This window comes from Macaca fascicularis, chromosome 7, assembly GCF_037993035.2.
Source record: "Macaca fascicularis isolate 582-1 chromosome 7, T2T-MFA8v1.1".
Lineage (NCBI taxonomy): Eukaryota > Metazoa > Chordata > Mammalia > Primates > Cercopithecidae > Macaca > Macaca fascicularis.
Window position 1 is genome coordinate 50,986,684 of NC_088381.1, and position 113,740 is coordinate 51,100,423.

A 113,740-nucleotide genomic window follows, 5' to 3' on the forward strand; every position below is an offset into this window, starting at 1 on the left:
TTAAAGAAATAGAAAAGCAAGAGCAAACCACTCAAATTTAGTAGAAGAAAAGAAATAATAAAGATCAGAGCAAAAATAAATGAAATTGAAATGAAGAAAACAAAGCATCAACGAAAAGAAAAGTTGGTTTTTGGAAAAGATAAACAACATTGACAAACTTTTAGCCTAAGAAAAAAAGAGAGAAGACCCAAGTGAATAAAATCAAAGATGAAAAAGGAAACATTACAACTGATATCACAAAAATTCACAGGATCACTAGTGGTTATTATAAGCAACTATATGCAAAGAAATAGGAAAACCTACTAAAAATGGATACATTTCTAGACACATCCAGCCTACCAAGATTGAACCATGATGAAATCCAAAACCTGAACAGACTGATAAGAAATAATGAGATCGAAGTGGTAAGAAAAAGTCTCCCAGCAAAGAAAAGTCTGGGACCTGGTGCTTCACTGCTGAATTCTACCAAACATTTAAAGAAAAACTCATACCAACCTTACCCAAACTATTCCAAAACTAGAGAACTTACCCAAACTATTCCAAACTCATTCCACAAAGCTAGTATTACTCTGATACCAAAACCAAAGATACATCCAAAACAGGGAACTACAGGCCAATATCACTGATGAATATTGATGCAAAAATCTTCCACAAAATATTAGCAAATTGAATTCATCAACACATTAAAGTTGGGGTGCAGTGTCCCAGGTTCATTCAACCCTTCCCCTTTTCCTGTAAGTGTCTACTTTGGCTGTGCTCCCAGGTGGCAGCCGTGGTGGCAATGTTGGTGCATGGGCCTCCCAGGACAAGGGGAAAGCGAGTGTGCCCTTCTCTTGCCTCCTGCCAGGTGTCTGTAGCCTGGCACCAGCTCTGGCCAGGTCTTCAAGCAAGGGACCTGGAGATGTTCTTTTCCAATTTCTGGATTGGGAAATGGAGGCAAATTCTGGGTACTCGAGTCAGAACAAAGATGAGGCTGAATCAGGGGAGTCTGGGGTCCTGAGAGGCAGAGACCTGAAACCCTCTAGAGCATGTGGGGAGCTGGGTGTGTGTTCTGGCCGGTTGCTTCTCCCTGTGCCTCAATGTTCCAGGTACCCTTCGAGGGGCTGAGATCCTGGGGGTGCCTGGAGCCTGACTGCATGGCCTGGCCACCCTGATGACCTTGTGTTTTCCATGACAGGCCAGCAAGGCCAAGGAGAATGGCTCTGACAGTTTCATGCACTCCATGGAGCCACAGCTGGAGCAGCAAATGGAGACCACTCAGAGCCTGGTGGACTCCTATGTGGCCATTGTCAACAAGACCGTGTGGGACCTCATGGTTGGTCTCATGCCCAAAACCACCATGCGCCTCATGATCAACGATGTGCATGCACTGCCTCATGGGGTCAGAGGCTCCTGTGGCACTGGGAACGCAGGTGGCCATGTTGGCCTGGGGGAGATGCCAACCAGCCCTATGAGACCAGGTCTAGAGAGAGGGGCATGGTCCAGACCAGAGCTGTCCCATAGAACTATAACGGGACTGGGCATGGTGGCCCATGCCTGTAATCCCAACACTTTGGGAGGCCAAGGCAGAAGGATTGCTTGAGCCCAGGAGTTTGAGAACAGCCTTGGGCAACATAGTGAGACCTGGTGTCTACAAAAAAATTCAAAAAATAGCTGGGCCTGGTGGTGGCATGTGCTTGTAGTGCTAGCTACTCAACAGGCTAACCTTGGAGGATCACTTTGAGCCCAGGAGGTTGAGGCTTCAGTGAGCATTGATCTCACCCACTGTACTCCAGCCTGGCAACAGAGTGAGATCCTGTCTCCAAAAATTAAAAACTGAGTAGATAGGTGTCCTGGTGGCATGATGGGTCCTGGGTCCCCTCCCAGATCTGTGACCTAGTACAGGTGACTTTTCCTCTGGACCTCTTTCCCTATCTGAGTGAGAAAAGGGCGGTGGGGAGGCAGGTCTTTGAGTCTAAGTGGTGTAGAAGCCGTGTCTGAAAAGCCATACTCAGGGCTCCAAGTCCAGCACACAGCCCCAGTAGGGCCTGGTGGGGTGGCCAGTGGGGCACAAGCATGAGGTCCCAACCTCCTTCCCTCTTTGCCCACTCTCAGACCAAGGAGTTCATCTTCTCGGAGTTGCTGGCCAACCTGTCCTCATGTGGGGACCAGAGCACGCTGATGGAGGAGTTGGCACAGTAGGCACAGCGGTGCAATGAGATGCTGTGCACACACCATGTGCTGAAGGAGGCACCTGGCATCATCGGAGACATCAACACGACCATCAGCATGACCACCATCAGCACACCCATGGGGGCCTGTGGACAACTCGTGGCTGCAGGTGCAGAGCGTCCCAGCCGGATGCAGGTACCAGGGCTGGCCCCCACAGCCCCAAAGCCTCCCAGCCTGCATGACTGAAGCTGTGGGCTCTTGGAACAGGCTCCATGCCCAAGCTGGCAGACGTGGGTGCTCTCTGGAGCTGTCAGAGAGGGCAGAGAGCTCGTGGTTTACGGTGTAGGTGCTGGGAACTTGGAGGGGGTTGTATATGGGGCTGAACTCTGAGGCTGCCAGAAGCCTAGGAACGTCATCCTGGGCACGCTGTATCTGTCGTGCAGTCTGAGCCATGCTGCCAGGGCAGGGCATCCAGCTCCCAGCCTGGGAGTGCCGAGAGCCGAATCCACTGCAGAGCAGGGGTGATAGTCAGGGTCCCACCTCCTCTGTCTGTCAGCAATCCAGTGGCGATCTAGGATAAAATCTTGAGAGTCCCATACACATGGTCATCCCACAACACACTTCACAGGCCAGGAAGGGACACACAGCCCCCTTCCCATCCTCCCAGGTACCATCATAGCTGCTAGTGTGTGACTGAAGGCAGGGTCTCTGGCCCCCACTGAGGCACTACCACAGGCCAGTGGGCTCATGCACCTTGGCCTGTTGCTCCTAGGGGTTGCCTGTGCTATTCAGCCAAGAGGACCACAGTGCCTGCTGGCCCAGCTGAGCTCTGCCTAGTGAGCCCACCCACCTCCCCTCCCACGGACAATCCCTCTTACGTTTTTCCCAGCAGGAAAGGCCCAGCCTCACCTATGTGACCTGTGGACCCCACAACCAGCTGAGGCTCCCCTCTTAGACTTATAAGTCTATGGCCAGTGGCATCTGGCTGCCAACACTCCCTTCCTCCCCCAGGGTCCCTTCAGAGGGTCCTGGGCTTTCTGACCACCCAGAGGGGGCTCTGGCGCTCACTCCAGTCATCCATCCCTTTTAGCTTCACCAACCTGGGTCAAGCAGTGTTCCTTCTCTATCAGGCCTGGTGGCTGTTGGGTGAGGCACCCCAAGGTAAGAGGTGGCCCTGGGCCAGTGGTTTGGAAGGCAGGGTGACCAGAGAAGAGGGAAACCCAAGGGGGCTGAGTATTGGTCTGAACTGTGGGTGCAGTGCCTGGGTGCTGTGGGAGAGGCCAGTGTGTGTGGGCTGGGGAGGGCCGCCGCAGTCCCCATGTACTACCTGTGAAGCTCCAGTTCCTCCCTTCTTCTTCCTCCCCTTTCCCTTCCACTCCCTCTTTCCAGGAACCTTGCCACACCTGCACGCTCCCCTCCGCGGCCCTCCCACAGCTGCCGCAGCACGCCCCGTGCTCTGTGCTTGCCTCACCAGCTCTCTGCTCACTTTTCTCTCTCCTGTTTTCTCTCTGCTTCTCTCCAACTGCCAGCTGATCGGGTCAGGAAGTTCATCCGGACCAGAGAGCCCCAGCCCCACTTCGACCTTTAAACAGATCCTCCTCTTCTCAGAGGCCTCCCTTTCCAAGCCTGCCTGGGTGAGTGTCCTGCGACTTGACAGTGGCTCCCCAGCCCAAAGCCAGCCCCCTTCATCTGTGACTTAGTCTGTTGTAGTGCTGAGCTGACACATCCAGGTGTGACGTTGCTGAAACGTTGTGCCCCTTCTGTGGCACGCCCTGCCCTGTTCTATAAATATCTATAAATACTCATATATATATATGCGCACGCACACACACACACACACACACACACACACACCCCTACACATGGCCGACTGCCTCACCTCTAGCGCTGGGAATCAGTCACCGTGCTGTCCTTGTGGAGTCTTGTGGCCCAACAAGAGGAAGCTGTCCCCTGACATTGCCTCTCAAAAGTGCGCCACCTCCAGTGAGCCTCCCTGTCATGCCCGGCCTGTGGACAACCAGCCCCCACCATCCCTCCCACCCCCCAACAGGCATGGGGGCGCTGTGCAGGCAGCTGTGTGGACTGACAGTCTCTACCAGTCCTGCTGTCCCTCGGCTGAGAATCAAACCCATTTCTGGATGACGGGGAATGTGTCCTCTGCTGGCTGTGTTCTCTGTGGAGCTCAGTGGAGGGAAAAGGCCAAGCCATTTCTAGGGTGCTGTTGGGAGCAGTGAAAAGGCCACACCCTTTCCAAGGGACACTTTTCCTAGAAAGCCCCTGGAGCTTAGGTGAAGCCAGCTCTGGCCACTAGAGAGCAGAGCCATGAACTCAGCCTGGAGGAGTCTGCGGGGCAGCAGGCACTCTGGAGGGACAGATGGAACAGGTCACCAGGTGCACTGGAGGGACAGACAGAACAGGCCACCAGGTGCAGACAGGCAAGGGAGGCAGCAGGGGCACGGAACGGAAGAAGCCTGGGGTGGATGGAAGTCGGTGCCCTTGGGTGCTGGTGTCTGTCTTCCCGGCCACCGCTAGATGAGGCTTCTGAGCCTGTTGGCTGTCAGGGCTGGACTGTGCCCCATAGGCACCATGGCAGTCCCCGTGAAATCCACCAGGGTCACCAGGCAGCATACAGGTAACAGGCCTGGAATGTCCCCAACAGCCCAGCAGGACATGCTCAGATACTCGGGGGCTCCTCGTTCAGTGGTACAAACTCCAGGACCCAGTGAGGGAAACAGGAACACACCAGGCTGAGCAGTATGGATACATCTATTTATTCTAAACTGAAAAGCAAAATAAACAGTTGCATCAGCAGGGAGCCACAACCTCATCCCCATCTCCTTCCTCTGTCCTATGCTATCAATAAGTTTCCCAGCCGCAAATAATTATTAGAACCTCCTCCCCATATGCCAGCTCCAACCTCCATGAGGTACAATACAGGGGGTGGCCCTACCCCCCGGAATATACAAAATGTTACACAGATACTATATGTACACTGGGGAAGGGGGGCCACCCCAGCAGCCCGTGCCCTCGCCTGCTCTCCTGTTGGCCCCACTGTCCCACCTCAGCTGCCTCTCTGAATAAGAAGATGGGAACTCCCCTGAGGGAAAAGTTGCTTTGGTGAGAGTAGGGAGGCCATCAGGCCTCCTCCAAACAAACCAGCTCCACCAGCCTCTGGTTCTTCAATAACAATCGTCATCATCCAGAAATTTAAGGACTCAGCCGTGGTCAAGGTGGCAAAGGGTCTGTCTCCCCCCATTAGACAGAGGTCTTGTCTTGCTACCCTAATGGTAAAGGGGTGACTGGGAAGCGGTGGTAGGGACATGGTGGGGGCGGAGACTCCAGTCCCACTTCTCCAGGCTTATGCTGACAGGGGCCTGCTTTTGTTTATTTTTATTTTTATCCCATGACTTATTTTTTAATCCCATGACTTCTTTTTCATAATACTTCTTTTAACTTTTCACAAAACTTTATTCTACTTTTCTTCCACAACTTTTTTGCCACAATTTTTCCACAGCTGATCTACATATTCACATTTTCTAAATATCAGCTTTGGTTTTGGAACTGATTCTTTTTTTTCATTTCTGTAAAACCTATCACGTTTAATCAAATACTTTTAAAATGATTATATATTGCAATCTTTAAATAGGTATTTTCTTTACTTCCTACAGAAATTCAAATTTATTCAGTTGAACTCACACTTTAAAGTTCTATGTTTCTGATAAACTCTAACCTTCTAATGTTGTCTTCTCAGCCAATTGAAGGCTGCCTTATACTGAATGAGGAAGAGAACAAATACTTGGCTGAATGAGGTATTGCAAAAGACTGCATGAACTTTGAAGAAAAACTTAAGTTATTATAATACAATTTCTATTCTTTTTAGCTTTTTTTTTTTTTTTTTTTTTTGAGACGGAGTCTCGCTCTGCCACCCAGGCTGGGGTGCAGTGGCCAGATCTCAGCTCACTGCAAGCTCCGCCTCCCAGGTTCACGCCATTCTCCTGCCTCAGCCTCCCGAGTAGCTGGGACTACAGGCGCCCGCCACCTCACCTGGCTACTTTTTTGTATTTTTTAGTAGAGACGGGGTTTCACCGTGTTAGCCAGGATGGTCTCGATCTCCTGACCTCGTGATCTGCCCGTCTCGGCCTCCCAAAGTGCTGGGATTACAGGCTTGAGCCACCGCGCCCGGCCTTCTTTTTAGCTTTTTTTAAAAAAAATTACAAAATACCTACACAAAGAGTGGTATTTCAGTTAATACAGTACATTTCTTTTCCAGACTGACATTGAGCTTCAACATGCCAGTGTGTGATTTCATCCATAGGTACCTGATGAACACATTATTGTCAAATTGGTTACAGATGCTAAACACTATCTGAAGGTCATTCCTAGTCATTTATATTTATCAGGGTAAAAGTGAAGTGACTTGAACTATAAAAATACCTTTGAAATAATTTATCAATGTATTAGGTAAACCCAGTTTCAGAATTATAAAGAAAAACTGTGAGACCAAACAAGGGAGCTAATTAACAGTGGTATGATTTCTAGCCCAAGGCTCTAAAATAGACAATTTGGAAGAGTCAGTTGAAGTCACAAGGACTAAATATTTGCACCCTTTCAGTGAATACAGGCAAACCTATTATTCCATCTGTAAAATTGTATTATTGTTCTCCTACTAATGTCATATGTATAAAAGTACCATGAGGATGCCAAATGCTAAAAATGGAGATGGTCTAGTAACTAGAAATGCCCACCCCAGGGAGCGCACATACATCTCTCCCTACATCCTAATAAAGTGACGTATTTTGGAACACAGACATTAGAACTTCATGAAGTTGTAGCTGTTGATTCTTTCCCAAGCATCATAAAGTTATGATTTAGGCAATGTATGACTGAAAGAATTCATTCATCATGTACAGACACATTAACATAAATATGGCACAAAATATGCCTCTAACTGAAACCGAGAGGTATAAAAACGTAGTTCACTCTTTGTAAAGAACTTTGTGAGGAAACATAACTCTGTGATTGTATAGACACTTTTCCTCATAATACTTTGACCTTCACAAACAGTAGACTGCACTGCAGTTCGTAAACGTTTTAAATTGCATAAACTTCCCCTTGATTTTCAAATGTAGTATAATACTGTCCACTAAAACTGCTTTTTGTTTCAACTAATTACTCTCACATATATTGGTTTATAATAATGGTCATTATTAAAGTGTTTTTCATTCAAAGAAAAGAAGCAAATTCCTGTGTCAGATTAACCAATGTGGTTGAAGAATAGGTATTAGCCAGAGGACTAGATGGTAAAATCAATCTTCTAGCCTCAAAGAAGCTCCATGAACATAGAGGGATGCCAGGTGTCATGCAGCTTTCCTTCACTCGAATTCATTCTTGACTAGAGCCTGTATGCCTGTTCCAGGGACATTTAAACTCTGAAAGGATTTCTTATGATCTTCACTAAATACATTAAGAAGAATGCCACGCAGTGCCCTTTTGTGTACTGGGATATGTTGTCATGTGATTAAAACAGGTAACATGAACTCAGACTTTAAAATGTCTTGTGGATGTGAAGGCTCTAAGCTAGAAAAGATTTTCCACATCCATAGTCAATGATGGGAGCCTTTCATTCCTCAGAAATAATCCCTTTTAGGTCACTGAGAAAGAGTCCAACTGCTGCAGCTCATGCTGCGATATCTTCAGGAGCCCAGAGCACGTACAAATCCTAAGGGAACTACCATAGTACTGCGCTCATTCCTGGCACCAGAACAAATGAAACACACTCTATCCTGCACACACCTGCCAGAGCAGGCCACTTTCCTCTTCTGTGAGATTTAAAAAGCTCCCCAAAATATTATTACTCCCATCCCCAATACACAGAAAATAGGGGGAAAGCTGTTTCCAGTTCTCGGCCTATAAACAACTCTAAATGTCAGTGCTCACAGGGGCATATTACAAAGTAAGAAACAGTGCGCATTTGAGGGCAAACCACATATTGAGCTAATGAAGAGCTCACTGTGATTAGGATTCCATCAAACATAATAGCAGAACACAAGCGAATTTTATCTGAATTCTGTAAAGAAGATACATGCTGCAATAACATTAAAAAAAGCATGGCAGCCTATTCCAAACCAGCAAGAATAGTTTTGTGCAAATAGTGGGTCTTTGTGTGTTTGAACTCCCACCACCTGAGGGCAAACTCGATATGCACGCTCAAGATCTACAATTATCAAAGTAAAAACAAAAATGCTAAAGGATGCCACAGTGAACATTAGGGAAAGAGCCACTCTCCCTTAACTTTTTATAAATAAATTTAAACTGTAAATTAGAAACACAAATAAACATGAGGGGCTGTAACATTCAAATGAGGTAAATGAATTGTGCAGGGGATTAACCCCATAACTTTTCGTTGTTGTTGTTGTTTTCAATTTCTTGACCAGCTCTCAGATGATGACGATGTTGATCTCCCTGTTCTCCACTGCCCGGTAAAAGAAAGGGACGCAGGGTTTGCTGGCCAAGCCTGGGTGCTCCTGGGTGTCCTGCATTACAGGAAGCAGCTGCACGATCTTCTCTGCGGTGGGGTTGCCACGGGGAGAACCCTCCCTGGCCTCTCCCGCTGCAGGCTCCACGCTGTCGGCCAGGCTCACCTCACAAAGATCTTCGGAGAGAGGGAGGCGGGGGTCTGAGCACAGTGCGAGCCTCCCCTGCTCCTGCCTGCCCACCCCGCCTGAGGGCGCTACTCACCACCCTGCTCCTCCGCAGCCCCAAGCTCCTGGGGGGCTGGGGCCCCTGGAGCGGGCTCATCACCACGGTTCTGGGCAGCGGGGGGGAATTTGTCATGCCCCTCGTGGTTGCACACAAGCGGCAACACCAGCTTCTGCAGCTCCAGCAGCTTCACCTGCAAGGAGGGGTGCTCAGCTGCCACGCCTGAGCTGGCTTCACATCCCACGCCCACCCCCACCCCTGCAGAGACGTTGCACGCCCTCTACCTTCATCTCCTCGTTCTGAGCCAGACCCATGACGTCCTCCTTCTCCTGGTGCCGAGTGTTTGGCACTGCCCCCTGGCTCTCATATTCGGTGATGTAGTCTCCTGCGAGAGGACAGGGCTCAGACACTGGGGCCCCTCCGACGGCCCTGCAGCTCCCCCTGCCATGCCCTGGCCTCCTGCTCACTCATGCCCTCTGTCGCTCCAGAGAGCTGGATGAATCCAAGCTCTAGTCTTTCCACCTGCTCCTTCCTGTCCGCCTTCTCCTTCGGGAGGTCCATAAAGCTGCTCTGGAGCCAAAATAATGGGGTCACACCTCGGGAGTGACCTATCCTGCCCCGCCCCCACTTTTCTTGGCCCACGCCAGGAGGCACTCATCTTCAGCTTCTCCATGGCCCCCTGCAGGGCCCGGTAGCTCTCCCCACACACAGACTCATCCCCAGTCCCTGGGGCGGGGCCCATGCCTCTGGCTCCTTCCAGGGACCACAGAGGAAGGTGGCAAAGTGGAGCAGGGACAGTCAGACTCACCATGGCCTCCTGGCACTCCAGGTCCTCTGGGATGTGTGGCATGGGCCGAGGTGCCTCCTCCTCCTCGCTGTCTAGATGTCCTCCTTCATCTCCTGTGGGGAGGTGGCCAGAGGGGTGTTCAGACAACCCAACAAGGGAGGTACTGTGGGCCCACCTCTCCCCACCCTCACTGTGTAACCCTGAGACAGCCCCTCCCCAGAGGGGAAGGAGCTGCTGTTCTTTATTTTTCCTTTTAAGAACCAAGATCTTGCTATATTGCCCAGGCACAGTCCTGCTACCACTTGGTGCCGGAGTTCTGAACTGCTCCCTTTCTGATCTGGGCCAGTTCACTCATCCTTAGGCAACCTGGTGGCCCTCTGCTCCCAGGAGGTCACCATATTCATGCCGAGCTTAGTGCAGACACCCGGTCGGCATAATGACCAGCTGTTCTAAAGGTCTCTTCCAACCCCTCAATCCTGTGCTGCTGACAGTGCCCCCTTCCTCGTGGGGCTCTCTCCTCTTCCCCTGAGTGGTCTCCTGTACCTTCTCCAGGGAGAGCCATGAGGCTCAAGTGGGCCTCTAGCTGTTGGTTCCACTGGCTGGCAGCTTCTAGGTGCTCCTAAGGGGACGGGAAACAGAGTGAGAAGGCACAGAGGTTGCCAGGTTGTCCCCCTCGGGGCCCTGTCCTCAGCAACTCCCTCCCCTGGGTCTCCTGCAGGTTTGGCAGGCCATCTCAGCCACCGCTTTGCCCCGAGCTTCCTGCTGCCGCAGCTGGTCCATGAGCTGGGTCTGCAGCAGTAACTCCCTGTGCAGCGCCTCCTTCTCGGAGGTCAGCTGCTGATAGGTGGCCACGTACTGCTGCGGGTGACCCAGGTATTAGTCTCGCTGCTGCTGCAGACTCTGAGACTCTTGGCTCTTCAGCTCCAGCTGCAGGAAGACCCTGGGCATGAGGGCACGTGGTGGCTGGCTTCCAGATTCTGGGACCATTAATAGGGTAGTGAGAGCACTGTGGGGCTCTGTCACCTGCCTGGGCCCCTGGCCCCTGGCTCCAGGCCTAAGAAACTTCCTCCCTTGCCTAGAACCCCATGCCTCCTTCCCCGGTCTCAAATCACATGTCCTCCTTCCCACCATTTAAACTGCAGGCCACAGACTGGTGGAAAAGCAGAGGGAGCCAACCACCATCTGCTAAGTGTGCTACAAGCCTAATGCTTTCCATGTATTCTCTCATTTAATCCTCAGCACCTCTGCAAGCAAAATGCTAACTTCCTTTTCAAGTTAAACAAACAGAGACTCAGAGATGAAAAATAGCTGAACGGTGACCAGTGGAACTGAGGCCAGAATCCAGGTTGAATCTAAGGAGGCTTTTTTGTTTTGTTTTGGGACAGAGTGTCATTCTGTGGCCAAGGCTGGAGTGCAGTGGTGCAATTTCAGCTCACTGCAACCTTCACCTCCCGTGCTCAAGTGATTCTCATACCTCAGCCTCCTGAGTAGCTGGGATTACAAGCATGCGCCACCATGCGTAGCTAACTTTTTTTGTTGTAATTTTAGTAGAGATGAGGTTTCGCCATGTTGGCCAGGCTGGTCTCAAACTCCTGACCTCAAGCGTTTCTCCTGCCTCAGCCTCCCAAAGTGCTGGGATTACAGGCGTGAGCTACTGCCCCTGGCATAAGGAACCTCTTATACCAGTCTCTTCCCCTATGATTGGGGGACTCCATGCCTCTAGCTGGGATTATAATGTCCAGACCTGGGAGGAGCCCAGGGCTACCCACCTCTAAAAGTCAGAGGGCAGGAAGCAAGAAACAGTTATAGGGCTGCTCTGGAGGGGGCTGGGGTCACCTTCCCTCCAGCTAGAGCTGCCTTTGGCCTGGCACCTCCCCTCCCCAGAGGCTGGTGCCCGCCTCCCAGCCCTTCTTGGATGGGGCAGAGGTTACCATCTCCTTCACCTCACTCAGCTTCTCCTGCAGCTCCTTTACTCGCTGCTCCAACTGCAGAGTGCTCTTGTCCTCGTTGTTCTGGACAGAGAGAAGCAATCAGTGGCCATCCACTGCAGCTGGAGAACCCTGAACTTGGTGTCTGTCTCCCATGTCACGGGGAAGGGTGGAGGCAGGTTAGAAAAATCATCCCCTCCCCCACAGCCATCAGAGCAGGGCCTGATGAGCTCTGGCTCACAGGTGCCTTTAGAAGTACCATCTCATGTGAGGGCTACACTGCCCCATTTTACAGGTGGGGAAACAAAGGCCTGGAGGGCTAGGGATGAGGGCAGCCTCCCCAGGTGGGGCAACCCACCAGATCCTCGAAGCCGCACTGTGGCTCGGCCAGCTGCTTGTCGAGCTTGTGGTTCTGGGAAAGCGTGAGCCTCTCCTCCTGCTTTCGTAGCCTCTCCTCCTGCTTTCGCAGCCTCTCTTCCTGCTTTTGAAGCCTCTCCTCCTGCTTTTGTAGCCTCTCCTCCTGCTTTCGCAGTCTCTCTTCCTGCTTTCGCAGCCTCTCACCCTGATCCCTAAGCCTCTCCTTTTGCTCACGCAGACTCTCCTGCTCCCACAGCCTCCTCTCCTCCTGCTCCCGGAGCTTTTCCTCCTGCTCCTGAAGCCTCTCCTTTTGCTCCTTGCTCAGGAGACTCAAGGCCTGGTTGTTTTTCACCTGGAATTGCAGTTTTTCCACCAAACTCTCCACCTCCTTCCTCAGGTGTTTGGCCTCATCTTGTAGCTGCTCCACCTCAGAGGGCCCTGCTGGGGGCGCCGAGGATGAGGGCTCAGCTGAGAAAGGAAGCAGACAATAAGGGCCTCTGGATTCCTCTTCCCACCCCCTCCCCCCTGAAAAAAAAAAAAAGAAAAAAAAAAGAAACAACCCTCCTCTTGATTCACAGCTCCTCTCAGGCTTCCCAAGCTTGGCCTCACTGCTAATGATTCCTCGCACCCGATGGTGCCCATTTCCAAGCCACTTTCAGATAGAGAGCACTGTGGGTGGCTGACAATGGGCACTCCTCCCTCTTTGCTGATGGGGACCCTGAGCTCATGGAGATGACAAGACTTGCTGACTCCTGGCACAGACCACTTTCCCACTGCCTCAAAGCCTTTCCATTCACCCACCTCCCTGGGGCATCCTAAGCCACCCCACAGCCCTCTGATGCCAGTCCTGCTCCCAGGTCACACCAGCCCCACCTTACCTATCTGGTGTTTGAGTTCGGACAAGGTCCTCTCCAGCTCCTGTATCCGATATGTGTCACGCATCTTCTCCTCCTTCAATGTGCGAGCCTGCCCAAAGCACAGGGGGAAAGGGCCCTGGAGAGGGGGCTGGTGGCTGGACAGGCTACCATCTTCCTCTCTGCCCCCACCTCCACAAAGCCCAGACCCATGACCACCTCTGGCTGTACTAGTCCCATTTTACAGATGCCCAGAAAGACCCAGTGACCCATCTAAGGTGGGGGCTGAAGGGTCAGGTCTCACCTCCACCGACATTTTCCACATCCTCTCCTGCCACCGGGCCCTCTCTCCTTTTATATGTTGGGCATATTCGTCTCTCTGCAGCTGGACTTGTTTCAATGACTCTGTCACCTGCAAGAATGGGCACAGAAGTGAGGAAGGGCTGTCACTGGTCCTCACCTGCTCCTGGTCCCCTGGGGTCATCTTCCTTCCACATCCCTCCCTCTGCAAAGCCTCACCTGTGTCACGTGTGCGTTCAGCAGCGCCCGCTCCTTTAAGGTCTGCCGGAACTGCTGCTGGAGGACGGCTTCACTGCGGCTCGAGGACTGGATGGTGAACAGTGAGAAGTTTTGATGTGGGGAGCCCGGGCAGTGCCCCTCAAAAGGGTTATCGCTAGGCTCAATATACAACTCAGTCAGTAAAGATCAAGGCATTTCCAAGCCCGTGGTCTGGTTTTTAGAAGAACTCAGTAAAGTTGGAAGGGACAGGGAAAGAGATCGAATTTACTGCTGGCTAACGGAGGCCCAGAGAGATCAGATCATATTACAATTGTTATTACTGTTATTATTACCACTCTTTGAACCTTAATGGAGTGCTTCACCAGGTACCATGCTAACAATCCCATTTAATCCTCACAACCACCATATGAGACATTTACTAGGGTAACCTCTATTGCGTAGATGAAAAACATGGAGTATTCGAGGTTAAGTGCTTGCCTAAGATCACTTAGACAGAGCTGGGATTTGAACACCCAGGTCTATCCGATTCTCTAAGCCCATTTTTTCTTGCTAGGTGTGGTGCACAGATAGAGGGGGGAAAATTAATCTTTTGTTCACTTTTTGAAAGGATGATACATTCGCATCATCCAAAACTCAGAAGGTACAGAAGGGAAGTGTCTCCCAGCCGCCCTGTTACTCTCTCCTGAGTTTTTTATGAACACTTGCAGACATGTTTTATGTATAATAGTACGTACACACACACACACACACACACACACACACACATCTTTCCTCTCTCTACAGAAATGGTGACATACTAAAGGTACTCTTCTGTACCTTCACAGTACAAGTATCCGATACCCCACCTGGGACTTGGCCAAGGCCACAGCCAGGTAAGGGCAGGGCAGGCACTTGGCCTCTGAGCTCTGTGTCCAGTGTTTGCTCCCCACAGTGCCCCCAACTCACCCACAGCAGCTGACTCAGCCCCAGGCTGCCTCTAACAACCACACACAAAAGCAGCGAGAAATGAGCACGCTGCCTTCTGGGCAGGACACTGCATCCTGCAGAAGGGACCTTTAGGCTCACTCCTGCATCTGGGAAGCCAGGCTGCCAGGGGACGGGGCAGCTGGTTGGACTCACCCTGTCCTCTTCCCGCTGCTGTGTACACACAGCAGAGAGAGCCCGCTCCAATTCCTGAATACGCTGTAAGGAGGATTGCAGGCGGCCGGCCAGATCCTTGGACTCTTCTGTAATGACAGAGGTTGAGATGGGGCCCAAAGGACTCCCCCTAAAGACCTGTCAAAGTGCCAGGGTGAAGGATGATGGGGTGCCCAGATTCCCACCTTCGAAGTGTCTGGCGGCGCGTTTAGTATGGTAAAGGGTGGTCTTCAAGTCTGCCTTTTCCAATGTGAGGATGTTGATTGTCTGGAATTGAACGTTTGGGAGAAAAGCCAAGCAAGTGCTGAAGGAGACGGAAAGAAACATTCTCCGGAGGACAGGAGAAAACTCCCCACCCTCCACTCACCTCTAGCTGCTCCGTCTGTGCTTTGTGTATGTCATTGTTTGCTTTCTTTTCCTGTAGGAAGAGGAAGACAGAGCTCTTACCCGGGGGAGGCAGAGATGGCACAGCAAGAGACATGCCCCCAGCATGCCACCAATGCCCCAGCACAGGCTCACTCATGGAATCAGATTATCAGGGACCCTGTGGGTATGGGGTGGAATCTGAGGGGTGAGCCTTCTTCCCCAGGCTGGGAGTGGGTGAGACGAGACTGGCGCCTCTACATCTGAGTGCCCCTCAAACCCAGCAGTCATGTTGTGTGCAAACAAAGAAATCGCGTTACTTCTTCCAGCTGATGTTCCACTTGTTTCTTCTGTTGTTTCTGTGGGGAGAGTCAAATTCAGGTGACTGAGGGGGGGCCCCTCAACTCTATTCCCCAGACCAGGAAGCGGTAGGCAGGGACCAGGAATGGATTTTAAAGGCAAAGTTCTCAGACCCAGTGGCAACATGAACTGGTCAACTCTCCTCAAGTTCCCAAAGACAGAGGATTTGGGTCTTTGTTGGTTTTTGCCCACAGCCACAGAACTCAAAGTCTGAATCTGGATTCTTTAAAAAGGACAGTAACATAAACCTCTAGAGTCGGAGTCTGAGAAAGGCCCACCGTTCTGCCAGTTTGTGATTTAGAAAGATGTGTTCATTCAATGAACGTTTACTGAGCACATACGGACCAGGTACGGGTCTTCACAGCACAGATACAGGACAGAAAAGGACAGACGGGAGCCGTTGGCCCTGAGGTTTCCATTCTAGGGCCTTTTTTTTTTTTTCTTTTTGAGACGGAGTCTCGCTCTGTTGCCCAGGCTACAGTGCAGTGGCGCTATCTCTGCTCACTGCAAGGTCCGCCTCCTGGGTTTACGCCATTCTCCTGCCTCAGCCTCCCCAGTAGCTGGGACTACAGACGCCCGCCACCTCGCCCGGCTAGTTTTTTGTATTTTTTAGTAGAGACGGGGTTTCACCGTGTTAGCCAGGATGGTCTCGATCTCCTGACCTCGTGATCCACCCGTCTCGGCCTCCCAAAGTGCTGGGATTACAGGCTTGAGCCACCGCACCTGGCCCATTCTAGGGGCCTTTAACTCTCGGACTCTCAGAGCTAACAGAGACCTTTGATACTCTACCTCCTCTGGAAACACAAGCCCAAGGAGGAGAGCTGGCTAGTCCAGACTCAAAGAACAAATTAGGGACTGAGTCAGGGCAGAAATACGGAGCCCCTAACAACCCTCACTTCTCTGAGAGGCGAGAACTCCAGGGTGTGTGTGGCAAGGACTGGAGCAGAGGTGTCTGAAGACGAGAGTCAGCAAACAGGACAGCGACAGAAGAGCCATGCTGCATGCTCCTTGCTCTGGGGTCTCCCCAGGTGAAGCCCAGGCACTCCAGCTGCCCATTAACCCTTGGCACCAGGGGCCCTAGCCCCTTTCTTCAGGGCCCCAAGGGGAAACTGGAGTCCAGGATTGGCAGCATGGAATCAGGAGACCCCACTGGACTCTTACCAATGATTCTATGTTTTCATTGAGTTGATTGATTGTTGCGGAGCTTGAGTCCAGGGCTACTTCCAGTTCTTGGTACCGGCTCTGAGGCACACGCAGAGAGGAGGAGTTGGAGGAGGGTTGCGGGGAGAGGTAGAGAGAACAATCATTAGGGCTGGGGTGTGTGTGGGCTGTCTCAGCTGGTAGAGGGGCACCCAGCTCCCACTGTGAGAGGAGGTTGGAGGGCTGGCCTTCAGGGTCACTGCACCCTGGCCCAGGGCCTCTTACCTCCTGATCCTTCAGGGTAGCAGATGATGCAGGGGTAATAAAAATGAGAAATGAAAAAAAAAATGCTTTCATGGGAAACAGTTATGGATATAAAGTATAAAAACAGTAAGGGACTGGGCACAGTGGCTCACACATGTAATCCCAGAAATTTGGGAGGCTGAGGCCGGTGGATCACGTGAGGTCAGGAGTTTGAGACCAGCCTGGCCAACATGGTGAAACCCTGTCTCTACTAAAAATACAAAGATTAGCCGGGCACCCTGGCAGGTGCCTGTAATCCCAGTTACTCAGGAGGCTAAGGCAAGAGAATCGCTTGAACCCAGGAGGCAGAGGTTGTAGTGAGCCGAGATCGCACCACTACACTCCAGTCTGGGTGACAGAGACACTCTGTCTCAAAAAAAAAAAAAAAAAAAAAAAAAAAAAAAGCCCCAAATCCCACATGCCTGCTCTGTACATTATTCCCAAATTACTTTTAAACTTTAAGATATGTCTCACCATTTCCAAGATTATAAAAGATGTGGGGAAGGAAAAAACCCAATCAATCAAGCAGGTGAAGAAGCAGACATAAACAGGCTGAAGGTTAATGGCAGCAACATAAAAATAAGCCAGAGGCAAAGTATCCCCCAAACCAGAGAAGCCTCAGGGGCACGCACAGCTGCAGACAAAAAGCCAGAGAGGGGTCCTGGCACTGCCTCGCCTTCCACTTTTTCAATGGGGTAGCACTACCCCATTGGAGTGGTTAAGGTTGGACGTCAGCACCTTCAGAATGTCCTGAATCTACAGGAGGTGACAAGGGGAAAAACAAGGCAGGGGGAGAAAGACAGAAGTGGTTTAGAGAGAAGCAAGAAAGTCAGGGTAGGAGGAAGATGTGGGTTCAGGAAAACGAAATGCTGAGGAAGAGCAGAGGAGATTAAAACCATGGCCTATGCCATTCTTCCAAATGGCCACCTGCGGCCTTGCCGGGGCAGGAACAAATAGATGGAAATGTTCCCTGAGCGATGCAGTCACAGGGTAGAGTCACCTGACCAATGCAGCTCTTAATATGCTCACTGGACCCCTCTCCTCAGGCCCAGGATGTGGGCGATGAATCTGGTAATGCTCCAGACCTCCACCTCCATTAATAAAACCAGACTTCTGAGTAAGGGTTCACTTGAACTAAGGGGGCTCCAGCTAAAAAACAAGTTTCAAAGACACTGATCTTGTCCAGTATCATCTTACAGAGGAGGAAACTGAGGCCCAGGAGAAGAAGTGATTTTTCTGTGGTCACCCAGCAAGCTGGTGGCAAGTTAGATCTTCTCTTACTCCTAGTGCCTGGGGCTCTCCTCACCACACGCTGGAGCCCCCTTCGGTGACTCCTAAAGGGACAGCCTGATGGCAAGCGACTGTACTCATTGGCCCAGGTTCCCCTTGAGACTGGGGATGAGGAAAATCAAACAGCAATGACCATTTCCTGGGTGTCCTGGGTGTTTACAGCAGGCCATGTACTAGGGATTAACATAAAAACAACAACAATATGAAATCTCATTTAAACTTCACAAATGGAAGTCAAACCACACTACCCCTATTTTACAGATGTGAAAAGAGAGGCCCAAGGAGCTCAAGCAACTGACACAAATCAGATCCCTAGCAGATGGAGAGGCAGGATTCAAACCGAGAATTCTTAACAAGTACCCAGCAATCTCAACAATTACCCTCTACTGCCCCTTGGGCCCCCTGTCCCCAGGAGACTGGCCAGCCAAGACTCACATCCCCAGGTGAGTGGCAACCACCAGAAGTGGTTGTCTCAGGGCTACGGCCAGTAGTTTTCTTTTTCGTCTTCGCTCCTGCCGGAACACCAGGGCTGCTCCTCTGCTGATATTCTTTTAGCTGTGGGAAAGAAGAGCAGTAATACTCATGAGAACTACCAGCCCCTACAGCCACATCCTCCTTTACAGTTTTTGCAAAATACTCTTATACACCATCTGATTTAATGCCACCAAGAACTGTACATGGTGTTGCCACAATCACTTAGTGACCGAGAGGGATTGATATTATGGCTAAAAATGAAAGGCAGGGGGGGCAATAATGGAACTTAAACTCAGTCTTCTGACTCCAAGCTCTGGGGTTTTACCATGAATCAGCAGCTGCCAGGGACCAAAACCAGAGCCAGTGGTAGAAAAGTCAGCATTAAGTAGGCAGGAACTGTACGCTGTGTGGTTTAGAGTCATACATCCTCACACGTCTGGAAGTGTGAAGAAGTGCACCAGTACCTCTCAAACTTTTATATCAATGTGTCCTCATGGCAGAAGGCAGCTTTTTTGGTAAATCTGGGAATTTATCAGAAAGAGGACAACCAAGTCTCATTTCAGAGAGAAGTCTGGTATACTCTTAGAAACCTATGTGACTGTCATCCCTAAGTACATTAATGTTTTTCCTCTCTCAAGAGAATCAAGGGAAACTGATGCTTTAGAAAGATCTCCCACATTTATCCTGTGGCACTCAAAGTGCCCCAGGTTGAGATGATAGGAGGAAGATTCAAGGTGTCAAGTTCAGTTTCCGAAGATCTATTCCACAGAGGATGAGCAAATCTCACTTCAGAGACCAGTGATTGAAGCTCTGTCTGGTCCCAGAACCGTGGAGAATTAGAATGTGAGGTGGAGAACTCAGAAAAAAATGTTAAATTCTCTTTGGAGAGTAGAAGGCTGGGAGAAAACCAAACCAAACTCGTTCTCCCATTGCCACCCAGAGATACTGTCAACATTTTGAGCTCACGGGTGAAGTGTAGGCTTTTCACACTCCCAATGTCTATGTGAAGGGAGTGAGGCAGCCTGAAACCTCTTGCCCCTAGGTCCCATAGTCCCCATTCCCCTTCCAGCTGGAAATTTGTGCTGTGACCCAAGGAACCAGAAATGGGGTGAGAATGCTTAGGGGACTGGGTCATAAGATCAATGGCTGGTCTTGCAGCAGTAATGACAGTTCATAGGGGGACTGTGACATCACTACATTCCACTCCTGGGGGTGGGGGAAACCACATCAGTGCGATGGCTGAGTCACCGATCCACGATGGTGGAGGGGGACATAGAGCTGGGATTCAGGTCCTTGGAGACACCAGTCCAAAGAGCCCAGGGAGGTCGGGCTTGGGTCAGCAGGAGGGGAGAGTCGAATCTGCAGCAGGGAACCCCAGGAATCACCAGTTCAAAGTCACCCAGGGATGAATGGCAATGGGGGGGCCTGGGGCTGGGAGACTCAGGTCCTTGGAGAGGTGAGCCCAGAGAACCCAGGGAGGTTGGGCTTGGGGTGGCAGGATGTGAGGGCTGAGTATGGAGTGGGGAGCCCCAGGAGTCACCCACCCAAAGTCACCCTGGAGTGATTGGTGAGGGCAGGGGCTGGGTTTCTTGCTGAAGGAGTGGGACTGACTGCCAGGACTTTGGTGGGGGGAGCCCAGAGGTGCCAGGGTTGGGGGCCCCAGCCCGGTGTGCCTCAGGAGTGGTATAGACTCTGGCAGTGGTCTTGCCATTGGAGGGGATCTCTGGCTGGATTGGGGGGCCACGACCTGGTGCTTTTTACCTTTTTCTTGGCTGCTGCCAATTTGCGCTCTCGAGTTTCTTCTAACATCGCGGGGTGGGGAGGGAGGCAGGGTTGGGGCCACATCAGGGAACACCTCCAGTCACCTACCAGTCAGCTGTGTGACTGAGCCAGAGGAGGCGTAACCAGGGCGCCAATAGAACACAGAAAAGGGGTGTGGCCTTAATGCTCCAAGCCCATTGGTCAGTGAGAAAGATGAAAGGGAAAGGAGGCGTGGCCAGGCAGCAGTGTGTCCATAGCAACCTGTGGCATCACAAAGGAAGCTGCCCATGCAACTGCTGTCCCCGCCCACTTGGGGTGAGGGGTGGGGCCTGCTTACTCCGGGAGAGGGGAGGGGCCGGCTTTTGCTTTAAAACTTTAAAAATAAACTTTAAAATATATATGTGTTTATACTTTATATATATGTGTGTCAGTGTGTGTGTGTCTACATGTTCCTCCAGAGCTATCTTCATAATCCAGCTTCTATGTATGGTCTATGATTTTGGCCTACATTTTTCATCTTCAGATGGAGTACAAGAATTACCAGTATTACCTCAATTGAGACACAAATCCTATAAAAATGGAAAATCCATAGCATGTTTGATGATTAATGAAGCAGACTATATTATCCAACATTCCAATAAGGTAAAATAATCACAAGGATTTCTCTTGGAAAAACATTTCTCTTATTCTCCTACATTATTAAGACTTTTTAAAAACAAGAAACATGTCTAATATCTTTAAAATCACAAAGCTTTTGGGCCGGGTGCGGTGGCTCCCCTTAGGTCAGGAGTTCAAGACCAGCCTGGCCAACATGATGAAACCCCGTCTCTGCTAAAAATACAAAAATATCCAGGTGTGGTGGCGCGTACCTGTAATCCCAGCTACTCAGGAGGCTGAGGCAGGAGAATCACTTGAATCCAGGAGGCAGAAGTTGCAGTGAGCCAACATCGAGCAACTGCACTCCAGACTGGGCAACAGAGCAAGACTCCATCTCGGCCGGGTGCGGTGGCTCAAGCCTGTAATCCCAGCACTTTGGGAGGCCGAGACGGGTGGATCACAAGATCAGGAGATCGAGACCATCCTGGCTAACACGGTGAAACCCCGTCTCTACTAAAAAATACAAAAACTAGCCGGGCGAGGTGGCGGACACCTGTAGTCCCAGCTACTGGGGAGGCTGAGGCAGGAGAATGGCGTGAACCCGGGACGCGGAGCTTGCAGTGAGCTGAGATCCGGCCACTGCACTCCAGTCTGGGCGACAAAGCGAGACTCTGTCTCAACAACAACAACAACAACAACAACAACAAAAAAAAAAAGACTCCATCTCAAAATAAAATAAAATAAAATAATAAAAGAAAATAAAGAAAATAAAGAAAAACACAAAACTTTAGATTTAATAAGCACTCAAAGCTCTTTACCAGTTTAAAGCAAATACAAGGCCTCTTTCTTTAGAATCACCTGGCCTGTCTAAGCCTTGCAAATGAAACTGATTTTCTCACTTGATCCTTGGCTATGACTTGCAATCATGAAAATCAAGACTTGTGTTATGTCACTGTGTATTGCTACCTGAATTCCACACTATGCTGGGATCAGGGGTTGAATCTTTCATGATTCGCTCCATGATCTCTAAGCTTTTTCTCCCACACCAAACTAAGCTTTTTTCTAGAGTTCTACAATTGACAGTTAGTAGACAAGAGGGTTCTCAATAATGTAGTCTCTGGACTAGCAGCACCAGCAGAACCTGAGAACTTTTTATAAGTGCAAATTCTCAGGCCTCACCCTGGACCTGGTGAATCAGTAACTCTGGAGTAAGGCTCAGCCATCTGTGCTGCAGTAATCCCTCCAGGTGTTCAAGCACCTCTGGCATACAACAGGTAGAAAAATGTGTTTCCTTCTGTAGGTCCAAAGCCAGGGATACTATATGTTCTGTCTTGATATGAAAAAAAGACATGCAATTAAAAGACATAAATCTCCCTCCTGCTCCCACCCTCCACCCAATGTGTTCTATTTTTGAGTTAAATAAAAAAACAAGTGGCAATCAGAGATTCAGTCTAAAAAGTATATTTGCAATGTCAGTTCTCATCCAGCCTGATCTCATACAACACCATTTACACCCTCTTACCTCTCAAGTTTTAAAAACATATCTTCACAAGGTAAGTCACAGGCACACTAGCAGTTCTATAATAAAACACCAAGTAGATTGGAATGTCCAAACTTACTAGAGAAGAAAAGTGGAATCACTGGCTATATTTTCAAACTGTATTCAACAGGAAATACAAGTTTTGAATTTTTCTCACCTTCATACTTCCAAGTCAATAGAATTAAACCAGAATACTCCATTCTTTCAAGGCCTCTAGCCAGGCAAAATCTTCCTGTATTACTTCTCACTTTGAATGGATATAAAGCAGAGTCCTCCTAGGCACATTTTGTATACCTGCAAAGATGCAGAACTAAACACTTCCTTCCGTTCAATATTCAAACAAAAGACCTGTAACCCAGGATGGTGAGTGTAATACTTCAGCAGTAGCACCAAAGCCTCCAATATGAAAAGATACCAAGAACGCCACTAGCAAACCAAATGAGCTCATGGCTGGGAGCAGTTCATGCCTGTAATTCCAGCACTTTGACAAGCCAAGATGGGAGGATTACTTGAAGTCAGGTGTTCAAGATCAGCCTGGGCAGCATAGCAAATTCACATCTCCATAAAAATTTTTTTGAATTAGCTGGGCATGGTGGCACACACCTGTAGTCCTAGCTACTTGGGAGGCTGAGGTAGGAAAATTGCTTCAGTTCAGGGGTGCGAGGCTGCAGTAGCTATGATCATGCCACTGCACTCCAGCCTTGGTGACAGAGCAAGACCTAGATAATTACAGTCTGTCCTGCTCCTATTTACATTAAAATCACTAAGATAAATGCTTTCAATCAGCAGGATAAAAATTAAGTGAAATGTGACTTTGGAGGTTAGCCAGAAAATAGGAATGGAGAAATAGGCACTTCCCATAAGAATAAAAATGGCCAATAACCATATAGAAAAGATTAAAGGCAAGGCCTGGTGGCTCACACCTGTAATCCCAGCACTGTAGGAGGCCAAGTCAGGTGGATCATCTGAAGTCTGCAGTTTGAGACTGGCCTGACCAACATGGTGAAACTCCGTCTCTAGTAAAAAATAAAAAATTAGCCAGGCATGGAGGTGGGCACCTGTAATTTCATCTACTTGGGAGACTGAGACAGGAGAATCACTTGAACCCAAGAGGCAGAGGTTGCAGTGAACCGAGATCACACTGTTGCACTCCAGCCTGGGCGATAGAGCAAGATTCCATCTCAATAAAGAAAAAAAAAAAGAAAAAGAAAAGATTAAAAAGCACTAGATACCAAGGAAATGTAATGAAAACAATGAGATTTTCTGCTTAAATACCAGCAAAGAGAACAAATAGAAGGGGGAAACTGGAGCTCCACCCCTGTTGGTGGGAGTATAAACTGAACCACTTTTTCTGCAGGATAATTTGAAAATTTCTATTAAAAATCCTCAAACTGTTTTATGTTATTTTCCTCCAGAGATTCTCCTTCTATGAATTCAGTCCAAAAATGGTTGCTCGAGTCCATTAAAAAAAAAAATATATATATATATATATATATATAAAAAAGAAAATTTAGTTCAGGGGTGGAAATTGTTAGATTAACATACATCGAGCTTTTAAAAATGATGATGCCAAGGAAATATTTACTGCCATAGAGATATGCCCAAAACATAGTGACAAAAGACTATATGTTATGATTCTACTTTTAAAAATGTTTATATGCATAAAAAAGTATAAAAAGCAACAAACCAGAATGTTTGGATGGCAAAATTAAAGACTTTTCTTCATATTTTGTCTTCTGAAATATTATAAAAATAATGTGATTTTCTTCATAATCAGGGAGAAGTATTATTTTCATTTATTTATATTTAAGTTTCTTTTCTTTTCCTTATTTTTTCTCATAGATAGATTACCTGTAGTCTAGAGAGCTTGAGTCGCTGCCTCTTGACGTAAATCAACCCATTTCAGTCTCTATCAGTTTGCCTTTTTTGGACATTTCAAATCAATTGAGTTATGCAATATGTGGTCTCATGTCTGGCTTTTTTACTCAGCTAATGTTTTTGAGGTTGGTCCATGACATATAACTTTCTGGGCCCAGATTCTGCCTCCTCAGAAGTATGGGATCCAGGGCCCTGCCTGGCCATGGCTTTCTTGTTCTGCTCTAGGCACTCCTAGCCCCAAAGCCTCCAGCCCCCTGGACACCTCCATCCCCAGCTATGCCAAGGCTCTCTTCATTCTGGGCCTTCTGCTCATCACATTCACCCTTGTCCTGGTGAGTATCTGGCTGGGCTCGGGCTCCTTCTTAAGGGGCAGGCTGAGCCTTTGACGCCTTGAGTCTTTGAGCCAAGCTGAGGGGTGAGCAGGCCCCTTTACACCCCTGTTTCCCCCACCCAAGCACAGCATCTCCTCAGCCCCCAGCTGGGGTTGCAGGATTTGGGGGCCAGGGGGCTGGGCCTGATCCCGGTGTCCCTGCCCTTCTTGTCAAGGTGCTAAAGTGGAGGGCCTCCCTCAGGGTGTTCAGCCTGGGAGTGTAGACTCGCACAGTGCGGTACAGAGGACACTCCAGACAGGTAAATGGAGGGCGGTTCACCCTGACCCCATGCCAGGTGTTTGTTCTTGGTGGTGTCCACCACCCCCACTGCCAAGGCCTTCTGCAAACACTCCCTGGGGGCTGTCATTGGCAGCCCTGGGTGGTGCAGTCAGTGTGCCAGAAAAGCTCCCCACTACCATGGGCAGTGGCCCAAGCAGTCAAGCAGACTCCCCCAAGCAGGCTCCACCTACCCCTAGCCTGTTCCCAGCTGCCTCCCACCAACCCTAGAAGTGATGCTGGGGGCCGACAGAGACTGAACTTAGGTGCACAGGGGGCCAGGAGACCTGGGACAGAGAACACGAGGTATGGGGAGGGAATCTTCCTTCTCCCACTTCTCACTGCATAATGGCCAGACAGTGGCACCTCCAGGTCCTGGAAGGACATGTGTGAACCCAACTCAGTTTCCCGTTTGTCTTGTGGTCTTTCTTCTCCCCTGACCAGGGCCAGGTGGATGTGGGAGGAGACGCAGCACCATCCTGGGTGCACTCAGACTCATTCCTCACTCCTGGCCTTCACTCCCTTTCCTCTACACACAGGTGACCCCTCACGCTGCTGATCCCTCTGCTGAAACCCAAACTCCAAGCCTCTCCTCTCCCCACCTTCACCTTGTCCCACGGCTTCCACAGACAGTGCCTCAACGCTGAGGAATGAATCCGGAGTTCCAACACCACCGACTTTCCCAGGAACTCAGAGCCACAGAGGGCCAGGGTCCAGCCCGAGGCCTCACAGCCAGGGGCTTCTTCCCTCCTAGACCCCCAAGGATTGGACTTGCAGGTCTGGGACAGAGATGGGGTGGGGGAAAGCAATGCCTTGTCAACCCACGCAGGGAGCCCCACTCCCATCCCCAAGGTGCATAAAGTCTAGGAACACCCCTGCTCCCACGTCCATGCTCACTCAGGGCCCTGCTCCAAGCGCTTGGCACTGACACTGGCCTCCCGCCCTCCATGCCACAGGTATCCGTCTTGTTTACAGAGGGGGAAATGGTGGCCAGGAGCCTCCCCCAGCACACACAACTAGACCACACAGAGGACTTAGGCACAGCTCGGGGGTCCGCAGTCTCTGCTGCCCCTCCTGACACCAAAGTGTGGTCCTGCTGCCAGGTGGCAGGAAGGGGACAAAAGCTTGCCCCAAAGAGGGCTGGGGAAGGGATACCCTTATGCCTGCCTGGTCTGGTCCAGTAGGGCTGGAGAGACTGTCAATCCTAAGAGAAAGGCTGGTCCTTTGGGGGTATGAAAAAGTCAGGAAGCAATCCAAGGTCGGTGTTTAAAAAAACTGATTTCTAGATACTTAGACAGTCATCTGATATGAGGAGCTGGGAGGGCCCCAGGGTACAGCCCACAAGAGGAGGAAGACTGAAAACGAGCCAGAGTGGGAATGGGGGCTGCTGAGGGCAAGGCCCACGTCCTTCCCTGATGCCCCAAACCCAATCACAGAGCCAGTCATCCTCAGGCCAGAGGGTGTGAGCAACGGGGCCCCTGGCTGCTCTACAGTGAATCAGAGCCAGTGAGTGTGGGGGGTCTTCCAGGGCAGGTGTGGGGTTGTCAGGGCAAGGTAAGGCAGGCTCGCAGGGCAGAGACTGAGGCTGACTCCTGCAGCCCCACTGCAGGGGGGAACACAGGGATAGGCAAGGGTATTAGTCTAGAAAGCCCCAGCAGCTCCTGTGCCCATCAGGACACCATTGAGGCCTGGTGGTGGTGGAACCCAGGAATGGTCTTTGAACCTATGACCTGGAAGGGGGAGCCAAGGATAGTCCTGGCCCGAAGACTCCCCTACCTGCAAGGAGTGGGCAGGGCCAGTGAGGGGACCCCAGGAGCCCAGACCATAAGCTTACCTGGCCAAGGACATCAGCCAGAATCAAGACATCAAAGAGGATGGGTAGAAAAATCATCACATCGGGGTTGACTGAGGCTGGCACCAGGTTCCTCTGTACTTCTGGAACACACAGGCCTCTCCTTCCTATCCCTGAAGCACCCCTGCCCCCACCCCAGCACCCCGAAGACCAGCCTAATAGATGCACTTGTGCTGGGTCAGCCCCACTGTCCAAGCAACTGCAATTTCTCACTAGAGAGCCAGGGCGGGGCAGGGTGTAGGAGAGGTCCCTAGAAGATGCCCCCCGGGATGCCTTGAAGGAATGCCCTGAAGGCTAAAATGTTCCCCATCGGGCCTTCTCAGGGAGGGAGGGCTATGGCAGCCTGTTCTCTCCAGCCACCTCCATCACCACAGGAGCCCTTAAAGGCATCACGGGAGATAATTGGTTCACTGGAGCCAGGAACAGCATGGATGCAGCTCTGGGGCTGAGGCTAAGTGGACTCTGGGAGACCGTTACTCTCTCTTTGAGCTTTGGTCTCCTGGCCCTTTACAAGCCAGGCTGTTTCAGCCTTTGCATGAGGCCTTGCACAGAGACTGAGTTCAAACACAGCTGGTGAACACAGCAGGCTTTAGGGAGGTGGCACATACCTGGGGGTTGGGGCTGGGTAACAGGGAAAGGAGGCTCTGGGGGCTAGTATGGCCTGTCTGGAGGTGGTGCAATGGGACCTGCACCACGTGAGGAGAGAGGGTCCACCTGGAAGAGTGGATCAGTCAGATGGCCAGCAAGCTGGATGGCCACCGCCAGAGCTTGCAGGACAGCAGAGGGGGCTGGGAAGGGACAGAGGACAGCTGAGGGGCAGGGAACCTGTATTCCTCCATACACACATGTGAGTCTTCCTTAAGTGGGTCTTCCCCGTGGGTGCGAGGGGGCATTCAATACACACCTCCAGCTCACCTCAAGCCATCTCAGGAGGCCACCACCAACTCACAGAGGTCAGTTCAATTGTCACAGCAAACCCAGAACAGCACAGCCCTATCTTTTAGATGAATAAACAGAGGGAGAGGCGCATCTCACAGCCAGGAGCAGGGACTCAGACCCAGGTCCAGCTGCAGTGTTGCTTCAATGACTCCACCTGCACCTCCTCTGGGACTCAGTTCCTGTTAACAAGTGAGCACTTGATTATGGGTGAAATAGATGCTATTATCCCCATCTGGCTGCTGGGGAAAGGGAAGCAAGGCACAGGTGACTTGCCCGAGGCCAAAGTGACAGGGCTGTTTAGCCAGTGATGGAGACCCAGGCTGGGACTAGGAGAGATAGGGCTCCAACCTTCGGCCTAGTGGCCCTGCCCAACCCCTTGGGGCCAAGATGACTTCCTAGGAAGCCAGGCATGGAGGCCAGCATGCACCTGAACTGAGGACAGAAGACTCTGATGAGAGGGAGGGGGAGGCCTCTGACATAGTTTGGATACTTGTCCCATCCACATCTGGTGTTGAAATGTGATCCCCAATGCTGGAGGTGGGGCCTAGAGTGTGAGGTGCTTGGGTCATGGTGGGAGATCCCTCATGAATGGCTTAGTGGCCTCCCCACAGTAATGAGTGAGGTTTTTTTTTCTTTTTCTTTTTTCTTTTTGTTTTTGAGACAGAGTCTCCCTCACAGCTCAGGCTGGAGTGCAGTGGCACGATCTCGGTTCGCTGCATCCTCCACCTCCCTGGTTCGAGTGATTCAATGAGTGAGTTTTCTATGAGTTCGCCAGAGAGCTAGTTGTTTAAAAGAGCCTGATGCCTCCCGTCTCTTGCGTCCTCTCTCACCATGCAACACGCCTGCTCCCTCTTTGCCTCCCACCAGGAGTAAAAGCTTCCTGAGGCTTCACCAGAAGCCTAGCAGATGCTTGTACAGCCTGCAGAACTGTGAGGCAAAGAAACCTCTTTTATAAATTACCCTGTCTCAGGGCTGGGAGCAGTGGCTCGTGCCTGTAATCCCAGCGCTTTGGGAGGCCGAGGCGGGTGAATCATTTGAGGTCAAGGGTTCAAGACCAGCCTGGCCAACCTGGTGAAACCCTGTCTCTACTAAAAATACAAAATTAGCCGGGCATGGTGGTGCATGCCTGTAATCCCAGCTACTTGGGCGGCTGAGGCATGAAAATTGCTTGAACCTGGGAGGCAGATGTTGCAGTGAGCCAAGATAACGCCATTGCACTCTAGCCTGGCCCAGAGTGAAACTCCGTCTCAAAACCCTGTCTCTACTAAAGATACAAAAAATTAGCCAGACATGGTGGTGCATGGCTGTAATTCCAGCTACTCAGGAGGCTGAGGCAGGGGAATAGCCTGAACCCAGGGGGCGGAGGTTGCAATGACCTGAGATTGTGTCACTGTACTCCAGCCTGGGCGACAGAGCTAGACTTTGTCTCAAAAATAAATAATCCAGTCTCGGGTAATCCTCTAGAGCAATGCAAAATGGACTAATACAGCCTCTACGCTTGGTGTCCACTGGACCTGACACTCAGGGAAGGGCTGGTCTTGACTCTGCCATTAACAGGCAGACTATGACAGAGTTGTTCCCCTACTCTGCCTCAGTTTGTCCTCTCAGCTGAGCAGAGCAGGGATAATTGCCTCTCATGTGGGCCACAGGACAAAACAAAGCCCTGAGTCCCACAGGAAGGTAGGTGGGCTATGTCCAAGGAAAGACAGACCTGGGGCTGGGGCAGTATTTTATGTTCCTGGGGTGGCAGAGGGACATGAAGAAGATGCCTCCTTCGTGGGCAAGGGAGAAGGGAAGATAAGCAGAGAGGCGCCAGACACCTGCCTCACCCCCACCTCCCCCACCCCACACCAGGCCCATTCCCACTTAGCCCCCAACTCAGGCTGCACCATTCTTCTTACAGTCAGCGTGACTTCCCGGCAAACCTGACGGAAGCTGACAGCTTGGATTCATCAGGGACAGCATGTAGTGCAGGTAGTGTGCAGGATGGAAGTGGAGAGGGGACACGGGAGCAGAGGTGTCAGGTCTGGGGCTGCAACATGGTACCTGCCCTGGCTGTGGACAGACCATGCTGGTCCACCCTGCCAGATGTGGCCTCTAATTCTAAGGTCTCCAAGTTCCAAGCCAGGACTGGAGCCAGACTCCCCTTGGGGACAGGGGACACAATCCACGTAGACATCACTTGTGATTTGGGCAAAGCCAGCTGGACAAGTGAATGGGAGGGGCCCCGCTGGAGGGTAAAACTGAGCCTGGACTACTCAGACCTGCCTCTGTGACAGGACGGTCCCGTCCTTCCAGTCAGACTCCTGAGCTGGAAGCCCACCCAGCCAGGGAGTGGGGAAGGGGTGGCCTGCAGTCTCCCTTGAGTCTATAGCCCTTCCCACTGAAGGGAGCTCCATAAAAAAAGATGCAGAAACACCAAGTGCCCCTCCCAGCTGCTGGCTGCGACCTGGAGTGGCCTCCAGGACCCTGGATGAGTCAAGAAGGGGCTGCCAGCAGCTGGGGGCAGGGGGAAAGCTGGGTCCCCAGGGTGGATGCCTAGCAAGAACACACAGGGATGGCGAGTGATTGGCTGTCAGGGCTAAGCCCCTTCTGCCAAGGGGGCCTTGGTGACACGCCTGCTGCTGAGCTCAGCGCAAGGAGTCAGGGCCTGGTGCCAAGTACCCTCTCTGCCTGTGAAGACAGTCCTGGGATTATTACCCCTCTGCCCAGGGCTCAAGTATCCAGGCTGTGGAAGGGCCAGCAGTCAGAAAGAAGGAGGCCATGGGTGTGGGTCCCCTAGCAGTCAGGGGCCTTAGTGGACAAAGCCCCTATGAGGGGGATGAGAAGGAAAGGAGACTGAGCTGTACCCCCCACCGTGAGATCTGTGGTAACAGGTTCCAGAAGGGGCCCTGGGGGAGACCAGCATGACGGGAATGGCTACAGATGCCTTTGGGCACCTACTCTGCAGGGCTGGGCCAGCCGGAGGTTTAGGGCCCACATCAGAGGGGTGGGCCGGGCGCCACAAGGAATGAGGCTTCGTCTGGTAGAGCTGTGACCCTCTTCATCCTCTCCTGACCCCCAGCTGACCCTTGTCCTCAGATCTCTGCAGAACTTTGACCAAGTGGTGCTGGACGAATTCCAGTGGGTCCAGGGTGGTCCTGGGTGACCCAGGACTCAGACCAGGGTTCTGGGGTTGAGGGCACGAGGCTGGAAGAGATGACCTACCCTAGTCCTCTAAGGCTGCCCAGGCCCCTGAAGTCTGTCATGATCGTCCCACTAGGCCGGACCCACTGACCACCAGATTGGTTGCCACCTTCTTCAGGGCAGCGCCAGCCCAGGCCCTCGTGTGAGACTGTGTGTGACAGGGTCTGCACACCGTGGGGGAGGCAGAGGGCCTCTTGGTAGACACGGTCATCCTAGACCTCGGTCAGTACCTCTTCCCCTCTGCAGGCCCCCTCCCTCTGTCCATCTGCCTCCTCCTTTGGACTTGCTGCCTCCGCATGCCCTGATCTGAAGCCTGCCTTCCCTCCTCGTGGAGCCCTCCAAGGTGCTTCCAGCCCCAGCTCTCTGTTCCCGCAGCACCTTCTGGGTGCAGATTCTGCCTTCTGAGAAGTCTGAGGCAGCGCCTTGCCTGGTCATAGCCTTCTTGCTCTGCTCTAGGCTCTCCTAGCCCCAAAGCCTCCAGCCCGCTGGACACCTTCACCTCCAGCTATGCCGTGGCTCTCCTTATCCTGGGCCTCCTGCTCGTCACAGTTGCCCTTGTCCTGGTGAGTGTCTCGCTGGGCCCGGGCTGCTTCCTGAGGGGCAGGCTGAGCCTTTGATGCCTTGAGCCTTTGAGCCAAGCTGAGGGGTGAGCAGGCCCCTTTACACCCCTGATTCCCCCACCCAAGCCCAGCATCTCGTCATCCTCCAGCTGGGGCCAAGAGGTTTGGGACCAGAGGGGTGGACCTGATCCCAGTGTCCCCACCTTTCTTGTCAAGGTGCTAAACTGGAGGGCGTTCCTTGGGTGCTGACTTTCCCAGAAACTCAGAGCCAGAGAGGGCCAGGCACCAGCCTAAGGTCACACAGCCAGGGGCTTCTTCCCTCCTAGACCCCCAAGGATTGGACTTGCAGGGCTGGGACAGAGGTGGGGTGGGGAAAAGCAATGCCTTGTCAACCCATGCAGGGAGCCCCACTCCCACCCCCAAGGTGTATAAAGTCGAGGAACACCCCTGCTCCCACGTCCATGCTCACTCAGGGTCCTTCTCCTAGTGCTTGGCACTCACACCGGCCTTGGCACTCACACAGGTATCGGTCTCATTTACAGAGGGGGAAATGGTGGCCAAAAGCCTCCCCCAGCACACACAGCTAGACCACACAGAGGTCTTAGGTGCAGCTGAGGGGTCCACAGTCTCTGCTGCCCCTTCTCCCACTCATGCTGCCAGGGACCACCCTCTGCAGAGGGAAAAACGAGAGTGAGCTGGGTGCTCACACATGGGGCATGGGCGACTAGGAAAGGGTCAGCTAGGAGGAAAGGGCGAGGTCTGATCCTGTATGTACACATCGCACAGCCCGTGGAGTCAGGACACCCAGGGCCAGGTCCCAGCTCTGCAGCTGCTGGGCATGTGACCGTGGTTAAGTCGTCTCCCTGGACTCTCCATGCACTTTGCATGCTGCATGCACCTTCTAGAATGAGCGCGGACACTGGCTGGGCTCATACTTACTGCATAGGTTGAAGGCCCCAAGTGCTTCTGCAAGGGGCTTTGCTTCTCCTCATAAGAGTGGCACAGGCTGGCCACGTGCTCTGGGGGTAGAATGGAGTAGCTCTGGAGGTAACAGGTGGGAGCTGGGCTTGGGTTCCTGGCCCAGACAGGGCAGGGTACACCATAGGGTCACAGGGCCTGGCCCCTTCTCTAGCAGCCGTTGGCCCACAGGCTGCCCAGCTGCCCACCCACAACCCGTACCTTTGGGCAGCCCCAGCTGCTGCACTTCACTGGACAAGCATCCGCCATCGACACTGTGTTTGGCCACACTGGAGAGGACAAAACTCAGCACTGCCACTGTGGCCTTCACGTTGCCTGACTCTGAAGGACCCATGGGTGGGACAGGGGGTGTCACTATGGGCCCAGCCACCTCCCTGTTGCCCTATTAACTTCAGCTCAAAGCTCCCAGGCCCCCTGAAGCCACAGGCACTGCTACTGCTACACCAGGAGCTGGCAGAGAACAGGAAGGTGGGACTGTCAATGTCTTTCTTTCCCTCATGCTTCTCCACTAGGGAAGGCAGGTTAAGGATGCTGCTGGGAGGGGTGGTGGGGCCCCTCTGTACCAAGCACCAGGTCGAGGTCCCAAGGCTGCCTGGGGCCTGTGGACTCAGCGGGGTACTCACCAAACTTGGCATCAGCCTTGAGCTTCAGAATGTTTTCATACCATGGGGAAAGGTGACCTTAAGAGGGTGCCATGCCCCTGTTCACCAGCCCCTCATCCACAGCCTGTGTCCTGCGATAAGGAACAGAGAGGCTGGAAAGAAGTATGGGAGGTGCCCAGAGAGGCTGACAGACTGGGTTACCCATTTCCCTGGGCCTAGTGCAGAGTTTCAGGGCACTGGGGGTCATAAGGTCATGGGACAGTGGGGTGCTGGGTGTTGTAGTCACATCAATCCCCCGTCCCAGCAGCTCTTTAGTACCTGGCTGCAGAGCAGCCACAACTTCACAGAGGACTGCAAGAGAATTCCTTAAATCAGCCAGGCTGGTAAACCTCACGCCTCCTTCCTGGGGACTGGCTCAGAGCAGGCCAGCCACTGATCACGGTCACAAAGCATGGTAACACAGGCTTAGAGCACTGAGGCCCTAACCCCAGAGAAACCTCACCATCCTCCACACCCACAATCCCCAGCCCAGCGCCCCTCCTCCACCCAGAGTAGACCCTGTGCACTCAACCATCTTGGCCAGTGTGTTGACCTCAGCCAGGACCCAGTCGGGACGGTCCAGATCACCAGAGAACCGGAACCTCTGCAAGGGAGGGAGGGCTGAGGTGTGGCCAGGATCCGTGTGTCTCCCACACTGCTGCCCAGCGGGGACCCCTGGTCCCCATCATAGATGGATACCCTCTGGCCTCTTGTTCTCCCCTATCACCAGGCTGTTGAGTGAACTCTCTCCTGACCCACCCTGCCACCAAACCCTGCTCTGAGGTCTACTCCAGGCATTTGTCTTCTCAGCAAACATCAATTGAGTGCCTTCTCTGTGCCAGCTCCCACTCTAAGTGCTGGGGTACAGCAGGGGACAAAACAAAGTCCCGGGCCTCTCAGAGATGAGTGACCTCTCTCCCCTCTTCCCCATACCCACACAAGTCCAGCCACTCCAGCTTCCCTGCTGCTGCTCGGGGACACCGGTCTTGCTCCCTCCTCCATGCCTGCTGTACTCTGTACATGGCTTGCTATCCTTTATTTCATTCCACTCTCTGCTCAAGTGACACCTTATCAGACCAGCCCGCCCCCCCAACCCCGCCCCCAGATTTTTTGTTTTGTTTTAAGACAGAGTCTCGCTCTATTGCCCAGGCTGGAGTGCAATGGTGCAATCTTGACTCACTGCAACCTCCACCTCCCAGGTTCAAGCAATTCTCCTGCCTCAGCCTCCCAAGTAGCTGGGACTACAAGCATGTGCCATCACGCCTGGCTTTTTAAAATTTTGAATAGAGACATGATTTCACCACGTTGGCCATGCTGATCTCAAACTCCTGACCTCAGGTCACCTGCACACCTCAGCCTCCCAAAATGCTAGGATTATAGGCGTGAGTCATTGCACCCTGGCAGGCTGGCCCTTCATGGTCATACTTCCTAAAATAGCCCCTGACATAAGGGAATTTTGGGGGCCGGTGGATGTGTTCATTATCTTGACTGTGGTGATCCAAAAGCCAGGAAGATTTGGTCTTTACTTGTCCAGCCTCATCTTTCTCTAACCTCCAGATGATACTCTCCCAGCTATGGGAAATGCATTCATTCCTGGGGAGCCATGCTCTCTCTCACCTGAAGTCTCTGCACATGCTGTTTCCTGTCTGAAGACACACACCTCCCACCCTTGCCTCCCAACCCCCGGTACACAAACTGTACTTCAGCCACCAGCTCCTGCCACCCGCCTTTAAGGTTGATGGCATCCTCATGGAGCCGCCTTAGCACTACACACAAGGATCAGTTAGGTCTCTGCCCCTGGAACCTTAACTATGACTGCCAATTCAAGCCTCCGATTTCCCCTTCCCTGGAAGCTCGAGTCCTCCCAGTGCTTAGCACACTTCATAGTATAGACTAGGCGCTTAGAACGTGCAGATGGATGGATGCCTAAGTCTCAACCCCAAAACTACTACTTTCTGGGTCTGGAAAGAGACGAAGGGATTCCTAATAGTGTGCAAAAGTCAGCCTGATTCTAAGCACGTTCTTGTACAAGCCCCACAGCAGGGCTGGGGAAGGGGGTGTCCTTGGGAGGTCCTCTTGGGGCTGGGACCTGAAAGGACTCCCAGCTCCAGACAAGCCCCACTTCCTGCCCCGGGAGGCAGGGGCCCTTCCTTCCGCCACGCCAGGGAAGCACGGGGACTCTGAGCCGGCTGGCCTGCTCTGTCTTACCCGTCCCCTACCCATGCACCCCGTCTCAGGAGCGGGGTGGCGGTGGACTTTTCTCTACCAGACCCACAGCCCTCACGCCCGCACACACTATGTTTGCGGAGAGGAGAGGGCAGACAACCTCCACCCTTTTCCGGAGCCGCTGGCGCCCCCTCATTCCCGCTCCAGCATCCCATGCCTCGCTTCACCCCCGATGCCTCATCATCTCGCCAGGAAGCCAGGGCCCGGGAATTTCTTTTCCCGGTGGCGCCCCGGGTCAACTGAGTCGATTATCACGTGACTGGGACTAACGCCCTCTGGGAGAGAGGGGGCTGCTAGAATTGAGGTGGAGAGCGGACCGCAGCCCACCGGAAGTGTCAGGGAGGAAGTGCTAGCGTCCCCTCCTTCTCCCAGAATTCTTCCCTGGAAAAAAGCCAGCGCCAACCGCCCGTTTACCTGACAGTGGAAGTTATTTGTTTAACTTAAGGGGGTAGGATCCCGGGAGCCAGGGAGATTCAGGTCATTGTCATGTTTTACACTGTTAAGTGAATGGCATTATACACAGCTGCGGACTGTGGCAAAAGACATTTTAAAAACTATTGAACTACACTACACACACAACAAATTGTACCTATTATAAATATAAAGCTTAATAAGTTTTCATCAACTGTAGACCTCACATAACCAGCACCCAGATAAGGAAATAAACCAGATAACTTCTTTAAGTGTGTGGGTATTTTATTTCATTTTGATGAATCGTCTAGGTGCCTAGCAAAAAGGGCTGTCATAATTAACATGCTCAGGAAAACTCCCTACAGCTGTAACATCGATAGATGCTTATCTTAATTTTTGCCAATCAGATGGAGAAAAAAAATCGGTTGCTTAGATTGCAGTAGTAGTGTGCTTACTGGTAGCTTTGAGCTAATGTGTAGTCTAGAACAACTAAGTTTCTGACCTTGACTTGAAGAGGCAAAAACTGAAAAACAAAACAACAACAAAAATACATTCCAGAATAGACTAATCACCAAAGAAGAAATTGAACACAGTCGTCCTTTAGTAACCTCAGGATATTGGTTCCAGGACCCAAGAGATACCAAAATTCACAGATGCTCAAGTCCCTGATATAATGTGGCATAGTATTTGCATATAACTTATGCACATCCTTCCGTATACTTTAAATCATCTCTAGATTACTATATTATTTATTATATGATATAGTTATATATTATGATTTATTACTATAAATCATCTCTAGATTACTATAATATCTAATACAACATACTTTGTAAGTACCTGTGATAAAGTATTTATAAATTTTTGTTTTTGTTTTACTTTTTCCAAATATTTTTGATGCACAGTTGGTTAAATTCAAGGATCCAGAACCCGAGGATACAGAGGGCTGACCGTAGTTTGAACTCTCTCCTCAATTCCATGCCCATCCCATGCACCAGGTGCAGCTGGTTTGATTGTTGCAGGCTTTCAAGTTTTCAAGACAGAGCTCATGACAAGTTAACTGCTCTATAGAATAGAAAGAGATGGAAAGTGTCCCAATTCATGGTAAAATTGAGTTCATTTCTGAAGAGTTCTTTTACAAATCATAAGCGCTAGCCTGTTGAAAACAACAGTATGTTAAGTTACTAGGCTATTCTTCATCATGTCAAAGAAAAATTTTAAGAACGTAAGACCTGTAATCATAGCACTTTGGGAGGCCAAGGTCAGTGGCTCACTTGAGCCCAGCATTTCTGGACCAGCTTGGGCAACATAGGGAGACCCCAATCTCTACAAAAAATTAGCTGCTTGTGCTGGTACACACGTTTCATCCCAGCTACCTAAGAGGCTGAGGTCAGAGGATCTCTTGAGCCTGGGAGATGGAGGCTGCAGTGAGCCATGATGGCACCACTGTTCTCCATCCAGCCTGAGTAACAGAAGAGCATCTCAAAAAAAAAAAAAAGCTTGGCACAGTGGCTCACGCCAGTAATCCTAGCACTTTGGGAGGCCGAGGCAGGCAGATCACCTGAGGTCAGGAATTGGAGACCAGCCTGGCCAACATGGCAAGACCTGTCTCTACTAAAAAAATAAAAAGAAAAAGCAGGGCATGGTACCAGGTGCCTGTAATCTCAGCTACTGGGGAGGCTGAGGCACAAGAATTGCTTGAACCTGGGAGGTGGAGGTTGCAGTGAGCTGAGATCACACCGCTGCATTCCAGCCTGGGCAACAGAGTAGACTCCATCTCAAAAAAAAAAAAAAAGATGTAAGAATGGCTCAACTTTTGTTTCATCCTATCAATAGCTTAAAGAAAAGAAAAATGGATAGATTTGGAAAACCATTTTTTATTTAAAAAGAGCAAATCAGGAACAGATGAAAACTGTCTTAAGAGTATTTGAAAAACAAAACAGAAAATTTAACATCAGACACACAAAATATTTAAATTCAGAAATTAAGTTAAAATGTGGGTGGTGTGCCCTTTTAATGTCATACTGGAGCATTGTTTCATAGATACTTGTTTTACAAATAAAGATTATTTGACTATTTAGAGGAGTGACCCTCACACATTAGAGTACATCATAATCACCTACACGGCTTGTGAAACCAGCTGCTGGGCCCTCTACCAGAGTTTCTAACTCAATAGGACTGAGGTGGGGCCTGAGCATTGCATGTCTATGTTCCCAGGTGACGCTGATGCTTCCAACTTGAGACCATGCTTTGAAAACCACTAATGTAGGGAAATATGCCAGAGAATGTGTTATGAATATACTTGAGAATATGTATATATGTTAACTTACAGATTTCTGTCCAGTAGAAAATATAACTCCCAAAGAGGACAGTTTTATTCCCTATACACCTTTTTTTTTTTTTTTTTTTTGAGACAGAATCTTGCTCTGTTGCCCAGGCTGGAGTGCAGTGACATGATCTTGGCTCACTGAAGCCTCTGCCTCCCAGGTTCAAGCGATTCTACTGCCTCAGCCCCTTCAGTAGCTGGGACTACAGGTGCCCACCACCGCACCAAATGTTTGTGTTTTTAGTAGAGACAGAGTTTCACCATGTTGGTCAGGCTGATCTTGAACTCCTGACCTCTGGTGATCCGCCCGCCTCGGTCTCCCAAAGTGCTGGGATTACAGGCATGAGCCACTATGCCCGGCCTCCCTTTAGGATATTAACAAGTTTTGTCTCTATCTCAGAATGCATTTTGGAATGCCCTTCCTGGAGCACTGCAGACACTGTCTCTCAAAACACTCCTTGAACTAGCTTCACCGTGTTGCTGACTCCCTTGTAAATTAAAGAAAATATCTTATACATATTCCTTCATTATTTGTAACGAAGTCAAGCCTTTCACATTGTGAAAATTATACTTCAGGCTGGAGGCAGTTTCTCAAGCCTGTAATCCCAGCACTTCGGGAGGCCAAAGTGGCAGGATCACTTGAGGCCAGGAGTTTGACACCAGCCTGGCCAACATGTCGAACCCCATGTGTACTTAAAAAAAAACAAACTGAAATTAAAATTAGCTGGGCATAGTGGCACACACCTCTAGTTCCGGCTACCTGGGAGGCTGAGGCACAAGAATTGCTTGAACCTGGGAGGCAGAGGTTGCCATGAGCTGAGATCATGCCACTGCACTCCAGCCAGAGCCAGAGCAAGACTCTGTCTCAAGGGAAAAAAAAAAAAAAAAGAAAATTATACTTTGATACAGTATGCTAATATAAAGGATATGATATGGTTTGGCTGTATGTCCCCATCCAGATCTCACCTTGAATTGCAATAATCCCCACATGTCAAGGGTGGGACCAGGTGGAGGTAATTGAATCGTGGGGGCAGTTTCTCCCATCCTCTTCTCATAATAGTGAGTGCTCACGAGATCTCATGGTTTTATAACAGGCTTTCCCCTTTGCTCGGCTCTCCTTCTCTCTCCTGCTGCCCTGTGAAGAGGTGTCTTCTGCCATAAATGTAAGTTTCTCAGGCCTCCCCAACCATACAGATCTGTGAGTGAACTTAAACATCTTTTCTTTATAAATTGCCCAGTTTTGGGTATTTCTTCATAGCAGCATGAGAATGGACTAATACAGTGTGCTGATCACAGCCCAGACAGTAGTATACAGGGACTACTATACTTTGATGCTAGAGAGATTCCCATTAAGCTCAGGAGCAATATGTGCTATCATTACCATCATTTAACATTGTTCCAGAGGTTTTTTAGGTCAGCAGTTCTCAAGTGGAGGTGACTTTGCCTCCCTGGGGATATTTGACAATATCTGAAATCATTTTGGCTGTCACACTGAGGAGTGCTACTGGCATGTAGCAGGCGGAGGCTGGGGATGCTGCTAAACATCCTGCGAGGCACAAACAGCTCCATAACAAAGAATTATCCAGCCCAAAACACCAAGTAGTGCTGCTGTTGAGAAACGCTAGTCTAGACAAATAAAACATGGGAAATCCATTAACATAAATGTGGGAAAATAATAAACTAGCATTTGCCAATGGCAGTCAAACTAGAAGGTCCAAAAGAAGCACCTGAAGAACAGTTAGATTTTGCAGGGGCTGCATGGCGGTTCATGCCTGTAACCCCAGTGCATTGTGAGGTCGCATTGGGAAGATCTCTTGAGGCCAGGAGCTCAAGACCAACCTGGGCAACGTAGTGAGACAGCATCTCTACCAAAAATTTAAAAATTAGCCAGGTGTGGTAGTGCGCTCTGAGAGTCCCAGCTGCTGAGGTGGGAGTATCACTTGAGCCCAGGAGTTGTAGGCTACGGTGAGCTGTGATCATGCCACTATAGTCAAAAAAATTTTTTTGGGACAGGGCTTTTCTCTGTTGCATATGGGGTCTTGCTATGTTGCCCAGGCTGGTCTGGAACTCCTGGCCTCAAGCAGTCTTCCTGCCTCAGCCTCCGAAAGTGTTGAGATTACAGGTATGAGCCACTGCCCCTGGCCTTACAAAATAAAACTTAAAAAATAAATTACAAGGAGTTATGTGGCCAGTGGAAAGATGGTGGAAAACAGTTGTTCATGTGACCCAGTTGTAACCAGTTATAAAAGTATCAGGATTAAGAAATGTGCTGTGTCTGGCTTTCCCAAGTTTAGGTTCCTGCTGAAATAATGAGGTGGATCTTTTCTGCCTCTTCTCCTCACCTCCCTGCAAGAACTGTGCATTCTGACGGGCAGGCTCTTACCTCTGGCAGGCCACAGGGGGCATGCAGAGCCTTTCTGTGTGTGTTTTCTGGGTACTCGGATAAAGACCCCCTGTTCAGGCATTTGTTTAGGATATTTGGCCCACAGAGGAAGGAGGGTGGAATCACCTGGGAGGGGCAAAGGTTTTGACTGGAAGGAGGAGTGACCTGAACTGCAGGTTCTGGGTCTGCACTTTGTTCCCATGCAGCACCCGATTAGTGGTGATTGCGGCCTGGAAGTCAGGGGCCTTGGTGGCCAAGTGTTGGGTTGACAGGAGGAGCTAAAGAAGGTAAGGGGCATTTATCCAGCACTGCCCCCCGTCTCATCCCCAAATCAGTGTCCTCTGACGGCTCAGACACAGACCCGGCCAGCAGCAGTGCAGGTTAGGAAGGACGAATGCACTCAGCACAGATCTGCTCCACAGTCTCCGCCTCACTTCATCTCGGGTTGGAGGGAGTGAGTCTCCACAGCACTGATGATATGCTGTCAGCTGAGAACATTCAGCTTGATTAGAAAGATAAGGTGGGACATCTCTTGGGCATGGCATGTGGAGCAGTGCCATCCCTCTGTGGCAGCGAGCCTAGCAATAAACCAGAATGTGCAAAACCTGCGTCCCAGGATCACTATTCCTGGAGGGAAAGCCTATATTGTCAAGATGCCCACAACTAAATTAACCCAAACATTCCACCCAGCTTGGAAACACCAGTAGAACTTTGACATTAATACACTAACCCTCAGGTCTATACAGAAATGTGTAAGAATAGCCACATACTGTAACATGCGGTCATTGAGAGAGGAGCCCGTCAGAACAAATGGAACCAAGTTCAGAAATATGTGTCTAGGTGCAAGATGCCAGCATGTGTGTCAGCCAGGGAAGCAGACCAGGGGAAGATATTTATTAAGATTTAAAACCAGGCTCCATAGCTCAGGCCTGTAATTCCAGCTCTTTGGGAGGCTGAGGTGGGAGGATCACTTGAGCCCAGGAGTTTGAGGCAGCAGTAAGCTATGATCATGCCACTGCATTCCAGCCTGGATGACAGAGTGCGACCCTGTCTCTTAAAAAAAAAAAAAAGTGCTCAGATGCGCCCTTCCATGAAGCCACCTTTGACACAGCTTCCAAGACTGGCAAGGCCTCACTCAGGACCAGGGGGCCCAGCTGTACCTCAGTTTCCACCACCTGAGTGGCACAGTGTCCTCAGTCCAGTCTCTGTTGGGTCTCAGATCCCCCGATCATGCCCGTTCTGCCTCATTATGGCCTCCACTGACCATAGCCTCTTCCACCTCCCCAAAGGGACCCCTGCTCATGCTCCCCAGCCCACAGGAGTGCCTGTGTCTCCAGGATGCCCATCCTGCTGACTCTGGGCTCTATGTAGGAGAGCTGGGCAGGCTGGATCCCGCCACTGAGTTCAGTCTCGGGGATCTCCACCCACACAAGGCTTCCACTGATGGGACATAAGTGGCCAGGGGTCATTTACATCCACACAAGAGCCACATGGTGACCAGGAATGGGGTTCTGAGAGGTTTAATGACTTGCCCAGGGCCCCAGAGCTGACTAGAATTCCTGCACTGCCACATCCACGGCTGTGTCTGGGCCTCCCACTCTGGGGCCCGGACACCCCTCTCCATCTACCAGGCTGGGAAACACATTGCCGCAGTTTCCTCCCAGTGACTTACAGCAGTTGCAGATTTCTGGGCGGCCTTCTACAGGGCCCACTACAGCAGGGAGCCGAGAACTCTTACAGAGCCCTGCGTTCTCTCTCCGCCCCCTTCAGCTCCGAACTCATGTACTAGCTGCTCTGGTGTAAGAACAGGCCTTGGTCAGAGTGTTGGGGCTCTAGTCAGTAGCCCAGGCCTTCAGGAATCAGGTGATGTCAATCTGGAGAGGAGGTGCCTGCTGGGGAAAGCAAGCATGGGCAGCCCCTTTTCCTTCTCGGGGTCCCCTGAGAATCTGAAGGCATCCAGGGTAAAGTGCAGGGTTCAGCTGTGTCCTGGGGTCCAGGAAAGCCAAGGAGAAGTTGCTCTACCTGCTGTCCACCAGGCACCCTGGGAGAGAACACCTCAGCCCACCCCAGCCCAACACCAGATCCCAGGGACAGATCCACCTGTAAGAGGGCAGCATGAGACTGCCCCCATTGTCCCCAGAGAGTCCCCGCAGTCATGGGCAATGGCCAGGGTGCAGGTGGGCCCAGCAAGTTGGCCCAGCATGGGTGTGGCTGCCCATTGGTCCTCTGAAAAGCCTCGGGCTTGTGGCAGCTGGTGTATGTCTGGGCTTGGAAGTAGAGGATGTCCTCCAGTCAGAGGACAGGGGACACTTGTTTTGCATTCTGGTCCTCTCCAAGTACAGGGACCCCAGGCTCTGGGCACCCCACCTCTGCATGCCCTACCCACAGTCTACCACCGTTTGGCCCAGGCAAGTCGCCCCAGCTCCCACAGAGAGAGCCACCCTCCCCACCTCCTAATGCTTGCCCACACCAGTCAAGTTCCATTCTGGAAAAGCCCTCCATGACCTTGGGAAGGCACCTCCTCCTTGGCTCCTTTCCAGAGCTGTCGTCTCCACTTCCATTTTCTACCTATCATTCGATGCAAGACCAGCTTCTTCCCTGGGCCAGGGCTGCTTTGGAGGCAGGAAGGTTGTGGCCAGGCCGTGGGGTGTAGCAGAGCACCCGGTATAGGCCAGGCTCTCCAGGCACACCTGGGCAGAGAAGTCAGAGACACATAGGTGAATGCCCCTCCTTCCAGCCCCACCCACCTCACAGGCAGAAAGAGGGAGGCTTCACAAGGAGGTTGAGGTAAACAGGGGAGCTGGAGTCACCTCTGTCTGATCTCCTGCCCTCCTGGGGGAAAGCCAGATGTCGGAACTGTGAAGTGTCAAGAGCCCTTGCCCAGCCCTGGTTTCACCAATGAGGCTCAGGGAGGGGCTGGGTCAGCCCAAGTCACTGAGTCCATAAGGGAGGGTTCTGACCATAACCCAGGACTCTAGAGCTAGCAGAGGCCACATCCCTTTCCCACGTAGACCAAGGTAGGGCTTCTGGCTTCTAAGGCCGAGGCCCAGCACACCTCTCCCTCCCCTTGCCTGCAGCTGTTGTCACACATCAGAAGTGAGTTTTTCCCTGAGGAGCTGGAGGCGCAGCTCCTTGGGCTGGACCAGGTGGCCAATCCAAACAAGTCCCTGTGTGTCCCCACCAGCTGGGTCTTCTCACACCATGCAGCAGCTGGGGGCACCAGGATACCCTGTGGGATTCCAGGGATGAGCCCTCCCCAAGGTTCCCACAGCAGCACTGCCACCCCCAGACCTGCCACAAGCCCCGTGTCCATCCAGCCTTCGAGAACCTGGCCCCTCACACATACCTGCCCCACTCCTCACACCTGGCTTTGCTGTGAAAAGTGGTACTGGTTCCACCTGGGCCAGCTGGAGAAGGGCCTCTGGAAATCACCATTTTGGGGATTCATTCCAATCATTCATTTATTCACCAAATACCCACTGTCCACTTTTCTGTACCAGGCCAGGGGTGATGGTCAAGCGGAACACATGTTACAAGCTTTCCTCTCTTTAGAGACAGGCAGGCGGACTCTCACACCATAAGGTGCCCTCTGGGCCAGGGAGTGCCCAGGGTTGCATGCAGGGGAGGGCCTCGCCCACAGGAGGTGCTGGTGGGTACGGACGTGGAGGCCGCCAGGGAGTGACCGTGTCCAGACAGAGGACCTAACATGTGCACAGGCCCAGGGTGTGACCTGGGGCAGGTGCGGGGCTGCTCTATCTGGAAGGCTTCCTGACTCTGCCAACGATAGGCCGTGGCTGGATAAGGCTTCATGTCAATTTTTAACATTTAATACATTTTGATTATGTAACTAAACATTATTGTGATAAAAATTATGAAATATAGAAAAGTTAAAAACACAAAAGACCAGCAAACATCTTCTCTCCCTAAATAACCGCTTCAACAGTGTTTTCTGACTTTTTTCCCCATGTATCTGCAGCTATAAACATAAGCTGCACAAGATAGTATCCTTCCCCATATTCTGTTTTGGAGCTGGAGTTTTCACTCAGCAGTGAATAGAGGCAGGCTTTAAACAGGCCAGGCATTGTGAGGGCCCAGGGAAAGGAGACTGACCATGTTGCTGGGTGACCTTGGGCAAGTCTTACCCTCCTCAGTGCCTGGATTTTCTCAGTGTAATAAAGGGGAGGAAGTGCTGTAGTAGGACCCCATCAGCGCTTTCCAAACTCAGAACCGCCACGTGGAGCTGTGTGAGCTGTCACTGCACAGCCCCAGGGGCACGAGCATTCTTGTCATAGCCTCTGTGAGTGGGGCTCCTGCCCAAAAGTGTGGTGTGCGAGCCTGGGGCCCACAAGAGGATTTCAGGTGATATGCAGATGCATTTAGTTTTACCATTACCTTCTATTTGTAGTAAATAAGACCGATTCTCACCATGAGGGTTTGTTAAACCACAGATCACTGAACCCACTCCTTAGAGGTTCTGATTCAGGAGGTCTGGGGTGGCACCTGAGAATCTGCATTTCTAATGTTCTCAGGTGATGGTGATGCTGATGCTGCTGGCTCAGGGACCACAGTTTGAGAACCACTAACCACAGATTTCCTTTTATTCATTCATTTATTTAAGGCAGTTTTGCTCTGTCATCCAGGATGGAGTATAATGGAGCAATCACGGCTCACAGCAGCCTCAACCTCCCAGGCTCAAGCAATCCTCCTGCCTCACTTCCCGAGTTGCTGAAACCATAGACGCACACCACCATGCCCAGATATTTTTGTAATTTTTGTAGAGACAGAGTTTCACCATGTTGCTTAGGCTGGTCTCGAACTCCTGGGCTCAAGCAATTCACCCGTTTTGGCCTCCAAAAGCAAAAGTTTCCATTTAAAATACATTTATTTAAGTTTTAAAAATGTGTTGACTTAAAGCACATGAATAGATCTTCAACACTAACTACTGAAGAAATGCAAATTAAAACCATAGTAAGATATCATTATATATCTGTTAGAACAGCTCAAATCAAACAGTGATAATATCAAATATTGGCGAGGATGCAGACAAAACTCTCTCATATATTGCTAGTGGGAGTATAAAATGGCACAGACACTCTAGAAAATAGTTTGGCAGCTTCTTTAAACAGACACCTCAATATATGACCTTGCAATTGCTCCTGGGCATTTGTACCAGAAAATAAATAAACTGATGTCTGCACAAAAACTCACACATGATTGTTCATGGCAGATTTATTTGTCATAGCCCCAAACTGGAAACAGCCAAATACCCCTACTAGGTGAATTGTTAAGCAGACTGATACACCTATTTTATGAAATGTTATTCAACAATAAAAGGGGGGCCAGGCACAGTGGCTCACACCTATCAACTCCGCACTTGGGAGGCCGAGGCAGGCAGGTTGCCTGAGGTCAGGAGCTTGAGACCAGCCTGGCCAACACGGTGTAACCCCATCTTTACTAAAAATACAAAAAAATTAGCTGGACCTGGTGAGGGGCACCTATAATCCCAGCTGCTCAGGAGACTGGGGCAGGAGAATTGCTAGAACTCGGGAGGCAGAGCTTACAGTGAGCTGAGATCGTGCCACTACATTCCAGCCTGGGTGACAGAGTGAGACACCATCTCAAACAGAAAAATAAAAAACAATAAAAAACAATAAAAAGGAACATGCACAACTTGGATGGATCTCAAAGGGCATTTGCTGAGTAGGAAAAAAAAAAAAAAAAAGCCAGTCTCAAAAGGCCACATACTGTGTGATTCCATTTATGTAATGTTCTTTTTTTCTTCGTTTGGTTTTGTTTTGTTTTTGAGATGAACTCTTACTCTGTGGCCCAGACTGGAGTGCAGTGGCACCATTTTGGCTCATTTCAGCCTCTGCCTCCTGGGTTCAAGTGATTCTCATGCCTCAGTTTCCCCAGTAGCTGGGAGCACAGGTGTGCACCATCATTCCTGGCTAATTTTTGTATTTTTAGTAAAGACAGGGTTTTGTCACGCTGGCCAGGCTGGTCTCAAACTCAAGGCCTCAACGGTTCCACCTGCCTCAGCCTCCCAAAGCACTGGGATTATAGGTGTGAGCCACCGTGCCAGGCCTTCATTCATTCATTCATTGACAGAGTCTCACCCTATCTCTCAGGCTGGACTGCAATGGCAGGATCACTGTAGCCTCCACCTCCCAGGTTCAAGTGATTCTCCTGCTTCAGCCTCCCGTGTAGCTGGAACTACAAGCTGGTGCCACCATGCCTGGATAATTTTTGCTTTTTATAATGTTCTTGAAGTGAGAAGATTATAAAGACAGAAAGCAGATTAGTGGTTGCCAGGAGTAGGAATAGTGGAGGGAAAGAGCCTGGAATGAGTGCAGAGGAATAGCAGGGGGGGAATTTTTGTGGTGGTGGAACAGTTCTGTATCTTGATTGTAGTGGTGGTTAAAAGAGTCTACATATGTGATAAAATGGCATAGACCTAAACACATGACATTGTTAGATATTGTTCTACATTTATACAAAATAGAACCTTTGGAGGAAACCGAGTGGAGAGTACATGAAGCCTTTCTGTACCATCTTTGACATTTCCTCTGAATCTATATTTCCAAATAAAGGGTTAAAATTTTTAAAGTTGCTTTAGACAAAAATATTGAATAAAAATAATGTTCATTGTATGCAGATCTGGCAAACCTTTGACACATTGAATGACTGGCATCTCTAATCCATCCAATAGCCAATTGCCCCTGGCCAGGCCCTGTCCTAAGCTAGGTCACCTGCTGGAAGATAGGACTCTGGACTCTCTCCTACTTGATTTTGGGGTAGAGATGCCAGATAAAATATAGGATACCCAGTTAAATTTAGATTTCTGATAACAAATAAACTATTTTTAATACGTTTGTACCATGCATATTTAGGACATACTTACACTAAAACTTATTTCTCTAAATTCTTTTTTCACTGTCTTCACAGGTGTTGATATTTCTCTAAATTCTTTACGTATGTAGTTACTTTAAAGCTCTTGCTTGCTAATTCCAATGTGTGAGCCATTTATGGGTTTTGTTGTTTATTTGTTTTGAGATGGAGTTTCACTTTTGTAGCCCAGGCCAGAGTGCAACGGCACCATCTCGGTGCACTGTAACCTCCACCTCACCTGGCTGGTCTTGAATTCCTGACCTCAGGTGACTGCCTGCCTCAGCCTCCCAAAGTGCTGGGATTACAGGTGTGAGCCACCATGCCCAGCCCTTTTGTTTGTTTCTTTGAGATAAGATCTCACTCTGTTGTACAGGCTGGAGTGCAGTGGCTTGATCTCAACTCACTGCACCTCCACCTCCCAGGCTCAAGCCATCCTTTCACCTCAGCCTTCCAAGTAGCTGGGAACACAGGCACCTGCCACAAGCAGTCCTGACTGGTTTCATGGAAGGCAATTTTTCCACTGATGGGGTCAGGGGTGGTGGTTATGGTATGAAACTGTTCTACTTCAGATCATCAGGCATTAGGTTCTCATAAAGAGTGTGAAACCTAGAGCCCTCGCATGTGCAGTTCACATTAGGGTTCACGCTCCTGTGAGAATCTAATGCCTGCTGATCTGACGAGGGGCGGAGCTCAGGCAGTAACGCTCACTGCCCACCACTCACCTCCTGCTGTGCAGCCTGGTTCCTAACAGGTCACCGACTGGTACAGTCCACAGCCTGGGGGTTATGGACCCCTGCACACCCCCACACCTGACTAATTTTTGAATTTTTAGTGGAGATGGGGTTTTGCCATGTTGCCCAGGCTGGTCTCAAAGTCTTGAGCTCAAGTGATCTACCTGCCTTGGCTTCCCAAAGTGCTGGGATTACAGGCATGAGCCTCCATGCACAGTGGGTCTGTTTGTATTGACTGGTTTTCTCTTTAGGATATATTTTCTCACTTTTTCACACATCTAGTATGTCCTCAGCTGTTGAATGTTGTGAACATTCATTGTAGAGATGTGGATTATGTTATCCTGCTCTAGTGTTGAGTTTTATTTTGGCAGGGAATTAAATTACTGATGGGTTAACTTGATCATGTGTGTCAGACTACATTTTAGGTTTTGTTAGGGTAAGCTGTTGTTCAGTTTTGCCCTTATTCCTGGGGTATCTTCCTTAATCCCAAGGCATGGCCTTCTAGGCCCTCCTGGGAGTATCTGGGATATTCATCGAGTCCTGAGATTCCAAGAGTGGACACTCTGGCTGAACCAGAATTCAGATGTGTCTCCAGCACTCTGTGACCACTGAAATTGCTGTTTAGCTTTCAGCTCCCCATTGGCTGTTCTGCGCTGGGCCTTGCAGAGTCTCAATCCATACATTCATAGTGTGAGATTTGGTCAAGGACTTGCAGCAAACTCTATAAGATTTCTGGGGCTCCTTCTCTGCAACTCCATCCTTTCTGATACTCTGCCACATACATTTTAGCAGCCCTGAGCAGCAGTCTCTGTTTCCTCCACCAAACAACATTGATCCTTTCGGCCTGAACTCTGTTTCCTCATGCTATCCTTGAGGGTTTGGAAACTTTCTCCACCAGAAAAATGTAGCAGTCCCTTCATGTGATTCCCTTCTCACAGATTGTACCTGGAACTGCCTATTGTCCAATGCCTGAAGACAATTTCTTCATGTACTTTGCGCAGCTTTGTAGTTGTTTATGCTGGGAGACTATCATCAATACAGGTACTCCATCGTGGCCACAATTTGAAGTACTATTAATATCATATTCATTCTATTCTAAAAGTAGAGAAGATAAAGACCAACAATTCTAAGAAAAATGGAAAGTTCAAACGGGAAAAATAAAGTTCAAAGAAAAAGAAATGCAAATGCTGCTGACACACAGGATAAAATGTTTAACTTCCCTGTTAATAAGAAAGATACAATTTTAGGCTGGGCGCAGCGGCTTACACCTGTAATCCCAGCACTTTGGGAAGCTGAGGTGGAAGGATCTCTTCAGGCCATGAAGTGGAGGTGGCAGTGAGCTCAGATAGTGCCACTTGGGGTTACAGAGCGAGATCCTGTCTCAAAAAAAAAAAAAAAAAAGATACAGATGTAAACAACATCCTGCAACCTCTACCTGTGGCCCTGATTGCTAACAGGGACCAGATTTGCCTCCAACCTTTAATAACTAGAAAAATGGAACAAAATATATAAAACAATAGTTTTCAGACATTGGAGAATGGTCGAGCAGAAGTATAATCCCTAAAAGAAGGTGAACCCTACAGTGTTCACCCTCGGAAACAATTACAGGCTCCAGCACAGGGAGGGGAATCCAAAGTCCAGTGGTCGTGGTGGATTGAGGAGACAGAGATCAGAGCTTGGGAAGGTCTTCAAGGCCGGTAGAATTTGTGAGGTAGAGTACCACGGAGGAGGTGGGAGAAGAGAGTGCGTGTGCTCTGGAGACCTATGGAAGATGCCCTCAAGCCCTTGGCAAAGGGCTGATATGGACATATGTGAGAAGAAAGGACACAGGGAAAGAACCTCGAGAAAGCAGACCGAAGAATTCCCAGAGCTCACAACAGGCTAGAGATAACTCATATTTTCACTGGTCAGAATGAAAACACCTCATAACACTTAGGAAATGGAAGGGAAGCTTTAGAAAAGTATTGCCTTAATAGTGGGGCTAAATGAGCACTGGAGTAAAGGCTTCTCTGAAACTGTCCGAACAAAGATTGAAAGCAAATCTTGATAGATCCAACTTATTTCAAGTAACTAGTGCTGGAACAGAGTCCCACACTATTTAAAGGAAAACAAAATCTAACAATCACAACACAAAAACACAATGTCTACCAGTCAATAAAAAATCACCAGGCAATGGCCAGGCACAATGGCTCATGCCTGTAATCCCAGCACTTTGGAGGCCGAGGGGTGCAGATTGCCTGAGGCCAGGAGTTCAAAGCCAGCCTGGCCAACATGGCTAAATCCTGTCTCCACTAACAATACAAAAATTAGCTGGGAGTGGTGGTACCCAACTGTAGTCCCGGCTACTTGGGAGGCTGAGACATGAGAATCACTTGAACCCAAGGAGACAGAGATTGCAGCTAGGTGAGTTCACACCACGGCACTCCAGCCTGGGTGACAGAGTAAGACCCTATCAAAAAAAAAAAAAGGCAAACTAGAGCCTATAGCCAGGAGAGAAATCAATCAATGGAAATAGGCCCCAGAGATGATGTAATTAGTAGATACGGATGTTAAAAAATATATTATAAATATGTTCCATATGTTCAAGAAGGCTAGAAAAATCTGAACATGATGAGAAGAGAGAAATGGAAGATATATTGAAAAAAAAAGCAAAAACCTCACGGGCTGGGTGTGGTAGCTCACACCTGTAATCCCAGCACTTTGGGAGGCTTAGACATAAGGATTCCTTGAGCCCAGGAGTTCAAGACCAGCCTGGGCAATGTAAGGAGACCTATCTCTATAAGTAATTTAAAAATTAGCCAGGCATGGTGGCATGAACCTGTAGTCCCAGTTACTCAGGAGGCTGAGGCAGGAGGATCACCTGAACACAGGAGGTCGAGCTTTCAGTAAGCTGTGATTGCACCACTGTACTCCAGCCTGGGCAACACGGTGAGACCTTGTCTCAAAATAAAACAAAAAAGTATTACTAGAGATGAAAAAGTCAACTGTGCAGATATGGGATTAAAAGCAGTTAAAGTCAGTGAGGCCAAGTGTGGTGGCTCATGCCTGTAATCACCCCAGCACTTTGGGAGGCCGAGGCAGGAGGACTGTCTGAGGCCAGGAGTTTGAGACTAGCCTGGGCAATATAGTGAGGCCTCATCTCTAGACAAAAGATAAAAAAACAGAAGAAGAGAAAAGAAAAGAAAAAAAGTTTTCAAAAACTTTAATGAAGAAAAGATAAAGACTTTTTTACACAAAAGCCAGGCTGATCACCGGCAGGCCTAAACTCTGAGAAGTGTTAAAAGCAGCTCTTTGGTCAGAAGAAAAAGGATACTAGATAGAAATTTGGATCTACACAAAGGAATGGAGACCACTGACATCATAAATACATGGATACATTGAAAAGATACTATTTTCTCATTTTTTGATGTCTAGAAATCACTGAGGCAAAACTAGTAACATACTGTGGGGTTTATAACATGTGGAAGTAAAATTAGGACAACAATAGCACAAGGGACAGGTGGGAAAATGTAAGAATACTACCATAAGGTGGCAGTCACAGTTGAGGGAGGTGATAAATCTCTGTGATTCCACCTGGAATACTGCGTTGCTCCTGGAAGTGGGAAGAGGGAGTTTCAGAGACTTCCCCTGGGCTCTTCCTACTATAGGGGCTCATACCCACAGGTCAGGGAGTAAAGTGAGAGCTCTGTTAGCTTCTAAGCATACTCATATCAGTTGCATATTTAGTGACAGAGAAATGACAACCGGATGGGGCTGCGGCCTCTTCATCCAGGGTTCCATTTATTACAGAGCCTTCATGAGTCCTCAGTCTTGTTGGGGAGGGGACATGGTGGCATTGTGGATCTTACGGTGTCAGGGTCAGCTCTAATACTACATAAATGACCCTCAGTCTGGGTGTTCCCTTTTCATCAGTTACTGTTACTCTTATCAATGACCCCAGATCCTTCTGGAGAATAATTAATGAATACCATGTGTTAATGTTATAGGATTTTTTCCACGAATACCCAGCCTCCCCTACAATCCATGAGCTGTAGGTCTCAATTGTCTCAGTCTGAAAACTGGCTAGGAAATTGCGATTTTGTGTTACAGCCTTCTGCGGGCCAGATCTCGTTGTTGTTTCCTGCCACCACCTGGCATCTGCTGTTCTCGCCTTCCACCATTCCCACTGACACCATGAAGCCTGGTCTCATGGCAGCATCTCCTCTTGTCGATCCTGGCCTACAAAGGATAGTGCCACTGAGTCTCTGAAAGATTTAGGTGCCCTTCTCACTAGTGCCTTCCTTGTTAGCCTAGAGAGGGGAGTTCCTGTGAGGCCTCCAAGGGCGCATAGGCAAGTGGTGGATTCTGAATCTGCTGGCATATAACGAACCATTCCAACATTCCTACCTCCCTGTACTTTCCAGCTTCTCTGATGCTTTGCCAATGCAGTTCTATAATCTCTATCTAATTCACTGCAGCAACTGTTCCATCCACATTTCAAGGAGCCACTCCAGCAGTGTGTTAGAGCCCGAGGTGTCCTTGCCAAGTCATTAAATCCTCAGAGTGCTCCCAGGTCAGTGTATTCTCATGTATACAGCCTTTAGTCTCCCACCCATGTGGGACAGCCTAGAGTAAAGATCCTGAAAGTAGCAGAACAGCAATTGATCAAGTGAACCCAAGATATGACTAAAACTATCTCTGATGGCAAAGCCTTTGATGACAAGAGTCTGGCTCATAGAAAGATAGCCCTGAGCATGGCACTTCTGACCAAATCCCTCGCTCTGACCTACTGAGCTTATGAGTCCAGCCTTGCTCACAGTTGGGGTTGGAGGAAGACCTCATGGAGTCCACGCGATAACTGCACTTCCTGGTTGCCTGTCACTGCTGATTCCACCCACACCGTCCTCTGCCCCAGCCAGCCCAGCCCTGCCATGCCCTGCCATTGCAGTCAGGCCTCTTTGGGGGTGAGTGACAGAAAATTCACTTGAGTTGGCTTAGGCAAGAGGGGAAGCTCATTGGTCAGTAAGTTAGCCACGGGCAGAACAGGGAACAGTTGGGTCTCAGGAATACCTGGACTCAGAGTCACCAGCACTGTTAGGATTTGCAGGCTCCTTCCCTTGTGTCCGTCTCCACCTCAGTCTGCAGATCAGTTTTGTGATCTCAGAGCAACTTTCCCCACAAGGTTGGAGTCAGATTGCTGGCAGTACGAGGCTTCCATCATCCTGGTTTTGACTCCAAGAAAGGATGGGACTCCCCTCCATTAGTTCCGATTCAGAAAATTCCAGAAAAAAGTTTCTGCTTGGTCTGGTCTGGGTTGGCTGGGTAGCTGGGACACAAACTGCCAAGCCTTCTAGTGTCATGTGTTTGAAGTAGGGTGGGGAGATGTATTACTTCAGTGTGCCATGCCAAAATACCACACACTGGGTGGCTTAAACCACAAACATTTATTTCTCACAGTTCTGGAGGCTGGGGAATCCAAGAACAAACTACCAGCAAGGTAGGTTTCATTCTGAGGCCTCTTCTCTTGTCCCGTAGGTGGCTGCCATATTGTGTGCTCACGTGACCTCTTCTTTGTATTTGTGCAGAGAGAGTGAGTGAGTGCACTCTCTGATGTCTCGACTTATAAGGACACTAATTCTACTGAATCAGAGCCCCACCCTTACGACCTCATTTAACCTTAATGACTTCTTAGAGGCCTCATCTCCAAATACAGCCATGCAGAGGGTTAGGGCTTCAACATAGGAATTTGGAGGAGACAGAGACTTTCAGTCCATGATGGGAAGAAAAACTATTCATGAGAAAAGGGGTGCAGTGCCCAGAAAAGGGGGCAGACAAAATGTTCTCTCCATTTTCCCAATATGCATCACACACACACACACACACACACACACAGCCCTACCTTTGTCCCTTCCCCACAAGGCCACTCCACATCCCATGATTATTTATCTACCTCCTATCCTGCTCTCTGGAGCTGCCCCCTTCCCTAAGTTGTCCTGTGGCTCACTGAATGCTGCATACAGGTAGGTGCATGTAAATGTAACCCGGGGCCTCCTGGACCATGTGTGTCCTGAGCCCAACTATGGGACTGGGCAGGAAGTGGGCCTCACCCATGTCTATTATCCTCAGACAGAACCTAGCCCTGGGACATGAGCTCAGTGGGTGCTGCAGCTTTGTTGGATTCACCTCAGGCCCCCTTTCCCTACATCCACTTATAAGGTTCCCAGGGCCTTGATACCTCTGTCCTTGGAAGAAAAGAATGCAATTACCCAGCTTACATGAACCTGCTGGTGGCTTCCTGCAACAGAATCACATAATTTTCTAGTTCAAGAGTCTACCAAGTGACTAGCACAGTGAACGAAGAAAGACCTACAACAAGGCATATCATTGGGAAATTCCAAGAACCCAAAGAGAGAAAATCCTAAAATCTTCCAGAGAGAAAAGACACGTCATATGTAAAGAGCCAAGACTCTGCATGACACCAGCTTCTTCCCAACAACACTGGGAACTAGAAAGTAATAGAGCAATATTTCCCAATGTGAGGAGAAGGTACATTTAAATTACAGCATTACATCCAGTCAAACTACTAATCAGGAGTTGCGGTAGAAGAATGACATCCTGAAATTCATGAGGGTCAGAAAGCTTGGCTTCCATTCATTCTTTCTCTGGAAGCCACTGGAAGCTGTGCTGCAACACAACGAGAGGATAAACCAAGGAAAAAGATCTGGGGCCAGGGAACAAGAGATGCACACAGAAGTAAGCAGGTAGAGTTGATCTACTACCTGCTTGAAAAAACTATTTAAAAATCCCTAACCCAAAGAAGGCCAGAGCTCTCATGAATCTCACCCAACAGATTTCAAAGTCAAAGCTGAGGGCATTTGAAATCAAAGCCTGGCTAGACAGAGATGAGGCTCCTGGGAGGGAACAGGTGCAGTCCTGCTCAGGCTGCAGTGTCCTTGGGCTGCAGCTGGATAAGGGCTCCCTGTGGGCCACAGCTTCTAGGGACAGAGTTTGGGGTAGTTTGACTGTCTGATTTGTAGGACTCTGGTGATGAGCTCAGCTGGGAAACTGTGTGGTAATGGGAAGGGAATGGTTTTGCTTTTCCAAATCGTCTACCCACTGCATGCTTGGATCCACATTGGAACTCAGTGTGGAAACTTCCTTTGAACAGCCTACGCCTGAACTCTGGGCCATATGTCCAGTTTCCCGACCTCCAGCTTTGTTTATTCTTTACCCCCAGCCATCACTGACGCCAGATCCATCCTCCCAAATATCCTTTCATCGTGTTACCCTCCCCACCACCTCATGGCACCTTCTACACAATAGGAAATGCCTTCCACCTCAGCCTGGCATTCAAGGTTCTTTTGATGTGGCTCACCTCTCACCAGCCCACCTCTCACCACTCCACCACATCTCCCTGTGGGCCCTGCTAAATTGGATCAATTTTTTCTATCCATGAGCTGAACTTTCCCACCTCCATACTGTTGCTTACACTGTGAACTTCCTGTTAATGTTCTCTCTCTCTCCCCCCACCAAGTCCAAATGCTATAAACTAAATTGTGTCTCCCCAAAATTCATACTTGGAGCCCTAACACCCTATGTGATTGTATTTGGAAACAGGCTCTTAGGAAGTAAAGTTAAGTGAGGGAAGAGGGGTAGAGTAAGATGGCTCATAGTTGTCTCTACCAATCCTTCCCCCTGCAAGAAAATCAAATGTAACAACAGTCTCCACCAGAAAACCATCTTCATAAGAACCAAAAATCAGGCAAGGACTCACAGTACGTGGGTGGTTTAACTTCATGTCCCTGAAGGAGGCACTGAGGAGGGTAGGAGAGACAGTCTTGAAACACCAATGTCACCCCTGCCCTTTCCCCTCCCCCAGCAGTCACCGCTGTGGGGCTGAGAGAGAATCTGTGCATCTAGGGGAGGGAGAATGCAGCAACTGTGGGACTTTGCCTTGGACTCAGTGCTGCCCTGTCACAGCAGAAAACAAAACCAGGTGGAACTCACGTGACACCTGCCCATGGAGGGAGCATTTAGGCCAGTCCTACGCAGAGGACTTCACCCATCCCAGTAGTTACAAGGCTTGAGGCTTGGGTTTTCACAAGCCTTGGCATGGCAGGCTATTATGCTCTGGGGCCCTAAATAAACTTGAAAGGCAGTCTAGACCATAAGGACTTCAACTCCTAGGGAAGTCCTAATGCCATGCTGGGCTCAGAGCCAGTGGACTCAGGGAACACAAGACCTAGAGAGACACCAGCCAGGGCAGCCAAGGGAGTGTTTGCACAACCCCTCCCCCAACCCCAGGCAACGCAGCTTGCACTAACTCAAGTGACTCCCTTTTGCTTGAGGACAGGAAGGGGTAGAGTAAAGAGGACGTTATCTCACATCTTGGACAGCAGCTCAGCCACAGTAGGACAGAGCACCTGTCAGAGTTGAGAGGCCCCCATTCCAGGACCTAGCTCCTGAATTAGCTTTCTAGATATACCCTGGGCCAGAAGGGTGCATCTTTTGCCTTAAAGGAAAGATTCTAGACCTGGCAGGATTTATCACCTGCTGACTCAAGAGCCCTTGGGCCCTGAATAGCCAACAGTGATACCCAGGTAGTATGCGATGGGCCTGGAGTAAGGCTCTGAGACATGCTGGCTTCAGGGGAGACCCAGCACATTCCCAGCTATGGTGGCTGTGGTGAGAGACTTCTTCTACTTAAGAAAAGTAGAGGGAAAGGTAAAAGGGACTTTGTCTTGCAACTTAGGTGCCTGCCTGGCCACAATGGGGTAGAGAGCACCAAATGGCCTCTTATGGTCACTGATTTTAGGCCTTGGCTCTTAAACAGCATTTCTGGGCCTGCCCTAGGCCAGAGGGGAGCCCACTGCACTGAAGGGTGAGGCCCAGGCCTGGAAGCATTCACCACAAGTGACTTAGGAGCCCTTGGGCCCTAAGTAAACATCAACAGTAGCCTGGCAGCACTCCCTGTGGGCCTGTGGTGGTGGCCACAGGGTGAGGCTCCTCTGCCTGTGGAAAGGGAAAGGCAGAGTGGGAAGGACTTTGTCTCATGGTTTCAGTGTCAGCTCAGCTGCCTTAGAATAAAGCACCAGGTAAATTTCTAAGGTTTTTTACTCCAGTCTCTGGCTCGCAGACAGCATCTTCGGACCCAGCAGGGCCTGAGGGAACTTGTTGCCCTGAAGGGAAAGACACCAGCCTGGCTGGCTTTGCCATCTGCTGACTGGAGGGTCCCAGGGCCTCGAGTGAACATAGGCAATAGCCAGGTAGTGTTGACAGGGCTTTGAGTGAGACCCAGTGCTTTGCTGGCTTTAGGTCTGACCCAGTACAGTCCGAGTGGTGGTGGCCATAGGGATGTTGTGTCAGTCCACCCCCAGCTCCAAGTGGCTCAGCAGAGAGAGAGAGAGAGAGAGAGACTGTTTTTTTGGAGAGAAATTACAGTTATGGGTAGAGAATAAGGATCTCTACTGTCTGTAGCCCAGAGAATTCTTCCAGATCTTATCCGAGACCACCAAGGCAGTTCCTCTATCAGTCTGCAAGAACTATAGCATAATTGGGCTTGGAGTATATCTAATAAAGATACACTTTAGATCACAACACCCACATCCTTTCAAATACTTGGATAGGCTAAGAAGTTGGTGGCAGCTTGAAATCAGCCATGGAACATCTGCACCACCAAAAATGTCAAACACTACAGAACAGACTCTGTTCCTGCCCCGACAGAGAGCCCCTTGGGTAACAACAGCACACCACTGCCCCGTCCCTGAGCAGAGCGCTGTGTGTTGCAGCAGAGTGGGGACGGGTGTCTTCTTCCTTGGGCTACAGAATACATATTTCTTTCCTCAGCATATGGATCATTCTCAAGGACAGACCATATCTTAGGTCAAACGACAAGTCTTGAAACATTTTTAAAAATGAAATAATATCAAACATCTTCTCTGATCACAATGGAATAAAACTAGAAGTTAGTAACAAGACAAATGTTGGAAACTATACAAACACATGGAGATTAAATAATATGCTCTGGAATGACCAGTGGGGTCAATGAAGAAATTAAGAAGGAAACTGAAATCTTTCTTAGATGATAATGGAAACACAACATGTCAGAACCTACGGGATACGACAAAAGCAGTACTAAGAGGAATTTTATGGCTATAAACATCCACTTTTAAAAAGTAGAAAAGCATCAAATAAACAACATAACAATGCACCTTAAAGAAATAGAAAAGCAAGAGCAAAGCAAACCCAAAATTATTAGAAGAAAAGAAATACAGATCAGAACAGAAATAAATGAAATTGAAATGAAAAAAACAAAGCATCCATGAAAAGAATAGTTGGTTTTTGGAAAAGATAAACAACATTGACAAACTTTTAGCCTAACTAAGACTAAGACAAAAAGAAGACCCACATGAATAAAATCAAAGATGAAAAAGGAAACATTACAACTGATACCGCAAGAATTCACAGGATCACTAGTGGCTATTATAAGCAACTATATACAAAGAAATAAGAAAACCAACTAAAAATGGATCAATTTCTAGACACATCCAGCCTATCAAGATTGAACCATGATGAAATCCAAAACTTGAACAGTAACAAATAATGAGATCGAAATGGTAATAAAAAGTCTCCCAGCAAAGAAAATCTGGGACCTAGTGCTTCACTGCTGAATTTTACCAAACATTTAAAGAAAAACTCACACCAACCTTACCCAAACTATTCCAAAACTAGAGAACTTACCCAACTATTTCAAACTCATTCTACAAGGCTAGCATTACTCTGATACCAAAACCAAAGATACATCCAAAACAGAGAACTACAGGTTAATATCACTGATGAATACTGATGCAAAAATCCTCCACTAAATATTAGCAAATTGAATTCAAAAATACACTAAAGTTGGGGTGCAGTGTCCCAGGTTCACTCAACCCTTCCCCTTTTCCTGTGTGTGTCTACTTTTGGCTGTGCTCCTCGGGGGCAGCAGTGGTGGCAACGTTGGTGTGTGGGCCTCCCAGGACAAGGGGAAAGCGAGTGTGCCCTTCTCGCCTCCTTCCAGGTGTCTGTAGCCTGGCACCAGCTCTGGCCAGGTCTTCAAGCAAGGGACCTGGAGATGTTCTTTTCCAATTTCTGGACTGGGAAATAGAGGCAAATTCTGGGTACTAGAGTCAGAACTAAGACGAGGCTGAATCGAGGGAGTCTGGGGTCCTGAGAGGCAGAGACCAGAAACCTTCTAGAGCGTGTGGGGAGCTGGGTGTGTGTTCTGGCCAGTTGCTTTTCCCTCTGCCTCAATGTTCCAAGTACCCTTGGAGGGGCTGAGATCCTGGGGATGTCTGGAACCTGGCTGCATGGACTGGCCACCCTGATGCCCTACTTGTAGGGACATTCACAGAACAAACGGGGCAGGGAGGTGGAGCGCAGCCCCTTCCCCTTGGGACCTCAGAGAGTGCACCTCTTGGTCAGAGGTGAAATGGTGTCTGACCACTGGCTCCTGGAAGGGGTAAGAAATCAGAAGGCGGGGAAACCAAGAGCATAAGGGAGTCTGGGAGGGACCACAGAGGAAGGTGGCAAAGGAGGTGCAGGGGGAGTCAGCTCACCATGGCCTCCCGGCTCTCCAGGTCCTCCAGGATGCGTGACATGGGCTGAGGTACCTCCTCCTCCTCAGTGTCCAGATGTCCTCCTTCATCTCCTGTGGGGAGGTGGCCAGAGGGGTCCTCAGACAACCCAACTAGGGAGGTACTGTGGGCCCACCTCTCCCCACCCTCACTGTGTAACCCTGACCCAGCCCTTCCCCAGAGGGGAATGAGCTGCTGTTCTTTATTTTTCCTTTTAAGCACCAAGATCTTGCTATATTTCCCAGGCACAGTCCTGCTACCACTTGGTGTGGGAGTTCTGACCTGTTCCCTTTCTGATCTGGGCCAGTCCACCCATCCTTAGGCAACCTGGTGGCCCCTCAATCCCAGGAGGTCACCATACTCATGCCGAGCTTAGTGCAGACACCCGGTCGGCATAATGACCAGCTGTTCTAAAGGTCTCTTCCAGCTTCTCAATCCTATGCTGCTGACAGTACCCCCTTCCTCCTGGGGCTGTCTCCTCCTTCTCTGAGTGGTCTCCTGTACCTCCTCCAGGGAGAGCCATGAGGCTCAACTGGGTCTCTAGCTGCTATTTCTGTTGGCTGGGAGCTTCTAGGCACTCCTAAGGGGACGGGAAAGAGAGTGAGAAGGCACGGAAGATGCCAGGTCGTCCCTCTTGGGGCTCTGTCCTCAGCAAGTCCCTCCCCTGGGTCTCCTGCAGTTTTGGCAGGCCATCTCAGCCACCGGTTTTCCCCAAGCTTCCTGCTGCTGCAGCGGGTCCATGAGCTGGGTCTGCAGTAACTGCCTGTGCAGCGCCTCCTTCTCAGAGGTCAGCGGCTGATAGGTGGCCACGTACTGCTGCAGGTGACCCAGGTACTAGTCTCGCCGCTGCTCCACCACCAGGAAGACCCTGGGCATGAGGGCACGTGGTGACTCGCTTCCAGATTCTGGGCCCATTAATAGGGTAGCGAGAGCACTGTGGGGCTCTGTCATCTGCCCAGGTCCCTGGCCCCTTGCTCCAGGCCAGGGAGAATTCTTCCCATGCCTAGAACCCCATACTTCCTTCCCCAGCCTAAAATCTCACCTCCTTCCTACCATTTAAACTGTAGGCCACAGACTGGTGGAAAACCAGAGGGAGCCAACCACCATCTGCTAAGTGTGCTACAAGCCTAATGCTTTCCATGTATTCTCTCATTTAATCCTCAGCACCTCTGCAAGCAAAATGCTAACTTGCTTTTGAAGTTAACGAAACAGAGACTTAGAGATGCAAAGTAGTTGAAGGGTGACCAGTGGAACCCAGGCCGGAATCCAGTTTGAATCTCAGGAGGCTTTTTTGTTTTGTTTTGTTTTGAGACAAGAGTGTCACTCTGTGGCCCAGGCTGGAGTGCAGTGGTACAGTCTCAGCTCACTGCAACCTCCACCTCCCAGGCTCAAGCGATTCTTGTGCCTCAGCCTCCTGAGTAGCTGTGATTAAAGGCATGTGCCACCATGCCTGGCTAATTTTTTTCTTTTTTTTTTTTGGTAATTTTAGTAGAGATGAGATTTCATGATGTTGGCCAGGCTGGTCTCAAACTCCTGACCTCAAGGGATTCTCCTGCCTCAGCCTCCCAAAGTGCTGGGATTATAGGCGTGAGCCACCAGCCCCGGTATAAGGAGCCTCTTATACCACTGTCTCTTCCCCTCTGATTGGGAGGCTCCATGCCTCTAGCTGGGAGTATAATGTCCAGACATGGGAGGAACCCAGGGCTACCCACCTCTAAAAGTCAGAGGGCAGGAAGCAAGAAACAGTCACAGGACTGCCCTGAAGGGTGCTGGCATCGCCTGCCCCCAGGCTGGAGCTGCCTTTGGCCTCACACCTCCCTTGCCCAGAGGCTGGTGCCCGCCTCCCAGCCCTTCTTGGATGGGGCAGAGGTTACCATGTCCTTCACCTCGCTCAGCTTCTCCTGCAGCTCCTTTACTTGCTGCTCCAACTGCGGTGCGCTCTTGTTCTCACTGTTCTGGACAAAGAGAAGCAATCAGCAGCTACCCACTGCAGCTGGAGACCCCAGAACTTGATGTCTGCCTCCCATGTCACAGGGAAGGGTGGAGGCAGGTTAGAAAAATTATCCCCTCTCTCTCACAGTCATCAGAGCAGGGCTCTGGCTCACAGGTTCCTTTAGTAGTACCATTTCATGTGAGGGCTACATATGCCCATTTTACAGGTGGGGAAACAAAGGCATGGAGGGCCAGGGAGGAGGGCAGGCTCCCGTGGTGGGGCAACCCACCAGCTCCTGGAAGTTGTACTGTGCCTCGCCCAGCTGCTCGCCAAGCTCGTGGTTCTGGGAGAGCACGTGGCTGATGGTGGTGCAGTCATTCTGCATGGTATGCATGTGTGTCTCTGCCTGCTCGTCCCAGAGCTTGGCTTTCTGCTCCAGTTCCAGCAGCCTCTTCTCGTGCTCCCTCAGCCTCTCCTCCTGCTCCCACAGCATCTCCTCCTGCTCCCACAGCCTCTCCTCCTGTTTCCTCAGCCTCTCCTCCTGCTCCAGCAGCCTCTCCTCCTGCTCCAGCAGCCTCTCCTTCTCCAGCAGCCTCTACCTCCTGCTTTCTCAGCCTTTCTCCCTGTTCCCGCAGCCCCTCCTGCTCCAGCAGTCTCTCCTCCTGCTCCGAAAGCCTCTCCTGCTGCAGCAGCCTCTCCTGCTCCCACAGCCTCTCCTCCCACTCCTGCAGCCTCTCCTGTTCCAGGACTGTGTGGAACAGTTCTTTTAAAAACCAGACCACAGGCTTGGAAATGACTTGATCTTTACTGACCGAGTTGTATACTGAGCCTACCCCTTGCCCTTTTAAGGGGCACTGTGTGGAATGGCCTGGGCTCCCCACATCGAAACTTCTCATCTTCACCATCCAGTCCTCGAGCCGCAGTGTGGGCTCCGAGCTCTGCGTCCAGTGCTCGCTCCCCACGGTGCCCCCAACTCACCCACAGCAGCTGACTCACCCCAGGCTGCCTCTAACAACCATACACAAAAGCAGCGAGAAATGAGCATGCTGCCTTCTGGGCAGGACACTGCATCCTGCAGAAGGGACCTTCAGGCTCACTCCTGCATCTGGGAAGCCAGGCTGCCAGGGGACGGGGCAGCTCATTGGACTCACCCTGTCCTCTTCCTGCTGCTGCATGGAGACAGCAGAGGGAGCCTGCTCCAACTCTCCAATACGCTGCAAGGAATATTGCAAGTGGCTGGTCAGATCCTTGGATTCTCCTGTAATGAAAGAGGTTGAGATGGTGCCCAAAGGACTCCCCCTAAAGACCTGTCAAAGTGCTAGGTTGAAGGATAACAGGGTGCCAGATTCCCACCCTCGAAGGGAGTGGCGGCACGTTTAGTATGGTAAACTGTGGTCTTCAAGTCTGCCTTTTCCAACATGAGAATGTTGATTGTCTGGAATTGAACCTTTGGGAGAAAAGCCAAGCAAGCACTGAAAGAGAAGGAAAGAAACATTCTTGGGAGGACAGGAGAAAACTCCACACCTTCCACTCACCCCTAACTGCTCTGTTTGTGCTTTGTGTATTTCCATAGTTTGCTTTCTTTTCCTATAGGAAGAGGAAGACAGAGCCCTTACCCGAAGGAGACAGAGATGGCACAGCAAGAGACATGCCACCAGCATGCCACCAATGCCCCAGGACAGGCCCACCCATGGGACCAGGTTACCGGGGGATAACCTGGAAGGATGGGGTAGAATCTGAGGGGTGAGCCTTCTTCCCCAGGCTGGGAGTGGGCGACATGAGACTGGCACCTCTACATTTGAGTGCCTCCCAAACGCAGCAGTCATGAATTCCCCCCAAACCCAGCATTTATATCGTGAACAAAAAAAAAAAAAAAAAAAAAAAAAAAAGTTACTTCTTCCAGCTGATGTTCCACTTGTTTCTTCTGTTGTTTCTGTGGGGAGAGTCAAATTCAGGTGACTGACGGGGCTCTATTCCCCAGACCAGGATGTGGTAGGCGGGGGCCAGGAATGGATTTTAAAGGCAAAGTTCTCAGGCCAAGTGGCAACACGAACTGGTCAACTCTCCTCAAGCTCCCAAAGACAGAGGATTTGGGTCTTTGTTGGTTTTCGCCAATAGCCACAGAACTCAAAATCTGAATCTGGATTCTCTCGAAAGGACAGTAACATAAACCTCTAGAGATGGAGTCTGAGAAAGGCCCACCCTTCTGCCAGCTTGTGATTTAGAAAGGTGTGTTCATTCAGCAAACATTTACTGAGCACATACAAGCCAGGTACAGTTCTTCACAGCAGAGATACAGGACAGAAAAGGACAGACGAGAGCCCTTGGCCCTGAGGTTTCCATTCTAGGGTCCCAAATCTCCGACTCTCAGAGCTAACACAGACCTTTGATACTCTCTACCTCCTCTGGAAACATGAGCCCACGGAGGAGAGGTGGCTTGTCCAGAATCAAGGGCAAATTAGAGACTGAGTCAGGGCAGAAATATGGGGCCCCTGACAACCAGTCAGACTAGTGCTTCCCTGAGAGGTGACAACCCCAGGGGGTGTGTGGCAAGGACTGGAGCAGGGGTGTCTGAAGAAGAGAGAGTTGGCAAAGAAGGGAGTGACAGAAGAGCCATGCTGCATCCTCCTTGCTCTGGGGTCCCCCAGGTGAGGCCTGGGTGCTTCAGCTCCCCATTTGCCCATTGGACCAGGTGTCCTCAGCCCCTTTCTTCAGAGCCCCAAGGGGAAACTAAGGCCCAAGATTGGCAGCGTGGAATCAGGAGACCCCACTGGACTCTTACCAATGATTCTACGTTTTCATTGAGTTGATTGATTGTTGCGGAGCTTGAGTCCAGGGCTACTTCCAGTTCTTGGTACCGGCTCTGAGGCGCATGCAGAGAGGTGGAGTTGGAGGAGGACTGCGGGGAGAGGTAGAGAGAACAATCATTAGGGCTGGGGTGTGTGTGGACTGTCTCAGTTGGCAGAGGGGCACCGAGCTCCTGCTGTGAGAGGAGGTTGGAGGGCTGGCCTGCTGGCCTGCAGGGTCACTGCACCCTGGCCCAGGGCCTCTTACCTCCAGATCCTTCAGGGTAGCAGATGATGCAGGGGTAATAAAAATGAGAAATTCAAAGAAACAAAAACTTACACGGGAAACATCTCTATATGGATATAGAGAAAGTATAAAAACAGCAAGAGACCATGCACGGTGGCTCACGCATGTAATCCCAGCACTTTGGGAGGCTGAGGTGGGTGGATCACTTGAGATCAGGAGTTCAAGACAAGTCTGTCCAACATGGTGAAACTGCGTCTCTACTAAAACTACAAAGATTAGCTGGGCGTGGTGGCAGGTGCCTGTAATCCCAGCTACTCAGGAGGCTAACGCAAGAGAATCGCTTGAACCCGGGAGGCAGAGGTTGCATTGAGCCAGGATTGCACCACACCACTGCACTCCAGTCTGGGTGACAGAGTGAGACTCCGTCTCAAAAACAAAACAAAACAAAAGCCCCAAATCCAACATGCCTGCTCTGTACTAAGCCAGAGGAGGGATAACCAGGACCGCACTAGAACACAGAATAGGGGCATGGCCTCAATGCTCCCAAGCCTATTGGTTGATGAGAAAGATGAAAGGGAAAGGAGGTGTGGCCAGGCAGCAGCATGTCCAGAGGACCTGTGGCATCACAAGGAAAGCTGCCCATGCAACCGCTGGCCCCTCCCTTCTCCCAGAGTGGGAGGGGCCGGCTTTCGCTGGGTGTCTGCTTAGCTTTCTGCGAGACTATTCACACTGGTGGTCAGAGTTCCTTTCCAAGAAGACCTGAGAGGCCACTTTTCTGTCTCCTGCCCTGGACCCTCCTGTGCCACTGAACTCTCTTTCCTGAGGGTCTCAGACCCCAGGGTTCAGGAGGTGGGTGAGGAGTGGACTTCACAGTTTCTTTCCTGACTCCTCACAGCCCTGCCCCAGACTTCCCCTTCCCAGAAATCACCTCCAAGGACCCCTACACAGTGCTCCCCACAACCTCCCTCTCAGAACACCCCCTTCCTAGAGGATCCCTACCCTGATCCTGGGGACATATCTGCCCCCTTTCCAGTTGGATCCAGTCCCAGGCACTCCTACTTCCCAGCTGCTCTTCCTCCTGCACCCACACAATACCCCTTTCTCTCAGAGTGGGCCATGGGTCTAATCAGCCTTTCCCCTCGGATTCCTCTCCTTGACTGAACCAGGACTTACACAAAGTTGCCACGGGGCCTTCTGATCCCCTGCAAGTATGTCTTTCCCGCCCCCCCACCGCCCACTCCCCATCCCCGACCCTCCCTCCGTGTGAGTCATTGCCTCTCCTGGCCCTCCTCTCCATCCCAACAGCAGCTGATCCCCCTCTTCCAGGTCTTCTCCCAGCTGACTGAGGACCTCCAGGTCATTTCTCAATCCCTCCCCTTCCTTTCCTCCTGCCCCCCAGTCTTCAAATAAGTGCTGTCCTGTCCTGTCCTGTCCTAGGCCAACTCCTCTCCCTCCCCATCCTGTCTCCTGCCTCTACAGATGCCTTTCACTCCAGTCCAGCACTAGCCATCTCTCCTGCTCACTGGTTTCACCCCTTACTCAGCCCTACCTTTAAACAAACCCACAGCTCCCCAGTCAGGAAAATGCTTGTTTACCCTGGCCACTTCTTTAGCTGCTAATAGTCTCTCCTCTTCTTTTGCAAGCCACCCCCAAAACTCAGCCTCCACCTTCTCTCATCCCCCAGATGGAGTTGCCACTACCACTACCTCCACTCTCAAGTTACATTGTGAAAGACTTGGTATTTGTTCATTAATTTAGCAACTGCTAAACCTGGGATGCAGGTTTGTGCCAGATGGCCCCTGCCCTCCAGGAGGCTCAGGCAAAAAGCCAGTTGCAGGACAAGTATGCACATGGTTCTGAGAGGGGGAGCCCAGGCTTGGGCTTGCAAAGAAGCCTCCCCAGAGATGGCAAGGTCAGAGGCAAGGCCAGAAGGGCAAGCCACAGTGAGCCCAGATGATGATGACAGGGAGGCAACCAGTTTGCCAAAAGCATTGGGCTGATTTTGCTTCGCTCTGAGAATGAGTTGGTATCTGATAACTTTGACCATGGGTGGCTGACTGCAGATCATGTCTTTCTCATTCATGCTAATTCATTCCTTCCCTTTTATTTCTTTTTTTGGAGACAGGGTCTCACTCTGCCACCCAGGCTGGAGTGCAATGGCACAAACTGGGTTCACGGCAACCTCTGCCTCCCAGGTTCAAGCCATCCTCCCACCGCAGCCTCCCCAGTAGCTGGGACCACAGGTGTGCGCCACCACACCTGGCTAATTTTTTCATAAAATTACCCTTGTACAGACGGGGTTTCGCTGTGTTGCCCAGGCCGGTCTCGAACTCGTGAGCTCAAAGCAATCTGCCTGCCTCAGCCTCCGAAACTGCTGGGATTACAAGCATAAGCCACTGTGCCCGGCCTGGAAAAAAAAAAATCCACTTCTAATCTAGCAAATTTTGTGTTCTTGTTTACTATTTTAGCATTAATAACACCAAGTGACTTACATTCTCCTCATGAGCTGTATGCTAGGAATAAAAGCTTGCCACGGTGGAATTATCTAAACTAGAAGAAATCAATACCAGGGATCCCAACAAAAATCACCACAAGGGGCCACATATTCATTTCATTTGATAGATTTCTGGAAAAAAATGTTTGCCATAGCAAAGTGGAGAGAGGGGAGCCAAGCAGCAAAATACATCTGTAGTGAGGTAGAGAAAACAGTATCCACTAGAAATCTTTTCAGGAAGGTGCCATTTTGGGTTGGAGAAACTCCTTGAAAGTTAATTTGGGGGAGAAGGAGAGTCCTTGAGGGACCAGGGTAAAGTCAGAACGTTTCCTGGGAGAAAGGGGAACATTTCTCTGGCTAATAAGGGCACAGTGCTGGACAGGGTGAAGAAGAAAAAGTCAAGAGTGGTACATTTTAGAACATGAAAGGCCTCACACTGCATAAAATGGACTACACCTTAAGACTTCCAATTTTCAGTAAGACTCTTAGGCCCATATAAAATTCAGGGGCCTGTGGATTTTTTGGTGTGGACACCACTGAAGAGGAAGATTGTATGTCTAAACTGGAAGGGCGAGACTTCAGTATAAATTGGGAATTTAGAGTATAGCAAATTAGTCAGACATTAGATAATAAGTAAGCAAAGTTTATGAACAGTTCACCAAGAAATACAAATGGCTCTTTAACATATGAAAATATAACTGTGCAAGGAAAAAAAACATGCAAATTAGTTTCCAAGAGATACTTTCCATTTCTTGCATTGGCAAAGAACAAAAATTTCACTGACGTAATTGTGAGGACAAATGCATTCACTAGTGGGAATTGGTAAAACTTCCATTGAGAGCACTTTGGCAGTAACTATCAAAATTAAAAATGCACATAATCTTTAACTTAATTATTTCAATTCTAGTAATTTATTCTATAGGCATAAACATGGGAAATCACTTTACATACAAAGATATTCAATGCAGCATTATTTGTAATAACCAATGCCTAAAACCAACCTAGAGAGAGGTTAAATAAAAGTCCATACTATATGGTGCATGAAAAAGAAAGAGGTAACTATTTACATATTAATATAGAATAATTGCCAAGATACATTATTAACAGATAAAGTGCAAAAAATGCATATAGTATCTGTATTAATGAAAGGCAAAAATAAAGAGGAATAATATATACATAATTGCTTGTATACTTAGAAAATATTTCGGGAAGGATATTCAAAATGCTAAAAGTGGTTCTAAAGAGGAGAACTGGGTAGCAGGGGGACAGGGAAGAGAAGACTTTTTACTCTATACCTTTAATACACTTTGAATTTTGTACTATATGGATGTCTTACCTACTCCAATAATAGAGACTGAGGAAATGAAAAGGACAACATATCAAGAATTGTGATAAATGCTAAGAAGGAGAAATATAGAACAGTTAGAACAAACAAAGGGGAATCTAGACTTGTTTGGACAGGGAAATTTTTCCTGGGTAAGAGATGTTTAAAATGAGACCTAAAGGGTAAAGCATTAGCTTAGGGAAAGGGGATGAAGAGGTGTGCAGGCCAGGAAAGAATTCTAAGGCAAAGGAAGAACTTGTGCAAAAGGCCCTGAGGATGGAAGAAACTCAGCCAGTTTGCAGCACAGAATGAAGACCAGTGTGAAAAGAGAAAAAGGTAACAGGGTTGGTTGCAATAGGAGAAGAGGTAGAGTGCAGATCCACAAAGGCCATATGAGGAATTTTATTGTAATAAAATTATTGGGAAGGCACTAGAGAAGTTTGAGCAAGGAATGGCATGGTCAGAATGAACACTTTATAAACTCATGTTAGCTCATGAGTAGAGACTGAATTGGGAGGGGGACAAAAATTGATAATCTAATGTAAACTAAAGGATACTGCAAATGAGACGATGAAACGCTTCACTTGGACTAGTGTGATGGCAAAGGAGATGGAGAAAAAGTAAATGGATTCTCAAGTTTAGAGGTGGGAAAACCTCCAATACACAGAATTGGATATGGGGGAATGAGGGAAAGGCAAATGGATGTTAAAGGAAGATTGCCACGTTTCTAACTTTGAAAGCTGCTGGATGAGTGGTACAGCCAATTGCTGAAATGGGAAGACTCGAGGACAAAGATGTTTGTAGAAAGCTCATGAGGCTGTTTCCCAATATGTAAATTCCCCCTGAAAGGGGTCCTGTGAGGAGCAAATGACATTCTTTATTCAGTAACTAGAAGCCATTGTTATAATGTTTCAAAATCTCTCCTTTGACCCCAGATCTTGTGAGGAAGATAGAGCACTTTCTGTACAAGGGCCTTTTTAATAAGAAAGGACATTGGTTTCTCAAATTGCAATCACTAAACTTAAGGTGCTGTAATTATATACATAATTAGAAAAATCTCTTTTTAAAAAACATAATAATTTGGATACTGTGGTTCACACCTGTAATCCCAACACTTTGGGAGGCTGAGGCAGGAGGAGTTGAGCCCAGGAGTTCAATACCAGGAGTTCAATACCAGCCTCGGCAACATAGTGAGACCTGTCTCTACAAAAAATTATAAAATGAGCCAGGCATGGTGGCATGTGCTTGTAGTCCTAGCTACTTGGGAGACTGAGGAGAGAGGATCTCCTGAGCCCAGGAGTTCAAGGTTACAGTGAGCTATGATTGCACTCCTGAACTCCAGCCTGTGTGACAGAGTGAGATCCACTGTAAAACAAACAAACAAACAAAAAGTCTCTTCACAGGAAAATCCCAGAAATCACATAAAACACGTTTCTTGTGTCACAGATGGATCTTTATTTCCCTTAGCAAATCTCCTCAAATGTGACCCTGCTCATCAACATCGTTCAAATCATAGAGCTGTGCTGGGCATACAAAAAAAAAAAAAAAAAACTGGCATTTATCTATTTTTATGATAGAGGCTGAGGACATAGAAGAGGAATCAGGCATCGGTAACTTTTCAGCATCCCCAATATATGCATAAATAAGGAGCTACAGTTGAGTTTTTACCTTTTTAATGTTTTATCATTTGTACTGACAAGGTCCGTAGCCAGCTTTGTTCTGATGCCACCTGCTGGGCAAGTCTGTAGCACCTTATGCCTCTTTGGAAGTGTCCAGTCCTCCAGAACCCTATACCACAAACTCTTGAGAGTTCAGCCAACACTTTGGGAAATATCACTTCAAAATAATATGAAGCTTCAGTGGACTTCATGAAGCATTTTCAGTATGCCCATTCTTGATACTACAGATATACTCAATAGCAATCAATGGTGAATGTGGGCAAAGGCATAATACTGCATTGTTTGTGAGAAAAAATACTGGGAACATGGAAATGTCCATAACCAGCAACTGTTTAAATAAACTAAGATACATCTATACTAAGACATACTATGCAGCCTCTAAAAGTCCTCAGGTTGTTAAAATAAGTTACATGAAAGAAGTGTAGAAAATATAGTATGCTTCCATTCAGGTTTTAAAAAACAATAAGGGGAGGCCAGGTGCAGTAGCTCATGCCAGAACCGTGGGAAGCCAAGGTAGGAGGCCAGGAGTTTGAGACCAGTCTAGGCAACACAGTGAGACCCCCCTGTCTCTACAAAAAATAAAACAATAAGGGAAAAGATATTGACACATTTTAGAAATACAATTTGGAAAAGAAAACACAACAACCTGCTAAGATATTTGTCTCTGTGGAGGGAGTAGAGGCACTAGGGGAGTTAAGATGGGAAGGTATTGCTTTTATGATTCTACAAAATTTATAGGTACTTTTAATTTTAAAAACAGTTAATGAAGCCAGGCATGATGGCTCACACCTGTAATCCCAGCACTTTGGGAGGCTGAGGCGGCTGGATCAACTGAGGTCAGGAGTTTGAGACCAGCCTGGCCAACATGGTGAAACGCTGTCTCTACTAAAAATACAAAAATTAGCTGGATGTGGTGGCGGGTGCCTGTAATCCCAGCTACTCAGGAGGCTGAGGCAAGAGAATCACTTGAAGCCAAGAGGCAGAGGTTACAATGAGCCTAGATTGTGCCACTGCACTCCAGCCTGGGCAACGGGGCCAGACTCTGTCTCAAAAAAGGAAAAAAATACTAGCTAATGAAATATGCAAATAAAACCATTGTTTAAACTTCCATTCCTAACCGGGTGTGGTGGCTCATGCCTTTAATCCCAGCACTTTGGAAAACCAAGGCAGGAGGATCACAGGCAACATAGCGAGACCCCAACCCTACCAAAAAAAAAAAAAATTAGCCAGGCATGGTGGCACATGCCTGTGGCCCCAGCTACTCAAGAGGCTGAGGCAGGAGGATCACTTGAACCCAGAAGGTCAAGCCAGCAGTGAGCTATGATCATGTCATGGCACTCCAGCCAGGGTGGAGTAAGACCTGTTTCAAAAAAAAAAATTTTTTTTTTTTTTTTTTTTGAGAGGGAGTCTTGCTCTGTCACCCAGGTTGGAGTGCAGTGGCACAATCTCAGCTCACTGCAATCTCCGCCTCCCAGGTTCAAGTGATTCTCCTGACTCAGCCTCCCAAGTAGCTGGGATTACAGGTACCCATTACAGGTACCCACCACCACACCCAGCTAATTTTAGTATTTTTAATAGAGTTGGGGTTTCACTATGTTGGCCAGGCTGGTCTCAAACTCCTGATCTCAAGTGATCCACCTGCCTTGGCCTCCCAAAGTGCTGGGATTACAGGCGTGAGACACTACGCCCGACCTAAAAAATTTTTTTATTAAAAAAATTAACTATTTCTGAAATTCACTACTGAGATGAAGAAAGTCACAAGGGAATATACCTCCCACTCTAGCAAACAACAACAAAAGGCCAGATTAGCTAGAAAAAATATGTTTAACTCCTCAGAAAACTAAGGACAGAAAGAAATCTAAGTTGGGTGCAGTGGTTTATGCCTGTAACCCCAGAACTTTGGGGCACTGAGGCAGGCAGATCGCTTGAGCTCAGAAGTTGGCGAACAGCCTGGGCAACATGGCAAAACCCTGTCTTGACAAAAAATACAAAAATAAGCCGAGTGTGGTGGTACACGCCTGTAGTCCCAGCTGCTCAGGAGGCTGAGGTGGGAGGATCCATTGAGCCAGGCAGGCAGAGGTTGTAGTGAGCTGAGATCACTACAGGCTGTACTCCAAGCTGGGTAAGAGTGAGACCCTGTCTCAAAACAAAAACAAAAACCAAAGAAACCTAAATGATCCAAACTCCAGAAAGTGCCAACTCCTTCATAGGAGAGAACAGACCCCCTAGCTGTTGTTCTTCCTAGTTCAACTATGGTAGGAAGAGGAATACTATAGGGGGAGAAAAGAGAAACATGTTGAAATTTAACAAAATTTTCACAACCCCTTGGAGGCTGGTTTGCCATGAGAACCTAGAGGACCCAAATCCACAGAGGAAGGCTTCCCACCAATCTTACCCCTTAGATGATAACCAGGTACAGGAGGGTGTAGTACACTAAAGTTGTGGATAACAGAACGAAAGCTGTGAGAGCTTGACTTCTCCCAAGGGCAAAATACCCTTTAAAGATGAAGGGGAGGCAGGATGGTTGTGAAATCCAACAGAGGCACTCTTGGAGGCTAACTGGGGTCAGAAATGCTAAGAAACCCGTCCCTAGGCATTGTGGACATTCCTCTACAAAAGGGCAGGGCACGCGTGAGAGCTGAGAAAAATATCCTCCTGTCCCCAGCTCATTGATAAAAAAAAAGTCCTGGCAGCAAGGTTGTAAAGCAGGGAAAGATCTCCCACCTTGATAAAAGCTGGTGGCTTAGCTATGAAGCAAAGTAAGATCTCTGGAATCTTGCCAATGCCCAAAACTCAGATCCTGGTGATATGAGAGTTCTGATTCTACCTTCATTCAAAATATTTGAAGCTAGAGGTAAACTGAATCAAACTAAACTAAAACTGCAATGAAGCCCCAATCGAGAATTCATATACATCACATTGAGCCACCATTCAAGTGGCCTGAAAAAAAATACAAAGGGCATGCCCTGTTTTGGAGGTAAATATTTGCTTCAATTTCTCTTTTTTTTTTCACCATAAAACGTCCATCATCCAATCAAATATACAAGTCGTTTAAAAGCAAGAAAATAAGATTCACGGTAAGGGAGAGGAAGGGCCCAACAGAAGCAGAACTAGAAAAGACCCGGATGTTGAATTATCAGTTTGGATCTTTAAAATAACTGATACAAGGAAAAAAAACCAATAAAATAACTGATTAAAATGCTAAAAAGTAGAGTGGAAAATGTGGAAAACATGCATGACGAAATAGGAAATTTCAGCAGAAAATGGTAATTATACAAATATAATGAAATGCTAGAAATAAAAATATTAGAAAAAAATTAAAAATAATTCAATGCAACTATGTATTCATCAATAACTAAAACCAAAAAATTTTAAATGGAGAATTCAATAAACAAGTTTAACAGGTTAACATTGGAAAGCATCAAAAAACTTAAAGATGGTTAAATGGAAAGTATCCAAACTGAAAACAAAAAGAAAACAGGGCAGGAGAAAAATCATCTGAGATCTGTAGGTTTATATCAAATCATCTAATATACATGTAACTAGAATCTCCAAAGAGGAGAAGCAAGAAAGTATGAGACGAGAGATAATGGCCAAGAAAGAACCAGTATTAATGAAAGACATCAACACAGATCCAAGAAGTTCAGTAAACTCTATACAAAGAAAAACATACCTAGACATATCCTAGTCAATCTGCTGAAAAGTAAATATAATGCACAGATGCAGCCATTGAGAACAACCACACATTATGGAAAGGGAAATAAAAATTAAAATGATGAATGACTTCTCACCAGAAACAAATGAGGCCTGAGTACAATAAAATAACTTCTTTAAAGTACTGAAAGAAGAAATAAAAGGTCAACATAGAATCCTGTATCCAACTAAAATACCCCTTAGAAATAAAAGGAAGGACATTGTCTAATAGACAAAAGCTGAGAGAACTCATCTCTAATAAAAACTGCAACAGGGCCAGGCACAATGGCTCACACCTGTAATCCCAGCACTTTGGGAGGCCAAGGTGGGCAGATCACCTGAGGTCAGGAGTTCAAGACCAGCCTGGCCAATATGGTGAAACCCTGTTTCTACTAAATATATAAAAGTTAGCTGGGCTTGGTGACATGTGCCTATAATCCCACCTACTTGGGAGGCTGAGGCAAGAGAATCGCTTAAACTTGGGAGGCAGAGGTTGCAGATCGCACCACTGCACCCTAGCCTGGGCGACAGAGCAAGACTCAGTCTCAAAAAAACAAAAACAAAGACAAAAAAACAGAAAAAACAAAAAACACTGCAATAGGCTGGGCACTGTGTCTCATGCCTGTAATGCCAACACTTTGGGAGGGCAAGGCAGGAGGATCAAATGTTTCCGCCGGGCGTGGTGGCAGGCGCCTGTATTCTCAGCTAATCGGGAGACGGAGGTTGCAGTGAGCCCAGATAGCGCCATTGCACTCCAGCCCGGGACCACAACAGCGACACTCCGTCTCAAAAAAAAAAAAAAAGTTTGTCTTCAGAGTTTTCTAATTAGACTAGAATAATATGACAACTCTGCAAATGAGAGTAGAAAACAAACAAAAGGCCCTCTAGCAATAACACTAACCTTGCTGCTTAGCCAAAACTAAGTTGTAAAACAGTCAAAGGCTGCTATCGTACTGTTTTCCAAGGCGTTTTTCGACAGACAATAAATTCCGAATACCTAAAATCATTCTAACAAATGCACAGAACAAGCTTTGAAACCCAACACTAAAGCAAGGTAAACAAATCCTCATACTTGGCACTTCACCGAAATTAGATCCAATTATGGATATATGCCTCAAAAAAACAGCGACTAGCTCATCCTGAATTCATCGGGTTCCTCTCTATTAGCAGTTCTGTGGAGTTAACGCCCAACTCAGCCTTCAGCTGAATTCCAAAACCGTACTTTCCTAAACTTAATCACCACAGAAAAAACATAGCCCTGCTCCACTGGCAGGAGGCAGTGACGCTGCAAGCTTCCAGGCTGTCGTTCATGTTAAATTCCCAATTCACGGGATTAACAGAAACTGTCTACACAACTGCTAGTTATTACCTTCCAAACCCCCGAAAGAAAAAAAAAGATGGGACTAGGGTAAGAGCCATTACAGGTGAGAAGTCTCCCTTCTCCGTCCAGGGCACCCCAAGAGGGACCACAGTCCTAGAACAGGACCTGTGCTGCTAAGTATCCAGACTTGCCCCAGGCGACCAGTTCCCGGGACAGTAGGAAGGGAACCGTGTCGTCCCGCCCACCTTGAGCCGCTCGGCACCCCGCTCCGCCTCTCTCCAGGAACCGCTGCATGGGACAGAGGCCACCCGCCAGCCTGCCTTGCCCTGGCGGGGCAACTAAAGAGAATCTCGGCGCTCACCATCGCAACTCTCTCCTCAGCCATCTTGGCTCAGCCCACCACTGCGCGACCGGAAGTCGGCGGTTTCCCAGACAAGGAGGCAAGCGGAAGTTGTAGGACTGTGGAGGACGCTGAGGAGCCGGGGAAGGAAGTAAATAGCCGAGTGACCTAAGGAATCGGGGGAGAGTTAGGGTCTGCTCCACAGAAGGCTTACCGCTGAAAGAGTAGGGGAGGGAATGCGCAGCCACTCGCTGCCTTTATCCCGAGAAGCCCCTAACCCCTCTTGTCGTGGTCTGTACATGGTGTGTACCTCCGGCAGCGCTGGCTGGATAGGCCAGCCACCTGGGATGTCAGCCTGTTTCTCCCGCCACCTGGCCCTGCCCTGACTCTAATCTGCATTTAATTCAGTCCTCCTTCCGGGACCCTCGGGCGGAGAATCTCATTCTTGCCTTTGGTACGAAACTCCCCGTTTCTTGGCTATCCCTATGGAATTGAGGTACTCACCTTATCAGCTTCCCACTCTTGTTTACTCCAGAATTTGCAAACAAGCTCCCGGTGGGCTCCGTTTGAGCAGCAGTCTTTTGATCGGAAATATTTAAAAGTTAGGAGATTTCGCAAGAAATCGGCCATGGGATAAAGAGACGACAGTCGGCCTGCGTTTCTGCAAGACAGTGAAATCGATCTGAATGGCGGCTGCGACTGTAAATAAACATTTCTTGGCCTTTTTACCACAGTCTTCCCTTCCTAGCATACTTCAGGCGTTTTCCAGTGCCTGTCTGGCCCCAGGTGCGGTGAATTAAATGTTTAGTGTTTCTAAACCAGGGAAACGTGTGGGCTTTGGAATCAAACATGAGTTCTGGATTTGATGACTGCATGACCTAAGCCCGTCGTTTCTTTGAGCCTCATTTATTAAAGTGCCGGGAGCTGTGTGATGAACAAAACAGAGGATCGCTGCACCTGAGCACTGACTTTAGTCCCAATTCATACTTTTAAGTCTCGCTCTTGTAATGTAGACATAAAATCTGCGTCTCCCAATTCGTGAATTGGGACAGCATTTAAGACAAGTTTCTCCAGGCCTTTAAGAGAAGGAGAGCCCCACTGACTAATAATTACAGTTACGTAGTGAAACAAGTACGGTAATCTATCCAAACACAAGGGGAAAAGACAGCAATAAAATGACAGCTCTTCTAAGTATTTCAGTAACACTCTCTTAATCTTTATAACAATCCCATGAGACTCTTAGTCTCCCACTTTTTTCATATAAATACTCTGCTTTTCATTTATTAAAAAAATTTTTTTTGCAGTTTGGCCAGCATGGCGAAACCCCGTCTCTACTAAAAATACAAAAAATTAGTCGGGCATGGTAGTGGGCACCTGTAATCGCAGCTACTCGGGAGGAGGCTGAGTCAGGAGAATCACTTGAACCCAGGAGGCAGAGGTTGCAGTGAGCCGAGATCGCACTACAGCTCTCCAACCTGAGCTATAGAAGGAGACTACGTCTAAAAAAAAAAAAAAAAAAAAAATTGCTGGGCTCAGTGGCTCACGCCTGTAATGCCAGGACTTTGTGAGGCTGAGGTGAGCACATCACCTGAGGTCAGGAGTTCGAGACCAGCCTGGCCAACATGGTGTAACCCCGTCTGTACTAAAAATACAAAAACTTAGACGCGCGTGGTGGCTGGCTCCTGTAATCCCAGCTACTCGGGAGGCTGAGGCAGGAGAAGTGCTTGAATCCAAGAGGCAGAGGTTGCAGTGAGCCGAGATCGTGCCATTGTACTCCAGCCTGGGCAACAAGAGAAAAACTCTGTCTCAAAAATTTTTTTTCAGAGACAGAGGTCTCACTATGATGTCCAGACTGGACTTGAACTCCTAGGCTCAAGCAATCCTCCTGAGGCAGGAAAATAGGGTCTGGAGGCAGGGAACATAAGGCTGATTCACACTGCAGCTGTAACAGGAAATATTCTGTCCATAGGGCATAGGTCGTAAATGTCTTTGTAACTTTACTTCATCTTCTCCATTTACATAAGGCATACCCGAAGTAACCATGGAATCCTCTGGGGGTATTTAAACTCCCCAAAATTCTGTGACAGAGCCCTTGAACTTCTAAGCTCAGGCCCACTGCCACACTGTGGAGTGTACTTTCATGTTTAATAAATTCCTTTGTCCGTTCCTTGCTTTGTTTGTGCATTTTCTCCAATTCTTTTGTCAAGACACCAATAATCTGGACACTCTCCACCTTTAACACTTCCACCTCATCCTCTCAAGGAGCTAGGATTACAGGCACCAGTCACCATGCCTGCTGCTAAATTCTCCACTTTTCAGAGATTAAACACCTTGCCTAAGTGAGCCGAGATCTTGCCACTGCACTCCAGCCTGGGAGACAGAGCAAGACTCTGTCTCTAAATAAATAAATAAATAAATATTCATTTCTAATCCCCAGTGCTTAGTTTTTTTGTTTTTGGGACAGGATCTTGCTCTGTTGCCCAAGTTCAGTGGGACAATCACAGCTCACTGCAGTCTCCACCTCCCAGGCTCAAGTGATCCTCCCACCTCAGCCTCCCAAGTAGCTGGGACTACAACTTCATGCCACCACACCCAGCTAATTTTTGTATCTTTTGTACAGATAGGGTTTCATCTTGTTACCTAGGCTAGTCTCAAGCTCCTAAGCTCAAGCAATCCAGCCACCTTGGCCTCCCAAAGTGCTGGAATTACAGGCGTGAGCCACCCTGCCCAACCCACAGTGCTTAGTTTCATGCAGTTTTTCAGTATTGCAGTCCTCTTCATGGGTGGGGTTACTATGCAACACTGACAGTCTAGGAAGAAATCATTCCCAAGGAATCAAAAAAATGAAATAAAAAGAGGAATTGAGGCCGGGCGCGGTGGCTCAAGCCTGTAATCTCAGCACTTTGGGAGGCCGAGACGGGCGGATCACGAGGTCAGGAGATCGAGACCATCCTGGCTAACACAGTGAAACCCCGTCTCTACTAAAAAAAAATACAAAAAATTAGCCGGGCGCGGTGGTGGGCGCCTGTAGTCCCAGCTACTCGGGAGGCTGAGGCAGGAGAATGGCGTAAACCCGGGAGGCGGAGCTTGCAGTGAGCTGAGATCCGGCCACTGCACTCCAGCCTGGGCGACAGAGCAAGACTCCGTCTCAAAAAAAAAAAAAAAAAAAAAGAGGAATTGAATCTAATGTCTTCTACCCTATTCTTTTTATCTTCTACCCTATTCTTTTTACACAGTCTTTTTGCCACTTTCAAAAGACTGATTCTCAATCTGACATGTCACTCCCTGTTCTCTTCAGTTACCCGTTAGTTCTACCGATTTGGGGAATTCCCAGCACTCCTCTACAGAGAATACACAACATCTAGAACAAAATTTTCCAAAGGCCTCTTCACTAAAGTATAAGAAACTACTTTCACCTTTTCCTTCAAAGATGCAACCATTTATTTCAGGGCCTAAATATCCAAGGTCCCTTTAACCAGCAGATCCAAAACCATTCTAGAGAAACTCCTCTATTATTTCCACAAAACGAGAACTAGAAAGTAGAAGCCATTATGTCTCTTTTTTCAGAGCAAAGAACTACAGACTCAGGCCTAGTCCATTTGCATGACTGTCTGGGGGTTCCTGCTGCAGTCAGGAGGACCAGGGGGCAGTTTAGTCATCGATGAATAGCAAATAGACTGCAGCATTCTCCTTATAAAGGATTTACCTCTCAATTCCAAACCTTTCCTCAAGGGATTCACTGAAAAGCCAGTAAACGGTGAAACTTAAGTGGAGAATGGATTACAAAGGCTAACTGGTATCTGTAGATGGCTATATGAACATGTAACTTGCAAATACAGAAGAATACATAATGCATGTTGTCTAGACATCTGGATGAAGTTTCCATTTTGTTTCATTTTATCTCATTTTGAGACAGAGTCTGGCTCTATCACCCAGGCTGGAGTGCAGTGGTGCGATCTCGGCTCACTGCAACCTCCGGGTTTAAGTGATTCTCATACCTCGGCCTCCAGAGTAGCTGGGATTACAAGTGCCAGCCGCCATGCCTGGCTAATTGTTCTGTCTTTAGTAGAGACAGGATTTCACCATGTTGGCCAGGCTGGTCTCAAACTCCTGACCTCAAGTGATCTGCCTGCCTTGGCCTCCCAAAATGCCAGGATTATAGACGTGAGCCACCATGCCCAGTGTGGATGAAGTTTTAATAAGACATAATAATGTCCTTTATATCAGAGGTGTGGAAGAAGAGGAAGAGGATAGGGAAATGAGAGAAGAGCATCTTTCCTGGGGGATTTTTAAAATATATATTTCTACACAATAAAGATTTGTTTTTCAAATAAATAAATTACTTTATAGCACCCTTATATACTGTCAGTTCAATAAGTTGTTAACATCTTTTGGAAGGCATCTGGCATTATAAATCCTTAAAAATGTGCATACCCTTTGATCAGTTCTATTTCTGAAATTATATGCTAAGGAAGCAATCAAGAAAACAAAGATTTATAAAAAGAGTATTTACTACACATTTATTTTGGATAATTAAAAATAATACTTTAAAACTGGAAAAAAAAGCTGGGCCCAGTGACTCGCGTCTATAATCCCAAGGCCCAGTGACTTACGTCTATAATCAAGGTGGCGCCACTACACTCCTGCCTGGGCAACAGAGGGAAACTCTGTCTCAATAATAATAATAATTAATAATAATAACAATTTTAAAGGAGGCCAAGCGCGGCTCATCCCTGTAATCCCAGCACTTTAGGAGGCCGAGGCAGATGGATGGATCTCTTGAGGTCCAGAGTTTGAGACCAGCCTGGCCAACATAGCAAAACCTCATCTCTACTAAAAACACAAAAATTGGCCAGGCGTGGTGGCAGGCGCCTGTAATCCCAGCTACTCAGGAGACTGAGGCAGGAGACTCACTTGAACCCGGGAGGTGGAGGTTGCAGCGAGACGAGATTGTGCCACTGCACTCTAGCCTGGGTGACAGAGCAAGACTCTGTCTCAAAAAGAAAAAAAAAACCATTTTGGTTCAATGTAACACAGGAAAACAAGATTTTCTATTCACTGGGGAGAATGTTTTACTTGGAGAAAAAAGTTCACATTTATTTAGCTTATATGCTCCCTCTGGATAATAAGGAGTCACTGAGGGTTTTTAGGAAAGGAACAAATATCATAAAACCTAAGTTTTAATTATGTTTAGCTGTGCGGTCATCTTGTGGGATCTAATACTCACTGAAGAAAGCAAGATGTGGCCACCTCCATGGATCCTACCATGCCTACAAGAGAGTTCTGACTCCAAGCCTCCAAAGGAGGAAGACCAATACTGGATTTTCTGGAAAAGGAGCCTCTTGTTTATTCTCCTGAGCTATAGAATTTATAAGCAACCATATACTGGAAATTATACCTGAAGGCCAGTCACAGGGAAGAAGAGCTAAGAAGTCTACACTTCTGCTTGGAGGGTACAGGGCCACTGAGACTACTGGTCCGCACTCCCTGGCAACTTCTCCTTTTCAGAAGAATGCTGTCTGTGTGGTTTAGGTGTATCTCCCCCTGAGCATCAACAACAGAAGCTAAGTACTATCAAAGTCACATAAACAAGGCAGTAACAAGTGGACCAGACAGGCACCCCCACCTCAGACAGTCCCTTAGCTATTCCCATCCTGTCAGTCCACAGTGTGACTCAAGTTGTACATCGCTGTCTCTCACTATCTCAGGTCTCAGTCCTCAATATAGCACTTTTTTTTTTTTTTTTTTGAGACAGAGTTTCACTCTGTCATCCAGGCTGGAGTGCACGATCTCACTGCAGCCTCCACCACCTGAGTTCAAGTGAGTCTCGTGCCTCAGGCTCACCCTCCTGAGTAGCTGGAATTACAGGCACCCGCAACCACACCCAGCTAAGTTTTCGTATTTTTAGTAGAGATGGGTTTTCACCATGTTTGCCTGCCTGATCTTGAACTCCTGAGCTCAGGTGATCTGCCCGCCTCAGCCTACCCTTCCTGCTGGAATTACAGGCGTGAGCCACCGTGCCCAGCCCTGCATCTTTATATCTTGTGTGCATCCGGGTATCTCCTTTTTTTTTTGACCTCATTTGTCATAGTGCACATCAGATTATATTTATTGATTGGTAAATACATAGATGAATTAGTACATGAAAAAATAAATGATTATACATACACAGATATTAGATTGAATGAAAAGTTATGAAAGATAAATTTTTTTAATGTTCAGTTTATTCATGATCTCATTTTTCCTTCGAGTTTTAATAGCAGAACTTTTCTAAGAGGCATATATGTATGCTGATGTGTGATATGTGTAGGATATCTGTTGAGATGAGAAGTCAGAATAACTTTCAATCCATAAAGCTTACTGTAGACAAGAACTTAAGTGTGTTATTTTTAAAGGTAAATCAGCTTCTAACTTCTTTGTTTAACCATTTCTAACTTCTTTATTTTGTTTAACCACATTTCCTCTAGCTACTGAGGTCAAACCTGAATTAGGCTGTAGACTCCCCCGGCTGGGTAAGAATGGGAAGAAGAGCAGAAAACCTAAACTTTGGTTGATGGACTATTTTGCCCAGGCAAAAGCAGGGAATCTATGAGGCATATGAAGACATTCGCCGGGAGAACTCTGTTGGCACTTTCCACTGTTCCATGTAAGTAGGAAAGGTGTGGGCCAGCAGCTGCTTACCCGGATGCTTCTGGCGGGCTCTGGCAACAGCTCCTTCCACCCTTCACTTGCTTAACAGAGACCCTTCCTTGTGTTAGCCAACATCACTCCCACGTAAATGATGGTTTCTCGCATGCAGAAGGAGGTGCTTTCTGCTTTGGTGCTTCTTACCAACATCCTATGCTCTGAAATTTCTGAAGGTCTTTGGTACCAACAGGATAACCCTGTTGGACATGTTTTTTGATATTTTCCCAAAATGCAAGTGTTTTTTTAAAAGGTAGGCTCAAAATAGTCTACTCCCTATTCCTGTTCTCAGCGTGAGCGCTGGTCTGTTCATTTGGGCAGTTTCTCCCCATAGCATTTATGGTATAACATTACATCCTGAGGAGGGGTATCTGGTGCATTTAAAATAATCCATAGTTAGTAAGAGAGAAGAGTTGCCTCTTAGGAATTTAACCTCTTGAGATTTTCATTCTACCCAAATTCCATCACAAAACCATCTGGCTAGTTTATAACTCTGGCTCATAATTACTTAATAACTATATCTTTCCCTCCCTCCCTTCTTTCCTCTTCCTCCCTCCCTCTTTCCTTCTTCTTTCTCCCTCTCTCTCTCTTTTTTTTTTTTTTTTTTGAGATGGAGTTTTGCTCTTGTTGTCCAGGCTGGAATGCAATGGCATAATCTCAGCTCACTGCAACCTCTGCCTCCTTGGTTCAAATGATTCTCCTGCCTCAGCCTCCCTAGTAGCTGGGACTACAGGCGTGTGCCACCACGCCCGGTTAATTTTCTGTATTTTTAGTAAAGACGAGGTTTCACCGTGTTAGCGAGGCTGCTCTCAAACTCCTGATCTTAGGTGATCTGCCCTCCTCGGCCTCCCAAAGTGCTGGGATTACAGGCATGAGCCACTGAGCCCGGCTCCCCTCTTTCTTTCCTTCTCTTTTCTTTTTCTTTTTTTCTCTTCCTTTCTTTCTTTTCTTTTTCTTTTTCTTTCTTTTCTTTCTGTTTTTGAGACAGAGTCTCTTGCTCTGTCACCCAGGCTGAAATGCAGTGGCACAATCATGGCTCATTGCAGCCTCAAATTCCTAGGCTCAAGAGAGCCTCCTACCTCAGCCTCCTGAGTAGCTGGGACTACAGGCATGCACCACCATGCTCAGCTAATTTTTTATTTTTTGTAGAGATGGAGTTTTGCCATATTGCCCAGGCTGGTCTCAAACTCCGAGGCTCAAGTGATCCTCCTGCCTTGAACTCCCCAAGTGTTAGGATTACAGGCGCAAACCACTGCACCTGGTTAGATTATTTCTCTTACCATGTTGCTCTAATTTCTCTATGTTTTAATTGATTGCCCCCAGGAACCTCTTTCTCTCCAACTAGTGAGCTCCGTCTGTTGAAAATTACAGAAACTAGGGCTAGGCGCAATGGCTCACACCTCTAATCCCAGCACTTTGGGAGCACAAGGTAGGAGGACCACTTGAGTCCAGGAGTTTGAGACCAGATGGGGAACATATCCAGACCCCATCTCTACAAAATGAAAATACAAAAAAAATTAGCCAGGCATGGTGGCACACTCCTGCAGTCTTAGCTACGTGGGAGGCTAGGGCAGCAGGATCACTTGAGCCTGGGACGTCAAGACCACTGTGAGTTTTGATCATGCCACCAAACTCCAGCCTGGGTGACGAGTGAGAATCTTCTAAAAAAAAAAAAAAAAATTTTTGGAAGCTGTCCTAGCGGGTCCCAGGTTCATATTCCAACTTTACCAAAAATTCCCTCTGTGAGTGACACAAGTTATTTCCCTTCTCAGCACTTCGGTTTTCCTCTGTATAATATGTGACTATTGGACTCTGATATTCACCTACGTTTGTAGCTTAAGTGTTTCAGAAATCCAGGATTCTGTGAGTACCTCTTCCCCCTTGTAAATCCTGTCCAGTGTAGTCAGTGTGCTCTGAATAAGATGCAGGGATAGAGTCTTTTAGCAAAGCAAAGAGGGAAAATCATGAGACAGGGAAAGTCAGAGAGAAGAGGCACTTGAGAAGGAAGTCAATCAGAGCAAGAATGCAAATGAAAATAAGAGGAGAAAAAGGGGACACAGACCACATATCAACAAGGGAAAGTATTCTCCCATACAGCTCTGTTTCTTCCCTACCAGCTCCAGACCCCTATTTTTAATTTTCATTTACTTTTATATATTCTATTTTTTCTTTTCTTTTCTTTTTTTAATTTTTAGCGACACAATCTTGCCCTATTGCCCAGGCTGGAGTGCAGTGGCATGATTATGGCTCACTGTAGCCTCAACTTCTGGATGCTCAATTGATCCTCTTGCCTCAGCCTCTTGAGTACTTGAGACCGCAGGCATGCATTACCGTGCCCAGCTAATTTTTTTCATTTTTTATAGATACAGAATCTCGCTATATTGCCCAAGCTGGTCTCGAACTCCTAGGTTCAAGTGATCCTCTTGCCTCAGTTTTCCAAGGTGTTGGGATTATAGGTGTGAGCTACCACGCCCAGCTGCCAGACCCCCTATTTACATCCAATCTCTTTCCCAAACAGAACTTTATTCCCTTGCAGTCTTGTTGTTGTTGTTGAGACAGAGTCTCACTCCATCACCCAGGCTGGAGTGCAGTGGTGTGATCTTGGCTCACTGCAACCTCCGCCTCCTGGGTTCAAGCGATTCTCTTGCCTCAGCCTCCTGAGTAGTTCCTGAGTAGTGTGCCACCACACCTGGCTAATTTTTGTATTTTTAGTAGAGATGGGCTTTCACCATGTTGGCCAGGCTGGTCTCAAACTCCTGGCCTCAAGTGATCTGCTTGCCTCGGCCTCCTAAAGTGCTGGGATTACAGGTGTGAGCCACCACGCCCTTTATCTTATGAGATAATTGTAGATTCACCTACAGTCATAAGAAATAATAAATAGATCACATGTACCCTTTCTACAGTTATCCCATGGTAACATCTTCCAAAACTAATGTGTAATAGCACAGCCAGAATGTTAACATTGATACAGTCAACCAATCTGATTTAGACTCCCCCACTTGTCCTTCATTTGTGTGTATTTAGTTCTGTGCAGTTTTGTCACACGTGTAGGTTTTGTGTATCAGTCATCATAGTCAAGATATAAAGAGTTCCATCACCACAAGCCTCCCTCTCGTTACCCTTTAATAAACATATACCTCCTTCCCACCACCTCCCCATTCCTAACCCCTGCAGCCACTAATCTATTCTCCATTTCTATAATTTTGTCCTTTCCAAGTTGTTATATCAAATAACATTATATAAAACATGTAGGCTGGGCGCGGTGGCTCACGCCTGTAATCCCAGCACTTTGGCAGGTCGAGGTGGGCGGATCATCAGGTCAGGAGTTCGAGACCAGCCTGGCCAACATGGTGAAACCCCGTCTCTAGTAAAAATACAAATACAAAAATTAGCCTGGCATGGTGGCACGTTCCTATAATCCCAGCTACTCAGGAGGCTGAAGCAGGAGAGTTGCTTGAACTGGGACCAGGGAGGCAGAGGTTTCAGTAAGCTAAGGTTGCATCACTGCACTCCAGCCTGGGCTACAGAGCGAGACTCCGTCTCAAAAATAAAAAAAATTAGAAAAAGGATTTTCTCCTGCAACTGTGGCCTGGGCATGGCGACTTCAGGCTCTGTGACTCTGGAGGCCCCCTTTGAATCATCGAAGCCTCCCGTCATTGAGGGGTTTAGCCCACTGTTTACAGCAATCCAGAGGGTTTCAAGGAAAGGTTCCTTCGCAAGGCGTGCGAGAACATGGTGGTACCCATAGGTTGCCTGGGCACGGTGGCCGCCCTCACCAAAGGCCTCTACTGCTTCCACCAGGGCAACAGCCAGTGCTTACAGCTCAAGATGCATGCCTGGATCGCCGCCCAGGGCTTCACCGTCGCAGCCATCTTGCTGGGTCTAGCTGCCCCACTATGAAGTCTCGACCCTGAGCCCAGGGTCTTGAAACCTCTGCAGAAATCATTCCGAAATCCAGGAGCAACCAGTGGCCCTACCATGGGACTTACTCCCTCCTCTCCTTTGAGAGGCCCCTGTGTCATTGGGGGAGGAAGTGACCCTTTGTGTAACCGTAACTGAAAGATTTTTTCAAAAATCCCAGATTTTGTTGTTTGAATGTTACATACTTCTATTTGTGCCACATCTCCCCTCCACTCCCCTGCTTATTAAACTCTAAAAAAAAAAAAAAAAAAAGTAAAAAATTACATACATACTGTATGTAATCTTTTAGGATTGCTTTTATTAACTAGGCATATTCGTATGGGAAGGGGGATTTTTTTTTTCTTCTTTGAGATGGAGTCTCCCCCTGTCACCCAGGCTGAAGTGCAATGGCAAAATGTAGGCTCACTGCAACCTCTGCCTCCTGGATTCAAGCAATTCTCCTCCCTCAGTCTCCCAAGAAGCTGGGATTACAGACACGCAGCATCACCTCCGGCTAATTTTTTGTATCTTTAGTAGAGATGGGGTTTCACCACGTTGGCCAGGCTGGTCTCGAACTCCTGACCTCATGATCCACCCACCTCGGCCTGCCAAAGTGCTGGGATTACAGGCATGAGCCACCGCGCCTGGCCAGGAAGGTTTTTAAGATACAGAAAAGTACAGAGCATGATATTGCAAACAAATATGTTCCTACCACAGAATCAACGCTGACTGTTGTTAATATTTTGTTATATTTGCTTCACTTTTTTTTTTAAAGAGAGACAAGGTCTCACTCTGTCACCCAGGCTGGAGTGCAGGTGCAGTGGCACTGTCATAGCTCACCGCAGCCTCGACCTCCTGGGCTCACATGATTTTCTTGCCTTAGCCTCCCTAGTAACTGGGACTAGAGGCACAGGCTACCATACCTGGCTAATTGTTTTAAAATTTTTGGAGAGATGGAGTCTTGCTCTGTGGCCCAGGCTGGTCTTGAATTCCTGGGCTCAAATGATCCTCCCACCTCAGCCTCCCAAAGCACTAGGTTTACAGGCATGAGATACTGTGCCTGGCTGTCTTTATTATTATTATTATTATTATATAAAAGAAAGAATGTATTATAAAGTGGGAATCCCTTCTAACCCTCGTCCTTGTATTAGTCATAAGCAGCTACTAGTATGAATATGGTCTCCCTTCCTTCCTTCCTTCCCTCTTTCTTTCTCTTCCTTCCTTCCTTCCCTCTTTCTTTCTCTTCCTTCCTTCCTTCCCTCCCTCCCTCTTTCTTTTCCTTCCTTCCTTCCTTCCTTCTTCTTTTTTTGACAGTTTTGTTCTTGTCCCCCAGGCTGGAGTGCAATGGCATGATCTCAGCTCACTGCAATCTCCACCTCCCAGGTTCAAGCTATTCTCCTGCTTCAGCCTCCCAAGTAGCTGGGATTACAGTCACCCACCACCATGCCCAGCTAATTTTTGTATTTTTAGTAGAGACAGGGTTTCACCATATTGACCAGACTGATCTCGAACTCCTGACCTCAGGTGATCCACCTGCCTCGGCCTCCCAAAGTGCTGGGATTACAGGCATGAGCCACTGCGTCCCGCCTGTCTGTGGTATATTATAATCTATACACTTTGATTTCTATTATTATTATTGTTTTTTTTTTTTTTTTTTTGAAATGGAGTTTACTTTTTTTGCCCAGGCTGGAGTGCAGTGGTATGATCTCGGCTCATCGCAACCTCTAAGTTATGATTTAGGCAATGTATGACTGAAAGAATTCATTCATCATGTACGACACATTAACATAAATAGGGCACAAAATATGCCTCTAACTGAAACCGAGAGGTATAAAAACATATTTCACTCTTCGTAAAGAACTTTGTGAGGAGACATAACTCTGTGATGGTATAGACACTTTTCCTCATAATACTTTGAGCTTCACAAACAGTAGATTGCACAGCAGCTTGTAAACATTTTAAGTTGCATAAACTTCCCCTTGATTTTCAAATGTAGTGTAATACTGTCTACTAAATCTCCTTTTTGTTTCAACTAAGTACTCTCATATATATTGGTTTTAATAATGGTTGTTATTGTTTTTACAATGTTTTCCATTCAAGGAAAATAAGTAAATTCCTATGTCAGAGTAATCAATAAAGAACAGGTATTAGCCAGAGAGGTCTAGATGGTAAAATCAATCTTCTAGCCTCAAAGAAGCTCCATGAACATAGAGGAATGCCAGGTGTCACACAGCTTTCCTTCACTCGAATTCATTCTTGACTAGAGCCTGTATGCCTGTTCCAGGGACATTTAAACTCTGAAAGGATTTCTTATGATCTTTACTAAATACAGTAAGAAGAATGCCAACCAGTGCCCTTTTGCATACTGGGACTTGTAGTCCTGTGATTAAAACAGGTAATATGAACTCTGACTTTAAAGTATTGTGGATATAAAGGCTCTAAGCTAGAAAAGATTTTCCACATCCACAGTCAATGACGGGAGCCTGTCATTCCTCAGAAATAATCCCTTTTAGGTCACTGAGAAAGAGTCCAACTGCTGCAGCTCATGCTGTGATATCTTCAGGAGCCCAGAGCACGTACAAATCCTAAGGGAACTACCATAGTACCGCGCTCATTCCTGGCACCAGAACAAATGAAACACACTCTATCCTGCACACACCTGCCAGAGCAGGCCACTTTCCTCTTCTGTGAGATTTAAAAAGCTCCCCAAAATATTATTACTCCCATCCCCAATACACAGAAAATAGGGGGAAAGCTGTTTCCAGTTCTCGGCCTATAAACAACTCTAAATGTCAGTGCTCACAGGGGCATATTACAAAGTAAGAAACAGTGCGCATTTGAGGGCAAACCACATATTGAGCTAATGAAGAGCTCACTGTGATTAGGATTCAATCAAACATAATAGCAGAACATAAGCAAATTTTATCTGAATTCTGTAAAGAAGATACATGCTGCAATAACATTTAAAAAAAGCATGGCAGCCTATTCCAAACCAGCAAGAATAGTTTTGTACAAATAGGGGGTCTTTTTGTTTGAACTCCCACCACCCGATGGCAAACTCGATACGCATGCGAATAACTTACAATTATCAGATAAAAAAACAAAAATGCTAAAGGATGCCAGAGTGAACATCAGGGAAAGAGCCCTCTCCCTTAACTTTTTATAAATAAATTTAAACTCTAAATTAGAAACACAAATAAACATGAGGGGCTCTAACATTCAAATGAAGTAAATGAATTGCGTAGGAGATTAACCACATTTCGTTGTTGTTGTTTTCAATTTCTTGACCAGCTCTCAGATGATGATGATGTTGATCTCCCTGTTCTCCGCTGCCCGGTAAAAGAAAGGGACGCAGGGTTTGCTGGCCAAGCCTGGGTGCTCCTGGGTGTCCTGCATTACAGGAAGCAGCTGCACGATCTTCTCTGCGGTGGGGTTGCCACGGGGAGAACCCTCCCTGGCCTCTCCCGCTGCAGGCTCCACGCTGTCGGCCAGGCTCACCTCACAAAGATCTTCGGAGAGAGGGAGGCGGGGGTCTGAGCACAGTGCGAGCCTCCCCTGCTCCTGCCTGCCCACCCCGCCTGAGGGCGCTACTCACCACCCTGCTCCTCCGCAGCCCCAAGCTCCTGGGGGGCTGGGGCCCCTGGAGCAGGCTCCTCAGCAGAGTTCTGTGCAGTGGGGAGGAATTTGTCATGCCCCTCGTGGTGGCCCATGAGCAGTAACACCGGCTCCTGCATTTCCAGCAGCTTCACCTGCAGGGAGGGGTGCTCAGCTGCCATGACTGAGCCGGCACCAGCGCCAATGCCCACCCCACCCCCATAGAGATATTGCATGCCCTCTACCTTCATCTCCTCCTCCTTCTGAGCCAGCCTGATGATGTCCTCTTGGTGCCGTGTGTTTGGCACTGCCCCATGGCTCTCATATATGGTGACTCTCTGCCCCATGGCTCTCATATACTCTCCTGCGAGAGGACAGGGCTCAGACACTGGGGCCCCTCTGACGGCCCCGCAGCTCCCCATGCCATGCCCTGGCCTCCTGCTTACTCATGCCCTCTCTTGCTCCAGAGAGCTGGATGAATCCAAGCTCTCGTTTTTCCACCTGCTCCTTCCCGTCTGCCTTCTCCTTCGGGAGGTCCATAAAGCTGCTCTGGAGACAAAATAATGGGGTCACATTCCGGGAGTGACCTGTCCTTCCTGCCCCCACTTTTCTTGGCCCATGCCAGGACTCGCTCACCTTCAGCTTCTCCATGGCCCCCTGCAGGGCCCGGTAGGTCTCCCCACACACAAACTCACCCCCAGTCCCTGGGACCGGGGCCTCAGCCTCTGGTGCTTCCACGTCGAGGCCACCAGGTGAGCCAGGTGCAGGCAACACAGCCTTTGCACCTTCCGCTGCCCACATAGCCGTGCCTGCTCCTCCTGGGCAGTGGCTCCAGTGGAGTTGAAAATGCCACATGAAGGCAAGAGCTGAGTATTCTTGTAGGGGCATACACAGAACAAATGGGGCAGGGAGGTGGAGCACAGTCCCTTCCCTGGGGTCTCAGAGAGTGCACCTGTTGGTCACAGGTGAAGTGGTGTCTGACCACTGCCTGGAAGGGGTGAGGATCCAGAGAAATCAGAAGGCGGGGAAACCTAGAGCATAAGGGGGTCTGGGAGGGACCACGGAGGAAGGTGGCAAAGTGGGGCAGGGACAGTCAGACTCACCATGGCCTCCTGGCTCTCCAGGTCCTTTGGGATGCTTGGCATCAGCTGAGGCGCCTCCTCCTCCTCACCGTCCAGATGTCCTCCTTCATCTCCTGTGGGGAGGTGGCCACAGGGGTCCTCAGACAACCCAACTAGGGAGGTATTGCGGACCCACTTCTCCCCACCCTCACTGTGTAACCCTGAGCCAGCCCCTCCCCAGAGGGGAATGAGCTGCTGTTCTTTATTTTTCCTTTTAAGAACCAAGATCTTGCTATATTGCCCAGACACAGTCCCACTACCGGTCAGTGTGGGAGTTCTGAACTGCTCCCTTTCTGATCTGGGCCAGTTCACTCATCCTTAGGCAACCCGGTGGCCCCCTGCTCCCAGTAGGTCACCATATTCATGCTGAGTTTATTGCAGACACCCGGTTGGCATAATGACCAGCTCTTCTAAAGGTCTCTTCCAACCCTTCCATCTTGTGCTGCTGACAGTCCCCCCTTCCTCCTGGGGCTGTCTCCTCTTCCCCTGAGTGGTCTCCTGTACCTTCTCCAGGGAGAGCCATGAGGCTCAACTGGGCCTCTAGGTGTCGATTCTGCTGGCTGGCAGCTTCTAGGTACTCCTAAGGGAATGGAAAATGAGTGAGAAGGCACGGAGGATGCCAGGTCGTCCCCCTTGGGGCCCTGTCCTCAGCAACTCCCTCCCCTGGGTCTCCTGCAGATTTGCTGGGCCATCTCAGCCACTGCTTTGCCCCGAGTTTCCTGCTGCTGCAGTTGGTCCATGAGCTGGGTCTGCAGCAGTAACTCCCTGTGCAGCACCTCCTTCTCAGAGGTCAGCTGCTGATAGGGGGCCACGTACTGCTGCAGGTGACCCAGGTACTAGTCTCACTGCTGCGCAGGCTCTGAGATCCTTGGCTCTTCAGCTCCAGCTGCAGGAAGGCCCTGGGCATGAGGGCACGTGGTGGCTGGCTTCCAGATTCTGGGCCCATTAATAGGGTAGTGAGGGCACTGTGGGGCTCTGTCACCTGCCTGGGCCCCTGGCCCATTGCTCCAGGCCTAAGAAACTTCCTCCCTTGCCTAGAACCCTATGCCTCCTTCCCCAGCCTCAAATATCATTTATTTGGGTCCTTCTTCCCACCATTTAAACTGTAGGCCACAGACTGGTGGAAAAGCAGAGGGAGCCAACCACCATCTGCTAAGTGTGCTACAAGCCTAATGCTTTCATGTATTCTCTCATTTAATCCACAGCACCTCTGCAAGGAGAATGCTAACTTCCTTTTGAAGTTAAAGAAACAGAGACTTAGAGATGAAAAGTAATTGAATGCTGACCAGAGAAACCAAGGCTCGAATCCAGTTTGAATCTAAGGGGGGTTTTTTGTTTTGTTTTGTTTTGTTTTGAGACAGTGTCACTCTGTGGCTGAGGCTGGAGTGCAGTGGTGCAATCTTAGCTCACTGCAACCTCCACCTCCCACGCTCAAGTGATTCTCATGGCTCAGCCTCCTGAGTAGCTGGGATTACTGGCATGTGCCACCATGCCTGGCTAATTTTTTGTTGTTATAATTTTAGTAGAGATGAGGTTTCGCCATGTTGGCCAGGCTGTTCTCAAACTCCTGACCTCAAGTGTTTCTCCTGCCTCAGCCTCCCAAAATTCTGGGATTACAGGTATGAGCTACCACCCCGGGAATAAGGAACCTCTTATACCAGTCTCTTCCCCTATGATTGGGGGGCTCCACGCCTCTAGCTGGAATGATGATGTCGAGATCTGGGAGAAGCCCAGGGCTACCCACCTCTAAAATCAGAGGGCAGGAAGCAAGAAACAGGTATAGGGCTACCCTGCAGGGTGCTGAGGTCACCTTCCCTCCAGCTAGAGCTGCCTTTGGCCTGGGACCGCCCCTCCCCAGAGGCTGGTGCCCGCCTCCCGGCCCATCTTAAATGGGGCAGAGGTTACCGTCTCCTTCACCTCACTCAGCTTCTCCTGCAGCTCCTTTACTTGCTGCTCCAACTGCAGTGCACTCTTGTTCTCGTTGTTCTGGACAGAGAGAAGCAATCAGTGGCCATCCACTGCAGCTGGAGAACGCTGAACTTGGTGTCTGTCTCCCGGGTCACCAGGAAGGTGGAGGCAGGTTAGAAAAATCATCCCCTCTCCCCCACAGGCATCAGAGCAGGGCCTGATGAGCTCTGGCTCACAGGTGCCTTTCGAAGTACCATGTCATGTGAGGGTTACTCTGCCCCATTTTACAGGTGGGGAAACAAAGGCCTGGAGGGCTAGGGATGAGGGCAGCCTCCCCAGGTGGGGCAACCCACCAGATCTTTGAAGCCGCACTGTGGCTCGGCCAGCTGCTTGTCGAGCTTGTGGTTCTGGGAGAGTGCGAGCCTCTCCTGCATTCGCAGCCTCTCCTCCTGCTTTCGTAGCCTCTCCTCCTTCTCCCACAGCCTCTCTTCCTGATCCCACAGCCTCTTCTCCTGCTTTTGCAGCCTCTCCTCTTCCATTCGCAGTCTCTCTTCCTGCTTTTGCAGCCTCTCTTCCTGCTTTCGCAGCCTCTCACCCTGCTCCTGAAGCCTCTCCTTTTGCTCACACAGCCCCTCCTGCTCCCGAAGCCTCCTCTCCTCCTGCTCCCGGAGCCTCTCCTCCTGCTCCTGAAGCCTCTCCTTTTGCTCCTTGCTCAGGAGATTCAAGGCCTGGTTGTTTTCCACCTGGGATTGGAGTTTTTCCACCAAACTCTCCACCTCCTTCCTCAGGTGTTTGGCCTCATCTTGTAGCTGCTCCACGTCAGAGGGCCCTGCTGGGGGCGCTGGGGATGGGGGCTCAGCTGAGAAAGGAATCAGACAATGAGGGCCTCTGGATTTCCCCTCCCACCCCTCCCCCACCAAAAAAAACCAAGCCTCCTCTTGATGCACAGCTCCTCTCAGGCTTCCCAAACTTGGCCTCACTGCTAATGATTCCTTGCACCCGATGGAAGCCAATTTCCCAGCCATGTCAGATAGCACCGTGGGTGGCTGACAATGGGCACTCCTCCCTCTTTGCTGATGGGGACCCTGAGGCTCATGGAGATGACAAGACTTCCTGAACCCTGCACAGACCTCGTTCCCTCTGCCTCAAAGCCCTTCCATCTACCCACCTCCCTGGGGCATCCTAAGCCACCCCACAGCCCTCTGATGCCCGTCCTGCTGCCAGGTCACACCAGCCCCATCTTACCCATCTGGGGTTTGATTTCGGACAAGCTCCTCTCCAGCTCCTGTATCCGATGTATGTCACGCATCTTCTCCTCCTTCAATGTGCGAGCCTGTCCAAAGCACAGGGGGAAAGGGTCCTGGAGAGAGGGGCTGGTGACTGGACAGGCTACCATCTCCCTCTCTGCCCCCACCTCCACAAAGCCCAGATCCACGACCACCTCTGGCTGTACTAGTCCCATGTTACAGATGCCCAGAAAGACCCAGTGACCCATGTAAGGTGGGAGCTGAAGGCTCAGGTCTCACCTCCACCGACATTTTCCGCATCCTCTCCTGCCACCGGGCCCTCTCTCCTTTTATATGTTCAGCATATTCGTCTCTCTCCAGCTTGACTTGTTTCAATGACTCTGTCACCTGCAGGAATGGGCACAGAAGTGAGGAAGGGCTGTCGCTGGTCCTCACCTGCTCCTGGTCACCTGGGGTCATCTTCCTTCCACATCCTTCCCTCTGCAAAGCCTCACTTGTGTCACGTGTGCGTTCAGCAGTGCCCGCTCCTTTAAGGTCTGCCGGAACTGCCGCTGGAGGACTGCTTCACTGCGGCTCGAGGACTGGATGGTGAAGAGTGAGAAGTTTTGATGTGGGTCGCCCGGGCAGTGCCCCTTAAAAGGGCTAGGGCTAGGCTCAATATACAACTCGGTCAGTAAAGATCAAGGCATTTCCAAGCCTGTGGCCTGCTTTTTAAAAGAACTCAGTAGAGTTGGAAGGGACAAGGAAAGAGATTGAATTTACAGCTGGCTAATGGAGGCCAAGAGAGATCAGATAGTAATGCAATGGTTATTTCTATTACTACTACCACTGTTTGAAACTTTATGGAGTGCTTTACCAGGTACCATGCTAACAATCCCATTTAATCCTCACAAGCATCATATGAGACAGTTCTTAGGGTAACCTGTATTGCGTAGATGAAAATCATGGAGTGTTTGAGGTTAAGTGTTTGCCTAAGATCACTGAGACAGAGCTGAGATTTGAACACCCAGGTGGATCTGATTCTCTAAGCCCATTTTTTCTTGCTATGGGTGGGGGCACAGATAGAAAGGGGGAAATTAATCTTTTGTTCACTTTTTGAAAGGGTGATACATTCGCATAGTTCAAAACTCAGAAGGTACAGAAGGGAAGTGTCTCCCAGTCACCCTGTTACTCTCTCCTGAGTTTTTTAATGAATGCTTACACTAACAGACATGTTTTATGTATATTATCATAGTATACACACACACACACACACACACACACACATCTTTCCTCTCTCTACAGAAATGGTGACATACTAAAGGTACTCTTCTGTACCTTCACAGTACAAGTACCCGATACCCCACCTGGAACTTGGCCAAGGACACAGCCAGGTAACGGCAGGGCAAGCACTTGGCCTCCATGTTCTGCATCCAGTGTTCGCTCCCCACAGTGCCCCCAACTCACCCACAGCAGCTGACTCAGCCCCAGGCTGCCTCTAACAACCACACACAAAAGCAGCGAGAAATGAGCATGCTGCCTTCTGGGCAGGACACTGCATCCTGCAGAAGGGACCTTTAGGCTCACTCCTCCATCTGGGAAGCCAGGATGCCAGGGGACGGGGCAGCTGGTTGGACTCACCCTGTCCTCTTCCCGCTGCTGTGTACACACAGCAGAGAGAGCCCGCTCCAATTCTTGAATACGCTGTAAGGAGGATTGCAGGCGGCCGGCCAGATCCTTGGACTCTTCTGTAATGACAGAGGTTGAGATGGAGCCCAAAGGAGTCCCCCTAAAGTGCCAGTGTCAAAGTGCCAGGGTGAAGGATGATGGGATGCCCAGATTCCCACCTTCGAAGTGTCTGGCGGCACGTTTAGTATGGTAAAGGGTGGTCTTCAAGTCTGCCTTTTCCAATGTGAGGATGTGGATTGTCTGGAATTGAACGTTTGGGAGAAAAGCCAAGCAAGTGCTGAAAGAGACGGAAAGAAACATTCTCCGGAGGACAGGAGAAAACTCCCCACCCTCCACTCACCTCTAGCTGCTCCGTCTGTGCTTTGTGTATGTCATTGTTTGCTTTCTTTTCCTGTAGGAAGAGGAAGACAGAGCTCTTACCCGGGGGAGGCAGAGATGGCACAGCAAGAGACATGCCCCCAGCATGCCACCAATGCCCCAGGACAGGCACACCCATGGGACCAGGTTATCAGGGACCCTGTGGGTATGGGGTGGAATCTGAGGGGTGAGTCTTCTTCCCCAGGCTGGGAGTGGGTGAGACGAGACTGGCGCCTCTACATCTGAGTGTCCCCCAAACCCAGCAGTCATGTTGTGTGCAAACAAAGAAATCACGTTACTTCTTCCAGCTGATGTTCCACTTGTTTCTTCTGTTGTTTCTGTGGGGAGAGTCAAATTCAGGTGACTGAGGGGGGCCCCCTCAACTCTATTGCCCAAGCCTGGAAGTTGTAGGCAGGGACCAGGAATGGATTTTAAAGGCAAACTTCTCAGACCCAATGGCAACACGAACTGATCAACTCTCCTCAAGCTCCCAAAGACAGAGGATTTGGGTCTTTGTTGGTTTTTGCCCACAGCCACAGAACTCAAAGTCTGAATCTGGATTCTCTCAAAAGGACAGTAACATAAACCTCTAGAGACGGAGTTTGAGAAAGGCCCACCCTTCCGCCAGCTTGTGATTTAGAAAGATGTGTTCATTTGACAAACATTTACTGAGCACATACAGGCCAGGTACGGGTCTTCACAGCAGATATACAGGATAGAAAAGGACAGACGGTAGCCCTTGGCCCTGAGATTTCCATTCTAGGGGCATTTTAATCTCGGACTGTCGGAGCTTAAAGAGATCTTTGATACTCTCTACCTCCTCTGGAAACACGAGCCCAAGGAGGAGAGGTGGCTTGTCCAGACTCAAAGAGCAACTTAGGGACTGAGTCAGGGCAGAAATACGGGGCCCCTGACAACCCTCACTTTCCTGAGAGGTGACAACCCCAGGCCATGTGTGGCAAGGACTGGAGCAGGGATGTCTGAAGCAGAGAGTCAGCAAAGAGGACAGTGACAGAAGAGCCATGCTGCATGCTCCTTACTCTGGGGTCCCCCCAGGTGAGGCCTGGGTGCTTCAGCTCCCTATCTGCCCTTTGGACCAGGGGCCCTCAGCCCCTTTCTTCAGAGCCCCAAAAGGAAACTAAAACCCAGGATTGGCAGCGTGGAATCAGGGACCCCACTGGACTCTTACCAGTGATTCTATGTTTTCATTTAGTTGATTGATTGTTGCGGAGCTTGAGTCCAAGGCTACTTCCAGTTCTTGGTACCGGCTCTGAGGCGCACGCAGAGAGGAGGAGTTGAAGGATGATTGCGGGGAGAAGTAGAGAGAACAATCATTAGGGCTGGTGTGTGTGTGGGCTGTCTCAGCTGGCATAGGGGCACGCAGCCCCTGCCGTGAGAGGAGGTTGGAGGGCTGGCCTGCAGGGTCACTGCACCTCGGCCCAGGGCATCTTACCTCCAGACCCTTCAGGGTAGCAGATGATGCAGAGGTAATAGAAATTAAAAAAAAAAAAAAATTTACATGGGTTACAGTTATGGATATCGAGAAAGTAAAAAAAAACAGCAAGGGGCTGGGCACAGTGACTCACGCATGTAATCCCAGCACATTGGGAGGCGGAGGTGGTTGGATCCCTTGAGGTCAGGAGCTCGAGACCAGCCTGGTCTACATGGTGAAACTCCATCTCTACTAAAAATATGAAGATTAGCCTGGCATGGTGGCAGATGCCTGTAATCCCAGCTACTCAGGAGGCTAAGGCAAGGGAATCACTTGAACCCCAGAGGCAGAGGTTGTAGTGAGCCAAGACTGCACCACCGTTCTCCAGTCTGGGTGACAGAGTGAGATTCTGTCTCAAAAAAAAAAAAAAAAAAAAAAAAAAAAGAAGCAAAAGAAGAAAAGGAAAGAAAAAAAAAAGCCGCAAATCCCACATGCCTGTTCTATACATTATTCCCAAACTACTTTTAAACTTTAAGGTATGTCTCACCATTTCCAAGATGATAAAAGATGCAGGGAAGGAAAAAACCCAATCAATCAAGCAGGAGAAGCAGCAGACATAAACAGGCTGAAGGTTAATGCCGGCAAAATAAAAATAAGCCAGGGGCCAAGTATCCCCCAAACCAGAGAAGCCTCAGGGGCATGCACAGCTGGAGACAGTAAGCCAGAGAGGGGTCCTGGCACTGCCTCACCTTCCACTTGTTCAATGGGGGAGCGCTACCCCACTGGAATGGTGAAGGTTGGACACCAGCACCTTCAGAATGTCCTGAATCTACATGAGGTGAAAAGGGAAAAACAAGGGCAGAGGGAGAAAGACAGAAGTGGCTTAGAGAGAAACAAGAAAGTCAGGGTAGGAGGAAGATGTGGGTTCAGGAAAACGAAATGCTGAAGAAGAGCAGAGGAGATTGGAACCATGGCCTGTGCCATTCTTCCAAATGGCCACCTGCTGCTTTGCCAGGGGCAGGAACAAATAGATGGAAAAGTCCCCTGAGCGATGTAGTCACAGAGTAGAGTCACCTGACCAATGCAGCTCTTAATACACTGACTGGACCCCTCTCCTCAGGCCCAGGGCATGGGCCATGAATCTGGTAATGCTCCAGACCTCCGCCTCCATTAAAAAAACCAGACTGCTGAGTAAGGGTTCACTTGAACTAAGGGGGCTCCAGCTAAAAAGCAAGTTTGAAAGACACTGATCTTGTCCAGTATCATCTTACAGAGGAGGAAACTGAGGCCCAGGAGAAGAAGTGATTTTTCTGTGGTCACGCAGCAAGCTGGTGGCAAGTTAGAACTTGTCTTACTCCTAGTGCCTGGGGCTCTCCTCACCACACACTGGGGCCCTTTCGGTGACTCCTAAAGGGACAGCCTGATGGCAAGTGTCTGAACTCATTGGCCCAGCATCCCCTTGAGACTGGGGATGAGGAAAATCAAGCAGCAATCACCATTTCCTGGGTGTCCTGAGTGTTTACAGTGGCCAAGTACTAGGGATTAACATAAAAACAACAACAAGGAATCTCATTTAATCTTCAAAAATGGAAGTCAAACAATACTACCCCTACTTTACAGATGTGAAAAGAGAGGCCCAAAGAGCTCAAACAACTTGCCGTAAGTCAGATCCCTAGCGGTTGGAGAGGCAGGATTCAAACCCAGAATTCTTAACCAGTACCCAACAAACTCAACAATTACCCTCTACTGCCCCTTGGGTCCCCTGTTGCCAGGAAGCTGACCAACCAAGACTCACATCCCCAGGTGAGTGGCAACCACCAGAAGTGGTTGTCTCAGGGCTACTGCCAGTATTTTTCTTTTTCGTCTTCACTCCTGCCGGAACACCAGGGCTGCTCCTCTGCTGATATTCTTTTAGCTGTGGGAAAGAAGAGCAGTCATACTCATGAGGACTACCAGCCCCTACAGCCACATCCTCCTTTACAGTTTTTGCAAAAAAATCTTATGCACCATCTGATTTAATGCCACCAACAACTGTACAAGGTGTTGTCACAATCACTTAGTGACTGAGAGGGATTGATATTATGGCTAAAAAGCAAGGGGGCGGGGGCAATAATGGAACTTAAACTCAGTCTTCTGACTCCAAGCTCCGGGGTTTTCCACAAATCAGCAGCTGCCAGGGACCAAAACCAGAGGCAGAGGTAGAAAAATAAACATTAAGTAGTCAAGAACTGCACACTATGTGCTTTAGAGTCATACATCCTCACATGTCTGTTAGTGTGAGTAAGTGCACCAGTATCTCTCAAACTTTTATATCAATGTGTCCTCATGCCACAAGGCAACTTTTTTGTTAAATCTGGGAATTTATCAGAAAGAGGACAACCCAAGTCTCATTTCAAAGAAAAGTCTGGTGTGCTCTTAGGAACCTATGTGACTGTCATCCCTAAGTACATTAAGGATTCTTCCTCTCTCAAGAGAGTCAAGGGAAACTGATGCTTCAGAAAGATCTCCCACATTTATCCTGTGGCAGTCAAAGTACCGAAGTTGAGATGATACGAGTAAGACTCAAACTGTCAAGTTCAGTTTTCCAAGATCTATTCCACAGAAGATGAGCAAATGTCACTTCGGAGACCACTGACTGAAGTGCAGTCTGGTCCCAGAACCATGGAGAATTAGAATGTGAGGTGGAGAACTCAGAAAAAAAGTTAAAGTCTCTCTGTTGAGTAGAAACATGGGAGAAAACCAAACCCAACCCATTCTCCCATTGCCACCCAGAGATAATGTCAACATTTTGAGCTCATAGGCAAAGGGTAGGCTTTTCACGCTGTCAATGTCTATGTGACGGGAGTAAGGCAGCCTGAAACCTCTGCCTCTTAGGTCCCATAGTCTTCATTCCCATTCCAGCTGGAAATTTGTGCTGTGACCAGAGGAACCAGAAATTGGGTGAGAACGGTTAGGGGACTGGGTTGTAAGATAAAAGGCTGGTCTTGCAGCAGTAATGACAGTTCATAGGGGGATTGTGACATCACTACATTCCACTCCTCCTGGGGGTGGGGGGAACCACATTAGTGTGGTGGCTGAGTCATGCTGATCCATGATGGTGGAGCAGGATGTAGGACTGGGACCCAGGTCCTTAGAGACGCCAGCCCAAAGACCACAGGGAGATCGGGCTTGGGTCAGCAGGAGGGGAGAGTAGAGTCTGCAGCAGGGAACCCCAGGAATCACCAGTTCAAAGTCACCCAGGGATAAATGGCAATGGGGGGGCCTGGGGCTGGGGCACCCACGTCCTTGGAGAGGTGAGCCCAAAGAACCCAAGGAGGTTGGGCTTGGGGTGGCAGGATGTGAGGGCTGAGTATGCAGTGGGGAGCCCCAGAGGTCGCGCACCCAAAGTCACCCTGGGGTGATTGGTGAGGGCAGGGGCTGGGCTGCTTGCTGAAGGAGTGGGACTGACTGCCAAGACTTTGGTGGGGGGAGCCCAGAGGTGCCAGGGTTGGGGACCCCAGCCCAGTGTGTCTCAGGAGTGGTATGGACTCTGGCAGTGGTCTTGTCATTGGAGGCGATCTCTGGCTGGATTGGGGGGCCACGACCTGGTGCTTTTTACCTTTTTCTTGGCTGCTGCCAATTTGCTCTCTCGAGTTTCTTCTAACATCGCGGGGTGGGGAGGGAGGCAGGGTTGGGGCCACATCAGGGAACACCTCCAGTCACCTACCAGTCAGCTGTGTGACTGAGCCAGAGGAGGCGTAACCAGGGCCCCAGTAGAACACAGAAAAGGGGCGTGGCCTTCATGCTCCAAGCCCATTGGTCAGCGAGAAAGATGAAAGGGAAAGGAGGCGTGGCCAGGCAGCAGTGTGTCCATAGCAACCTGTGGTATCACAAGGGAAGCTGCCCATGCAACTGCTGTCCCCACCCACTTGGGGCAAGGGGCGGGGCCTGCATACTCCCGGAGAGGGGATGGGCCGGCTTTTGTTTTAAAACTTTATATATGTGTTTATATTTTATATATTTGTGTGTCAGTGTGTGTGTGTACATGTTCCTCCAGAGCTGTCTTCATTATCCAGCTTCTATGCATGGTCTATGATTTTGGCCTACATTATTCATCTTCAGATGGAGTACAAGAATTATTAGTATTATCTCTATTGAGACACAAATCCTATAAAAATGTAAAATTCATATTTTGTCTGATGATTAATGAAGCAGATTATATTATCCAACACTCCAATATGGTAAAATAAGCACAAGCAATTCTCTCTCTTAAAACATTTCTCTTATTCTCCTACATTATTAAGATTTTTTTAAAGCAAGAAACATGTCTAATATCTTTAAAAACACAAAGCTTTTGGATCGGGTGCAGTGGTTCACTTTAGTTCCGGAGTTCAAGACCAGCCTGGGCAACATGATGAAACCCCGTCTCTACTAAAAATAGAAAAATACCCTGGTGTGGTGGTGTGTACCTGTAATCCCAGCTACTCACGAGGCTCAGGCAGGAGAATCACTTGAACCCAGTAGGCAGAATTTGCAGTGAGCCAAGATCAAGCAACTGCATTCCAGCCTGGGCAACAGAGCAAGACTCCATCTCAAAATAAAATAAATAAAATAAAATAAAATAGAAAAATACAAAACTTTCAATCTAATAAGCACTCAAAACTCTTTACCAGTTTAAAGCAAATACAAGACCTCTTTTTCTGGGATCACCTGGCCTTTCTAAGCCTTGCAAATGAAACTGATTTTCTCACTTGATCCTTGGCTATGACTTGCAATCATGAAAATCAAGAATTGTGTTATGTCACTGTGTATTGCTACCTGAATTCCACACTGTGCTGGGATCAAGGGTTGAATCTTTCATGATTTGCTCCATAATCTCTGAGCTTCTTATCCCACACCAAACTAAGCTTTTTTCTAGAGGTCTACCATTTCCAGTTATTAGACAAGAGGGTTCTCAATAATGTAGTCTCTGGACTAGCAGCACCAGCAGAACCTGAGAACTTTTCATGAGTGCAAATTCTCAGGCCCCACCCTGGACCTGGTGAATCAGTAACTCTGGAGTAAAGCTCAGCCATCTGTGCTGCAGTAACCCTCTGGGTGTTCAAGAACCTCTGGTATACAACAGGCAGAAAAACGTGTTTCCTTCTGTAGGTCCAAAGCCAGGGATTACATATGTTGGGTCTTGATATGAAACAATGACATGCAATTAAAAGACATAAATCTCCCTCCTGCTCCCACCCTCCAGCCAATGTGTTCTATTTTTATGAGTTAAATAAGAAAACAAGTGGCAATCAGTGATTCAGTCTAAAAAGTATATTTACAATGTCAGTTCTCATCCAGCCTGATCTCATACAACACCATTTACACCCTCTTACCTCTCAAGTTTTAAAAACATATCTTCACAATGTAAGTCACAGGCACACTAGCAGTTCTATAATAAAACACCAAGTAGATTGGAATGTTCAAACTTACTAGAGAAGAAAAGTGGAATCAATGGCTATATTTTCAAATTGTATTCAACAGGAAATACAAGTGTTGAATTTTTTTCACCTTCGTACTTCCAAGTTAATAGCATTAAACCAGAATACTCCATTCTTTCACAGCCTCTAGCCAGGCAAAATCTTCCTGTATTACTTCTCACTTTCAATGGATATAAAGCAGAGTCCTCCTAGGCACATTTTGTATACCTGCAAAGATGCAGAACTAAACACTTCCATCTGTTCAATATTCAAACAAAAGACCTGTAACCCAGGATGGTGAGTGTAATACTTCAGCAGTAGCACAAAAGCCTCAAATATGAAAAGATACCAAGAACGCCTCTAACAAACAAAATGAGCTCAAGGCCGGGAGTAGTTCATGCCTGTAATTCCAGCACTTTGACAAGCCAAGGTGGGAGGATTACTTGAAGTCAGGTGTTCGAGACCAGCCTGGGCAGCATAGCAAATTCACATCTCTAGAAAATTTTTTTAAAAATTAGCTGGGCATGGTGGCACAAACCTGTAGTCCTAGCTACTTGGGAGGCTGAGGTAGGAAAATTGCTTCAGCTCAGGAATGCGAGGCTGCAGTAGCTATGATCATGCCAATGCAGTCCAGCCTTGGTGACAGAGCAAGACCTAGATAATTACAGTCTGTCCTGCTCCTATTTACATTAAAATCACTAAGTTTAATGCTTTCAATCCGCAGGATAAAAATTAAGTGAAATGTGACTTTGGAGGCTGGCCAGAAAAGAGCAATGGAGAAACACATACTTCAAACAAGAATAAAAATGGCCAATAAGCATATAGAAAAGATTAAAGGCCAGGTCCGGTGGCTCACACCTGTAAACCCAGCATTTTAGGAGGCCAGGTCAGGTGGATCACCTGAAGTCTGGAGTTTGAGAGTGGCCTGACCAACACAATGAAACCCCGTCTCTACTAAAAAATAAAACATTACACAGGCATGGAGGTGGGCACCTGTAATTTCATCTACTTGGGAGGCTGAGGCAGGAGAATCACTTGAACCCAACATGCAGACGTTGCAGTAAACTGAGATCACACTGTTGCACTCCAGCCTGGGTGATAGAGCAAGATTCCAACTCAAAAAAAAAAAAAAGAAAGAAAGAAAGAAAGAAAAAGAAAAGAAAAGAAAAGAAAAGATTCAAAAGCACTAGATACCAAGGAAACGTAATGAAAACAATGAGATTTTCTGCTTAAATACCAGCAAAGAGAACAAATAAAAGGGGGAAACTGGAGCTCCACCCCTGTTGGTGGGAGTATAAACTGAACTATTTTTTCTTCAAGATAATTTGAAAATTTCTATTAAAAATCCTCGAACTATTTCATGTTATTTTCCTCCAGAGATTCTCCTTCTATGAATTCAGTCCAAAAATGTTTCCTCAATTCCATTTAAAAAAAAAAAAAAAAATATATATATATATATATATATATATATATATATAAAAGAAAATTTACTTCAGGGGTGGAAATGATTAGATTAACATACATCGAGCTTTTAAAAATGATGATGCCAAGGATATATTTACTGCCATAGAGATATGTCCAAAACATAGTGACAAAAGACCACATATTATGATTCTACTTTTAAAAATATTTATATGCATAAAAAAGTATAAAAAGCAACAAACCAGAATGTTTGGATGGCAAAATTAAAGACTTATCTTCACATTTTGTCTTCTGAATTATTACAAAAATAATGTGATTTTCTTTATAATCAGGGAGAAGAATTATTTTCATTTATTTATATACAAGTTTCTTTTCTTTTCCTTATTTTTTTGCATGGATATATTACCTGTAGTCTAGAGAGCTTGAGTCGCTGCCTCTTGACGTAAATCAGCCCATTTCAGAATCTATCAGTTTGCCTTTTTTGGATATTTCAAATCAATGGAATTATACAATATGTGGTCTCATGTCTGGCTTTTTTACTTAGCTAATGTTTTTGAGGTTGGTCCATGACATATAAATTTCTGGGGCCAGATTCTGCCCTCTCAGAAGTATGGGAGCCAGGGCCCCGCCTGGCCATAGCTTTCTTGTTCTGCTCTAGGCACTCCTAGCCCCAAAGCCTCCAGCCCCCTGGACACCTCCATCCCCAGCTATGCCATGGCTGTCTTCATTCTAGGCCTTCTGCTCATCACATTCACCCTTGTCCTGGTGAGTGCCTGGCTGGGCTCGGGCTCCTTCTTGAGGGGCAGGCTGAGCCTTTGACGCCTTGAGTCTTTGAGCCAAGCTGAGGGGTGAGCAGGCCCCTTTACACCCCTGTTTCCCCCACCCAAGCACAGCATCTCCTCAGCCCCCGCTGGGGTTGCAGGATTTGGGGGCAGGGGGCTGGGCCTGATCCCAGTGTCCCTGCCCTTCTTGTCAAGGTGCTAAAGTGGAGGGCCTCCCTCAGGGTGTTCAGCCTGGGAGTGTAGACTCGCACAGTGCGGTACAGAGGACACTCCAGACAGGTAAGTGGAGGGCGGTTCTCCCTGACCCCACCCCAGGTGTTTGTTCTTGGTGGAGTCCACCACCCCCACTGCCAAGGCCTTCTGCAAACACTCCCTGGGGGCTGTCATTGGCAGCCCTGGGTGGTGCAGCCAGTGTGCCAGAAAAGCTCCCCACTACCATGGGCAGTGGCCCAGGCAGTCAAGCAGACCCACCAAGTAGGCTCCACCAACCCCTAGCCTGTTCCCAGCTGCCTCCCACCAACCCTAGAAATGATGCTGGGGGCCGACAGAGACTGAACTTAGGTGCACAGGGGGCCAGGAGACCTGGGACAGAGAACAGGAGGTGTGGGGAGGGAATCTTCCTTCTCCAACTTCCCACTGCATTATGGCCAGACAGTGGCACCTCCAGGTCCTGGAAGGACATGTGTGGACCCAACTCAGTTTCCCCTTTGTCTTGTGACCTTTCTTCTCCCTCGACCAGGGCCAGGTGGATGTGGGAGGAGACGCAGCACCATCCTGGGTGCACTCAGACTCATTCCTCACTCCTGGCCTTCACTCCCTTTCCTCTACACACAGGTGACCCCTCACGCTGCTGATCCCTCTGCTGAAACCCAAACTCCAAGCCTCTCCTCTCCCCACCTTCACCTTGTCCCACGGCTTCCACAGACAGTGCCTCAACGCTGAGGAATGAATCCGGAGTTCCAACACAACCGACTTTCCCAGGAACTCAGAGCCAGAGAGGGCCAGGGTCCAGCCCGAGGCCTCACAGCCAGGGGCTTCTTCCCTCCTACACCCCCAAGGACTGGACTTGCAGGGCTGGGACAGAGGTGGGGTAGGGGAAAGCAATGCCTTGTCAACCCATGCAGGGAGCCCCACTCCCATCCTCAAGGTGCATAAAGTCTAGGAACACCCCTGCTCCCACGTCCATGCTCACTCAGGGCCCTGCTCGAAGTGCTTGGCACTCACACCAGCCTCCCGCCCTCCATGCCACAGGTATCTGTCTTGTTTACAGAGGGGGAAATGGTGGCCAAGAGCCTCCCCCAGCACACACAGCTAGACCCCACAGAGGACTTAGGCACAGCTCCGGGATCCGCAGTCTCTGCTGCCCCTCCTGACACCAAACTGGGGTCCTGCTGCCAGGTGGCAGGAAGGGGACAAAAGCCTGCCCCAAAGAGGACTGGGGAAGGGGCACCCTTATGCCTGCCTGGTCTGGTCCAGTAGGGCTGGAGAGACTGTCAGTCCTAAGAGAAACGCTGGCCCTTTGGGGGTATGAAAAAATCAGGAAGCAATCCAAGGTCGGTGTTTAAAAAACTGATTCTTAGATACTTAGACAGTCATCTGGTATGAGGAGCTGGGAGGGCCCCAGGGTACAGCCCACAAGAGGAGGAAGACTGAAAAGGGGTCAGAGTGGGGATGGGGTCTGCTGAGGGCAAGACCCACCCCCTCCCTGACGCCCCGAACTCAACCACAGAGCCAGTCATCCTCAGGCCAGAGGGTGTGAGCAACGGGGCCCCTGGCTGCTCTATGGTGAATCAGAGCCAGTGGGTGTGGGGGGTCTTCCAGGGCAGGTGTGGGGCTGCCAGGGCAAGGTAGGGCAGGCTCGCAGGGCAGAGACTGAGGCTGACTCCTGCAGCCCCACTGCAGGGGGGAACACACGGATAGGCAAGGGTCTTAGTCTAGAAAGCCCCAGCAGCTCCTGTGCCCATTGATGCTTGGCAGTGGTGGAACCCCGGAATGGTCTTGGAACCCATGACCTCGAAGGGGGAGCCAAGCATAGTACTGGCCCGTAGGCTCCTCTTCCTGCAGGCAGTGGGCAGGCCCAGTGAGGGGACCCCAGGAGCCCAGACCATGAGCTTAACTGGCCAAAGACAGCAGGCAGCACCAAGACATCAAAGAGGGTTGGTGGACAGATCATCACATCAGGGTTGACTGCGGCCGGCACCAGATTCCTCTGTACTTCTGGAACACACAGACCTCTCCTTCCTATCCCTGAAGCACCCCTGCCCCCACCCCAGCACCCCGAAGACCAGCCTAATAGATGCATTTGTCCTGGGTCAGCCCCGCTGTCCAAGCAACTGCAATTTCTGACTGGAGAGCCAGGGCGGGGCAGGGTGAAGGAGGGGGCAGGGTGTAGGAGGGGTCCCTGGAAGATGCCCCCTGGGATGCCCTGATGCCTAAAACATTCCCCAGTGGGCTTTCTCAGGGAGGGAGGGTTATGGCAGCCTGTTCTCTCCAGCGACCTCCATCACCACAGGAGCCCTTACAGGGGTCTCAGGAGACAACTGGGTCACTGGAGCCAGGACCAGCATAGACACAGCCCTGGGGCTGAGGCTGACTAGGTGGTCTCTCTGTCTTCACTCTGCCACTCTGTCTTCAAGTTTTGGTCTCCTGGCCCACTACAAGCCAGGCTGTTTCAGGCTTTTATGAGGCCTTGCACAGAGACAGAGTTCAAACACAGCTGGTGAACACAGTGGGCTTTAGGGAGGTGGCACATACTTGGGGGTGGGGGCTGGGTAGCAGGGAAGGGCAGCTCTGGGGGCTAGCATGCCTGTCTGGAGGTGGCGCAATGGGACCTGCACCATGTGAGGAGAGAGGGTCCACCTGGAAGAGTGGACCAGCCAGATGGCCACCAAGCTGGATGGCCACCAGCAGAGCCTGCAGGACAGCAGAGGGGGCTGGGAAGGGACAGAGGACAGCTGAGGGGCAGGGAACCTGTATTCCTCCATACACACATGTGAGTCTTCCCTAAGTGGGTCTTCCCCACGGGGGTGAGGGAGCATTCAATACACACCTCCAGCTCACCTCAAACCATCTCAGGAGGCCACCACCAACTCACACAGGCCAGCTGCATTGTCACAGTGACCCCAGAACAGCACAGCCCTGTCCGTCAGATGAATAAACAGAGGGAGACACACATCTCACAGCCAGGAGCAGGGACTCACACCCAGGTCCAGCTGCAGTGCTGCTTCGATGGCTCCCCCTGCACCTCCTCCGGGACTCAGTTCCTGCTAACAAGTGAGCACTTGAGTACGGGTGAAATAGGTGCTATTATCCCCATCTGGCTGCTGGGGAAAGGGAAGCAAGGCACAGGTGACTTGCCCAAGGCCAATGTGACAGGGTTGGTTCAACCCCATCTGTCTCGGCCAGCACATGTCCATGGCAGAGGCTTTACTGTGATCCAAACCTGGAAGGTGGAACTTCTTCCAATGTCCCACCCAGGGCACAGATCATGCAGCTCCATGTTTGGAGAGGTGACAGTGTGGGAAACAATCTGGCTAGGCCAAGGCCTCATGGAGCCCAGGGTTCCCTAGGGTCAGGAGAGCAGTGGAGCCCACCCCAACACCCATTGGAAACCTGGAATCTGCACCTGCAGGAGATCAGGAGAGGGGTTCAGCCTCCAATGCACCTGCAGCAAGGTGAGACAGGCACAGGTGGGCGCCCTGCTTCCAACCAGCCTCAGGTGGGCAGGAAGCAGATCTCCTGCCTGACCTTCCTCTCCAGCCTCCCCAAAGCGGAGGAGAAGGGGCAGCCGCCCATCAGGCCCTTGCCCAGATTGAAGCCGCTGAATCTAGGACCCAACAGGCGAGTGTGACCCCTGACTATCCCAGGCCCGGGCCAAGGCAGTCCTGTCTCTGGTGAGGGCCTGGTAGACAGGAGATGTGATGTCTCCACGTGGCTCTATAAACCTCTGATTGAGGATAATCAAGGAAACAGGCAAGACCATCAAGCTCAGCCAAAAACACGAGGAGGACCAGGAGCAGGCAAAAGTCAGTTTGGGCCCATGCCTGGCCCCTGGAAGGATGGTGGATGAGGGGTCAGCCACGGTGAAGGGGAATGGATGGCCACGGCCTGGGTGGTCAGGGCTGTCAGCTCCTGCAGCCCCTGTGGAACATCTGCCCAGGCCTGGCTCTGCACTCAGCCTTCTGCCTGGAGCCACAGGTGCCTGGACACCAGCCTCAAGTAGGGATGGAGGTAGGAAAGGCACTGTGGCCACATGCAGGCATCTAAGCATGGGACAGAGGGATATCGTGCCCCAAAGAGATAATACAGGCCAAAAACTTAAGCAGATGTGACACCATCAATAAACCCCCTGTCCTGGGTCACATCAATTAAGTCAGCACCTACCCTGACCCTGAAGCTGCAGCTCAGTCTGGTTGAGACTCACAAAGAGATGTTAGTGCTGGGCAGGGGGCCTGGCCCAGCCTGTGATGTCCAGCAAAGCTGTGGGCTGGACAAGAATCTCTGAAGATTAGTCCAGGACAAGAACAGCTGTGCCTGGGCAGGGAGTGGTGGCAATGCCCAGGGGGCAGGAGGCCTGAGGATCTTTAACTAGGTAGGGTGCCAGGTCAGGACGTGCAGAAGAAAAGGTGGCATGGCAGCATCCTGCCCAAGGCCAGGCTATAAACCTAGGGGCCGCCTGGTCTAGCCTAAACCATGCTGCCGCCCAGATGCCATCCTTCAAATGTGAGACAGGGCTGGGAGAGCCCCCTGCCCCCTCATCCCTCCCACCCCAAGCTGGTTCCCATCCCTCACCAGAAGGAAATGGAACTCTTCTATGGGGCACAGCCTGCCCGCCAGGTTCTCTATCACCTTGGGAAAGGGGCAGGGGGGAGGGGGAACTGCAGCTGGGTGAGAAAGTACCCAGGTCCCACTCTGTCCCTTTCTTTGCCTGGGGCCAAGGAGAGCCACAGGGGAAGGGCCAGGTTAAGAGGGATCCACCCTGGAGCCCAGAGCTACCCACAGAGAAAACCCCCATCCTCCTGATTCTGCTCCCAGCTCACACTGCTGGGATATCATCCTCCCCATCAGAGAGGCCGGAGGAGGCAGAGGCTGACCCTTGCTCCAGGCACCTCAGCGGGTTTGGGTCTGCCTTCATCATGATCAGGGAGTGGGTCCCTGGGATCACAAATGTGAGGGGCAGCTTCTTGGGCTCCAGGTGCTCCAAGGTAGACCCTGCAGGGCACCAGAGCTAGAAGGATGTTGGGGAGGCCGGGCACGGTGTCTCACACCTGTAATCTCAACACTGAAAGGCTGAGACGGGTGGATCACGAGGTCAGGAGATTGAGACCATCCTAGCTAACACGGTGAAACCCTATCTCTACTAAAACTACAAAAAATTAGCCAGGCGTAGCGGCATGTGCCTGTAGTCCCAGCTACTCAGGAGTCTGAGGCAGGAGAATCACTTGAATCTGGGAGGCGGAGGCTGAACAGGGCCAGGATCTGAGCTCTGCATGGCCATGGTCACCCTGAGCCAGGTACCCCTACTTTAGTCTCAGTTGTAACTCTGTCTCATGGGGAATGTCAGCATTACCTCTGGAGTCAAAGTAGGTAAGCCAGGGTAACCAGAGTTCCCAGTAGGGACCAAGACCAAAGGATGCAGGGGTCAGGCCTGTCCCGGAAGGTCAGGCTAGACGAGGGGATCTGTAAAGCCGGGGCGGCCAAGGGCCTGCCCTTCAGGTTACAGGCATCTGGTTCCTGGTGTAGATCCTCATATGCCATCCAGAGACCCAACCCTAGGGACAGTTCCTCCCAGGCTGGTAGCAGAGAGTTGATCCTTGTACTCACCCCACCCAAAGCTCTGAAATGAGGGGGCCTGTGGCTCAGGGAAAGACTCTTCAGGAAAAGGTTCTCAGGGACAGGGAAGGTTTGAGCTGGGTCTTAGGGCAGCCAGAGAGGTAGGTGACAGGCCCTCTCACAAAGCCCACCAGAGAATGCAGGAGGGACACAGGTGTAGTGTCGGGAACGTTCTGGAAGACAGGAGGCAGTCTCCCACTCACCGATGGGGCCGAGTAGTGAGGTCAGGTCCACACACCAGGAGAAGCTGGTATCCAAATGCTGGTGCACTTTGCTTCTTGTTTTAGAGACGGGGTCTTGCTCTGTGGCCCAGGCTGGCGTGCGGTGGCTCAATCATAGCTCACTGCAGCCTTGACCTCCTGGGTTCATGCAATCTTCCCACCTCAGCCTCCTGAGCACCTGGGACTATAGGTGCACTCCACCATGCCTAGTTTTATTTTTTGTAGAGACAGGGCCTCGCTATGTTGCCCAGGCTGGTCTCAAGTGCTTTCCACCTCAGCCTCCCAAAACACTGGGATTACAGGGACAAGGCAGCACTCCTGGCCATGCTGGTGCATTTTGGTTGCCATGGTGCACAGGAGGTATGAGCTTGGAGGGCAGAATCTGCTCCTGGACCTCTACCCAGGCCTGCACCCAGACTGACCCCTGGGCGGCAGGGAGCAGGTGTGGAGAGAACGCAGCAAGCAAAGTCAGTGATGGAGACCCAGGCTGGGACCACGAGAGATAGGGCTCCAACCCTCAGCCTAGTGGCCCCGCACAACCCCTTGCGGCCAAGATGACTTCCTAGGAAGCCAGGCATGGAGGCCAGCAGGCAACTGAACTGAGGACAGAATACTCTGACGAGAGGGAGGGGGAGGCCTCTGACATAGTTTGGATACTTGTCCCATCCACGTCTCGTGTTGAAATGTGATCCCCAATGCTGGAGGTGGGGCCTACAGTGTGAGGTGTTTGGGTCATGGTGGGGGATCCCTCATGAATGGATTAGTGCCCTCCCCATGGTAATGAGTGAGTTTTCTTCTTTTTTCTTTTTCTTTTTTTTTTTGAGACAGTGTCTCACTCACAGCCCAGGCTGGAGTGCAGTGGCATGATCTCGGCTCACAGGAAGCTCCACCTCCCGGGTTCAAGTGATTCAATGAGTGAGTTTTCTATCAGTTCACAGGAGAGCTGGTTGTTTAAAAGAGCCTGATGCCTCCCCTCTCTTGCTTCCTCTCTCACCATGCAACACGCCTCCTCCCTCTTTGCCTCCCACCGGAATAAAAGCTTCCTGAGGCTTCACCAGAAGCCTAGCAGATGCTTGTACAGCCTGCAGAACTGTGAGGCAAATAAACCTCTTTTATAAATTACCCAGTCTCAGGGCCAGGAGTGGTGCTCACGTCTGTAATCCCAGCATTTTGGGAGGCCGAGGTGAGTGAATCACTTAAAGTCAGGAGTTCAAGACCAGCCTGGCCAACTGGTGAAACCCTGTCTCTACTAAAAATACAAAATTAGCCAGGCATGGATGTGTATGCCTGTAATCCAAGCTACTTGGGAGGCTGAGGCATGAAAATTGCTTGAACCTGGAAGGCAGAGGTTGGAGTGAGCCAAGATCACACCATTGCACTCTAGCCTGGGTCACAAGAACGAAACTCCATCTCAAATCTCTGTCTCTACTAAAGATACAAAAAATTAGCCAGTCATGGTGGTGCATGGCTATAATTCCAGCTACTTGGGAGGCTGAGGCAGGAGAATAGCCTGAACCCACGAGGCGGAGGTTGCAGTGACCTGAGATTGTGCCACTGTACTCCAGCCTGGGCGACACAGCTAGACTTTGTCTCAAAAATAAATAAATAAACCAATTTTAGGCGTTCCTCTGGTGCAACGCAAAATGGGCTAATACAGCCTTCACGCTTGGTGTCCACTGGACCTGACAATCAGGGAAGGGCTGGTCTTGACTCTGCCATTAACAGGCAGACTATGACAGAGCAGTTCCCCTGCTTTGCCTCAGTTTGTCCTCTCTCAGTTGAGCAGAGCAGGGATAATTGCTTCTCATGTGGGCCACAGGACAAAACAAAGCCTTGAGTCCCACAGGAAGGTAGGTGGGCTATGTCCAAGGAAAGACAGACCTGGGGCAGTATTTTATGTCCCCGGGGTGGCAGAGGGACATGGAGATGATGCCTCCTTTGTGGGCAAGGGAGAAGGGAAGATAAGCAGAGAGGCGCCAGACACCTGCCTCACCCCCACCTCCCCCACCCCACACCAGGCCCGTTCCCACTTAGCCCCCAACTCAGGCTGCACCGTTCTCCTTGTGGTCAGTATGACTTTGTGGCCAAGCTGACAGAAGCTGACAGCTTGGATTCATCAGGGACAGCACGTAGTGTAGGTGATGTGCAGGATGGAAGTGGAAGGGGACACGGGAGCAGAGGTGTCAGGTCTGGGGCTGCCAACATGGTACTTGCCCTGGCTGTGGGCAGACCATGCTGGTCCACCCTGCCAGATGTGGCCTCTAATTCTAAGGTCTCCGAGTTCCAAGCCAGGACTGGAGCCATACTCCCCTTGGGGACAGGGGACACAGTCCACATAGACGTCACTTGTGCTTTGGGCAAAGCCAGCTGGACAAATGAATGGGAGGGGCCCCGCTGGAGGGTAAAACTGGGCCTGGACTACTCAGACCTGCCTCTGTGACAGGACGGTCCTGTCCTTCCAGTCAGACTCCTGAGCTGGAAGCCCACCCAGCCAGGGAGTGGGGAAGGGGTGGCCTGCAGTCTCCCTTGAGTCTGTAGCCCCTCCCACCCAAGGGAGCTCCATAAAAAAAAGATGCAGAAACACCAAGTGCCCCTCCCAGCTGCTGGCTGCTTCCTGGCGTGGCCTCCAGGACCCTGGATGAGTTAAGATGGGGCTGCCAGCAGCTGGGGGCAGGGGGAAAGCTGGGTGCCCAGGGTGGATGCCTAGCAGGAACATGCAGGTGTGGCAAGTGATGCGCTCTCAGAGCTGAGCCCCTTCTGCCCAGGGGGCCTTGGTGACACACCTGCTGCTGAGCTCAACCCAAGGAGTCAGGGCCTCGT

General features: G+C 49.3%; 4 protein-coding genes, 1 long non-coding RNA gene and 2 pseudogenes across 54 annotated transcripts; 4 read left to right on the forward strand and 3 right to left on the reverse strand.

Moving 5' to 3' along the window:
- Positions 1-6,972: 6,972 nt before the first annotated feature.
- LOC135971843 (golgin subfamily A member 6C-like) lies at positions 6,973-75,380 on the reverse strand. Of its 50 annotated transcripts, none has more exons than XM_073996322.1 (23): positions 75,336-75,380; positions 66,748-66,870; positions 64,213-64,329; positions 62,582-62,644; positions 61,384-61,447; positions 59,480-59,571; positions 18,324-18,443; positions 16,317-16,397; positions 15,116-15,154; positions 14,800-14,850; positions 14,618-14,699; positions 14,415-14,521; positions 13,296-13,382; positions 13,081-13,188; positions 12,801-12,888; positions 11,924-12,390; positions 11,569-11,649; positions 10,181-10,256; positions 9,659-9,750; positions 9,318-9,420; positions 9,135-9,235; positions 8,890-9,043; positions 6,973-8,803 (listed from the first exon to the last, which is right to left on the reverse strand). In XM_073996322.1, the coding sequence occupies exons 6-23, from the start codon at positions 59,519-59,521 to the stop codon at positions 8,589-8,591; spliced, it is 2,094 nt and encodes a 697-aa protein (XP_073852423.1). In that variant the 5' UTR covers positions 59,522-59,571; positions 61,384-61,447; positions 62,582-62,644; positions 64,213-64,329; positions 66,748-66,870; positions 75,336-75,380; the 3' UTR covers positions 6,973-8,588. The 50 variants fall into 50 exon arrangements, 34 of the variants coding, with proteins under 34 accessions (XP_073852423.1, XP_073852426.1, XP_073852424.1 ...); XM_073996325.1 differs by having other exon boundaries at positions 61,372-61,447; XM_073996323.1 differs by having other exon boundaries at positions 61,384-61,452.
- Positions 13,410-14,404, forward strand: LOC135971564 (uncharacterized; annotated as a pseudogene).
- LOC135971694 (uncharacterized) lies at positions 31,981-33,943 on the reverse strand. The gene is made up of 6 exons (XM_073998424.1): positions 33,875-33,943; positions 33,405-33,545; positions 33,104-33,224; positions 32,924-32,980; positions 32,502-32,621; positions 31,981-32,341 (listed from the first exon to the last, which is right to left on the reverse strand). Exons 1-6 carry the CDS (start codon positions 33,941-33,943, stop codon positions 32,118-32,120), a joined length of 732 nt encoding a protein of 243 aa, XP_073854525.1. The 3' UTR covers positions 31,981-32,117.
- Positions 75,381-75,427: 47 nt separating the features above from the next.
- LOC135971845 (uncharacterized) lies at positions 75,428-76,042 on the forward strand. The gene is made up of 2 exons (XR_010588147.1): positions 75,428-75,768; positions 75,850-76,042. It is a non-coding gene; the product is annotated as an uncharacterized lncRNA (long non-coding RNA).
- Positions 76,043-78,589: 2,547 nt separating this feature from the next.
- Positions 78,590-79,727, forward strand: LOC135971695 (small nuclear ribonucleoprotein F-like; annotated as a pseudogene).
- Positions 79,728-85,593: 5,866 nt separating this feature from the next.
- LOC135971844 (putative HIG1 domain family member 2B) lies at positions 85,594-86,177 on the forward strand. Its single transcript, XM_065548168.2, is given in 2 exon segments — positions 85,594-85,663; positions 85,666-86,177. Coding segments are annotated over 2 exon segments (303 nt in total). The 3' UTR covers positions 85,899-86,177.
- A 1,772-nt stretch (positions 86,178-87,949) lies between these two features.
- Positions 87,950-97,304, reverse strand: LOC102140556 (golgin subfamily A member 6C-like). The gene is made up of 16 exons (XM_065548169.2): positions 96,983-97,304; positions 96,093-96,131; positions 95,777-95,827; positions 95,595-95,676; positions 95,389-95,495; positions 94,263-94,349; positions 94,048-94,155; positions 93,767-93,854; positions 92,875-93,380; positions 92,531-92,599; positions 91,118-91,193; positions 90,596-90,687; positions 89,939-90,041; positions 89,738-89,856; positions 89,494-89,647; positions 87,950-89,407 (listed from the first exon to the last, which is right to left on the reverse strand). The coding sequence occupies exons 1-16, from the start codon at positions 97,163-97,165 to the stop codon at positions 89,193-89,195; spliced, it is 2,079 nt and encodes a 692-aa protein (XP_065404241.2). The 5' UTR covers positions 97,166-97,304; the 3' UTR covers positions 87,950-89,192.
- Between the last annotated feature and the right edge of the window lie 16,436 nt (positions 97,305-113,740).

Excerpts from the sequence above, each read along its gene's own strand:
- LOC135971843 (XM_073996298.1), bottom strand. The coding sequence starts at position 26,676 with ATGATTTTTCTACCCATCCTCTTTGATGTCTTGATTCTGGCTGATGTC. Across the intron at positions 12,889-13,080 it reads TGTGGAAAATGTCGGTGGAG|GCTCGCACATTGAAGGAGGA; the intron begins GTGAGACCTGAC and ends TGCTTTGGGCAG. Across the intron at positions 12,391-12,800 it reads CGAACTCAAACACCAGATAG|CTGAGCCCTCATCCTCGGCG; the intron begins GTAAGGTGGGGC and ends TTCCTTTCTCAG.
- LOC135971694 (XM_073998424.1), bottom strand. The coding sequence starts at position 33,943 with ATGGAGGAGGGAGCAAGACCGGTGTCCCCGAGCAGCAGCAGGGAAGCT. Across the intron at positions 33,225-33,404 it reads GATTGTGGGTGTGGAGGATG|CCAGGTACTAAAGAGCTGCT; the intron begins GTGAGGTTTCTC and ends GCTGCTCTGCAG. Across the intron at positions 32,342-32,501 it reads GCAGCTGGGGCTGCCCAAAG|AGCACGTGGCCAGCCTGTGC; the intron begins GTACGGGTTGTG and ends TTCTACCCCCAG.
- LOC102140556 (XM_065548169.2), bottom strand. The coding sequence starts at position 97,165 with ATGCCAGCTGAGACAGCCCACACACACACCAGCCCTAATGATTGTTCT. Across the intron at positions 95,828-96,092 it reads TGGAACATCAGCTGGAAGAA|GAAAAGAAAGCAAACAATGA; the intron begins GTAACGTGATTT and ends CTCTTCCTACAG. Across the intron at positions 93,855-94,047 it reads TGCGGAAAATGTCGGTGGAG|GCTCGCACATTGAAGGAGGA; the intron begins GTGAGACCTGAG and ends TGCTTTGGACAG.